At 40.6% G+C, this 144,179-nt stretch overlaps 2 protein-coding genes across 6 annotated transcripts; one reads left to right on the top strand and one right to left on the bottom strand.

Moving 5' to 3' along the window:
- Positions 1 to 47,920: 47,920 nt before the first annotated feature.
- On the bottom strand, positions 47,921 to 101,081 carry OPA1 (OPA1, mitochondrial dynamin like GTPase). 5 transcript variants are annotated; one of them, XM_027650555.1, is made up of 31 exons: positions 100,997 to 101,081; positions 98,497 to 98,815; positions 98,083 to 98,179; positions 96,730 to 96,837; positions 95,469 to 95,522; positions 94,552 to 94,619; positions 89,924 to 90,034; positions 85,284 to 85,337; positions 84,126 to 84,230; positions 83,037 to 83,123; positions 82,199 to 82,312; positions 81,798 to 81,878; positions 81,596 to 81,670; positions 81,187 to 81,258; positions 80,941 to 81,040; positions 80,301 to 80,431; positions 79,719 to 79,791; positions 79,555 to 79,627; positions 78,697 to 78,812; positions 77,922 to 77,986; positions 77,420 to 77,496; positions 74,461 to 74,626; positions 73,788 to 73,940; positions 73,063 to 73,171; positions 72,342 to 72,421; positions 71,058 to 71,198; positions 69,628 to 69,744; positions 68,281 to 68,374; positions 67,859 to 67,969; positions 50,346 to 50,423; positions 47,921 to 49,867 (listed from the first exon to the last, which is right to left on the bottom strand). In XM_027650555.1, the coding sequence occupies exons 1-30, from the start codon at positions 101,023 to 101,025 to the stop codon at positions 50,359 to 50,361; spliced, it is 3,045 nt and encodes a 1,014-aa protein (XP_027506356.1). In that variant the 5' UTR covers positions 101,026 to 101,081; the 3' UTR covers positions 47,921 to 49,867; positions 50,346 to 50,358. The 5 variants fall into 5 exon arrangements, with proteins under 5 accessions (XP_027506356.1, XP_027506359.1, XP_027506358.1 ...); XM_027650558.1 differs by lacking the exon at positions 89,924 to 90,034; XM_027650557.1 differs by lacking the exon at positions 95,469 to 95,522.
- A 3,689-nt stretch (positions 101,082 to 104,770) lies between these two features.
- On the top strand, positions 104,771 to 143,173 carry ATP13A4 (ATPase 13A4). Its single transcript, XM_027650582.1, has 30 exons — positions 104,771 to 104,838; positions 112,547 to 112,720; positions 114,561 to 114,698; positions 116,947 to 117,017; positions 117,110 to 117,190; positions 117,890 to 117,959; positions 118,775 to 118,909; positions 119,321 to 119,393; positions 120,031 to 120,162; positions 121,357 to 121,527; positions 121,955 to 122,112; positions 125,084 to 125,272; positions 125,577 to 125,638; positions 126,366 to 126,516; positions 127,032 to 127,118; positions 127,799 to 127,952; positions 128,548 to 128,659; positions 129,198 to 129,322; positions 130,207 to 130,370; positions 131,453 to 131,575; positions 132,202 to 132,281; positions 133,431 to 133,473; positions 134,383 to 134,492; positions 135,281 to 135,377; positions 136,106 to 136,178; positions 137,423 to 137,597; positions 138,022 to 138,230; positions 139,669 to 139,757; positions 141,910 to 141,990; positions 142,508 to 143,173. The coding sequence occupies exons 1-30, from the start codon at positions 104,776 to 104,778 to the stop codon at positions 142,727 to 142,729; spliced, it is 3,612 nt and encodes a 1,203-aa protein (XP_027506383.1). The 5' UTR covers positions 104,771 to 104,775; the 3' UTR covers positions 142,730 to 143,173.
- The last annotated feature ends 1,006 nt before the right edge of the window (positions 143,174 to 144,179 follow it).

Raw genomic sequence — 144,179 nt, 5'->3', positions numbered from 1 at the left:
GCACCAGTGGGCCTTATTCACCAGTTTTGCAGTCCCTCCTCTTGGTTTAAACACAGCTGTTCACACCAGGCACAGCTGAAGGCCAGTGAGATCTGTGTGTCCTGGCCCAACACCAAGCAAACCAAGAGCACTGTGTGTCTGTGAACAGTCACTGTGCAGGAGCTCACCCTGCTTGCACCATGCAGTTTTCCTGCACTAAGGGCAAGATTGTTATTGCCCTCCTCAAGATCCTACCTTTTATTTCAGCATGCAGAGGATGAATGCACTGACTACAGAGCCCTTTTAGCAAGCAGCCATACAGATACTGTGGATCCCAGAGGAAATTTTTGGAGCATTAGCAGATGGGGGAAAAAAAGGGACTTGCAAGGAACCAGGATTCACTTGGGAAATACACACCCATCCCTCTGGCAGCTCAGGGGTTGTCAAGTGCAAGCTCTCTCCATTACCAGGAAAGCAGCTGTCTTGTGCTCAAGGGAGGAGCTCCTACAGCTACCTGTGAGCTTTCCACTGCCCACTGGGGAAAGCAGTCAGGGCTTTGCATACAGCAGGCAAACCCATCACTAGGCTCTCTCCTGAATTTCCAGCTGGCACGGCCTGAGCCAACATAACCCCGTTCCCCAGAGCATTGTGTCTCTGTGGGCAGACCTGCAAGGTCAGGCTGTGCCACCCCTTGCTGGTGGCAGTCCTGCCCCTGGGGTCTGGCTCCAGCAAGGCTTCTGTGCCCTGGGGTGCCACTGCCCATGGAGTCAGGGAGGAATTTTTCACCTTTACTTAGTTTGCTGGAAACCAATTGTGAATACAATGGAAAGTTTCGTGCTGTGCAAAAAAACTCCTTCCCATAAAGCAAACATCAGCAGATGGAAAGTTTTCATCCTGTCTAATGCCAGAGCTGGGAAAGCAGGGCTGCACAGCCACACCAGGAAAGAAAACCCTGCAAATTGCTGTGTCCAGAATGCAAGGGAGAGGAGACAGTTATATGGGAAGCAAATAAGTGTGGTGGACAGAGACCACCCTGCAAAAGTCCCATTTACAGTTATTGCCCAGTACACCCCAGTATGCAGTCCAAAGTGCAGGTCTTGGTCTGTGTGACCTGCACAGGCTGATAACATGCCTCAATTTGAAAGGACCCCCCCCCCTTTTCAACTCCATCGATTTTGTTTATTTAATGGCTTCAAAGACACTTGTGCTAACGGGGCTAAATCTTACCTGGTGAACAAGATAACCATCACTGTGCACCAAAGCCTGCAGCTAAGTCAATATTGACGGAGCTGCCCTGGCTGCATCCTGCCTGGCTGGGACTCCCAGGTGTGCAGCAAGGTCCTCCTCAGGGAACTGCTCAGGTGGGGACCAACAGAGATTAAAAACAGGAGCTGCAGAGCGTGTTAGACAGGAACAGTGAGAGCAACATGGGGTTTCACAGTTCCTCAGACACAAGCAGTTCTGTTGGCTACAAACAAATAGGAGAAGTTGTGCATGTAAATCACTTTCAGACCAATGTATGCATTATTGATTTTAATAATTAGATGCAAATGGGAGAGCCATCCAGTAATTATTCCCATGCTCCAAGAAAACACACATAAGCCATAGGACACAACAACTCTGCTGATGGAAACAATTTGTAGCTTTACTTTCTGTCTCATGCTATTTTTCACTTGCTCCTCTATCCCAAACACATGTTCATCTTCTAAGTGCCCTGAGGCTTTCTGTGCAGAACTCCCAGGCAGAAAGGCCAGTCCCTAGGGGTGCAGACAGTCCCACTGGAGCCAGCATCAGGCCCCAACTGACCATCATGCCTGGCTGGTTCACCCCTCCCTAGTCACTCACAGCACACTGCTCACAGTGGTCCTGCAGCACGCTGGAAATACTCCCCCTGGGTCAAACATGAGTCAACTAGAGGCAGGAGGTCAGCTGAACCCCAGCTCTCTGAAAAGTATGCTGTGTTGTGCAGGGGTCTCATGAAATGCTGTAAAGGAAAGGCAATGTCGGGTGGTTTAAGTGAGCAATCACATACTGCAAACAGCAAGCTTCCAAAAAAGCAGCTGCTACAAATAGTTTGCAAGCAGCTTCTGCACTGAAACAGCACTTGAGCAGTCCCAAATGACAAATGTTGAAAGGAAAAGTCAGTTCAAAGAGAAAAACTGGTCCTCCCACAGGAAAAAACCCTTGAGGGGAAAGAGAGATAAAGATCACAAACAATTAAAGAGCAATGGTTATTGAATATACTACCCCTGTGATTAGAGCTCCTGAATCTGTTTATCAGGAGTGGGATGGGTGCAATGAATACTGCATAGCCAGAAGCACCCAAATTGTTGATGAATCATGAACTGTTCTGTCAAAACAGAGCTTGTCTACAAATGGAAATCCCAGTGTCCTAGCACTACTGGCTGCTCCAAACAGGAAACCTTTAGTGTGAATTTCATGGTAAACATCTACCCTCAGCATTTAGTTTTGCCCTTCAGAGTTAAGACAGGAGAAGTGAGTTTGTTCAGCCAGAGCCTTTCCCGAGTCCACCACAGAGAACAGGATTTGTGATGAGATTGGTTTTTAGGCTGGACTGAATGGTTAACCAGTCTGATTAATAAATGCCAGAAGGAGGAAATAACAGGCAAGTTAAACAGAGGAAAAAAATGTCCCCGTACATGGCTATAGAAAAAGTTTACAAGAATTCTGTGCCTTGTGGACAATTCTCCCCAACTCTTGTTTAACAGTTTTAGAACAGGTAATTGCAGCATCTTTCCAGTAGGTTTTCCATGTCACCATGTTCCTAAAGGTTCCCAGCCATTTCCTTCTCTCTCCTCAATTCCTGGTGGAAATGAAAGATGGGACACATGCCAGCTGGCAAGAGTTCTTACTCTAGCAGTATTATCTGATGAAGGGTGGTTGGTTATATAACATTTCTTTTGTTTCATGGGAAAGTATTCTATTTTTATCCATTTATTGTTGAAATTTAAAATTTTTAAAAATGATTTCTCAGCTTCTCATAGGAAGTGCCTGCCATTTTCCAGCTGTGGCAGAACAGAGGTACCCATTGGTACCTTGTTTGGGTTTGTAAGGAGCTGAAGAGCTGTGTGCTGCAGAAAGGAGAGGTGATTCTAGGTATATGCAAAAAACCCCCAAACACTAAAACAGCGGCACATCCGGTGGATGGAGGTTTGGGGGAAGCTTTTAATTCCTGAGATCCACACTAACCCATCTGCTGCCCTTATGTGAGGATGTATTTGAGTATTTAGATAGTAAAACCTCTGTTCCTCATGCTTGGGAATGGAGTTCCAAACTGTTACACAGAGCATGTCTGCAGTGAAGCAGGCTACAGGATTATGTGGAGATGCAGGTATAGTCATGATGCTGTCAAACTCTCTAGCTCAGATACCATCAGGGGCAGGTGAAAGTCCTTGTGGGCCATCTGTCCTGTCATTACCTTGCATTTCGGGAGCACTGTGCTGTGCTCTGCACCACAGTGACAAGCCCAATAACGGCAGTTCCGAATTTCAAGTGATCCAGTGTATTCACACCTGTGGCCATCACAGCACTGCCTACAGCAGAGAGCATAAAGGTCTAGTGACACTGTTAATTGGGTTAAAGTCATGCAGGCATGTAGTGACTTAGTCCTTACAAATATATACTGGCTTTCAATTTATATCTGTGTCTATATAAAAATCTATATCTATATATATCTATAAAAAAAGCTGGAAAAACAAGAGAATAACATGAAACCGAGCCCGTTCCTGCTAGAATTCCTGGTGAGTTGAGACTAGTGGAAAAGTGAAAACATGCTTCATAAAACGGTAAAAATGTCTACTATTTCTAGATATTTTTCTCCCCACGCTGCCTACTTCAGCCTTCTCTCCCAGGCCAGACTAACAGATGGCTTCTGGCTGATTGTACCCACAGAGATACTGAAACCGATGAACCAAAGAAAAGCCAGTGGGAAGTAATTCTGGGACTCTGTGGTCTATTTCTGCTACACAAAAGCCTATTGCTCCAGCTCCGTCCTTAACACAAACACAGCATGTCCCATCCCTGCATCCAGCAGCTGCCACGTGCTCTCCCACACAGAGGATGATGGCTTGTGCCCGGCGGGCACTGGGGGGACAGGCTCCTAGCTGGGAAAGGCTCAATAAGGCTCTTGTCTTATTCAGGCTTGTGGTCTATTGCATCCTGGAGCTCTGGAGCCCTCTGCTCATCCTGACACAAACCTGGGAATGAAAAAGATGACAACACACAGGAAATTTTTCTGTGTGAGCAGAAAGGATGTGGGGATTATACTGTGCTCTTCCAGCTCAGAGACAGCTGCTAGAAAGGAAAGGATGGAAACTGTTTAAGAACAGTTCTTTACTGAGGCCCGAAATAACAATAAACTCAACAGTAAAGTCAAAAGCTGGGTGTTTAATGGGGAGATGACACTGACCTTTACTACTGCTGAAAAAAGTAAATAGGAAAGCTGCTGAATAATATGTTCGGTGATTCTTTTTCTTCAGGTATGTGAACAGCTTTTGATTTATTTTCATTTATCTATTTGAAATATTTCTGTAGTCTGATTGAGCCTTTGTTTGGAAACAGTTTTTCAAGCTCAATGCAAACATTAGATATTCAAAATTGGAGTAGCTTGATTATGTTGGATTGGGCATATAAATAAGGTGTCATGATTTCTTTGGCCAAATGAATGCAAATCTTGGAAACACTTCAAATTATCTTTTTTATAGGTTTCAAACTCACTTTAGGTAAACATTTGCTAATGACTTCAAACTGACCATGCCAGTAAGCTCATTTGCTAAAAATGCAACAGAAAACGAATACAAAAGGATTGCAGGTGCTGCAGTCAGGTAAAATGCAGACCCAAGGAGGCTATGACACCAAGGAGAGTTCTGTCTGGCAATACAAAAGTTCAGAGTGTCCTTTCAACAGCACTCCTCATTTCCTTAGCCTGCCATTGCTACAACGTGCTGAAATCTGCAGCATGACTGTGAGTCACATGGCTCTGAGCACTGTGCAACTCTATCATCACAGGCTGTTATCACTTTGGATGTATCAAGTAGCACTGAAAATGCACGGGGCTTGAGACAGGAAGGTAGTCCTCCATCACTGTGCTCATGAACTCATCTGTTCTTTCTAACAAATTAATCCAAAGTATTAGTCCCTCTTGCCAAAGTATTGATCTGCCTGGCTACTGGGGACACATGTGTGCCTGGAAGCACCAGCTCCAGTCCTGCAGCTGTGCCTGGATGTCACCGTGCAGGCTGCAGCTCTTCCATGTCAGCCAGAAATATTGCTGACTGTAGCTACAGACACCTTGCCTGCCTTTCATTTCAGTGCACAGCACCCACCTCACTAATGCTCCACATCACTGCACCCCTCAGTCCTACGGCTGAACAGGACCCACACCAGAAATGAGCCAAGGGTTGCAGAGATAGTCATAGACTGAATGAACATTTTACATTTTCAGCCTTAAAGTTCATTTGTGCCAAAGTTCTCTTGAGTTTCTTTTCCATAAGCGCTGTTTGCTCTCCATTTCCTGACTTCAAGGGAAGGTAGAGAAGTCATGCAAACACAATATCACAGGATCCACTACTCTCATACAGTGCTGCAGCTCTTTCCATAAACACTAAAAAAATCATGGACAAGCTACAGAAACTTTCCAGTGTCAGAAAATAAAGGGGCAAAGCTCAAGAGCAAAATCTCCGAAGGAAAAAAGCCTGTCCTCCTCAGAGCCTCCATCCTATACTGCCCATGCCCTCCACAACCCCTCAGTCCCTGACCCAGCCGCTGAGCACAGCACTGCCAGGGAGGACAGTCCTGCATAACACAGGGGCTGTAGTCTGATCACAGGCTGTCATCCCTTATGCAGGAAGGTGATGCTCAGAGCCTAGATGGCTCAGTTCATACAGCCCCTGGCTGGCTCTTAGTCACACACAGGGCCAGACACACCAGGGAGAGGAGCAGTAGGTGCAGCAAAGGCCACATTCGCAGTAAAATCTTCCAAGTGCACATTTTATCTCTCAGTCATAACATCAAGCTCCTTTCCTTAGACATCTACTTTTTTTTTTTCCAGTCTATCTGTAAAAACATGAAGTCTTGTTTCTGTGTGGAAAAGAAAGCACACAGAGCCTGATATTTAAAGTGTAAAACATGTTGGTTTAATCCTGTCAGGATTTTAATGTAGATTATATAGGGACAGGCAATGACCAGAGGGAGGGAGAGAGGTGTAAATAATCTAGAGGAGTGTGGACTTGTTGGCAGGGTGGATTTATGTCCTGTGTTAATAAAGTGTCCTTTCATCTCTGGAACCTGGGCTCAGAAGCCAGTCTAGACAGGAATTAATGGGGCTCCTTCTCCACTTACAGATCTCAAGGTTTCCCAACGCTGAGAGCTCAATCAACCATGGATTCTGTTTTTTGCAGTGAGCTTTTAAACACGAGCTCTGATCATTCACTGAAGAGGGTCTGCTGCTAGGCCAGGAGACAAATTAAATTCACTTACTACAGCATTTTTTATGTGTTTGCCACACTGAGATGAAGCCAAGCAATTGTGAGCCTGTTGTAAAGAGATGGACTAGAGCATACCAAGAAAATACTAGTGTGCGTTGGTGTGGACCAGAACTTAGCTCTGCCTGGAAACCACAGCTAGGAACAGGAGTTACTCAAGGCAATACAGCACTAGGGCCTGCAGATGCTGCGTTGTGTGAAGCCTCCAGCAGTGAAAGAAAATTGCTGACTTCTTTTCTGCTTGCAGTGAAGCTTCCCTTCTGTTTATTTGTCCCCCTTAGGGGTCCAAAAGTGTAGGTGGGGATGGAGCATTCAAAAGCATTTCTCGGTAAAGGATCTGGAATTTCACTGGACTGTGCAGTCAAGAGAAGCAAGGAAAGCTATGAGCAAAAATGTACATGCCCAGTGTGATTTAAAGTATTTAAAGCAAAATTCTTTGGAGAAAGGTTTGTTAAGGATTATGATTTCTTGAACTCTTCAATTTCTTTTCCTGGGAAAAGGGTACATCCTAAACTCTCCTCTCCAGCTATTTACAAGGACTCCCAGATGCAGAGACATTCAGCTCCTAATTTTACATTTGTTTAATTTTCAACAACGGGAGACAGGGAGCAGCAGGATGCACTGCCAGCTATTAAGGAGCCCTTTTGTTATGCAAAATTTGCATCTTGTCTAAGTATAAGGCCTTAAATGAGTAAAGACAGAGCCAGTTAAAGAAAAGGACTTAGAAGAAAGAACAAAGTGGTCTCCAAAGGCACAGCAAGAGGTAAGAGCGCACTGTATGCAGTGATGGACTTTGTGATAGGTTCTCTTACCAGGGTATTTCTTCTACAGACATTTGGACAGTACATTTGGAAGTGGTCAAAGAACTTCCTTCTGGGATCTCAATAGCTGCCAACTAGGCAGAAGGACTGTGCAATTTGTAAACTCTTAAATTAAGATATACAAAAGTCACAGGCAATATATAAGCAGTCCTCTGCATGATATTTTATTCTGTTTTTAAAGTTTAGCACTTAGATGGAAAAAACATTGATGTCTCTTAGTGATAGTTGCCCTGGGCTGCTGCACCATGCCCAGGGCAGCAGGAACCCTCTCCTTCCTTCTCCTCTCTTCTGCAGGGTCAGTTTGTTACCAAAGCTCACAGCACTGCTCCATGATGATCCCATGCTTATGGAAGAAAGGGTGGCGGAAGCTTTGTATTTGAGGAATGATGGCTGCAGGACCATGGATGATATGCTCACCTCCATTCATTAGATAGCAATTGCCCTCTTTGCCCCAGCCTGGGAATCTCCTGGGACTGCCTTGCAAAGCAGGAGCCACTGCCAGAGAACATGATTTAAATGAGCTCCAGGCCAAAATGGAAGATAATTCCTGCCCTGCTGAAAGGCAAGGTTTCCTCTCTGTGCAAGAACTAGCTGTGAGACCTTGGGAGAGGAAGCATCCAGGCTCAGCTAGGCTCCTTTAAGGATTATACACTTTCTGCCACCTGCTGAGCTGTGCTATGCAGGGTGGGACTCCTCAGCTACAGCAAGGAGCGTCACAGGGGTTAGAAGTAAGGAAGGGTGTGGAAAAAGATCAAGGGTTTCTTTGTCACGCAGGGTTTTGAGCATTAGTAGAATTCATTAGTGGAGTCTGATAATAAAGAGCAGTAATAAAGTGCATTAGGCCACCTCTGTGCCTCCAGAGCTGTGCAAAGCCAGCCTGCAGCAGGGCACAGCTTCAGGCTCTCAGCTCATCTCTCAATCTGCAGCCAGAGCACAGCAGTAGCAGGGGAGATCCAAACTAGATGCAGCCTCTCAGCCTTAAGCAGAGCTAATGTCAACCAGTACAGCCCTGTTCTCCCAGCTGTGTTCCCCAAAGACATTCTCCTGGGTCAGCCATGCCTAAGCTGTAGCACGAAGCAGTGCAGGCAGTAATGCATGTGCAGGGTGAACTTTACCTCTCACTGCTTCAGTCCCAAACTTTTGTCGTCTCCATGGAGGCAGGCTGTGCTTCCTCCTGACAGATCCCACTGCACAGACAATTTATAAGCTGGTACAGTCTCTTCTGAGATTGTATCATGGATGTCCTTGGGTATTTCGGGCTCTGTGCTAGCCAGCTTTTGGTTCCCAGCTTCAATTATGCCCAGGGCTGGGTGCTGCAGTGTGGCAAGAGCAGAGCAAAGGTGACAACAGAGCTCTGTGGAACAGAGGAGAAATCCCCCATTATACACCCCTCCTAAGAGCTTATCCCCTCTCTGCTCACATGGCAATTTAAAACTTTCTACTCCCCGTAAGATAAGAAAGATACAGAGAAGTGAATGGCAGGCGGATGGAATTTCATGCGTTGGCACAGCTGTGCCCAGCACCCTGTGGGTGGCACAACTGACCATCTGTGTGCAGCTGATGAGGGTCTTGCTGTTACCCCCACACCACTTCACTGCTCTGCAGCCCTTTCCATCCTCTCAGGAAGATTCAATGCTGTCTTGGGGATGTGTCAATAAAGGACCAGCCTGCAAGGTCTGTATTTCCAACTCTTTTGGCACCTGCATTTGTTCTGTGCTGGGCAAGTGAAGCTGTCAGGGACAACACCTAAGGCACTTTTCCCCAGCACCACCTCTGCAGTTGTTGAGCCAGGTGGCTGCCACTGGCACATGCACACAAGGCAACAGTTCCCTTGTCATTGCCAATGACAAGGAGCTGTCACCTGCTAGTCCAGCACCACTGACACCTGTCCCCATCTGCCCCCACTGCCTGCAGCTCTGACATGGGCCGGGCATAGGACTGAGGGGCTGTGCTCTGGGGATGAGCCCTGTGCTGACTGGGGACAGGAGGGGCTGGGCTGGCCTTTCTAAGGAGAAGTTTGGGCTTATGGCCCTCCCAGACCACATGAGCAATTTGCACAACTGAGAAAGATGCTGCCCATTGTGAACCAAAAGGGACTGGCCTGAGCTCTTCCTCCCACCAGCACTGTCCCCTCCAGTGTCTTGCAGATGCTAATGGGCTGTGGGGGGAGGCTGCCTCCAGATTCAGGGATGCCTGCAGGGAATTTTCCTGGCTCCTTCAGCTCAGCTCTGACAAGCATTTATCAAACAAAACTCAGACCTATGAGTCCACAGTGCCTGCAGGTGTTTGGACTCCAGCTCCCGTGTCGGACCCAGCACTCCTGAGCTCTTGATGTAGTTGTAGGGAGGACAAGGAAAGATATGGATTGAAGAAATGTAAAAACATCTAAAACGCATGATAAAACTGGAGCTGGATGGGATGGATCCTACACCATAATAAGACAAACATGATCTGTGCCCTGGGAGCAAAACTAGCCTAGCAGGGGTGGCTGCTCTTCCCTAGGTTGGTCAGAGTCAGAAGTGAGATGAGCTGCAAAAGCCGTGATGCTCCATAAACCCTGTACACTCACAGCCCTCTACCCTATCAAGGTAAAGGGACCCAGGAGCAGAGGAATTCCAAGCCCACTTTCTTTAGAATCCCTTAACAGCCTTGGCACTTCAATCCCACTGCTGACTGCCCACTTGCCTTTGACGACAGTCAACACTGACTATCACTTTCAATCAAATGAAAGGTATCAGAGTCTGCCAGGGAGGGGTGGGTGCTCTCTGGGAGTGTCCTTCAGGCTTCACAGAGTGCCATTCCAGCGCTGGTGTGCTGCCTTGAGCACAGTATAATGACAGGGGAGAATCACAGCTCAGGGGAAGGGGATTTGGGTTATCTCTGGAGGGGGAGACACGATTAATATCAGTGTTTGGAAAAGGAGGGGGGAGCCATGGATCCACAGTGTGTAGGCAGCAGTGGAGTCTCCTCAGATGGACCCAGCTCCTTTGGTCCCAAAGAAACAACTATTTTGGGAGCTCAAACCAAAGTGAGTTAAAAATTATCATTAATCACTGACCCCTGTGATGCCGAAAGTGCTTCCTAAGGGAGGAGGTGTGTGCTTGAAACAAAAGCCTACAATTCCTTTCCAACAGTGATTAAATTGACAGAAGTTGTGCCCTGTAATGCAGCATTATGGAAATCAAGGCAAACAAGATTAACCCACATTGACAAGGCATTTATCCATGGCTAAGAAGAGACCCATGCCACAGCACCTCTGTCCCACAAATTTACACCAGCCCACAAGAGTCTAATCCCTCATGGCCTGTCAAGCTATTAGGCAAATCTCTGGCTCTCATTTGCCTAATCCAATAGCCCCCAGCTTCATAAGAAAGACCTCCTAGGGGGCCTTAACAACCATGTTTGTTAGGCCTTATATAAGTAAACAAAGCTCTTAAAGCCCAGCAGCTTCCTCTTCCATATGGGATCTCAACACCCTCTTAACCTGGAGATAAAACCAACCACACTCAGAAAAGGAGGATGTGTTTATAACAGGTCGCGTTCTGCCCCCACAATAAGCATCTGAAGGATTTTGCCATCACTAGCTCACATTTAACACTCACAGCAGAGTTGCCAGGTACCTGATTTCATCCCAGAGCCTTCATATCATCATGGATTTATTGCATAGCTGATGAAGTCACAGCGCTCATTCCGTGTTCTGCCAGCTTCAGTGGAGGAATAAGCAGTGTTAAAGCATCCTTTGAAGACCAAGATGTTTTGTGTCCTTGTGCGAGCATCACCAGGAGACCAAACACTTTCACAGGCTTGTACATCTGAATCTACAAATGCTTTCTTGGAAGCCCTCTAAATATTTTCTGAATCCCATTGGTGGCAGTGATACCTCTGACATTAAACAGAGTAGATGCATTCCCCAGTCCTCGAATTTTAGGACACCACCACCTCTGCTCTAGGGATATATGCCTCCCCAGTGCTTTGGCCAAAGATCCAAACTGTCTCAAGGCTCTCTGGATCTCCTGGAGCTGAGAGCTGCTCTTATCTCTGGCACATCACTAACAATGTCCTTGACAATATGGTTTGCTCCACAGACAGGTGAATCTTTAGGGAGGGTTCAGTCAGATGAATAGTTACTCAAGGCTTGGCTGCCTATGAATCTTAGCTAGGTCTCTGGGCATTTGGAAACTAAGCTGAAAAGATCACAGGAAAAGGTTTCCCAAGCGGCCTTCCCATACAGCTCAACTGAGCCTGGGGTCAGGAAGCCATAATCACATTTTCTCCCACTTTTTCCACAAAGTGCATTTGCAAAGGCAGAGCTGAGAGGGTAGATTTTTAAGGAGAAACACACGGCCAACAACACTGAGAGGTCCAGTGAACAGGAATGCTAGGACAAACACCTCTATTAAAGACAACCCATGGCCTGTTACTGACAGTTTGCCACTGCCTGCCCCGACCCTCGGCAATTCGGAGATGAGCAAGTTGCAGAAGTAGCAGAAGAACTCTGTGGCCACAGACAACACCTGAAGGAAAATGCAGGATGAGCCTTTGCCATGCTGTCAGTACTATCCCTCTCTATGAAACCATCGTGGTACTGTAGAGGAACAGAGGATTTGCACATAATTCCAGAGCTGTGCATGGGCTGGCAGATCCACAGGAACACAGAGTACTAATAGTCAAAGCCTGGCTGCCCTGGGATGATGGAGGTTGGGTGGTTGGGTCCTTACTGCTGTAGCTCATCTTTTACAAATAGCATCTCTCTAGGCACTCACACAACTCTGGGCAACACATGGAGAGTGAAAAAGCACTTCACTCTTCTACCATATGCATGGTAATTTCAAGGGAAAGGGCAAGTAAGCATTTTAACTTTTAAACATAAAAAGGCTCCAAGATGCTTTGCGGTCCTCCAGCCTTTGCCCCTGCCCAGTCTCCAAGGATGTAGGTATGAAACATTATGTGTTTTCAGCAGCCTGGAGTGGAGTTCCCTCAGAGACTGGTGGTGAGCAGGGACCTGATCCAGAACTGTAAATCCTTCATATCCACCAGTTGAGCAGCTGTTCAGGTTAGGTCTCATTTACATGCAAAGCAGTTCAGCCATCAGCAAGGATCTCTAATGATGTAAATCAGTCGTGTGTCATCCTAGCAATGAAAGTCAAGGGAGCCCTTATTTGCTTGAATCTAGCACATTTCAGCAAAAGTGCCATTTAGTAAAAAAAAGGAGATTTTTACTGTGGAGTATGTCCCACAACCCTCAGTCACTTTCCAGCTGAGATCACAGCTAAATCGCTTATCTTTACATTTTCATACAAATCTGATTATCCTTGAACAGCTAATTGTTTCATAAGTGCCACTTGGAAGCTATCCATTTCCAGCAGAAATAAAGAAATTACACTATAAAACTGTCTACCTTTGCCATGAGTCACTTTAGCACATAGGATGAATATTTGGCACTCTTCACTTTTTCAGATTAACTCACATATTTATTTTGGAAGAAAAAAAATGGACTGCTTTAATTCCTTTCCATCAGAATTCCTCATATTTGCTTAGCTTATTGAAACTTTTTTAAAAGACCTTACAGTATGTGGGTTATATAGTGACTGCTGATGGAGAAGACATTGACATCTCCTTTCATGTAAAAAAAAAAAAGCAGAAAAATTCTATGAGAGCATTTGATACTTTGTTGAGAGAGTCAGTAAACCCTACAGCTTATGTCACCTGCCATGAAGAAAGGTTTCATCTCTTTGGCTGAGGCCATGGAAACATGCAGCAAGGACGTAAATTCAATATCTCCTGGATGGAGCATGTGTCTCTTTTCCAAAGGGAAATTCTAACATGCTGCAATTAAATTTCTTAATGATCCATTCTGAGCTAGGCTGGGAAAACACCCGAGAAAGAAAAAAGGTTCTGGTCTTTGGAAAGCAAGTTAGGGATTTCCCTCATCTGTTCTCTCAGTCTGATGAGAAATAGTTATAAACCTTTGCAAAAGAATGTCACTTAGACTGAGGAAAAAAATTCTACGTGTTGTCCCATGTCACCACATAGCTAAAGTTTAAAAGAACAACCAAGTTTAGCTCAGCTTCAGTTAATTACACAGTTTGTAAACATCTTTGGATGTTCTTCTAGATGGGCCTGATCTAAATGTCATATCCAGGAGCTGAAACCAAGAGTTCTGACTTCAGTTTTGTGTTTCACCAATGAAAGTCCTGTAGGGTGGAGGAACTACAGGAAAAAGAAATGACAAAAGTCATGAGCATCTGCAAAGTACCACTGGAGATCCAGGACAAGGGATGTGCCTCTTTCCTTCATGCTATGTATTCTTGGTCAAGTCACTTATTCCAGTCTGCAAAATGTGACATTAATTAACAAACGGCCAGGGAAGAAATTGCAGAGCAATATGAACAAGTAATATATCATCATGAGTAAGGTTTGTATCAAAGCCTAATATTTTTGTAAAATGTACAGTGACCTAACTAAGGACTTGAAAGCTGGGGAAATCAGAGGTACTTCATACAGGCAGGATCCTCCTTTGCTAGAAGACTCTGCCTCTGCAAGGAGCTACGTGTCCTCCATTCCTATCAACTGCAGTGAGGGCTGTGGGTGCTCCTCCCTCCCTAGATCGAAGCCTAAAATTATCAATTAGGAAAACAAATGTGGGTACTAGACATCTTTTTGTGAGTGTCAGTTCAGCAATCACTTTATTACAAGTAATTTTAGTATTGAATGTAGTGCAATTTCGGTAATTTAGCAAAGTACAATGATGGATTAAAGTGCTTGGTGATAGATGCTTATTTCACCTTCTGGAACACAATTATTATGCACTTTACTCAATAATAGTATCTTGTTCCAAGTAAAATACACGTTGTGTAATTCTTTAAGCCATAGAATCGTAGCAATTAGAGAGGGAGATGGCTGATTAGGTCACTTATTCCAGCCTGTTGCCAGCCCGTGATTGCTCCCTGCCCTGTATCAGCTAGAGTTTTCCCCAAACTCCTTTCTTTTACATGTTTTAGTGATATCCATTAAAAAAAAAGAGAAACTTCAACCACAGTTGAAAGATTCAGCCTTTTACTGCAGAAAAGCCTGTATATTTGCAGTGGGAAGAGTTTTAGGGGTTTTCACCTCCTCCTTACGGCAGATGGCTGAAATACCAGAATGCTCTTCAGTGATCCTTCTTCATGGAAGCAGCTTTGCTGAAAAAATTTCCCAGTTTCCCTTCTAAATTAAATGTATAAGTCCTGCTTTTTAGTCTGGAATTCCTCTAACTACTTTTTGCCTAATGACAGCTTAATATTTAGCATTTGATAAAACATAAACAGAAATAAAAATGAGACTGAGTGAAATTTAACTCAAGAAAAGCCACCGTTCCTGACCTGTGCTGGCAGAGGGATAGTTGGGATGTGATTTCTACTGCTCTTTTTAGGGAGCTCAGCTGTACAAGCCATCTCACTGCTCTGAAGACCAGGGCTCTCTCTGCTGTCATATGCTGGATGCCCCTTACCACATCCCAGTCAGGGGAACCGAGCAGACACCAAGAGCCTAGCGTTTTATTACATGTACAGACACACCTGCCTGCAAGTCCTGCGGAAACAGCACTTCTGGTGCTGGCCTTGTGCCTTCTCTGTGTTTATCCTTGGGTAGTATCCTTGAGAGCAGGTGCAACCTATGGAAACAGCACATTTTAAATAAGTAAAAGAGAACGTCTTGAGAAAGGAAGCTTTCTATATGAACTCGTGCGAACAGCCAGGCAGAAAAACCCGTGCTGTGAAGCTGAGCTCTTCCAAACGTTGAAGAGGCAGACCAGTGGTTAGCTGCATGTGCAGATGACACCCCAACAGTGTGGCCATCTCTGTAAAATGTTGCCCAGCTGTGGATTGCCCAGGCTTGGCAGGGCCAGTAGTGTCCTCAGGGTTTGCCATGCAGCCAGCTGGGGCAGAGGGCATGATGTTCAGACACAGGATATGACAACCTCTCCCATCATGGATAAACTCAACTAGTGATTAAAAAAGAAAGAAATGAGTGATTCTTCTGGACAACTCAACCAAGCAAGCAGAGCCAGAACATCTATCATCCATCCACAAGCCCAGTCCTCACTCCATTATCCGGCTTAGGACGTGGCTTACTCTACGTTATTGGAGTAAACAGACATCTCCCAGGGTAAAACACTCTTCTGTGCAAGCAGGTATTAAACTCAGCCCCATGATGTCCTTTCCCCCTATATCTTACTAGCTCCCTGAGCCTTCCTGCCTGGTGATCCTCCACTAAGGTTATCCTGCAACTGAGCTGCACACAGGAACACGAGTACAAAGATGCATAGGTACAACTGCCCCAAAATTAAATACCAAACTACTTCTATTAAATTTCAGAGGTTCTGAGGCTTCAGCCACAGAGTGAATGCCTGTGAATCTGGAGACTGGGGAAAAAAAATTCCCTGGTGCAACTGTCGGGTGCCATTCAGCTCCAGCCATGAAATCACAACATTTACTTTGTAGGGCTGTGCCTGTGTCTTGTCAGAGGCACAAACTCTCACAGCACAGGAACAGGCTCTGTTCCCAGCTCTACCACAGACTTCCCGCATCTGTCTGGAAAAAAATCACTGAGAAGCACATCTGAAAAAATGTTACACGCTCAGATCCAGACATTTGATCTAACACCTGGCCTAGCTCTCAGCAGCACTGGACACTGCAAACACTGTTGGCTTCGACTGGGGCACTTGTAAAATCCAGACCTGATGGGCAGTGGGGATGGAGGGAACATCTGCTTCTTCACTGCACTACAGAAACTTCACACTAAGGTACCTTTTCAACAGAGCTGTGTACAAGTCAAACCAGTTAAACCAGTGAACAGTTGGTCTTTGTTCTGCATACATGCCAGAACATTAAAAACTCTCACAGTTTGGCACCAGAAAGACAGAGACCCAAAGCTAGTGACTGTGTTTGGAAACAGGAGACATAAACTCTTTTAGTTCTGTTTTCCCACGTGTAAACAGAGGATGCCAATTTCTGCCCGGTACTTAGGACTCCCAGGCATTTGGAAAGCACTGAGGGCATCCTGTAGATGACATAAAAGCTGCTTGCAGTACTTCTTGCTTCATCTGTTTTTAAAAATGTAGTGAGGTGCTGGCTGGACACTATTATATTTGCTGTGTCAAGCACAGAACAAGATAGTGTTGCGTACACTATAAAACAAATTACTGTTGAGCATGCTGAACACAGGAGTTGCTTTTTGACATTTCATTTAGTGCATTATATTCTGTCCTAGACAAAGAACAAGTGTGTGGAAATAGCTGAACACTGGAGATAGCTTTAAAAGAAGAGAAATATACAGTTTCGGAAGTGTTTCTCTGCCTTGCCATGTTTTTTTGCTCTCCCTGTAGAAGAGGAGGAATTCAAGTGTGACAGTGTTTGCATTTACAGGTACCTTGTTGGAGCAGCACACCTGTGTTGCATGACCACTATCTACAGCAGAGCTGAACATGCTGCTCTGCAGCATGGTCTGTAAGGAACAAGCACCTCATGCTCCAACAGGTATCAGTGGTCTGGATGTGTCACCTCAGCTAAGAGGCAGAAACATGCTGGTTATTCACTGCCAGTCAGTCCTGATGCAGTGATTTGGCTGCCATCCCAGGAGCTGTATGTTCCACTGCAAGAAACCTGGGAATGGGTTTGATGGGCAGTGTCTGCTGCTGTGGGGAGAACAGCAATCTCAGACCCTCTGCGTGAGGGCAACCATGGGCAGCAAGGACATTGCAAGCAAGCTTGTCACTCCCCATCTCCTCAGGGGCGAGTCAGGCAGTACAAGGCCCTCACTGTCACACTCCACCAAGTCTGCTGGGACACGTCATAGCCAGGATCACTCCTCATCAGGGCTTTTTCAAATAAGCAAAAAAAAGTGAAATGTCAAATAAAATTGAGTAAGAAAAGAAAAGTGGCATCTTGTGTTCTTCTTATCTCCTTCATTCCCAGGAGTCTCTGATGCCTTAAAAGAGTGGCAACCTTTCTGAAAGCAAACCTTTTTGATAAATGATGCAGTTATTTATTTTGCAGAAAGTTGAAATTTGTCTTGATGCCATTTTCAAGTAACACAGCATCTAACAAAGAGAATCATAGGTGATTTACTGCATGGCACTCCATTTCTCTCAGGGGAAGAAAGACCCTGTTTGAACCTCTCAGGATTTGCACCTGTAATTCCACTGAACCAAAGGCTTTGGAACCTGAGGTTCAGCAGTTTTTCCCCTCAAGATAAGACTAGGTTTTCCTGTTCCCCATGAATCACCACAACCTTGCAGACCGCTGTGGAACATGAATTGCCTACTACACAATGTCAGCATCTGTACATCCCATAAGCAAAAGGTGACCAGTGTGATTGTGCAGCCATTCATGCCACCAACCACTCCTGCTAGTGCTCCCAGATTGGATGTTGAGGATTGGGGAATGAGATCTTGCATATGGGATGCATCCTGTGTTCTCAGTGCTCCACACTTGCAAGCTGCTCCACTGTTTATGTCCACTTCAGCTTCTCCTGGGGCACCTGACAAGCAGAGGTATTTTCCTTGCCTAAAACTCCAGCTTTGCCTCGTGCTAGGGTATGTTTTAATGATTTACCAGGAGAAATACATGTGCATTCAGAAGTAACTGCAGGGGCCACAACTGTCATCCCAGATTTCCATGATTTTAACCAGAAGATGACAAACTTGGAGCTGATCTGGAAGTCCTGCTTAACCTAAATCCCCTCTGCCCACCCCAGGACTCTGGCACTTGTCCTGCAGCTGAAAATGCAAATGCAGAGACAAATGCAATCTTTACAGCCTGGATCAGCACTTTGCCTCCTCCGGGAAGCGTGACCCCATCGTCTGACTGTTGGTTCTGATGCAACAGCCAGTCATTGCACCAGTGAGGACCTCAGACAGCCCCAGGGCTGCACTATCATTGCGAGATAAACACATTGAATTGCTCAATAGATCCTATGATGATCTGAGGGTGGAAGGACAGCGCTTTCATATGCTGCTCTGTTGACTATCACACTCCTGTGTGAGGCTAAAGGGCTACTGTTCCTTGGGACATGGCAGCTGTCCTTGAGGAAGTGACCCTGAGCCATGACACCATCCTCGTGCTGCCAGGGAAGGCTGGCTCTGGACTCCCAGATACTCCCCCAGCCACTGGCAGTATGAATTGCGGCAGCGAGCTGAGCACAGAAAAAGCTCTCCGGGGTTTCCAAGGAGAGAAACAAGCAGTTGTTGACAGCATTTTCCCCAAGTGTTACCCAAATCTGCAACAAGTTGTAACAGGCTTGTCATAAATTTGTGCTGCCAAACTCTCTCTGGAAGAATCTCTCCTGACACCCAGGAGGGCAGACCTCCCTCCCTGGAAAGGAGGGGAAGAAGGAGGCTGAGGTGGGTAACCAGATACTTCTTCACTGTCTCTTCTCTCTGCGTGTGCTCAAAGCAGCCTGCCATGGGCACGTCTTCGGAGGTCGGACACCATGGGAGGGTGGCTGCCTGCCAGACAGGCTGTGAGAGCTGGGCTCTCTGCCTGAGACAAGGCCAGGAGGAAGGAGAGGCTGTCTCCTGCCCTGGGTGATAAACCTCTGGCTTTTTCTCAGCTCCCTTTGTGAGCAGCTCAGCCATACCACCCATGCTGTGCTTCACAGGCCCTCTCTGTAGACCCAGAAAACCCATGTTCTAACCCTAGGGATAAGTGCTGCCCTCACACACAGTTAGGAGAACAACTTTTTTCATCCTGCCTGCAGGTTGTTTTAAAGATCACAAGTTCACCCCAAACAGCCTTGGAAGTGGGAAAGAGAGACTAGACAGGTTGTACAAGGCTTTACTCTGCAAGAGAAGGAGTGGGTCATAGAGCACAGGACAGGGAATTAGGACATCCAGGGTAGGATCTCTGCTGACAGACTGGGCAGCCCAGCAGGCATGGTGACAACCCACATCTGTGGAAGCTTGATCCTGCTTAGCTCAAAACCTCTCTGCTGAGGTCTCCTGTGCTGTGCTGATGCTGTCACGCTGGCATAATGTGTCTGTGGGGGATCTGCAAAACAGCTCTGAGAAAGACTAATTTTTCCCACCAACTGCTCCACTTTTTACAGCCAAGCTGTAGTAAAACAAGGAATAACCAAAGAAATGTAGTTAGCTCCCAGGAGATTTTCAGCTGGAGGGAAATGACAATGTCTTGCGACAAGGAGAGGACATTCAGGCCAAGCAGAGCACCCAGATCAGCTCCCAGATGTTTCAGAGAAAAGCATCCAAACCACACCTGAACTGCAGTGTGGAAACAACTTGCGAAATGCAATCAGAGACCAACTAGCCCATGCACACAAGCTGCCAGACAGGTGCCAGCAGCATCACTACCCTCTCCGTTGTTATCATCTGCCAAACAGGAGAGCAAGAATGTGGACACTTACATCTGCCAACCCATAAACCTGGGATCAGAGCAAGCTGCTGTGAGATATGTGTACCTGCCCTGCCCTTAGTTCCCAGCACTGCCCACAGCAGAGCCAAACCAGAGTATGCTGGTTACTGACAGGGTTTTAGCAGCCGGAAGAATTAGCAGAGAAGCTTTTGTGGCCTTGGATCTTAATGAGATTCATTTCCAAAGAAGCCCAGGGTCTCACTGCAGTTTCCAAGCAGAAGGGAATCACCTGAGAGCTTTGAAAGGGAAAGAAGAGGTACTTCATTAGCGCTACAAGAGCAGAGCTCGGCAGGAAGGGAGGGCAGAGAGTTGAGCCCAGGCCACTCCACATGGCAGGGCAGGGTTTTGCTCCACCTGTGGTATGGATGTTCAAGTATGCTGGATTCCAGGTTAAAGGAATACACTCTTATGCACATTCTTCTATAAGCAAGTGAGATGCCACTTAAAGATCACACTGAAACTGGCCTCTCTGTGATTCTCTAGGAGTAAAATCAGATTTGAAACTATAGTAATTTAAGAAAAAAATACCAGAATTGCTGTTTAGACTGCACATAGCCTGGGATCTGGTTTCAGAGGCTTTGCAGGGACATTCCATGCCACTTCCAAGGACTTGTTAAAAAATACTTCATACCATCAGAGTTCTGTGGGATTTTTTTTCTTGCTAGTCCTGCAGGCTACCATGGAGAAATTCACTAGCAGGATTTCTGTAGGACTCTGACTCACACAGGAACTTTTATTACTGCTTTTAAATATTTGACTGCCTTTTGGCTGCTGGCAGAAAAGTTATTAAATGTTTTACCAGACGTGGCCAGAAACTCTTTATAAAAACATCTTGGCCTGGCATAAAGCATATGTCTCTACTTATCTCTGTAGCATGTGCTCAAAGCTCTCACATGTCCCCTGGCAGTGGAAGAAACTTGGGACCTTTATGTTTCTAGGCTGTAGATAAACAGAGCATCCGATGTCCTGTGCTTATGTGAGTATTATCTCCTGGCATGCAAATAGTCCTGCTGCAGTGAGCAAGATGCATCAAATTTGCAGGACTGAAGAGGACAAGCCCCTGGTACAGACTGTAGATCATGGTTCATATGCACAGTTCTGTGGCCTGATTCTGCCTGGAACTGTCTACTCAACCATTTAACCCTTACTCAAGGGATTAAATTGAGTGAGGAGCTCTTACTCTTGCAAGTAATTAATGTCACTAGGTTGGGTGGCATTTTCAGTACTGTGTGACACGTTGTTTCTTTGCTCAAAGCCCTTTCCCCTCCATCATGGTTTTTTCTCCTTTTATCTTCCTCATTTAGATTAAGAGGAAACAAAGAAAAAGCTTTCCACAAAACAGAGCAGAGAACTCCATCCCAGTGTTGCATTAAAGAAAGCAGGAATAAAATATTGCTGCCTGTTTCTGCTTTCACAACAGCAGCAAACCAGAATGTTCTGCTAAAGGGTCTGTTCATCAGAAGGACTCGCGTCTGATCATTTTGTCATGTGTTACAGTGATCAAAAACAGTGTGTTTTCACTAATTGTGCCTGCTGCTTACCTGCTTAGGTAGCTGTGCTTCAGGAAAGTAGCAAATGCTGCTTCAACTTTTCTGCATCCTTCTGTGGGCATCCTGTAGCTGAATGAACCTGCGTAGGGATAAACACAGTGGGTAAGGGAAAGGAGAGAGGATCTGAGTTATCAGGGGCAGAGCAGACTGGGAGCAGTCCCATTCCTACCGCATGGGGTGGGGATACAGCTCGACCGTCTCCCACTTTACAGGGGTTACCTCTAAAAGGACCAGTGTGTTGCTGCTATTCTGTGCTGCTATCCTGTGCTGCTATCCACACAGGCTAGGCAGCTCAGGTTTGCTGGGGAGTTTGTGCTCAAGCAGACAGGCTGCTCTGGGCTCCTTCCTAAGCTGGCAGCAGCGCTGGAGTGCAGCAGCTCGGAGCTAGCTCAGGGCTGTCCCTGCGGGCTTCGCTGGAGGCAGATCTCGCGTGTTACTCAGCTGTCAGGGAGGCTGAACTCCGCTGTAATGCAGGGGAGACTCGGGCCCATCCTCTGACCTGCACCACTGCACTGCAGATTAACCTCAAATTCCCACATTTCAGTCACTTCTGCTGGGGTGCAGATGGCAGGGTCGGGCCCCGCCAGGCAGGAAGCGCAGAGTGACCATTTGAGGATTCCAAAAGGGTGCCCTCCTGGGTGTGAGCCCTCTCCGCTCCCAGCCACGTGTGCCCTGCACCCACACACACTTTCACCACTCCATCCACACATCGCTCTGTGCGTTGTGCCCTATCACCAACACCCACGCAGACCCACGGGGGCGAGCAGGCATCCTCCGAACGGGAGGAGCAGGATGGGTTTCGTTTGCAGGCTTCTTCCTCCCACAAGTCCGCAAGCGCTGGGAGCAGCCCCGGGTGTCCCGGAGGTCCGGGCAGGGTAGAGCCCGCACTAGCAAGGGCCGCTGGTGCCCCCTGTTGTCACAAGAACGTATAGGAGTTGCTGGGAGCACGAGTGGGACGTGCCACCCGCGACGGGCACAGGGCACCCGTCTCTTTGTGCTGCGGGTGTTGGGACACGGCTGAGCCTGGCAGAGCCCAGGGAACAGCCTGGGCTGGCTGCAGTAAGAGCTCAGTGGGTTTGCACCCACACAGGGCAAGAACAGCTGCTTCTCGCTCAAGTCTTTCACCTCCTGGCTGCGCCAGCCAGGGAGTCTCAGTGCATCCCGGGATGCCCTCCTAAGTACTTAGAAAGATGCGTCTGAAATCCATGAAAATCATGTCGAGATTTCCCAACTAAACAGTACCCGAGCAAAAGAATCTGTTTTTCTTTAAAAAAAAAAAAAAAGAGTGCAGAATTGCGGTGGGCGAGGGCTGATGGCTCAATACATGCTGTGGCACCGAGTCATCTCTGCAGAGGGCAGGGTTCAGCCCTTGCTGCCCAGCTCAGGGAAAAGCTGCTAATTCACACATTGCTTCTCTCCATGCGACATACCAGCATGTTCCAACACCGACTGCTTCGAGCATTTCCCAGACTTGGGCACAGGATCACACTGAGTACTTGCAGGGCTGTAAGTGCTGCTAGGAGTGACACAGTGACTTGGGATTTGCTTATAGTCCTGGCCCAGAGACCCACATTGTGGGATCTGCAGCCTATGGCCCCAAAAGACACGTCTGACACACCAGCATACAGCACAACTTCCCCCCATCCTCTCGAGGGGCAGCATGACTCATACCAGCCTCCAAGCAACAGCAGAGCCATGGGCATCATTCAAGCATAAGGTTTTGGACTCTGGGAAGCCAGGTTGAAGCCTCCCACCTCATTCCCAGACACAGCAGGATGCTTACATTCCCTACTCACCTTCTAATAGAAGCCCAGCCCTGCTGAACAGGCAACTGTGTGTCCTGGAGAGTCCTCAGGCTCAGATACATTTCAAGGCTTGCAGATGATATGATGATACAGCCATCATCTTAAAAATTAATATATGAAAACACAGTCTTAACTGGAGCAGACAGGTTTGACTCTGTTCAGAGCAGAACAGACATAAGCAAGAAGTGGCTGGTTTCCACATCCACAGCAATGGTCAGCTGTAATTTGTGTGCACATCACAAGGCAGGACTAGTTAATTATTATTTTAATACTAATTTATTTAGCATCTATCACAAAAAAAAAACTCCTTATGGTCTACATATTTTTTAATAACTAAGTCTTAGCATTAATTGTTATCAGAAATGGAAGAAAAATTGCTATCTGGTCAACTCAGTTGAAATTTTACACTCTGTGAATTATCTCTGGAAAGATGTAATTTCTCCATATTTGTTAGTAAAAACAGCTGCAACAATTACAGCCTGTGATTCCTGACTCCTTGCTAATACTGCAGCTCAGGAGTTTAGATGTAGCAGTTATGTGCTGTATTTCTACTGTTTGGGATGGTAGTAATAACATACAGGAAATTTCTCCTAAAAAATTGCATTGCTTCCTTTAAATCCCACAAACACACCTGCCTCCAGAGGCCTCAACATGAATATTGGTGGAAACTACAGGCTAAGGAGTGACAGCCACAGCTGGGTCAACTCACACAGCTCTGAGAATGAATATCAATCAAACACTGGGCAGGGTTGTGCCTTAAGCAGAGATGACCCTCCCTAGGAGTAAAAGTCTTCTCTGAGAGGACAGCAGGACTCTGTTTTTCACCAAAGGAAAGTTTTCACACAGGCTGTCTGAAACTCTGCACCATTGATTGATCAGGCAGTCACAGAGCAGAAATGCAAGGTAATACAGTGATCTGACCTGTTCTCTGGGTTCTCACAAGCATGACTGAGAGCAGACCTTACACTTGCCATGCTAGACTGGACCCCAGCCCTGCATGGAGCTCCCTGCAGACAGAGCCTCTCTGTGTGGGCAGCACTGCTTGCAGTGGAGGCAAACACTGCCAGCCTGTACAGCCTGTCCTAGGAACTCCTAGATTGGTGCTGTCTATTTTATTTAACAATCCCATTTCCTTTTCCTGAATTTCTGGAAAGAGCGTGGCATAGATCCAGGTTTTTCTCTCTAAAGCACAGCCTACATACGGAGATAAAAACATTCAGAAAGGGACTGGCCACACTAATTGACTGAACACCTCCAGCAGTGCCGAGAGATGCTCAAGCAGCAGAACAAGGTGAGGAGCTTCACACCTTCTCCTGTAACCGCAGACAGTCTGTTTCCAGTGCCAGGTATGTTTATTTGTGCACTGTCTCCCTCAGCTGCCCCTATCACTCTGTATTGATCCACTGGAAGCAGGGGCTGCCAGGCCAGACAGGGCTCCCGCACGCAGAGGGATAACAAGTTTTAGGAAGGATTGATTTCATGACAAAACCCATGTAGGAGCACAGCATGCACAGTGCTCTGCTTGCTGTAGACCACACAGATATGCAGGACTCCTTGCAGTGGCCTTAATATTATTTAGACCAAGTAAATGTTAATATAATAAATAACAAGTAGCTTAATTGCATTTTGAAGATAGGCCTGATCTTGTAACAAAACCTTTGTGGACACCCCAATGCATCTGCATAAACCAGGCAGGACCAGGCAAAATGCTATAAGGATCCCATTGTGTGTTACAATAACATCTTCAGGATGCTTGTGATTCCATCTGGATCCACATTTCTGGAAAGTGCTTTGGCAATATCCCCTCCGAAGGGCTCATTGAAATAATTTACAGAGGGAAGATGAGAGAGGAGAGCAAACCCCTGTCTAGAACAGTGCAAAGAAGGACCCAAGCTTGTCTTTCATGGTCAAGGTTGCTCTTTGGTTCATTTGAAATTTCTCAGTCCGAGGGAGCTGGGATCCAGAAGGCTCGAGGGATTTATTGATATATACAAATATCTGCAGTGAGGGTGTAAACATGAGAGAGCTAGGCTCTTCTCAGTGATGCCCAGGGAAAGGACCACAGGCAATGGCACAAACTGAAACGCAGGTTAAGCATAAGAAAATACATATTTACTGTGAGGGTGGCCAGATACTGGTGCAGGTTGCCCAGAGAGGTTGTGAAACCTCCATCCTTGGAGGTATTTGAAACCCAGCTGGACATAGTACTGGGTGACCTGCTCTAGTTGATTGTGCTATAATCAGAGGTGTGGAATAGACAATCTGGAAAAGTACCTCTGACTTCAACTATCACATGATTCTATGAGTAGAGATCAAGATTAGAATTGATAGAAAATAAAAATATCACAAAAGATTGAAAGAAGCTGTTGAACGAGGCATGCCACAAGTACTTCAATGGATGATTAAGTGAAATGTCCTTTGCTTACAGATGTTATAAATGCACTGTGCTTTTCTGCATCCCGAAAGCCAAACAGGGACCAAAGGGAAGCCAAAAAAAGGAAGCTGGTGGTCATCAGGATTAGTGCTTTCACTTGTCAGACTACTTTCTTTCTGAATGGGAGAGCCAAACTAAGTCACTGCTAAAAATATATTTTTAGGATGATCTTAAAATTTTTTAAATTTTATTTTTAAAATAAATTTTATTTATTGTTTTATTTTAAAATATAACCTTTGGTCAGTGCAGTTTATTCAGATTGACCCTGTATTTCTCCTGGAAAGTAGGATTTATACTCAGACAACATTTTTCTGGGCTTTTAGATGCACAAATTAAACACACAGTAAAACTAGATATGTCTCCCCATGGCAGGTAGAGAAAAGCAAAGAATTCTTGGAATTTTAATCACCCCATGAAGATCAATAGATGATTTTATGATTTTTTGTGGAGAAAGACAGGACAGGGGAAAAAAATCACATATATTGATTCTCAGGCATCAGTGAAATGAGTAATAGGGTGAAATGTCCTACGTAAGTTCTTTGCAGGTCTTGTGAAAGCTGCCTGCCAAGGAAATGTAGCTGTGCGTGTAGGTTGTGATTATGCTAAAGAGGCACTAAATTAGTACATTACATGCCCCATTTAGCACTACTGTGCAAAATCTGAGAGTGCTAATACATTTTGTTTCTAGGGTCAAGAATCATTAAAGAATGGATTCATGGTCATTCATTAGCCAGGAAATTAAAGTTTGACAGCTGCTTTTCAGTTCTGATTTCTCTTAAATGGCAGTATTATATTAGGAGGGTTTTTTCCTTTTTTTTTTTTTTTAAACCTCTGAGGCTGTAGAAAGGTGTGTGTCATCCCTAAAGCACAGTATCCCCAAGCCATCCAGCCAGACTTTCTTCATAGAGTGCTATATGGCTTTGGGGATTAATTACAGGAAATGCTGCTCTGTGCTACCTAGAGTGGTTTCTTGCTCAGCTGCATGGTTGTAAATGATCCGGGTTTGGAGCTGTAACCTCGCTCGGTTTGCATTACAAAGGAATTCTACATTGTGCAAGTAGAAACAGGGCCCTGCAGTCCTCTGTGGTCCACCAGGCTCAGGAGGGCAAATGGCAGGTGTGTGTTTGGAGAGGGCAAATGTGTGTTTGGAGAGAATGAACCTCTTCATTAAAACAAAACGAGCAAGTAAACCAGCAGTCTTCTCAACTCTCAGCAGGGCTCAAGGTAGAAGAAACCATGCTTGCCCACTAAGGTAGGCATGTAACATAGGGCTCAGGGAAAGTCCTCAGTAACCCCAACAAAATTCCTTGGATTAAGGTCTCTGATCTGCAAAAGCCTCTGCACGTGAGACGCCTCCCTGAGCTCAATGGTACAACTCACGTGACTACGTGGCACAGACACAAGTGTTTGCCAGACTTCCATCCAGCTGACAAGACGTGCAGTCCAAAGCAGAGATTAGCTGACACTTAGGATGGCTTTGTTCCCTGCTCTGTATCAGCAGCCACTGCAAATATATAAACAGTCATTCCTCTTTTCTGTTTTCCAGTTTGCTTCTATGAAATTTATATCACTAGAAAGGGTCTTGCTTGCTCCACACAACAACCATCCTAATGAGAGCCATGTTTTACCCCTCCAGTGCTGTTCTTCCCGACATGCCTCAAGGCATTTTGTACACTACAGCCAACATCTGAGCACCCTAAGTGTCCTATGGAGCTAACCCTGATTTTCTGTGTGAATTGAAATAAGTTCATGCTGATCCCTCTGAAGAACTAGTACCAATCTCCGTAAAAAAGCAGCTCTGAAATGGCAGCTTTGCATGGTAGAAAAGCTTAACGATGGGGGAAAAAAAGTTACTCTCAGAAAAAAGCAAAACAAAACAAAAACCCCAGCACCTGGAGCCTTCTATTGATCAGAGCCCACAGACTGCCTTTGATTAATAATCTCTGCGTCAATACTGCAACTGATATAATATCCAAATATATTGCATTAAAAATGCCAATATCCAATTGAATTGATCTGGTTATTTGTACTACAAGAGACACTCAGTTCCAGTAAGAGGAATAGTGATATGACCAACTGTATGGCTACACAGCAGAACTAAGAAAAACATAGCAAAACCAGTTATTTCACATTGCACTCACCATAAAACAGTCTCTTCAAATAACTCCATAAAATTGCAAGGTACATCTGAAAAAGTAGGACACTTAAAGAGCAGAAACAGACTAAATTCAATAATTTATTCATTAGATATCATTTCCTTCTTTATAAATTTGTAGAATCGAAAGATCATATCTTATAATGATAAAGCATTGCTCAGTTCTAAGGATCATGTGCTCTTTGATAAAATTTATGCTGAATGCATTTCCCTTTTGCTGAAATGTTGCTGTCCCCAGAGAGCAGAGCAGCAGCCAAGGAGCACTAGCAGTCTGACTTCAGATTTAAGTGCTTTACCCAGTCCTGTATCAGAGGTCTTCTTCACCAGGATGATGTGCCTCTATCCTCAAGGATTATTCAGTTGCTCGAGCATTAAACAACTTGCTTTTACTGTGCTCCCAGCCCAAGGGTGACACGATGCTGAAGCTGGGCCTCAAGGTTGTTCTGGTTAGAAGGAGGTCAGTGGAGATCCTGCCTCTGCAGGATGTGATCCCAGGCTGCCTTCAGTGGGCACCTCAGAGCCTTCATGGTGTGCAATGTTTCTTGGACCCATGAAATTATTTCCACAAAATGCAGCTGATGTTCTGCCATAACCAAGTGACACCAGGAGCTGCAGCCATTCTGAGAACACAGGAGTACCCAGAGAACACTCAAATACCCAGATCCTCAAACTAAACCACACACGCAGCTGACATGCAGCTGACATGCAGCTTTGGTGCTGACAGCCTAGACGGTGCTTTTTCAGTCCCTGCTCAACTTCTAGTTGTATTTGCTAGTAAAGTCACAACTGAACAGAGATGGGGACCCAGACAACCCTGCTGTGCTGGGACCAGCCAGCACAGCCCCATGGCCAAGTACCCTTGTTACGCCCTTTCCTCTTGCTGCTTTCTGCCACTAGACCCAACACAGCCATCCTGCTCCGACAGCATCTCTGGGCCATGTCTCACAATGCTGGCAATTATTCTCTTGCCAGGCTGTGAAAAACCAACTCTAATTAGTGTTTTCTGGAGAAAACCCCTCCACACCACCCTAGAAAAGATACTGCAGGAGGCAGATGTGCAAGCACAAGGTGGTGGGGCAGAGAGGAGGGTGCTTGAAAATACTCCAGGAGTCTCCTAGGCCAAGCGTTATCTCCTGCTTCCTTTGAGAGCCCACAAGAGACAGCCTTCCCAAAGCAACCTCTGAGGTGGCCTGTTCAGCTTTTGTCTCCCTCAGCAAAAAAATTTCTGCCCCAGCGGCTCTGAACAAGGCTTCCATTAACTCCGTCCCCGCGAGGGCAGCACGTGGGACAAAAAGCCCAACACTGTGTCCCGGCCCTCAGACAAGCCTGGAAACAAACGTTGCAGGAATTTGTCAGAATAAAATCACCCGCTCGGTGTCACTGCATAAATTTACCTACCTCAGTGCCTATTCAGGGCCCTTCCAAAAGGGCAATATTAACAGAGAGAGATCGGACACCATCTCTATAGCAACACCAACACGGAAAAGTTATGGTTTCCCCAGGAAAGGGGATGCCTGTTTTAGCTGCACCACCAAGTCTATGGGTTGGTCCTGATTTTAAAAACAATTCCCATTCGACTTACTTTTGTTCTTTGTGATAAAAATTATTTAAGGAACAAGAGCAGAGCAACCTGAGTGGAAAGAGAGTGATTGGAGGAAACCCAGCACAAAAGGGATGCAGCAGAGTGAGGGCATGTAGTGGCTGCAACACACACATCTGTCAACAACTTAAATCACCAGCACACTGCTGTGGGGAGCTTGCAGGCAGGGAGAGCTTTTCTGGTGCTATTAGACTCACAGCAAATCCGAGGGCACAAAATTATCTGATCCCACACCTGAAAACTAGGATAAAAGCATAAATCAGAATTCCAGTTTTCATTGAATCAGTAATCACCAATTTCCCTTCAAAGAAAGTTCCTGAAATTAAACGAAGTGCCTTTAAGGCAAGAAGAGCAAAGAAAGCTGCTAGAGAGCATGAGCTAGAGGAGGAAAGTGGGACTCATTGAAATGAGAGCTTGATCCTGCAGAGGATATTAAAACCAATCTAGCCAATCTAAAACAATCTAGCTTTTAAATCACTCTAAATCTGCTGTATGTGAGGTAGAAATGAATGAGGATTTAGTTATACCCCAAACTGGATGAGCACAATGTTTGTGCATATAGAGATGTGAGCCTGTGAGCAGTGACTGGATGACTAATGGGAACAAACATGAGAAACAGTGTCATTTGGGGAAACCAGCCCACGCAGGGTTACCCCTTGCAGAGCCAGCAGCAACCCAATCTGCATGCTTTTTATGCTAGTGGCATGATCCAACCCGTAGCCTCTGGTAATGCTTTCAGATGCTTTGGAAAGCATTCCATACACTTGGAAGGTTGGGTCTCAGGTAATGAATTTCTAAATTTAATATGCAAGAAGCAGTTTTGGAAAGTAGGTGATCCAGCAGCATTGCAGACACTCTCACTTCATGAATTTTGACAATTTACGACATTGATCTGCATTAAAACCAAATGAGAAAGCTTGAAATAGCCCCATAATTATGCTGCAGAGAAGCCTTAGATGACCTTCCATTAACACCTGCTCTGCACTAAATGCTGAGCATCAATTCACACCAAGATGAAAACTCGGCTTGTAGCTGGGTGTGACAGTGTTCAGCACCTCATGGCTACCCTGACTGCAGATTTGTCCTTCTGCACACCAGTATCCTAGTGAAGGTATCCTGAGTAAAGGGGGAGGCTCAATAAGTTCTGCTAGGGAGGGCTTTGGATGGACATCTGGATGAAAGACCCTAAAGTGCATAGCTGAGCTGTGGCTTTACACATAACTTTCTCCCACTAAAGTAAAGACTTCTGGAACTATCATAACCTCCTTGGGGCTAGTCTGCCTGTCCAAACTCCAGCTGCAGAGCAAACTTGTCCAGCTGAAATGCCATTGGAAATATTAATGCTTAGCAAATTCATTTAAATCCTGGGAAGGAAGGAGCTAAGTCAGTTCAGATAAATAAGGGGAAGTCTACTTCTAAGTCATATTTGTACAGTTACATTTCAAGTATGATTGCCAATAATATGTACTGTGGAATGGCTTCAACAAGTAGAAAAGATAAATTGCAATATATTTGCACCTGACAGTTTGACTAGGAACACCGTGCAGAGGTGCCTTCTCTTCTCTGTGTTTCCTTTCTCTCACAGATACTCAAGATTCCTCCCTCTGCTTGCTCACCCACCCTTCCCAGGTCCATTGGCTTTTCCAGTTCCATAGCACTGGGCCCAGCATCAGCAAGCTTCTTGCCTGGAGCTCTGGGATTCCTCAAGGAGAGAGAGTGGAACAGGTAGGAGAACACAGCAATGGAAACTCCCACTGCATGGCTCGTAAGATCTCTTATCCATGACCAGTACACAATCACAGTTCATAACAGAAAATAGTTCCCTCCAGACACCTGCCAAAAGCTTTTAGAGACCAGTACAGTCATAAGAGATGTTCCCTTCTTGGTCCCTGTTTCTGCCCTGTCAGATTTACTGGATAACCTTTTCTGCAAAGTGATTCTCTCAGTCCCAATGGTAAGAAATATTTAGAGGCTGATGCTGCATGTGATAAACAGCACAACCCTTGGCAGCAGTAAACCAGACCCTTCTCCTCAGCTGTGACCACAGCTTCTCCTTGTTAAGCTCTTTATGTCATTAAGTGGCCCCACTGGGAACAGCAGAAAGCACAACTGGGAACATTAATGAAGATCTACAGCATTACAAGAAAAAGCTCAATGAATCAATGCCTCGTGCCTTATTCCCATGGCTGTGACCTGTCCCCATTAGTAACAGGAGAGGGTCTGAAACGGGAGAGACCTCCCCTTCTCCTCTTTCTCCCTTGAGAGGTCTGTACTGCTCAGCACTGATAGATGCTTGCAGGCAACAGAGGTGACTCTGGCTGACTCGTTGCCCTCATGCATCCCTTATGTCAGTCCAAACACCCAAATGGTGCAGACTCCAGCAGCTGGGACCAGCACTGGCTCTGTCACACATCTCTTCTGTCAGCTGGCAGCAGCTATGTTCACTGCAAAAACAAACACCCACCTTCTCTTGTGACAAAAATATGCACAAGGGCTCAAAAGTGCAGCCAGCAGAAAATATGAGGCAGAAAGGGAGGATTAGGAGATTTTTCGGCTGCTTTAGGAAAACCCCAAAAGCATGCATAAAACAGCAGCTTGCTCAGCTGAGAAGCAGCTCTTAACGTCCTGAAAGGAAGATCTGAGGCACACGTTCAACCATAGGAGCCCAGGTGCATGGCCAGGGGATTATGAAAGGGCTTTACACCTGCCCACATTCACTCCCAGCTGGGTTCATACTCTGATCAAATAGCTCAAGCAGTGGGAGGGATTGGGTGGTGGAAGGGGTCAGGGGGATGAAGCTTTGTGACCGTTGCAAAGTGATTAAGACAGACCCACATCAGACACAGCCATGAGCTGTTGTACTCTGTGAACAACATCAGCATCTCCTGTCTAGGTTCTCTGTCCTGCTGCACAGCCCTGGGGAATGAGAAGTGCTTGAGAGATTCCTACACCCACAAGGACTCTCTGTGGGAACAGGTGTATGCCTTTCTGCACTGGGTCACACCATAGGAACATATGGGTTTCTATCTGCAGGAATGAAGAATGATGAAAAACTTGGAAACTTGATCACATTTTGCTGATATTTCCTGTACACCCTTGGCAAATAAAGCAGCAACCCTCAATTGCTCAATTATATTAAATTCCTTACTTAGGGTCGTTCAGCCACAGGATAGGGAGATACATGCCTGTACCTATCCATGGCACAAAAGCAGCTCCAAGGCTGCCTGCAGGGAATTATTCTGCAGAGCAGACCCTGGTTTCCCTTTCTGTCCTTAGTAACTAGTATCATACTTTCCTCGAGAGTAGTGGCAAGGACTATATGAAATTAATTGATTTTGCATTTCTTTGCAAGGGATTTTTTTGTAAAGGCAGGAGTCCCTTCTTCAGCAATGGTAATATGAGAGCTCAGTGTTCACACAGGACAGCATTGAGGGCACACTGCAGTAATAAGGCTTATACTGAGGGTAGATCAAAGGATCTCTGGACCTTTAGAGCTTTCTAGGAGGCTTGGCAGAAATTTTTACAGCACACTTGTCACAGGTCCGGGACACTGATGATGATGCTCACACTGGTACCAATCAATCCCATCCACCTTTCCCTGAGGCACTACTTTCTCGCAAAAAGGATTACCAACACCAGTTGTCTGTGGAAAGGAAGAAACAAAAGTCATGGATTTGTCTGAGCTCCCTGTATGTCAGCAACTCGCAGCTTTCCCTTCCTAGGCCTGCTTTACTCCTCATAAAATAAAGGGGACTTGGGTTTTGTGGCTTCCTTGTGAGCCTGCTTACCCCTCCCACTAAGGTAACAATTTATCTGTGAAAAGACTTCAGCGCTTCTCTCTTTTGCCTTTCTTTAGGCACAAACCACAGCTCCTGCTCTCTCCAAACCCTTCTCCACCTCACCAGCCCATCGGTGTCTCTTCTTCCTCCAAGTTTCTCCTCTTGGCCCTCATGGGTGACCAGCACCACTGAGTCAGTCTTGATATGAGCAGGATGTATTCCTGACCCAGTGTTACTGACACAGTGGCAATATCTGTTCCTTGCAAGAGAGCTTTCCCCAGGTCACCTCCTGGTGACTTGCATGGCCAGTATCAGGGAGCTGCAGCGAGGGCCTGTCTGGTACCACACAAACATTTATCCAAGTGACCGTGATGGGCTCATTCAGACCTTGCCACTGGGCAATTTAACCTCAGGGATTTAAAACTTTAGAGAATGTCAGCCAGATAGTAACTTGTCCTCAGATTGGAAAATCCCAGAACAGGACAGTGCAAAGCAACTCCCTTCAGCAGACAACAGCCCCCAGTCCAAGAGGGCCACAAATCTCCATGGAAAGAGAGGACACAGAAAGGATTTAATCTATTTTGGCCTTTTTTCTGGAAAGCACAATGAAAGAGCATGTTAGCAACAGCTCACAGCAAAATCTGCCTTTCACAGCACTACAGTGACCAGTGGCATTAGCAGTGGCTGCTCTGCCTTCTCATAAACACTTCAAGAGCAAAGTGCAACTCCAGGTCCCAGAGTCCAGTTCCAGCTCATGCTGCCTCATTATCTTCTCAGTCTTGTTTAGTCTTTGTCTCTAAAGTAGATGGTAAACTCTCAGGGGCAGTGACCATGACTCAGTTCACTTAGTGCCAGACAACTGCTGGAGCTTGGTTAATGATGAGACAATTCCCATGGGCCCATTGTCTTAAGCGGGAGTTTTGGCTAAGTGAAGACTTCTGGGATTTGCCCAATAATAAGTCAGTAATTCAGGATGCACTTAAAGACACATTCAATGCGCCTTTGCAGCAACATCCTTGGGAAGTGAGCATTTGTACTCCAGACCACAACTGTGAGGAAGTCTAATATTAATTAGGAAGCAAACTCAAGGGCCCTGAATAAGCCCTTATAACAAAAGATCTTTTATTGAATAACTGTAGAGGAGTGCAAAGCCAAAGTTTTCATGCCAAAGTGACAATAAATGAACTGCAATTAATGCCTTTAAGGCCAGTCTGTAAATTCAATCTTAGCTTAAACAAAACAAGGAGCTTCTAAAAGCATCTTTTAAAAACAGTAAGAGGAAAAAAGAATGAATATAAACCTAAATAAAATACACAGGTTGATTCAACCTGTTTCAGCTGATGAACGGCATGGTACTTGTTCTGTGCCAAAGTGACACTTGACCTCTATATATCTTCTTAATGAAGTCAGCAGAGAAAGACACCCAGTGAGCCTTTGTAACACTGCAAGCAAGTTGCAAGCTGGGCTTCACTAATGGGAGCTGTCACTTGGTTTTTTCCAGGTCACAAACTAAGAAGAGCAATTAAATCAAATTGGAGGCTGTACAGATTGGAGCAAGCCTCAATAGACCAGGTACCTAAATCATTAAAGACATAGTTCTTTTCCATGATAAATTGTTGAGGAGAGTGAAACATGCTGCTGGTCATTAATCTAGGCTAATCAGCTTGAAAGCTAGGTTGTTTTATTTAGTAATTAACTGGTTATTTGAAAAAAAATGATACATGGCCTATAGAGCTGCCATCCAGCAGATAATAATGCAGAGCAGTGGGGAATCTCTTGAGGGCAATTCATGCCTTTTCAATTATAGCCATTGGCAAACTCTGAAAAATGGCTCTAGGTTTGTATTGACACGTAGGAAAGAAACACACTCCAAGCAGCATAGCAGGCATCTTGTGCATGCTGGTAATTGCTCTGGCCTGCCCCTTACACAGACCGTGCTAAAGCAAACCAAACATTTTGGTGGAGTCCTTCCCATCCCTTCAATTTAGAGTCATTGTTTGTCAGACTCTTCTGCTGGAATTGGGGGAAAAGAGCTGCTGTGTGTTGATAGCCAGCTCTGCAATAAAGGGGGTCCTGGCCTACTCTTCTACAGGTGGGGGCTGCATGTCCCCACACCAATGCACAGTAACCAGTCTGGACTTCTCCAGAAGAGCTCCACAGGGTCCCCAACTGGCTCAGACCAAATGCAATTTAGGCAAAGAAGCCGAAGCCTAATGCCTGGGAAAGCTGCTGAGAAGGGACACCAGTTGATCAATTCTTGCTGTCCCAACTGGTTATTGATGGACAAAATACACAGGACTGTCTGTCTGTCTTTGTGCTGCATTGAGAAAGTATCTTTGCAAGAACACGCTGTAGGGGCAGTGTGGTTCCCCTGAGAGGAACCAGCCAGTCCCACCTGCCAGTGGAAGGTCAGTGTCTCCCAGTCCCAGCCACAGCTACAACAAAGTTTTTTCACACTCAGCCCTTCCAATCATTTTGCACAGGAGCACCTAACTCCTTTGCTCCAGCCACGGATGTATAAACAGTTTTCATTTGCTGACAGAGACAGGTCTTTTAGCATTACCAATAATTGCTTCCAGGTGTCCACAAAAAGCCACTCAAATGTAGGGATCACGTAAGCAAATAACATAACCCTAGAATATTTTTTGTCCTTTGTTAAGTACAAAGGACAGGAGAGTGGTTAAAATTCTGCTAGTAAAAAGCCTCTGGACATAGAAGAAAATCTCCATTAAGTTATATTGAATACATAGACAACAGCCCTGGCTCAAAAAGCTCCTAACCATGAGTTGCTGGCAGACCACACTGGAGTATCATGCACACTTGTCCTGTTTTTCACTCTACCATAGGCATGTGCTGCTGCAAAAGTTGGAGACAGGATACTGAGCTACCCAGACCAGTGGTCTGGTGCAGCATGACTGCTCTTTTGTTAGGTATGTCCTCTCTTCTAAGATTCAGGGGAAAAGAAACGTATGGCTGACACAGCAGCAATAAGGATCCAGGCTGGAGGGAAAGGCAGTACCCTTAGTAGGTGGGTAAGCACTGTGCAGATGGATGGGCTTGTTGCTCAGTCACTGTATCTAACCAACTGTACTTAAAAAAATATTTCCTCTTTTGAGAGCCTTTGATGGAGATTTTGGAGGCAGGAGGAGAAAAGAAAGAGCCTACTCAGTGAGGCAGGAAGCAGCATCCACCACAGAGAAACAGCATCCACCATATACACAAAGCTTGCAAACACAGGCCATGCAGGGTTATTAAACCTGGTTGTGGGGGTCAGGAGAGCCCCTGAGCCAGTAACATCCCACAGAGCAAGCAAAGCAAGTTCCAACCAGCTTAAAAAAGCACCCGCTAATGAAAAAACTTTACCAGGAAAGCAGATCACATCAAGGCCACACAGAAGCCTCAGATCCTTTAAGCTGCACTTTGAAGACCAGTGGTGACAGACTGACAGATAAAGGCAAGGTCACAGGCCATCGAGACCCCCTCCAACACACCGTGCAGCTGAGTTGGAAAAAAGAAGAAAAATCATTGTTGCTATTTGACTAAACATTATAAACTAAAAATAGCTGAATATCTCTGATTAGGAGAATTCCAAGGGCTTACAATCCTTGCCACTTGGGGTCCAATTTTTCTCTCTTTTATTATGGGCATTAGGTTTTGGACAATACCATGGCTACAGAGGGCATATGTTAAGTTAGTCTAAGCCGGCACCACGCGAACCTTTGCACCCTGTAGGTTACTTTGCCGAATATTTCTGTCTCCAAATGAGCTGTAAAGGTTGCAGTTTTTCTGGCAGCAGCCAGCACAGCTCCCATTAACACGTTTCACAAGTATAATTTTCAACAGTATTAATAATTGTCCTCATAAAAGTCCATGAGAGGAACTTAACGAACTAGACTGTTTTATTTCCATGAAATTCCTGCTCTTTTAAAAGCTCTACATGCCTGGATTTAATATTTTCTACTTTCAGACTCCTACCAACTGTTTCCAGGCATAAACTTTCCTACTTCAAGTGTGCTAATGCCAAATGAAAGCAAAGTGATTTAAAGTTCTGCCAGGCCCTGCAAGCTGTGTTGAAGAAGTCAAAGATGAAAGGGATGCACCTGCCAGTCATCCTCAGATGACCAGTGTCGGACTTCAGGGACTCATTAACTCTAAGCAAGGACTTTTTGGCTGCACCAAAGACCTCATCAGCCTTTGGGAATGCTCACTGCAAGGCCTATCCCACAAGGGATGGCAACCAGCTGGATATGGCCACACAGATGTAAAACCCTGATCCAGTTTCAGACCAGGAGCGTGGGCCAGGAGTCAGGTAGTAAAGGAGCAGCATCCAGGATTGCTGAGCTGATTTCTTTAGCTCATTCAGGCACTCTCAGTTTCCATCAGCAAAGCAGGGCACCATCTCTACAGGCACCGAACTCTCTGAGCATTGAAATGCAACAGTACAAAGTATCCTGGTGGAAGCTGGGAGAGTCTGCTTAGAAACCAGCTGCAATACCTGTGCATAGGGCAGTAGGGAACAGAATAACTACCCTCTAAGTTCAACATCCAGGCATAATTAACACAAAACAAATACAATTCAAGACAACACCTAATTCAGCAAATTAAAGGGCAGAATGAGATCTCAGAGCTGGAAACTATAGCACAAACTTAGTCAAAATAAGGTGTTAACGTTCATTGACTGGAACAAACTTAGAAAACTTATCTGGTGACAAGATCCATTACAGAGGATTGTTACATCAGGCCTCGATGTTTATCGCAGGTCTCTTTTAGCCCAGCAGAATTTAGAAGTTTGGTGCAGGTGATCACAGAGACCCATTCTGGTCTTACCACCTAGAAACACCAAGCAGTAGGAATTGAAACACCTGTAACAAACTGCTTACAAGAAGGTAATGAATTTTTATTTTGCTCCCTGATGTCTCTAAATTCCACAAGACAATTTGCTACAAGAAAATAAGGAAGAAATCTTAGATACTTTTCTTTATGAAATATTTATCTTGCACTGCAAAATGGCTTTGTAAAAACAAAAAATCAAACAAGAAAAAGCAAAAAAGCTGGGTCTGGCTCAAATATTTAATGCCAAGAATTGCTAAACTCCTTGATTTTCGGTGTCAGTGGAAACAAATAGCAAGAAAAGTTTCATTTAAGTCAGAGGACCTCCACCCAAGCAGTATCAAGCAACCTTGAAAATCCAAGATTAATGTTGACAGAAAGATACCAGATTGGTGTGCATTATATCGCAGGATCTCTCTCCTTTTGACCAAGTAAACACCTCACTTTGGGTGTATCTTAGACCTAACAGGTCTATTTTCAGCTTATTATAAATGAAATCAGCATGTGTTATCTTGAAAATGTTTACTTGAAAAGTTATATTGCCAGCTGGTTAACCCTGTTGTCTTCATTATCACATAAAGCCCTTCGTTTTGCATGTGGGTCTTTGACTGGGACAATCTTTTCTGAGTTAATTCTGGCCTTGTTTCTCATTAGAGTAATTGCAGGCAAACTTCACAGCACTGTCCCTGTGTTGGCTGAGCAACCCAACTAACAGGAATGACATTCTGTGGGACCTGAAAACCAGAATACTGGCAAAATTACTGAAAAGAAAAGGAAATACACAAACACTTGGGAATTTATGCCATAGTTCTCCCAAAAGGTTTTTGAGTTAGACTTTGCACACCCCATCAGTCCTCTATTTTCTAACATGATGTGATTTCTAGGGGATCCTTTTGTCTCTTGACTGTAAATTAAGCCTTATATACAGGAAAGCTATTTCCAGAAGGGCCTGGAAACAGGGGATTTCAGACAGCATATTTCAACCATGAGGCATTTCCAGAGAAAAGGATATATGAAAGCACTGCTTTTAGAATTCTAACAAGCAAAAAAGCCACCCTTGTATTTCTTGTCAGCCACGTGGGTTTGCACAATTAAAACACAATAGTTTCTTCCAGGGCTTTGTCGAGTCCAGAATAGCCCTATGTGAGTGTGCAGTGTGGCATACCATGCCCATTCTCTTCTCTCTGCAGGTCTGTCTGCCCAAGGCAGCTCCTCTTCTCCATGCAAACCTGTTTCTCCCTGGCTGTTGGAAAGGAGCTGTGGTTTTACTTTGCTGAGTTTGAGCACTGTTTCTGATAATGTCTAGGATCAGGTGTTGGTAAACTCCAGGAAATACCTAGTTCAGATCACACTGAAGCCTTTGTTTGGTGAGTCTTTCATTAAAGCAGAAAACAATTTTCACATTAGCATTTATCCTAAAATTATCAGGCCCAATGAACCTGACAAATTCCGGGAAAACTATACATTTTAGAGGTTCATGAATTAACATTTTTGATAGCAAAAAGGTCTTATTCAGGGATTTCTAGGTCTTACCGAAGAATCCTTTTCATCCTAAAATTAACTGTGCAGGTAAAAACTAGTGCAGCCAACAGTTCCAAGCTGAATGCTTACTATACATTCTGAATATGGCTTAACACCCATTTCCACTTTGTCTGAGGTGGAGTTGATGTAAGCTACATAAAGACTGCTTGGTTCCTTGTCATTATACATTTCTGATTATCAGTGGCTGAAAGAACAATTACCAACATATAACTGTTCATGATAAAATTTCTTCTGCTTGTTGGCTGATTCCAGATGATTTCTTTGTTGCTGTTGAATATAGAATGAAAATGCTGAGAATCTCTGGAGCCTCTTTACTTGGAACTGCATGTCAGATTTATTAGAAGTCCAGTTCTCAAATATTTTCTTGAATAAAAATGGGCCTTTTTATGGTTAAGATACAGTTTTGGATTATTTTGAAGAATACATTTGAAGACAACAGTTTCTGAAGGACCAGAGCTAATGCACTGACACTAGTCCATATGGGTACTCCCAGGCTATCATACACAAATAGGCAGTTTCTAAGGTGTCCACACACCAAACCTTTAAATAACAATCTGTGCAGGAATGGCATTTTGTTACCGTGGGGTATGTCCTACTCCAAAGCCTCAGCAGAGAGGAGGGCTGCTGCTGGCTGTGTTTGGCCTGGTGAGCTCCTGCTGGAAGGGAAGCTGGAAGATGTGGCCTCACACAGAGCCCAACTTGTTCATCAGAAGGCTGCCATTCCCCTACTCACAGGAACTCACTGCTGTCTTTACTGAAGCACCAGACTGTCCTTTCTCCCTCTAATTCCTTCACCTAAATAGCCTGCAGGCTCTGGCTGAGTCTTTCTGGGAACTGCTTCCTTCAGAAGGGAAGGCAGGACCTGCAAGTTAGTTGCAAGTCCCATTCCTAGCACAGAGGGCATATGGATGTATGTAATCTAAAAGCAAAAATCACATGAGCTGAGTTTATTGTACAAAAATGAACTTTAAACATGTGAAAAACCCAGACACTAGAACTGGGTAGCAGTTGGGAAATCAGCTTCTGCTGCACACAGCTTTGGCTGGCTTGGCCAGAACAGGAGCCACTTCTGTCATCCACGTTTGCAGGTGGACACAAAAATATTGCAGCTCTATGGGATGGACAGGCTCATCTCTCTCACAGAGCTGATGGTTGCTGACTTTCTTTGTCCACTTCAAAGTTATGGCTGAAAAAGGAAAAAAAAAGTGCTTGCTTTTGCAAAAGCAAGAAACAGGTCTGACTTCTCCCTCTCGGCTGAGATTTCAGTCAAGTCCAGCACAGTGAAAGCCTTGTTCTCCCCTGGAAGTTCAAGACAGTTTTGTTTAGGGGAAATAGAGGCTTCACCAGCTGCTTTTTTGTAAAAAGAACCTTATAGACAATAGGTGAATCATCCCCAAAAGCAGTCACTTGACATCAGCCACAAAAGCTTTCAGCCTCATGATCAACGAGCCCCTCTGAACTAATATAGGAAGAATTACGATGGCATTTTCCTGAAGCGTGCAGCTTTGCCTCTCCCTTTTTCCTGGGAACACAATTGCAATCCCATCTCCCAATCTCTTCATCTCTGAGTTACCCAAGACAAGTCTGCAACATGGCAAAATGGGAGTAGTAGATCATGGGCTTGTCCCATCTCAGCACCTGGCAGTGAAATCCACGCTGGCCTCTTTCTTTTCCTATGACCTTAGACATCTTTTTAGGGTGTGACTGCACTAACCTCAAAGGTGAAGCTGTTGTTTTTTTCTGAGACACAAAGGAAGAGGAAGCACCAGTAGTTCAACCCGAAAAGGCAATAAACAGCATGTGCTGTACCTATCTGTGTGTCCATCAAGGATATAAAAAGCTGCGGATTAATTTTTAATATTTCTCTGGAGGGGACCAACCCTGCAAGCTGTTGGGCACCAGTCTAGAGCAGCAGGGTCCAGCTGTCTGCAAATGCTCTCTTTCATGCAGGTTCACCTCTGATCAGTGTTTGGGATAGTGTTTCATATGTAATATTGTAACTGCAGATGTGCAGCTAGACGCTTTTCAAACAGATTCGTTGTGATTTACATTCTTTACCATTATAGCTTGCAAACTGTCCTAAATAAAGATTCCAAACACTTCATATGCAAAACAAACTAGGTAAAAGTGAAGATGTGAAGCAAAGGAAGGGCAGATCTGCTTTAATCTTCATCCTTGACCTAAATATGAAATAAATAACAAAGCTGTAGTAAACAAAGACCAAAGGTAGCAGGGAACAAAATCACTGTGAATGACACCCATTCTTCTGGGGCATGTCCCCACTGAATTGCACACAACTGAATCACTCCAGTCAGATCCAGAGGGATGATTCACATTAGCAAACAAGTGAGCCAGAGATGCTAGCAAAGCAGAAGGGATTTAAGGTATGGATGCTGGGACACAAATGATCCTGGACCTTCACGGTAGTCATGGGGACGTTTAGTTTTGGAGAGGACAAGGAAGAGGCAACTAGCAGTGCTCTGCTCAGGTAACAGGATGCATGTGATGGAATTTTTTCAGCAGCATTTTTGTTTTGTCTCTTCCAACATGGTGCCATGGAAAAGAAAGAACTGACAGTGGACTTGCAATATAGCATTTCCTTTCCAGTGGCACTAGTGTTAACTGTATCAATCCACAGTGATTTTTTTATGTCAAGTATTATTCTTCACTTTTAGACTCTTGAAACCTAGTCTGGGCTCCTCAATATAGACCTGCAACAAAATAAAGGAGGGTGGTACAGATAGTTTCCAAGAAGAGAAAGGAGCTCCTTCAACAGCAGCCATGCTGTCGCCCTCCAGTGTTTTCAGGAAGAGAATGGCTTGTTTCAATGTCAGTTTGAAGTAACCATGGCAGAGACAGATGTTTGGTTTCAGAGAGCAGGCAGTAAGTTTATATTGTCAGAGCAAACACTTGGGACTCCAGAGCACAACATCCCTTGTTGTTTACCAAGTGTGTTATGCCAGAATTGGACGTGAAGATGCACTTCATGGTAACAAAAGGGGACAATGCCTTTATCCTGCAACTGTCAACAGTGTTACAGTGCTGAAGACTTTAGTTCAATATTTGCCAAGTAGTAAAACGAGCAACGTCTGTCAGTTTATTGACTTAGATGCATCAGTTACTAGAAAAACTATATTGAGCAGACAGCAGTTTAGTTTCAATTGCTGGGGACCAAATTCCAGCCACAGAACTAAGTGCTATTAATATACATTCAGATTAACAAGAAAACTGTTGGAGTCTTGTTTTGATGCTGTCACCGGGATACAACAAACAGCATCCTTATGCTGAGACACTTTGAAACAAAGTGCAAAAACAGTTTTGTCAGAGCCAGGCACTACAACTCTTGCAGACTGAAATTCCATGAGAGATTTAAAATACTGTAAACATCCTTCCTGGAAAGACTGAAAACCTAAAAAAGAAGTTACCTTTGCCTTAATGCAGAATGTTCACTGCGGCTTCATTGACAGATGTTCTGAAAGGATTAGGTTACAGCAAATGTTGGCAGGATGGTACATTTGTACCAAACCATAGTTCTGTTCAGTTACCTGCCTCAGCACAGCCAGGTTTGAGCTGGAAATCCCTCCTGGGAAGGCTGAGGAACCTGGGAAAATTCCTGCTCTTGCCACACACCTGAGCAGGGAGGATTAGTACTCCAATTGCACCCAGTCCTGGGTAAATGGCACAGACTTGAGGCTGACAGCAGCTTAAATATCTTTCCCTTGCATTTAGTGTGACACCTCCGGCTGCCAAATCACTGTGTCACTGACCTACAGCCGCAATCCGTTTACAGGAAAGTCACAAGACAATAAAACGAGTTTGTGCTACATCAGGGGACAGAGCAAACAGAACTGTCACATTTCTGCAGAGAAAAGCATGCAACAACACTGAGTTATAGCAAAGATCAAGTATAGTCTCCTCTGTTTACTGCAGGCATTGTTTCAGGCTTCAAAGGAATGACAACACTAAGGCTTCAGCTAAAGAGCTGACAATCATCCCTAACCCACCAGGCTGAACATGCAACTTCATTCCTGCAGGTAAAATCTGTTAAAATCAGGACAGAATCAGCATTCATAAGAATCCCTCTTTGCCCACACCACAATGAGACAATTTTGCAAAAGCTTGATTGGTGAAATGTGCTATAGACTGTGCCTTTGTGCTGCTGGGGAAAAGCTGGCAAAATACTTTTCCCCATCTTGCCCAAGGAATCTCCCTTTCACAGAGCATCCCCTGCTGCTCACTGGTCTGTAACAGTGTCCTGCATCAATCACATACTGAAACTGCTTCCAACTGTATGGACTGTACATGCTGGGTGTTTACTGACTAGCAAGCACACCAAAACTGGCATGACAAACACCAAGTATATTAAAGGCAGAGGCCCACCAGTTGGCTTCAACCCATGCTTTTCTAAGACAATGCACATATGTCACAAAGATTCCTCTCCAGCTTATCTAAGCTCTCAGAAAGGCTTTTCATTAAGTTCTAAAAGAGGCCTTGGATGCTAAGATACCATTCTGCTTTCTTAAGTAATGTCACAAGACTTCTGGTTTGGCCACACAGTTACTTTTTAGAAATGAAAAGGAGATTCCGTGCTTCTGCTTGGGACAAGTGTCAAAATCACTGCAATCTTTTTTATAAAGAATGGAGGGGGGAAAAAAGAGGATCAGGAACTGAGTTCACTCACTCTGGGAACCCAGCCTTTATGTACTGTTTACCAAAAGGATGAGCTGGGGAAAGGGGTGGGGGGCAAATGTGTGCATTAGGTCTCACCTGCTGATTCTCAGGAGTCATGAATATTCTCCTAATCCCCAACTCTTGGCCCAACAGGCTGCAGGCCTTTTCATCACAGAGCTTGATTTCATTGAGGATCTGGGAGTTGCTCTAAACTTCAGCAAGTGGTATAATATTCCGTTGTTTCCACACAAAAACAGCCTTTTGCCATGAACCACTCTCCGATGTTTCTTCTCTGTTACTCACCTAGTAATGGCATTTGTCTTTCAGACTAGATTAGACAAATTCTGTTTTGGGCTATCCACAGATCAGTCAGCAAGTCACAATTTCTGAGGCAGTCAGCACATTTTTTTTTCCTGCACAGATGTGCATACATAATATACATGATGAGATACTGGTATATTTATCAAATGTGATGCATGCTTGTAGATAAAACCAAGACAGCAGAAACAAAACTGAGAAGAGACATGAGCAGTAGTGGCAATTTTACCATATACTTTCAAGCCAGATTATTGTAAGCATCTGATCTGACCTTCAGCACCTCACAGGCCTAAGAATGTCACCTGGTTTGGGCATAATTTGCGTGCCCATAGGGCAGAGGAGGTCGGTGAGGAGGTCCCTGTACTGGCAGGGAAAGCAAACGGGGTATGCCAAAACATGCAACAAAGCAGGATCCAGGAAAAAACCTTCACCAGATAACCTATGGCTGGCTGTACTTCCATAAGCTTTGTGGAATTCCAATTTTCAGGCACCAGGCAATGGAAAATTGTCTTTATTTCTGAAAAGGGATGCATTATCTCCTCCATCTGAAGGGATGGACTATGCAAAGACAGACAGGAGGGAAAAAGGACTTTTTAAAAACTCTTATTTTCCTTATAGCAATAGTATCCAGTGACAATGAATCTTGAGTCATGAAAGAAACATTTAATAGCTTTAAAAAAATGCTTTCTTGGAAAAAGATCTAATTGATCAGAGCTTCCAGAAAAAAGCCCAGATAAAAACTAATCTTCTGACCACTGGTGAGAGCAGAGGTACTACACAACAAAATCAAAAGGGGTATCATTACCTGCCTGGTTATTGGTGGAGGATTTTAAAAATTTGTAGTTATTTATATATATTTTTCAAAGGGCCTTATATAGTTAATATTTCTGCTGGTCTTGCTTGAGACAGTAGGCAAGGCCTCTCACAAAGCTACATATCAGCAGTACTGGAATCTTGCAGAAGTATAAAGTGTTTTAGCAAGAAATCCATGAGGTGGGACAGGGAAGCTATTCCATTTGGATGAAACATTTAGTCTGTAATGAGTCCTAAATTACGAAATAGTTTGCACATGCAAACAGCTTTCAATTTAGGAGGGTTTGATATTTCAACTGTTAGATAAACTCATTGTCCATCTGAGACATACAAACATATTCCACAGAGGAATCACAAATGAAGCATGAGCAGAGTTTGCTTTGGGGATGCCCTGAATCAGTACAAGATGTGGAAGTTTGCTTTTCAAGCTTAATACTACTTATTCCATAACATGTCATTATTATATAGTTCTATAAGTGCATGAAGAAAATACGTTAATACCCATAGGCATAGATGTGATAGATAATATCCCTTATGTTTGCACAGTCAAGGTACAGTCTACCAACATAAAATAATTGGTATCTCCATTTTTTAAGGCAAACACAGGTATGACCATCCTCCTTCATCCCTTTACGTCTGTGTCTTTCATAACAACTCTGAGGCCTGGTGTTCTTGCAGATTTGTCCCAGTGCCTGCTTTGGCTTGTGGAGGCCTTCAGTAAAGGATCCATGCAAGACAAAGTGATGGGCTCAAATGACAAACAGGCCTCTCATTAGGTTTCTACTGGGCTAAGCAGGTGGAGACTGTTAAATGGAACTGAACACTTCAGATAATACACATACTGTAAACTTACTATGTACAATTTAAGAGTTGGAGAAAGCAGTATTTTTACTGGGCCAGGAGTTGAACCTTGATGATTCTTGAGGATCCCTTCCAACTCAGCATATTCTATGATTCTATGATTTGAGACCTTAGGAATCCATTCCTTGGGAGATATGAAAGACCCTCCAAACATCATGGCATTGACAGTGCAGAGTGCAAATTTATGACTATGCAGGACAGCTAGAGTGGTATTTCCACCTCATGTTTTGCTACTGGTCACATTCCTCTAGCCTTCCTTCTACAAAAGTATCTTCAAGGATGCAGAGCTCAGGCAGCTCTGGTGTGAAAGGTCTTATTGCTCATAAGATTCAGTCCTGGCATGCAGGAAATCATTGCCTTCCTTATCATCCAAGATCAATCTCTAAACAATCAAACATGACTCTGTGCCAATTTCAGAGATTGATCAGAAATACTCTTTTGCAACCCACTGTTGTTTAGTGTATGCTGTACTCAGCTCTTGCCTTAGCCTCAACTTCTTCCCAAGTAAAACACATAACACTGGGCTGTTCAAAGGTCATTCTTTGCTTCTTGTCTGCTCTTAAGACAGATGTTTCAAGGCATGACAGAGGACATAAACACGTGCACACTGAGGGGAAAAAAAGGTGTCCAGGTGTTTAAGCAATGCCAAATATGGAAGAATTCCAATTCACTGCTTTCTCCTTTAATCTGGCAATTCCAAGGGACCAAGTGTGTCATGACTTGTACCCAGAACACTTTCCGCTTGGGTGAGCTCAGACAAGGTCTGCATTAACTCCCCAACCTGCAAGAAAATTATTTGAAACAAAAGGTTCAGATATGTCCTTTTCCCTCCAACAAGCCTGGAAACAAACGGTACAGGAACAAGGTCAGAAAGGAATCGTCCGCCTACCATACCACTGAATTCATTTACCTACCTCAGAGCCCATTCAAGGAAAGGGGTGGGATGGGGAACAAGGGATGATATAAAGCAGAATGAAGCTCTGGGGTCGCTCGCTACATTACAAGATTTGACAGGCCTTTGCCAGCCTTCAGCTTCTTTGTGTCTTTCACATAATAGAGAAACACAAACTGAGCAGCCTGTGATCTGGGGGTTGAACTATTAGATGGAGCAAACTCTTTGCAAATGCTAATAGTATTGTAGCATCCTGTCAGGCAGCAACACAAAAAAGGATGTTGATTTTCACATGAACCAGAACAGATGCATTGTAAGGAAGGGTGCAATGAATGTTCCATCTCTAAACATCAAAAGCCACAGGCAATTGGCTTGTGGACATGAGGCAAAATACTGCTTCAAATATTCCTAAATATACTGGGCATACTGTTACCTTAATACTGATTTCATGAGGCTGGCAAAAAGAAGGCAGTTGCTTGAAATAGAAGTGAAAATGGTCTCCAGTTATGATTTCTATATTAAAATAATATCTAGATCTAAAGAGGCTTTTGTTGTGCAATCTACTATTTTCCAGCAGTTTGGAAGAGATAGTCCTTTATGAAACATGAATTCATGGGTTGGTAAGCTGACTGCTCTTTAACTCTCAAACCCATTGTCCCAGCCAGCATGTTTATTTTAAATGCACCTGAAACTAACACCCCGTAACAGTCTTCATTTACATGCCGGATATCAGTTCATGATTCAAACTTCCAGAGAGGAGCTTTCAGTGCCTTGGTTTTTCATGACATCTTTGTCTAAATGTATTATGTAGATGGTACATTAATTTATACAGTAAAAGAGCACACCTGGTACAGTTACCCCTGATTTGGTGCCAACATGGCACTTCCGAATCGGACATTTTGCTGTCATTAGCAGTGTACTTGTTCACAACTTAACAAATGAGAAAAAGGAGGTCAAAGCGACTTCTCAATTAGGTGCAACAGCACCACGTTCAAACCCCACCTTTTATTATTCCTTCAGTTACATTTTTATTCAATAAATATCTAGTTTCCATGGAATACATCATGCTAAGTCTTAGATGAGCAGCACAGGGAAGTCAGAACTAAAACCTTAGGAACACACTAGAAGAGATGAACACAGGGCCACTGGATGCAACATTTTGCAACATTTATATTACACAGAAGTTTTAAACAGTGATCTCTAGATAAATGCAAAAGATTTTTCTTTGTTTTGCTTGTTTTTTTTTTTACAAAGTACAGACTTCTTTCATTTGATATACACTAAGGTGTCTGCCTTCAAAATTGTGCAAACTTACATTTCTGAAGTTATCTTCAGAGAATGATGATGACATGCCAATTTTTTCAATTTTTCTGTTCTCAAACACTCATTTTCAGGAATTAATTTAAAAAAAAGAATCTCAAAACATTCAGTTAGATCACCCTGAAATATTTAACCTTTCAACATCATTTTACAAATACCTCTATGTTAGCTTTTTGTCCACATGGATGTCCAAATATTTGGGGAACATCTTAGCAAACCTTCTATTTCCTCTGAGAGTAAACCAAAACAATACCTTTTGGAAAAAATTCAGATTTTTTTCTTTTAATTTCCACACATCAAAATCAATCGCCTTTTCAAAAGGGAAAAATAAATCTAGGTCAGTTTTTCAGTGCTTTATCAGACAACTGCAAAACAAACTGTTCCAGGACTAGCACCTTCCTCCACACAAATATTCAGAGGTGTATCCAGATCATTTGTGGCAAACTGTGGGCAGAAAAATACGGTGGTGATTAACCACCAGGCACCTATGTTAGAGAGCTTATATCATGCTAACATTTGCCAGAAGTGATATTTCTATGGCAAAACTGAAAGGCAGTGGAAGAAAGATTCCTTACTAATTTTACTACGCTGAATGATAGACATCAAGTGGTGCGGGAGGACCTTGTGCATAACATTCTTATAGAAGTGATTTTGGTCTTAGAGTAGCTATTAAAAAAATGAAATTAATGACACTTTTCCTTTTTTTAAGTTAGGAAGACAGAAAAGTTGGAATTGTACATTCTATCTTTCTACATTTCACACGTACTCGATCAGGTTACTCTGCACCTATGGTGAAGGGAGGAGTTAACAAGGAAATCTGAGTCTGTGCAATCCCAGAAATGAAATGTAATTGGCTGTGATTCAAGAGTAACAACATATATTAGGAAAGAACAGGTAGAAGGAGCAGTTGTTGACATTATTTCCTGAGCCTAAACCTTTTAAGATGTCACTGAATAGCAGTCTGTACTTTCACTTGAAAGCATTGCAAGAATTGTTTGGATGACATCTCTCAATAGTTTAGGAGTTTAACAAAATCCACAACTTCCTCTCGAGATCTCAAAACCATGCTTTTAAACCTGTACCACAGTGATCAGCAAATGCTTCAACACAGAGCATAACAAATACAAATGGCATTATTTAGAAGGGCATTTTAATGTACGTACAAATCCTAAAATGTTATGTCAAACTCCCAGGATCATTTGCAGGCAAGAAAATGACAACAGATAAAATCATCTCATGAATCTGATCCAGCTCTACCATACACGACAGATACCAAAAATAAAAGCTTTTTTCCCTTTCAGGAAAAAAACACCTTAAATGTACAACTTCAGCAAGATCCCAAGCTATGTCATTGACACACAAGTCAGATTCTTCTGTGCATGTAGCCTCAAAAATTAAATGGGCAGGTGGATTTTATCTGAACTTCTCAACCCCATGAGACATTATTTTCTTTCTCCTCCAATGTTTTAGGATGCTCCCCAAAAGACAGGAAAGAGAATGGGACACAAAAGCCATTTCAATTCAGTCTTTGTGCAAGGAGAGGCTGCACAAGAGATCCTGGAGAAGGCTGTATTCTTGTGTAAAGTTCTGTTGAAAGAGAAAGGTGATTATTTTAAAATATGTACAAATGCATGACAGCACTTGGGCTTATGGTTTTGAGAACTAATATAGAAGAAATTTGGAAATTACCTGCATGCACATAGTTTTGCTAACAATATACAGTGTCTTTAAGCAAAACCAAAGAACCAAAATGCCTTCATAGAAAGTGTTCCCTTAAGACAGATAAAAATAATGAACTGAGAATAATCAACATTTCACAATATCTAAATAACTAGCCAGTAATTGTATTTCTACTAAGTTTCATATCTGCTTGTAGTGTAAAAGCTGAAAGTATAGTTCTGCAGTTTAAAAGCAAGAAGCAGCAACCAGCCAGGCAATGGAATAAAACACACTGGAATTTACACAAACTCTGTATGAAAACGTGCATTTAAAAGAGATGGATAATAATTTTATACAGAAGAATGAGATAACTGTAGCAATGTTTTTATGATCTAAACATAATTACCAGTTTGAACAATCTATTTTTCTTGATGGAGGGCTTCTATGAAGGCTTCAAGTTTCTCCTGGATTTCCCGAACTTTTTCTGGAGGAATCAAAAAAGATCACCATTCAAATACCTATTACTATTAAGTACCTGGGGACAGGTACAAAAAAAACCAAAAAACCACAAACAACCAAACACACAAAAACCAAACATGCAAACATGAGCAAGAATTAATGCTGTCATCAATATTACTCTATGCATTTTCTTAACTATGAAGATTTACAACATTTTTCTACATCAGAAAAATGCAACCCTGTCCCATTTGAAGAACTCCTACAAACATATTTTATGATTATCATGCTAACTTAATAATTAAAAAATTTACTGAATGAATCCAGTACTAGAAACATTGTATTTCAAAACCCTGAAATTTCCATCAGATCATGCACAGAAGAACTACTGTACACCTGCTACATGCAGGGAGTTGTTAGGTTTTAAACAGTGCCCACTAACCCCTTTCTTCTTCAACCAAATATCCTTACTCCCCACAGCAAGTGTAACAAATACCACTAATCATTCTAAATAGAGTTGAAAGCTGGTGCCCTTCCACCACGGAGAATTTCAGGGAACCACATGTCAGTATTCAAGACATCTCCTCAAAAGGGAATGCACAATGCTAAGAATGTTTAAAACCTGCACTTTATTTCCTTGCATTTCAGTAGTAACCAGATGATGTGGGTGGAATCTCATTTTATATAAAAACTAAAGCTGGGAGTTTATTTCTCTGCAAAAACACGATTTGACCACAACTACAAATAGTTACTAAGAATGAAAAGGCAACATTGATGGGGAAAAATCCAGGGGCTTAGGCATTTTTCCACTCTTTTCTCTATTTCATACAACACTTGTCATCATACAACCTATTTGATTTATTAAATTGCTTATGAAGCAAGATTTAGAACATAGCTGGAGTCCAAAGCCTGTGAGATTTCCTGCTTCTCTCTCACCACATCCTCATTTGAAGCTCCTTCTGTGTGTGATTATAGCCATGAAAAACACACACTTCAGAAATATGAAGGAACAGGGGGAGAGCAGTAGGACAGACAAAAATAAGTTAGATGAGCATAAACACAGACAAATATTTTTTTTCCAAGCTAAAAATACTATTGGATTAAAGCCGTATGTTCCCTTGTATAAGATACAGGGTTTGAGCTTTTTTAAAAAAATTTTTATTAATGTTTTCTTCTCTTTAGCAATTCCATATGTTTTCAACTTGCTTTGCTGAGCTGAAGTAACAGCAAAACAGAAAGAAAAATAAAACAATCTGCTTTAAATGGGATACATAAGAATGAGAGGGAAAAAAGAGATATCTCCAAAGAGAACATTTTAATGTAGGTATGGGAAACAAAAGTTTAATTGAACAAAATGACAACCCCGCAGACATAAAACGCATTTTAGAGTAATAACAATAACAATAACAACAACTCAAAAAACACCTGCAGTCCTTTTCTAACAGAAATAAAGAATTTTAGTTAGCATTTAAAAAATATGGAAAATAGCCTGAATGAGGATGAAGTAACCTCAAAGTTCTATCTTTATCTTGTAATTCTTAGGTGACGAAGGGCAAGTCACTGAGACTTTCAGCACTTCAGTATGCCCTTCCCCAGTAGTGCTCATCTACAAACACAGAAGTACAGTGAAGCTGAATCACACTCTAGGCTCTAAACAAAACACCTAAGAACCTTCTTGGATTTCAGCTGATTTTTTTTAAAGTACTTTGATATTAAATGAAGATTACAGTCAGTGTGAGGGCAAAAGCTGTACCTTGGAAGTTAAGAAACAACAGTAGCTGATTTTTACCAGGTTAAAAAAAAAAATTCTGATTCAGTTCAGCAGAATCTATGAAAGCTGTCAATGAAAAAAAAAGGTAGATCCATGATCACTTCTCCTCATTAAGCACATTCAAACTGTTCCAATTACTACCTTTTTAAATGAAAAAAAAAATATGCCTTGTTTCCATCTCAGTATATAAAACTCTCGTGTAATGAAAATGTTATTCCTATGGCATTTATTTAGGCAAATACTTAGCTTGCTTCCAATACTGCTGCTCTATGAATGTTTACAAAGTTAGCCCTTGAAATAATTTCATATTATTTTGGACAGAATTAACATATTTGTTCACCACACCTGGACAGACGAGGCTTTGAGCAACCTAGTCTAGCGGAAGGTGTGTTTGCCCATGGCAGGGGTGTTGGAATGAGATGATATTTATGGTCCCTTCCAACCCAAACCATTCTATGATTCTGGTTTTGGAAATTACTAATCCTGAACCTTGGTCTCCAAAATGAACAGCAGGTGCCAGTGATAAAATCTGAGATCAGATCTCACAACTCAGAAGATGTCTTCATGTTGTGCTTTCAGTAGCTTTCTGCGATGCTTTTTCCCCCCCCGATTGCTACATGCTTTCCCAAGTGTGTTCTTTGTATTGATCAAGCCATTAGACCCAGTGAAAGCAGGCAGATTTAGCAGTATTAAATGCAAATATTTTTCTTCCTCAACCTCTTGTTAATGAAATATTCCAGTCCTGAAAATTAATAGCATCAGCAAAAACCTGTAATTATTATTTCACCCTTAAAAAAAGGTTTGTGCCAACAAATCTATTTTAATTTTCTGATTATGGTATATTAAAATAACAGGATAGCAAATACATACTCCACCAGAATATACTGAATCAGCTGTGTTTGCTCAGAGAACAGACATACTAAAATTGACTTCATATTATGAGCACTTTATTAGTTTTTATACTTGGACTGAATTGAAATGATTACTTAACTGTAATAATTACGAGGTCTTGAGGTAATTTAATACTTTGAAATAACATGCTGGCTATTCTTAAAAAGAACAGTTACAATGACTGCCAAATAGCTGCAATTATTCATCCTATGCCCTGTATTTTTAGCTGCAGTAAAGCCCTTTGCAGCAGCAGACCCCAGCCAACCTATAATACTTTCCCACAAATCCATTCTGCAGCACAGAGCAGCGGTCTGATGAATTGGTTTACTTTTTAAATAGGCTAATGGCAGAGTTATGCATTTACACAACACTAATCTTAATAAACTCGTAAATATAAGTGCTCAGACAGAACTTTTCTAATGAGTGCAAGTGCAGGGTCTGCAATTCTGGGATAATCACCTACAGTTTCACCAGCACCATGTGATGTTGCATGTGGAACAACAATTAATTCTTAAAATTAAGAGAGATATTACCCATCTTTAAGAAAGTTTTTGGCTCTCTGAAATGAAAAGCTCTGTACTCACATTAGCAGGGTTTTGACTGATACTTAGATCAAAACACTGACTTACACTTGTAAATTACAGTACATTCTGTTTTGAGGAAGGTTTATCAACATGGCAAACCCAGAAAATCCTTTGGGTTTCAGATAAGAATACTTATTGCACAAGTAAATTAAGGGATAAACAAAAAGTGACCTGTTGCACTTTCTAGGTTTTGTGATACTGTGTTTTTCCATGTACAAGCAACCCACAGATTAAAAGCATTCAGCTTGCTAGCAAATTACTTTTGTAACAGGTTGAACTACCCCAGCACTGTTATACAATGCTTCCATGTCACAGAAGGCTATTAAAGCACTACACTCTTATTACACTGTAGTGCAGAAATTTAAATATACAGTATTGCTTACGCTGGATTCTAGAAAGATGATGTGCACTTTAGTAGTGCTAATGCAGATCTGAAGTTACAAATATGCAATTCTTCCAGCACCTGTTAAACACTGATCAAAAATCAAATTAAATCAGTGAAGAATAACTGTAACTAAACCCTTGTGTCCATCTTAGAACAGCAAAATTCACAGGCCTAGAGGCCATGAATGGCTATTCTATTTCCCATTTACCCCATGTTTACCTAAAAGATAAGCTGTTCATACATCAACTCACTATGCCTCTTGATCTGGTCATGAATATTCCCGTAATCCTCCCTCTATATCCCATAAAACTTCACTGACAGAATGAGGAAATTCTTTATTCAGATATCTTGAGATCCTCATTCATGTTCAGTCTCTCCTGATCTCCATATGAAATGTTATTGCTACCCGCTCATTTTCTTTTCATTAATCCTGTGATCTTAAATCTAAAAGGCTCAAAACCAGACTAATTGATCTGTAATGAGGATTTGGATACACTGTGAACACATAAAGACACAGGCACAGATAAAGTTTGGTTTTCCTAATATCATAAGCTGGTCAAAAGCGGAACCCCTGAAATATTCAGTCTTAGAAGGAGTGCTTGTTTTCTGGTTGCTGCCTTACATGCCTGAGCTTATGAACAGTGCTAAAATGAAGCAAGTTATTAAGTGCATCTCCTGAGGTAAGGCCAAATAATCTCAAAATAATATTAAACACAAAAGCTAAGTACATTACTGATTTATTGCAAATATACTCAAAGTAGCCAGAAAAAAAGTTTTCTGGATACTTTCCAACTGCATTAATTGGTTTAATAAAAGATGTGGCCTTTGCCCACAAAACCTCTTGCTTATGGTTCTGAAGATAAATGAAGTTTGAGACATTCAAATGCATATTTACCTGTATAAAATCAATAGCTCTAGTACAGAATTTTAAAGATGTTCATGTCTGTCTACACCAGAACAGGTAGAAAACTGCACAAGTACTTTGGGCAAATTAAAAAGCTTTCCATTCCCATTTACAAATTTGCCCATATGACATCAAATTTCAGTTGCAGCATCAAAAAAACCTGTAAAATCTTTCTGGACACAGATTCATCATTATTTTGTACTTTGATGAAACCTACAGCATTAAATAACCACAAAAAAAAAAAGTGTTAATACCTTATTATAAATCCTCCTGTTCTACACTGAAGTGATGTCTACCTCCAACAAATGTTTACACAACTTTGATATTTGAAAGCTCATGCTCGTTACTCCTTTGGCTCTTGATTGTGTTTAGACTTCAGTTCTCTCCCTTCCTTTTTTTTTTTTTTTAATCTTCCTTCCTTTCTTAATCCCTTCCTTGCCTACAAACATTCTCACTGCTTGCTGTGCCACTTCTGTGTTATGGTTAATTAACCGTAGAGGCAGAAATGTTGAATTTAACGCTGTGAATGCATCATCTTTCCTCTAATAAAAAGGAAAGCCCAGTCAGTCAGAATTCATCAGAATGCCCAGAAGCACACCATTAAGAACTAGAGATGTCAATCCAAAGTTTTCTACTGAAAGTTGATTTTTTGCTTAGGGCTACCTAAGACACAAGCCTCATAATTCTATACAATCCCTATGAACAGTCAGATGGAGAAGAGATGGAGGAAACACCTTTTATTCCTCGATTTTCCACGGGTAATGAGAAAGCTTTACTTCTAGTGGAAATAGTATGAGACAGCATTCTCACAGCCACTCCAAATAATGCCACAGAAAGCAGACTTTCCACCCACAGTTATAAGACATGTATCAACATGCTTACTCATGTCTCATGCAAACACTACCATAATTCACTGATCATTGCAAGGTCATGTCCTGCTCAGTTTTAGAAAATCCTTTGGAAGTACCCATCACATTTTTTGCCAGTTTCCTCTTGTTCACATACCATACTTCCATCTGGATAAGACCAAGGGGAAAGCTAAAATTTTAAGGGGGGGGGTGTAAAAAAAAAAAAAAGGTAAAACCACCCAAGCTGCCCTTAAAGAGACAGAACATCATTTGTCATCTGCAAAGACAGATTTATAAGTAGAGGGCCCCCTCTGTTCCTTTAAGGCTGCAAAACAGATGGGAAGTGAATGGACAGTCAAAGGGTCAAGAAAACACATGGGAGGTGCTGCTTGTCTGCCGTATGTATATTCCCAGCACAAGAAAGAGGTCAAGATTGTAACTGCATGGCTGGGTGCTGGAAAGGCCTTTTCTTTAAGCTGTTACAAAGACAAACGCTGTTCCTCATCCTGTTGTCAAACTGCTATAAATATTGTTCATCAAGAGTTTCAGCAGCTAAAAGTTTTTTTTTAAAAAAGGCTGGGCAGGAGAATGAATCATGTGAATGATTCTTAAACAATTAGCTCATTAGTGTAATAAAAGCACTGCAGAACCTTGAAAAGTTTAAATGGAATTTATAATAGTTCATGAAGTAAATCCATGAATCATTAAGAATATATAGCCTTTAAAATGCAAGCTTGCAGAAAATAGCCAGCATGCTCTGTAGTTACCACTAGTTATAGTGAATGAAGGTGTTAACTGATGCTACATTGTAGTAGCTACATTGCAGTATTGTTACAAAATGTTTCTTATGTGTTGCAATCCAGATTTGAATTTGCATCCAGTTCGAGTTCTTTTTAAAAATTCTGACTTCAGTTTAATTGTGTTCTCCCTATAAAGTTTGACTTCAAAGAACACTCACTGGAATGGGATAATTATGATATAAAAACTGCTGTAAATACATTTATAAACCAGGCCTCCTCTTTCAGACATAGAAAGCCATCCCACCATTATATTCACCAGACTCACTGACAACTTTTTTACTTGCCCTAAATCTCTTTGCCATCCTGAGATAAAAAGTATTTTAATTGGGGAACATCTATGATACCTGTATTCCAGTTATCAGCTGCAGAAAGACAGTGAGAAGGACAAGGAGATGCTCTAACTATCCAAGTGCAACATGTGAGATGCTTTCATTATTACATAGACAAAGATAATATTTCAGTGTCCTCTCAGAAATATTTATTTTAAACCCTAGAATAAGATAAGGTGTTAAACGAATTATTTTAATATCACTATTAAAATCTCCAAAGGTCAGCCAACATATCAATTTCATGGATATGAGTTCATAAACAACTGCCTGCTGGTGACCTGGTTGAACATCTCCTTTTGCATGGCCTTAACAGGAAAAAACATCAAGGAACCTGTTTCCTACAAAGATGTATTTTCCTTTTCCCTGTTATAGGTAAATTCACCTCCAAAACAGGAAAAGATTGCCTCCAGATTGTATATTTAGCCTGCTGTAGAAACATAATAAAATTACGAAGCCAGTTTAGACAGAAAAAACCCCCAAGTCACAACTGCTATCGCTGAAGTCACTTTTGTTGCAAGTCTTAATATCAAATCAATTATTAATCCCTGTATAGCATACCTGAGCAAAGCTGCCTGTATAAAAACAGTATTACCTTTATTTTAGACTAAAGAGAACCAGGCAGCAGCAGAAGAGAGCTTGTCTGAAAATACCTCAGCTATTTTTACAAGGTACTGAGAATTGGAATGTTATTTTAGCATTATTAATAATGATTTTTAGTTCCAGAAATGGGACTTGAGTATTGTGCTGATGAAATTGTAGATTACGAATCAATGTCTTGATCTATAGCTGCTTCAGATTCACAAGCAAGACCTCTGCAGATTAACAAAATGTTTTTGGCCACAAGTTTCCCACCTCCCCCAGTGGAACAGAACAGAAGCTGACTGTGTTTCTTGCAGCAGTCCCTGGGGCACCTCAGGCTGGCAAACACAAAATCCTTCTTTCTCTGACAGAGCCTTTGAGAACTGAGATACAGGGCTGAAGCAAAACTGATAGCTATGTAGACTACTGACTTTATACAAGACATGTTTCTATGGGTTATTACACATCAGCCCCACTTGTCTACGAAAAGGAAACCAAATATTACCAAACCATGATGTCAGATCATGAACAATATACATTTCTACACCATCATTAAGGTCAGCCTAAGGTACCAAAGATCCTTACTCTGTATTAAGTTGCAAGTTTATGAGAGTCACAGTGTCTGCAATAGCAAGGTAAGAGTTGGACACCTTTCAGTTCTCTGTCTCTACCTTGGATTTTTTAATTAAAACTGTTCTAATAACTCAATCTTTCAACAGAATTTAGCTGTGCTGCTTACTGGACAGCTAAAAGGAGCTTAGTAGCAGAATGACAAGGCAACCTTATAAAGCAGACTCATATCTGGAATCAGACTTACAGAAAGATTGAATTTCCAAATCAAAATTGTTAAGCTAGAATGAATCAGAACATGATGATATTCATTACTTTGGGTAGAAACAGTAAAAAGTATAAAGGCAAGTCAGAAATATCACCCAATGATTCATTCAGTGATATTACAAAAGATTAATTTTTTTCTTATGCAAAAAGGACATATACAGCAATAAAGGTAAACTACTTCTGTAAAGGCTACTGTAACCTTAAGGCTATAAAACTGTAAAGAGACTTTAACATAAAAAATAACTGATATATGCTGTTTCTCCACCAAAAGAAAGCATACTTAGTAATTAGATAGATAATAAAATAATATGCTATCAGGACTATTTATGTGAATTATAAAATATGGCAGAAAATAAAATGGTGATGAGATTAATTTTTAGATCATAAAAATAAACAACTTAATTTTTGACAGTCAGAAACTTAAGTCATCATACCCTGAAGAAAAACAGATGGATCTATTTTTTTTTTTAGTTATCATTTCTAGCTGAAAATATTTCCTTCTCTTTTTATATAAACTTCAAAATTAGAAGAGGGGTCCACTACAGTAACAATTAACAATGTACAACATACATACACTATGCTGACTTCTTCAACTTTCAGAAATGTGAATGTTATACTGGTCCATTTAAAAGCCTGTATTTATATAAACAGTAAATTTCTCCATGGTAAGTACTTACTTAAATTTTGACTAATAAGTACTCCCATAAGCAACCAGTACTAAAGAGAAAATAGCATCCAATTAGATGTTTTGATCCTTGCATCATTAAGGAAATTTTAGGGAAAAAAATATATTCAGCAGACAACACCAGAATGACCCACAAGTACAAGAGACATGGGCCTAGGGGAAGATTAACAGGCATTAAATATGTCATTATTCATGTAGCAGTTTATCACTATTTTTCAATGTCAACTTTAAGTGATAGGCTTCGTTTAGTCAGTGACAAATGTGCTGAACTTTGTAAGGATCCGTTTTAGGACCTGGACATCAGTGCCTAGCTCTTCATCAATAACTAAGAAATCACAGCAGACAGGCTTTGGTCATCTGGGATTCTTAAGTTAAGTAAACCATCACTCCATCACAGGATATTTACAAGTGATGTATGTTCTCCCTCGAGGATTACTTCCCTCTCTGAGAAGATGCAGCTTTGTAAAGTACTTTCTGCCATGACACAAAGCAGAAACCACCTTATCTGCACTTTGACACAGGCCGTCCTACACATTCTTCTGGTTTTAATTCATTAGTTTCATGCAGCTGCCTCAAAACTCAAGAGAAAACAACAAAAAAAAAAGAACTTGAACATTTAACCAGTGTCTTTCACATCAAAGCACACTTGTTTGGGTTAATTTCTAAAATTATCTACATAGAATTAAAAACATGATAATCACGCAAAACCAATTAATTTGCATTCCACCAGTAAGTTAGCAAATCTACTGTGATATATTGTGACTTGCATACGTTCAAAGGTAGGGGAAATTGAAGACATGACCACACAGGCTCATTTCAAGCACACTGTGCCCCAACTTCCTGCGTCACAGAGCACCAGGACCTCTACAGAGCTCAGAGGGAGCACAGGAGTCATGCTGCCACCAGGCACTGGTGACACCAGCACAGGCTTGAACTAGTTAGACACAGACAGCCCACATGATGTGACTGAGATTTAGGCAGAAATCAATGTGCTCTAAATGACAACCAGCCCCTGATAAGATACAGGGCCATGTTAACGTCTCCAGGGAACCTGCTGGCAGGGGACTGTGCAGCTATTCTGCAAATGCTTAGCAGAAGCTGGAGATCTGTTCAGTGATTCCCAGAGGCTGCTCTGCTTCTGTCTGGTTAGAAGGTCACCACATCTCCTGGTGTAATGTTCTGCCAACTCAGGATCAAATGAGAACAGAGTGCTCCTCACTGCAACAACCAGAAGAGAGGAGCAAAGCAAGACTGCTGCCATCTCTGGAATTGCCTCACAGCTATGAAGTAACTATGTATTTACCTAAGTAGGTTCTGAAACTCCAATATTTAGGCATCATGGAAGAAACAAGAGCACAAAATAACCCTAATTCTTCAGATTATAATAAGATCACTCCTCCATTTGCATTTCCTAGGATGCTTCCCTCTTTCCCATGTCTGTCTTTCAGCAGTAGGGGCAACATCTGGGCACTGTGATCAAATGTCTTGAAAATGATACCTTTTTTCTGTATCTTGAAAACACCAAAAACCACATTGGTTCTAAACAAGCACCTTAAGGACTGAATTAAGGACTACTAACCATTGCCTTTTGAGCTGTTTTGTCTGCCTCTGGTTTCTAGGGGAAAATTACCTAAAATGTGCTTATTTGAGAGGTCTTTCCCCTTACAGCTGAGCTTTGCCCCTATGAAATGCTGTGACCTTTTGAAAAAAGTTAAAGCTCATAACAGAAGAGCAAATGAAGGTAAAGACTTTAGAGAGCCAAGTCAAAGCATAATTTTAAGGAGCACATGTAATCAATAATGTCATGTAGGACAGAGGTCAAATCAAAATACTGTTAACAGTCATCTCAAGGAACTGAAATTTAATTAGGCTACAGTAATGACCACAATATACGATTATTTTCACACAACGTTTTTTTTCTGCAGCTAAGAGTAACGAAAGAAAAAAACATGTAACCACAGAGTAAGTAATTATATGCAAAGTACCCTTCACAGACTTTATCCCCAACTTGCACAAATGCATAACAAAAAAAGGAGACTTGCTTGGATTCAGTTTGTTACATACAACAGACACAACAGAAACCATTCAGCTTAGCCAAATATATCACAGGATTCCAGATCCTGAGTCAGCAACTTGCATATGGAAGTACCAGCCTTATCTAACATTGGCCTTCTAACTCCACTAAAATGGCAAGTTTATTATATGCCTATACGATATTAAATCACTCATGCTCCAAGTTGGCAAATGGTTTACATTCAACATGAGAAAATGTAAATTAAGAATTTAATGCTGTGACTTCAAAGCAATGACTTCAGATATAAAACTTGGAAGTATTTTACTGTAACTCTGGTTTGTTTAGTTTTTATATGTTTTAGTCTATACAGGAAAATAATTAAGTTCTGCAAACTCTTATATTTCATAGCTTACAAAAATAGGACAGAATTGAAACAAATGTCCCTAAGCTGTCTTTTCTTCAGGTGAGGGCTTTCTCCTCAATGTTTCAAAAAGTTTTTGTGCAGAACAAAGTCTCAGCTAGCCCATGACACCTGTACAGGTGTCAACATTACTGACAAACGAACTTGGAGGCTGATCCATTCACATTTGTACCTAGCAATTTCAGGATCAAGTTTCCACAGGCATTCCCAGCTCCTGCCAAAGACTCTCCCAAGCACATGGTTTTACTTATAATTTTGGTGAAGTTCTAGGCTTTCTTTTCCAGCTTGTGAGGACAGAGGATACTGGATGAATAGCACACTGACCTAGGAAAGCTGCTTTGTAGGACTATGCTCTGTTTATCCTGCGCACATAAAGGATGCCTTTGCAACATCCATGGTTTTTCTGTTTAAAGGGAATAAAGGAGAAGAAATAAATGAAGATAGGACATGTATTTCTTTGGGGTCTGTGAGATTTCAACTCCAGTGAAGTCAATGGCAAAACTCCTGCTGACTGCCTGAAGTATACAACATCCATGTGCACCATCTAGCACATTTTAAATGCTACTGCAGTATGGAGAGATGTAGCTTAGCTTTAGGATAAATACACTGGAAGATACATTTCATTCAGTTCCTAACAGCTTTTTAGTAACAAAGCTCACAAACTAATGCTTTCCATGCAGTTGCTAATGAGAAATGTATAGCTGAGAAAAAAAATGACCATCCTTTACAATCTTCATAAATTACATACTACACAAACAAACAAACGAGACCCAGGGAGAGTGGAAAACATGAGCAACAAGGATAGGCAAGTGCATCTTCCTTCCAGAGGAAAACGTTTAGCATCCAAGACACCAGTGTCCACTGCCTAAGCTGCGCTCATGGGAAGCACCAGACGTGGGAGGACTGGCACCCGACTGGCCGCGGGCTCAGCCTCCCGAGCCTCCTCCACAGGCCACTCATTGCCATCTTGTGTCGGGAACCTGTACGGCAACTTATTGCACAGAGCTCACACTATCGAGGAAGTTTGTTTTGGCCCTTTAAACAAAAAGAGGAAGTCCAGAAGAGTGGAATTCTGGAAACAGTTAAGTAGTTCTGGGAAGCCTTTAACTGGGACCTCAACATTTTCAAAAATTACCATGTTAAAAAGTAGTCTACAGAAAGTTAAGATTTATCCACATGCTATCAGTTTTGCAAAGAACTATGGAGTACTTCTGCTGAAATGACTACTCTATCATGTGCCGTGTTAAAAATACGGCAGCATAAAATATATTATTCATGTTGAAATCACATTTTTTCACCTACGTATTCATTTCTTCTCCAGAAAAAAATTTGTATTGCCCTGCACTGAAAAACATAGCTAAAAAGATACAGTTCTAACAAAGATGAGACTTCAAATAATCGTCTTTTATAAAAAAACAACCCACTTTGGTATAGCCATCAAAAAGATCCTGAAACCCAATAAATGCCAGCAGCTTTACTGTTTTAACAAATTTTGCAGAAACATCCCTGTTTTGAAATACACTTAAAATTTAAAAACTTCAGTAACTTCAGAGGCAGCCTGCATGAATGTTCCATGTCAGTCACTTTGGAAAGTTAAATGAAAATACAAGAGAAAGCAGTATGAACTAGTAAGTACCATAAAAGATCACTGATAAAATTAAATGATATATACTGACTGATCCATCTTCGAAGGTATTGTAAAAATAAAGGTTAATCGATATTTTAAAAAAAGAGCAAGTGGAAAAGCTTTGCATCCAGCTGCACACACTTGTGCATAACAAGGCTGCAGAAATTTGAAGGGACTGACTCGCCATGATCAAACAGATTTTCCCTCCAGCCCAAAGCAGTGCCTTACAGCCTGCAATACAAACAGGGCATTTTTGCCCTGACAAGAGGCATTTTTATGAGTGGAAATTCTCCTTTTAAAACATTATTGTTTACTATTGTACTTTGAACTCCCTCTTCCCCATTTTACTTTTTATGGAACACAGCACATTTAAAGGTACTGATTTACCTAAGCGTATAGTAAAATACTAAGTTGTGTGGAATATAAGTTTCATATCAAAGTATTTTGTCCTTCAGCAGTGAGCACAATCAAGATGCAGGTGCCAACTAGAAAGTCAATACAATTCTTCCTGTTGCTGATGAGGCAAGAAAGACCTGGCTATGTTCTTTAACTGGCAGACAAAATGGGAAAAGAACTTCAATATAAATAATGCACCACAGTTGTGAAGGAGGTTTTAAATTGCATTAAAACAGGTTCCTACCCACTGCTGAATAAGCCTGAAGTGCCCAGTTAGACATGTAAGACACAGACAGCAAATTCCTCGTTTCTGCATCCTCAGCAAAACAATAAACACATCTCAACTATACCTACAGTTTGAAAACAGGACAAGGGAGGTGTCACGACTGTCACTTCTCACAAAAGAACTTGGGAGTTGTAGCAGATAGTTCATTGTAGCCATCAGCTCACTGCTCAGCAGCAGGCAAAAGACAAAATAGGCTATAAGGAATTACTATAAAAAGACCAGAAAAAAACCCAGAAAGCATCACAATACAACTGCATAAATCCATAATGCAGATATACTTCAAGTATTTTGTGCAGGTTCTGTTCTTTCACCTCAAAAAAGGTTTTATAGAACTAAGAAAGGGGAAAAGAGTGGCAAGGCTGACTGAAGCTAGGAAACAATGTCCATGCAAAGAACAACTACACCATGAGAATTTTTCAAGCCAGGAAAAAGATCAAGTGCAGGTAGCATATACATCTATGAAGTCATGAATGGCACACAAAAAAAAAAGAATAGAAAAAGATTACTGAATGCTTTTTACAGAGCAAGAACTAAGGAGAGCCAAATGAAACTGGCAGGTGGTTCAGAAACAAACAAAAGGAAGTACTTTTTCACACAATGTGTAGTTGAACTCTGGAACTAATTGCCACAGGATGTTGCAGATGCCAAAGTTTACATGAGTTCAAAAAGCAATTAGAGAAATGCACAGGATGTAAAAAAAATCCTTGAATGGCTATTAATCACAAAGATATTACCTCAGGATTAGGAAATCTTGGAACCACAGATTGTTGGATGCTGTTAGAGCATAACAGGCATGTACTGCTGCATGCTTAACCTGTTCTTATGCTGTTCCCAAGTCAGCTCTTTGCCAGGAACACGACACTGGAATACATCAGCTGCAGGTGTATCTTTCAATACAGGTATTCTCATGGACTGATTGCATTTTAGGACACTTTCAAAGTCACTTTTTCCAATTCAGCTATTCATATTCTCTTCTGCCCCTTTTTTGCACCTTATGATCCTTTCTCCTAAATAGTCTCTAATCCTGGAGCTTCTTTATTTCTATAAACTTAGTAATTGCTCATTTCACTGGCACAAGTATCATAATATACTTATGTTAAAGAGTATATTTACATTACACTTAGAGCCTTTTTTTAAAGAAAAAACAACCTTCAGTAGATTACAAAACTACTAATTTGTTAGAAACTGTTCAAAAGTTCTGTTTAACACTCTTTAAAATACCTAGAATAAAACTTGAGACATTAACACTGAGAAGCAGCAAGATTCATGGCATAAACATCATCAAGGAATATCCTTATGTGGGATTAAAACAACATTCAAGGCTGTATAACACAGATAACAAAATCTGCTGAAATTAGTTTTGAGTCTTATATGAGCTCTCATTATGATACTGGGTCACCCATGCTAGTAACAGTTTGCCATTAACCAGTATCCTGAACAAACAATAAAGCACTTCCAGTGCTTCAGCATTCAAAGACTGATGTAACAGCAGTGGGACAGTGTTGCCATATCATCATCATCAAGAGGAAGCATCCCAACCTCAGGTATATAAATAATTTACATTTGCAAGTACAGTTTCCAATCAGGAAGTGAATCCCAGCCTCATATTTACAAATTCAGATGGAAACTAAAAGACTATTTGTAACCACCAGAGAAATGACATCCTGGAACATGTTTTCAGTGTGAATAGTGAGCCTCAAGAAGTTAACTGATTTAAAGACAAAGCTCAAGATATTCCAATCAGCTGGGTTATATAAATACAGTTGCCTGGGATAGAGAGACTGGACTTTGTGATTTAGGAGATCACTTCCCTTCCTAATTAAAACACCAATACTTCATGAACATGTGTTGTTGGAGCCAGGATTTTTTTTTCTTTAAGCAAAGTCCTGATCGTCACTAAATGCTATAAGAAGGAAATTACTTGTATGGCTATATGAGAGTTCAATGTTCTATCCTTTCAAAATCTGTCTCAGGGGGATAAAAAAAACCCTGCACCAAAGAAAGGCACTATTCACTAAGGGAAAGGCAAAGAACCCCCCTTTTCTTGTCATTTCCCCATTAAAATTACTGCCACTTAGCAATAAAAGCACGCAGAAAGAACACAACTGATCTGAGTACAGAGCTAAGCAGTGGCAGTTTTAAAATCTTCCCACAGATACAATAAAGCAGAATGTGCCATCACACATCATTTTGTACTGAGTAACAATTATTTCCTTAGAATAATGTGAGTGGGATCTGTGACCTCCTGAATCTAAAAAAACACAGTGCAGTGACATGTTTTTGCTACATAATAATTTATGAAATGCAAACTACACACTTGAAGCATATACACCAATGTACAGACACCTCAGGTTATAAACACACACAGGCTGCTCCTGCAGGTCTAGTCTTAGCTTACAAAATAAAAACCCCAGTTGTTACTGCTTTGAAATGGGAGCTTATTGCTGGGAGGAGCAAAGTTGACAATGCAAAAATTCCACGTCGATTTCAGTGTAAAATAAAGCCAAGTTAATTTAAACATTATGACCTTGTTAGTGTTCTTTTACCTTATTTTGAAACATGGAATATCTAAGGATAAATCAAAATTGCCATGTTTTACTCTATACCAGTGTCTGCTCAGGGGGAAAAAAAAAAAAAAAATCAACATCCAGCATCAAAGCAAGCACCACTGTTCATTGAGAAAAAGAGGTAATTTCCTCAATAAAGATCTGAATCCTACTCTGCAGGCTACCACTCATTTTCCTCAAAACATATATAGAGGAGGAAAAACCCTTATTTTTTAAAACACTTTCTACCCATTCTAAAAGGATGTTTACATGAAGGTTGACATAGGGTTTCAAAAGCAACACAGGACGTTTGAAGAGAATTATGTAGCTATCATAAAAATTCTATAGTCATACCACTTGTTTCAGAGATCAGTCAAGAAGACCCAGACAATTTGCCTGAGATCACAAAATTCCTACTCACGGTTCCAAAATATTATAGAAACTTCCTAAAGAACAACAAATATCACTGACTGTGATTTTAATAACAACACTTCCAATAATAAGATAGCATTTCCAGTGTAACCAAACCAGCACTATCCAAAGCAAATCCTCAGATTGTGAGTTTATTATAAGCAAAACATTTCTTTTATATTACATTTTGGATGTAAAAAATAGAAGACATGATTCATACTTAGGAAACTAACAGCAATTGAAGGCTTTTCTGTCCCACTGAACCCGTGATATCAGAACTTTGCTAATTAAAAGAAGAAACATTGACCATAAAATTAATTTACTGTGAATTAAATATGCAAAGTTATATTTTAAAACAAAAATAAGTTTCTAAATCAAACACAAAATACAGGTCTAAGAAAAAGGTCACCTGTGATGTCAACATGCAGATATTTATATAACTACATGAACTTCATTTATCACAAGCTTTTTTTTCCTTTTCCCTTTTCACAGCATTGTTTTTTACCCTACCAGTGCAGGTGCATAGCTGGGGTTTAAGTGGAAGTCTCACAGAACAACAGAAGAATGCTGCCCAAAAATCAACTGTATGTGTGCAAGACAAGCCCCATCAGCTAAAAGTCGGTCTAAACCCTATGGGACGTGCAGGTAGACAACAGGGATATCATCTCAACCTGGACTGTCACCTGAAAAACTTTCACTCTTTAAAGCTTTACCATATTAACCACAAAACCCCTTAACACTTTCTGAGTGTTACTGTGAGCATTAAACTACTGTAATCCTTCTGAAAGGTTAAATCTGCTAGATTTTCTTCCTTGTTGAATCTCTTAATATAATGGCCATCTCATCTTAATAAGCACAACATCACAGAACTTCATGTCTGACAGGTTTTTTCTACATTTTGTAACTACTTTTTTCAATTTACTGACGCAATATATCAGTGAAATTCTATTGTTCTATCACACTATACTACCCATGTCCATCTTTGAATGAGTAAGATCTGCCTATATTTAAGAAAAAAAAAAATCCATGTGATATTAAATAAAAGCCAGCACATGAACAACCCATATCACACTGAATGTCCTCAAGGACAGTGGTCAGAATTTGCTTCGCTTCAAGCTCATTCCAAAACACAATAGGATAGGTACTTACTGAGATCCTCTGCAAGCTGGACTCTCTTGCCAGTTAGGAGCATCACCTTTTTCTCATTGTCCTCAGCAAAATCTTCAAGCACTTCCTTTACATTCTTCTCCAAGCGCCTTACTGCAAAAAATCAAAACCACAAAGCAACCAAAAAAAAGTAAGGTGTAATACTTTTGCATCTGTAATGACCTAAGGACAAAATTTGAGAAGGTCTGTTGGAGATGTAGTATATGTTACAATACTACCTAATCTGGCTGGAGAAAAGGCAAATTTCTGAACACAGAAGCCCCTTCTTTGGGCCATTAAGACAGGAAATTCTTTAAGAAAGACTGTTAACTTTCAAAGGGTATTTTCTCTCTCATCAAAATTGTATTACTTTTTTAGGAGATAATTTTTTTGTTTCAAACCCCTCAACTGACTGTGGGCCTTACCTTCAGTGTTAGTAAGCTGCTGCCTCAGTGTATTTGCTGTAATCGCCAGCATTCGCTGTATTCGCCAGAAGAGGACAACGTCATTACATTCGAGCTGGAACGAGAGAAGTTGTGGTGTCAGACCTCTGATGTCCAGTAAACACCCTACAGGTACAAGAATCTCTTGACTTTCTTAGCAGCAACTGTAACCTCATGTATACATATACTGACCTCACACAAAAATCCCAGAGAATAACTGGTGTAAGTAACAAGGAAACACATCAAAAACACTTCACAGGAACCACATCAGCCTCATTTAATGCACTGCATCACCTTCACATCTGCTGTTTTCAACACCAAGAGCCATATCATGGGAAACCATGGAAAAACAATTTGCAGACACTATATGCAGGCTGGTGAGTGTAACCTAATGCTCACTGAAACACTACTCTGTTCACAGCAAACATGCTGAGAGACAACGGCTGAACTTCTGGTTGTGCCTCCCTGTCTGACAAACACTTCTGAAGACAGTGCTGGACAAAGGGCTATATTTGTTAACAACAGCAGAGACAGTTTCTACACTTGAAAGGATGGAAGGAGGGAGCATTAACTTCACATTGGTTAAGTGTCATGAAGAGGCAGCTCTCCATGCTGTGATATCATTGCCTCATCCCTCAAAGGCAAAAATATTTCTAAAGTAGCAAAGATTTCTGGCTCCATGGTAATCACTGCTGCTCATTAAAATAAAAACAAACCTCCACAGAAAGCGAGGAGCTCTACCTTTTCCAGTAATTTCTTTTCATTTAAAATACAATGGTAAGAAAACTATATATTCTTTATGTGAATTCATGCATACTGTCATTTGTTGCACAAGCTTGGGTTTACAAAACTGGAAAGCCATTTATAAAGATCTGTTTGAAAACTCCATAGTTATTTTTTTCCCTATTCATCAGATGTAGCACCAAGTATTTGCTCTAAACCCTTACTGACCATACTTTTCCTATAAACCCATAAAGATGTTTTCTGAATTTTTTTCATATCACTGAGGTAAATAACTATCAACGGGAAAGTGGGAGAAATGGATAACAAGATACCAACAAAAGTATAATACTGCTTTTAGTTGTGTATTTTCAATACACATTGATTAGTACCAGATGTTTAGGTCATGGCTGATACTTAGTGGTCATTTTATATAATTACCACCAGGATGGTATCCTATCCATTGTAAGCCTCATGTAAAACGTATCTGGGATCACCAGCTATCTGGTCAGGCTACTTAAAAGTATTTTTAGACCTTTTTTTCAAGTGAGATAGAAATAGTAACGCAAAACACCAGTGTAGATGAAGAACATCTGTTCTTCAGTTTACCTCTGAGTCCACAAAATGCCTCTGATAATAATAGAAGCCTCTTCGACATAGATTGCAGTGGTTCAAGGCAGACTTCAGGAAGAATCTTCTATAAATTTGGTGCCATGTGTCTTTAATCTAGGAAAACAGTACTTAAATTTGACTAAATAAATAAACACATACACTCGCTATCGTGCATAGATTAATGATTGCATTTAATTTTAAAATGTAACTCCAAATTCCACTATCCATATAAATATTTCTCAGCAATTTGTCTGCAACTGGGCTATGATTAATGTGTTATTTACATTTGGCTAACGTTACAGATGACTGTCAATTTAAAAATCCACTCTTCCATGCACGTAACATAACTGAGTGCTTAAAAATACTGTCTGCAGCCAAAATACATTTAATTATACACTACAAAATAATCTTTACATTAACACTGAGAATACATTTTTTAATTGTACCCATTAATTTACCAATTAAACCAGATTAAAGCATAGAGAAATATTTCATGGGTCTTATGTAAACAAACATTTGTAACTTTTCTTGATTAGGCTTATTTATATTTCAGTTCTTCAAAATTAAATATGTATATTGATATGCCTCTTTGAAAAACCCACGAAATATAATTAAGAAAATCAATTGCTTAGCTAGAAGGAAAACTCAATTTGCACTCAGCTTCCTCATGTAGAGGATATGTATCACTAACATGACCTTTACAAAAAATGGTAAGTACTGTGTAGGAAAGGAGCAGCAGGTATTTAAATGACTCTTCTACCTAGAATAAGTAGAGATATTAATGTTGAAAAGGTAGCCAAAGTTACTGCAGAAAATAAATCACTGTTAAAGGAAATCTACATCTATTACTTATTAATGTAGGAATTCTCATTTATTAAAAATCTTACTTTTAATTAGATAAGAAGTCTAATTACACTGCAATGACATATGTCTTTTTCCAGAACATTTCAAACGTACAATACAATTCCCTGGGACACTCTTAAAATCCCCTGCCTTTCTACAAGTATTTTTAAAAAAATTCTCTCTCTTCAATGTACCAATGAATTTCAACTTCACATACAACCACACTGAAAGCTTAAGGACGCACATTATGTTTTCACTGTATCTTGCTCACAAAGGCCATGATTCTTCTACATAACACCTGAACAATAATTTCAAATAAGCTTTGTCATAATGTAGGCAAGAAAATCTGCTCAGCAGATTCTGACTTCAGTCTAAACTGACAGATTCCAAAGTGTTGTACTGTATTTGTCTGACAGCCAACACAAGTGTGTGAATTGCGTGCAAGAATTCATTTAGTAATTCCTTTGGAAACATCTGGATTACAAATTCAGTATTCAGAGGGAGTCTCTTGTATGCTATCTAGAAAGAACATTCAAGTGTTCACAGGGGGCTTCCATATGTCTTGTTACAATTCTGCATCTTACCAGACAAGGGTCCACTGTTACTCCTCTTGCTTCCAGATTCTTTCTGACAGTCGTCACTTCATCATTTGCCAGATAAGCTGCATGGTCTTCATTGCACTTGATTAACTTCTCGAGTTCATTTTTTGTTTCATTACGAATATTCTAGGATAGGAATGATTAGTTAGAATTTATTATTATAGACTCAGAGATCATCAGCACCTCCTCAATAAACACTCCATTTGCTTAATAAGCCAGAACAGAAAATTCCTCTGATGCTATTAACTATTACATTTAAGTGACTCCAAAGGGTAGTTGTGCAAGGACACTTCAAATATAATATTTTTAAGGGATAATTCACTGTCAATTTTTAGTTTTTTCTTTTCATTATGCACTGAAATACAGAACAAGAATAGAAGGGTGGGAAAAAAAATCATAGGTGTTAGCCCCCTTTTCCCTCCATGAATATCCACTAGCAGGGATCACATTCACATACCACACGTGACACTGATCAGAATTTTGCCTATTAGTTAGCAAGAACTCTCCATGGATTCATACCTTTAAGTTGCTGTTCATGAAATTCAAGTAACATAGGTTGAAGTCACTACCTTTCCCCTACACCTGGCTACATACAGCTGACTGTAAAACTCCTTCTCTGAAACAAATACTTTCTACTGTATTCTTTTATACTCTACTTGCTTCTTTAAAGTATGACTGAGTTTGAGAAATATCTAGAAAAAGTAATATTAAAAGACAATTGTCTCTGGGCATTGAATGGAAGGTGTTATTTAAATTCAAAAGAAATTTCCAAAAGTTCTGAGCAAATGAGAAGAGAGGTTCAGATGAATGTGGCCAATCAGAAGATACAGCTGTGATCAGAATGCTATGATAATGCCATTACATACTAATTAAATCTAAATGGAGCACGATAGGAAACTGCAAGTGACTTCTGCTTAAAAGGCATGCTTGAAAATTACAGAAGAGAATAGCCCAGTCTCCACCTGCTTTCAATGATTTCTGGAAGAACTTTAATACACAAGTCAGTGGCATAATGGCAAAGATATAATTCAGCTGAAAAATGAGAAACAGTTTACAAACCAATCCGTAGCTACAGTATGGAAAAAAAATATGAAATTCTTTGTGGTATTTAAAACAATGAAAAGTAATTCTTTTTTTTTTTCAGTCACCTAAAATGTGTGAAGAGGGTTAGTACCTTTTAAAATTCACTCAATAGTTTTACTCAAAGTAATAATCAAAGTTTTCCAAAAGCAGTGAACTACAAATTCTTTGTAATTTATTTCCTTTTACCTGTTCTTTGGTGCGGCCTACCCAGTGTAACCATCTTTTTTTCCAGTCTGGACCCACCATATCTTCAATAACAGATTCAGCTGAAAAAGGAAGCATGATTTTAACTATCACACAAAATATACACAACCACCCAAATGTACAGTTCTAAACTTGGGTACATGAAGAAGAATGGACATTTTATGTCAAAGAGCATAAGATATACCATACTGAATCAAGTTACGTGTCTTTTACTTGAAGCAACAGTTGACATATTTTATTAAAATTTAAAAATGACTGCCAACAGGAAGATGCTTCAAAGAAGTATATAAAAACACAACAACCCTCCACCGAGACAGCCCTCCTGGTTCCAAGTCAGGCTTTAAAAAAAAAAAAAAAAAAAATCTTACCTTGGTGCACCTTGCATCAAAACTGATTATGCTACAAACTATAAACAGACCACTTACTTTCCTTGAATTTATTCTGTTCCCCTACATGTGCATTTGTACCATTTTTTGACTCTACAGATCTCTAGTGCTTATCTTTCAGTTGCCTCATTGCAAGAGCAGGAGCACAAGCACTCGAGGCTGTACTTTGCTAAATATTTCTATCAGTATTAGCACCATTTCAAACAGTTCCCACTGTGTCAGTTGTGCTGATACAAAAGCTTGCATTGCAGTGAAGTGAACTAGATCCAGACACTGAGTCAGATTAAAAGAAGAGCAGAATACATCCCACAACTCACTGTCTTTGAGCCGACTTTGGAGCGTCTCTTCCATAAAATGAATGGCTGCATCCCACTGCTGTTTATCGGATATTGACCGATCTTCTAAGGCATTGTGCTGGATCACTCGCTGCAATACAGAATGGAATTTTAGCATGCAGTAAATAATTTACTCAAGACTTAGTAAAAATAACGTTTCTAGCATTATCTTCATTTTTAATGTCTGATAAAGCAGCTTGTATTGGGCACATGCAATTTATTTAAAAGACACCATTCAAAGGCCTGCCAAAAATATTTTTCTGTGCCTTCAGCTTGACTCTTTTCTACAGCCTAGCATAGATAACGTAAAAAATGCAGGAGAAGATATGAAACCCCTCTGGATTACAGAATCTATACAGATGGTAATGAAATGATGTTATTTTATGTGACTACACCGAACAGAACAAATGAGCTGATGCTAAACAATTCCCACCAGGCTGTCCTGCAGCCAGTGGATTATGGATGACTTTTCTGAACCAACCAAAACAGTTTTATTAGATGTTACTTAGGGGGAAACTAATAAAAGATAATAATGAAATGAATTGAGAAAACATATTAAAACATTATATAGAAAATGTGAGATGGACACACCTCCCTGTCATTTCAGGATTAAAACAAAAGAATGCAAAAATACTGAATATGTAACTTCAGTAAAGAAATTTCAACAGCACTTAGTCAACAAGGCAAAAAAACCCACTACATTATACCAGGCTATCCTCAGCTCTCTCGTTCCATCTATGCCGTTTAATAGTTTCTTCTTTGACAGCTTGTTTCAGTTTATCAAAGATATCATCATGCTCCTTTCCTTTTTTTTCTGTCATGAAACGGGAAAATTCTTCTTGCAAAGTCTCCCACGCCACCTAGAAAGTTAGTAAACAATTCAGCCTGAAATGGACCATTACACTGTGCACCAGCTGCTAAGTGAACATTTATGACAATTCTTGCAAGTATGAAAATTTGGAGACTTTCTGAAAAAAACATGCAAGCGTAAGAGTAAGTCTCTGACTTGTCCTTTTTCCACTACTAGTAAAGGCAACACTAAACTTGGCTTTACTATATTGTAGCAAGCAGAATTCTGTTAAACTTGCAAAAATCTATTAAATATGAATATACCTACTTGAAGGGTTTAACCTTGTAAAAATAGGGTTTTTTGCTCTGTAGTAGGCAAAATTCACCAGAAGAGCAAAATACAATGTTTCTGCTCTCTATGCTTCTGAACATCAAGATCTTGCCAGTCTTGTCTGACATGTAATTTGGTTAAAAGAACTGCAGTCAGTCCTTCAAACATCACCTTACTCTTCTGGAGTTATGCTGTCATTTTAATAAGCTTTGCACAGACTGTAATTTTTTATTTTTTAATTTAAATAACTAAATTCTTACCTCTACTGCCTTATTAGGCAGTTGCTTGTCAGTCCACTGCTTCAGCTTGATGTCCACAGTGGTGTTAAACGTCCCTGAGTTTGTAGTCTGTGCTGCTGGAAGGTATATATTCTCAATCACGTGAGTAGATACCCTTTCCCATAAAGTTTTCTCAAGAATCTCCTCCCTAAAATGAAAGTTATAACACATGTGATGGTTTCCAAACAAGCAACTAACAGGTATGCATTCAATTTGTTAGAAACACTGAGAAAGCAAGACTACAGAACCCAGGAAATACTCCTTAACATCACAACAACTTCAACCAAAATCTGCATGGAACTAAGGACACAAATGCACAATGTTTTCAGCAGCAAAGACAGCTTCAGAAGTTGACCTCTAAGACTCTCACAGTTGCCTCTGCACTGCACAACAGCTCCTTGCAGCCTTTAATTATACCAGGATAACCACGCAGAGCTCTGTGTGTGTTTACTTATGGGAGGTGGGGGAACAACATGGGGGCAGATTGCAAAGCATTGACATGATCTGACTACAGTCCATGCTCCCAAAAGAGCATGTGGGTTTTGTTTCTACAGTATTCTGATTTGATTGTAGGAACATGCTGTAGTTTTCCATTTGGGATTTTCATTGATTGCTCCCAGATTTGATAACTGATGAAGCAAGTTGACAAGTCCAACCTTTTATCAAAATGTATATTGACATTCATTAACAAATGAGCTTCATGTCACTATCAAATGAAGCACTACTTTTCTATTTATCATGCCTTTCATGAAGTAACAATGGAAACAATCCAACTTGAACATTTCTAAATTGCAATAAGCCTTACAGTTGCAGTGAGACAACTCAGTTGAGCCAGTGTAACATGTACCCAGTACCCATGGAGTCAGTCACGCTCCTTCTGCTCCTGCCACGGTCTCTAGTACAGGCTGTGGGTTTCCTGCAGGCTAATTTTATGCTTGCTCAGAATGTTAAATCAGCTTAGATCATATGAATGCCAGATTTGGCAGAATGGTGAGAGCTAAGAGATGAAGAAAAAACTGTCCTTTTTTGGTGGTAGAAGACTCAGTCCCTTTTCTTCCAAATGGGCTGAAGTTCAGGATGCAAGCCTCCTCCCTGATAATGTCCCTACTCTAACTGGGCCATCTATCAACAAAGACTGAAGAATTTCCCATAAATATCACCTCCCTCCCCCCATATCAACAGTAGCATAATTGAAAATTTCTATTTTGTGTTTAAAACATCCTTCCTTAAGAACTAAACAGTTTGAAGCTGTCCATCTTTCATACCAGTATTAATGGGGAACAAAGTTCCTAATTTTTCTACTGTTGAAAAAGCTGTTCAGTGTATTCAGCGTAGTAAAAGTATTTATACAAAACTGAAAGGAACTCAAGAATTTAAATGTTGAAAAAATTATCTTTAAATAAATATTGCCACCAGCAAAAAAACCTGATTAAAAATCTTCTAAAGAGCTTTGTTTAAAGTAGGATAATTTAATAGTGTTCAAGCAGAGATCAATTATTGATCATTCTTGATCACCATTAAAAGAACCAGGGATGTGGCAATTAGTTTCACTTGCATTCACTTGTAGGGTGTGCTGGAACCCATCTGTTATGGATTTTACCACTTAAAATGCACTGCAGGAGAAGTGTAATTCTCTGATTAAGAACAAATGCAATCTCATTCCTTCTTTACTGATTATCAATAAGAACACATTTTTGCTTTCCTTAATCTAATCAAACTTAATCGGAAGGAATGGAAATTTTAACAGAATAGAAACACTTGCATTCATCAAATGCATTGCTGTTTTTAGTCTGGATATAATGACATTTTCATAAAAGCATTTTTTTCAGGCCTTAGCTTTGCAGTTGTAATTTATAGCTCTTTAAGTGTAATAAATCTAGAATCACCACTACACTTTAATGTTCAAAGGAAATGCACAGAAGCATTCATGTTGTGCACCCATCCAATCCACAACATGAAATGAAGCAGACTAGATGTGGGCCAGGGTTCTTCATCATCTATTACACAGCCAACAACAGCAAACACCAAAACAACAACCTGCATTACATTTGGACCAGAACAATATTTCAGACTAACACACTGCATACAAGTCTTTCTCTGAACACAGCCACACACCCAGCATTATTCTAATATAAGAGTCAGACAGTTTATCTTGTTCTTTAACCTTTGACCAAGTTACAGTTCAGTTCAGGTCACTGAACATAAAGGCATTAAAGAAATCTTTTTTTATTGTTCTCAGTTGTGATACAGGCTGTCAAAGTAATCCTCCATGTTGGCTACTCTCCTCTCAGCCTACATGTACAGTGGCTTTACTATGCAGTGATGGTACATGGTTAAAGTGCTTAGGCTGAGCTCTCTCTCACACCTGTGCTGCCTTACAGAGAAGTAGGTCAGTGTAGCACAGTGCCAGAGATCCACACGTAGGATGGAACTCTCAAAAATCCAGATTAGCTCTTTTTACAGCCAGGAATTACACATTCTTTCAATTTCCAAATCTCTGATACCCCGATTTCCAACATCAAATACATTATTTTGAAACACACAATGACAATCCCCAAACATCAAGAGGAATTACTTTCATACTTCAAATGAACACCTGAAAACTTATTTATTATGACTGTTCCTTTGCATTTTTGAGGAATATCTATTGTTTATTACACTGTATAAAAACAGAAGTACAAACTGATATCATATAATTTTTGTGGAGGGGTTATGCAAGTATTTCCTGATTCAGAATAACAAACAAACATAGACAACTGTCACAGGGACAAAGGACATGATAATACACTGTCCAAGAAAACCAGTTTCTTACTTGTATTTGAGAATTTTGTTTACGAGAACTCTTTATATTTTAAAGGCAAACTTCCGATAGTTAACAAAATAATAAAAAACAAACAAACAAACAAAAACCACAAAGGAAAAAAGAAAAAAATTACCATACCAGTGCTTTGGTGTGACCTGAGTCAAACTTATGACTTCATCAAGAATCTCATTCTTTGCTTTTTCAAACAATTCATTCTATGCAAAAGGAAACAATAAGATTAAGTACAGTTTGATCATGTTTCTACACAAAAAGTAAAAAAAAAACAACCCCAAATCTTTTTTTTACAGCCTTTAAACCTCAAATGATACCTCCTGGTCATGTTCTGTCATGATCACAAAGAAACACTGACCTGTGCCTGCGGACAAGTTAGGTCAGATAACTGTATACTAGAAGAATGAAGGACTTAAGTACTGAAGTATCATAATGTTGAAGAACAGTATTTCATAAAGTAGAGCTCAGTATTTCCTTCCCCTAGAATAATACACACTGTCCTCACACTTAAAATGTCAGTACTTCATGTTAACTTTAACAAATCTTTACAAATGAGATTAAATGGCATAAATTTTAATTCTTAATCTTCAACCCTTTGAAGCACAGCAGTTGAAGCAGTTAAATTTACCCTGTCCAGCTCTCGCAATCGGGGGTAATTGTTCTTCCATTCAGTCTCGAGATTGAAACGTGTGGCTGCAAAAATCAGAAACAAGGCCTTAATTTTTTTAATTGTCTATATGAACTTCATCATTACCTTAAAAGTTTAGCAGCTCCTAGAACTGCCACAAATTTTGATTATAACAAAATTATAACAAAAGACACACTTTAAGTGTGTCTGCAAATGAGCAGAATTCTTGGCTGTCTATGCCCAAATCATCATCATCATGGCCAGGCTTCACAAACGAAGATTTGAGAAGGGTTCTATCCATGCTTGCTACTCTGCCTGTAATTCACAGAATCCATGTATTAAAAAAACATAGTGGAAAGAGCCATTCGACTTCCATCCCTGCACAAGTCAGTCCTGCCTTGACCTTTATGTAGAAAGCCATTTTAAACAAGATCTGAATCAAGTGGAAGAACTGTGTTTTGCTCATGGAAAAAAAAAACAACACCAAAACCCCCTTGATTTTTCTCTTCATACTTATTTGCTCCTTTGGTTTTTAGAGCAAGTGGGTACTTCATACCATGAATTACTTTTTTGGGTCTTTTTATAAAGATTTACAGGGGTGATCATCAATTAACAAGAAATATTGACCATATAAAACACATAAAACATAATTGCCCAAGCATGCTAGCAAAAGTCAGTCCTTATATGTTACAGTCCTTATATGTCCTTATGGGGAAGAACTACCTGTTTAACAACAAGTTGCTATTTCACTTGGTTTTTTTGAAAAGATGTTTACCTTTAAAAGCATCTGCTTGCTGCTCCACAGACTCTCTCACCATTTTCCAAAAGCAGTCTGACACAGCAAGACTTAAGTTCTTTGTTGTTACTTGATGTGCTTTCAGCATAGATGTCCTGTAAAGAAAGACAGCTAGAGGAGATTCGATTCTTACCAACGCTTTCTGGCCCATAATTTCTCCTCCCAAGAGTAAAGCTTTGCTTTTTATAGCAGAAAATAACATGTAAATGTGCTCTTAAACCAAATTCCAGTATCTTCCTCCAAAATATGCAATGTAGATAATCACCAAAGCAGGGGGAAAAGCCCCAAAACAAGGCAAGCAAACAAAAACCCCTCACCACAAATAATTTTTTATTCTAGAGGCTGCAGTGCAGGTACTCAGTCCCAAAGACCACATAGGGTATCTTCCTGACAAATACCAGCCTGCGAAATCAAAACTCTGGTCTATCAACTTCCCACCAGGTTACCCTTTGAATACAACATTGTCACACTAAGATAACAGATATTCAGAGGCACCACAAGTCATAGTCGGGCTGGGTTCCCTCCTCCCTGCTGTACTAAGTGCCTGGACACAGGCTGGAACTTAGTTTCTGTAGAGCCAATGGAGAGACACAGAAAAACCTCGGAAGAGAGGCCCAGAACTCCAGTGGAATCAAGTGCTGCCTGTCTGTCTCCACTGTTTTAGAGCAAGCATTAGGAAACCAGGACAACTTGGTCACCTCAACATTGTACTTAATTTAAGCAGATTAAATCTCAGTGCTTCCACACTGCAATCCTTTTAAGTTCAACAAGAAAAACTGATGCTAGGATTTACCAACACAGGCTCATTTTAGTAAAAAGAATAAAATAGCAACATACTTTAATAGCTTTGAATTTTGAAAAAATTCCTCTTCATATTCTTTAATAGATTCAATGCTTTCACTGCTGTTTCCTGGAGAAAGAAAAGAGTGCTGCAACAGTTCCATCTAGACAGTTTTCTCTGCTACCAAGGACAAACTAAGCAGAGCTAGAGCTCTCTTTACCTTTTCCAGTAACAACTGCAAAATAACCCAAAGCTTTCATTGGGAAGAGTTTGCCTTCAATGATTTGCTGGATCTATGAAAATAAAGGATTAAAAAAGCCATGGTTAACTTTGCACAGAGACATCCTTTCCTTCATTTCCTTTGGCACAATTTTAAAGCCAGATCTGGTTACATCTCTGCACAGAGTACTGCAGGATGCAGTTTGTCATGGGACTATGAGTTCTACTGATATTTAAAACAAACAAAAAAATAAAGGCATAAAACAAATATGACAACACAGCAAAACACAAAATACAGCAAAAATGCCTATTTGGGAAATGGAACTTGTTCAGGTCACCTTCATGAAACAAATCAGTATTGTAGCAAGATGAGACTGCAGTCACACAGCTGATCACTAAAAGCAAGGCCTGAGAGAGATTAAAACAACAACCATCAAGAAAAAAAATCATACTGAATACAAAAATAAGCACTCAAAAGCACCTAGAACAGGTAGGTCAGGTCCAATGTTTACAACAGCGTCTCAAGTATTTTACCATGCGTGACTTTAGCCATCACAATGTGACAAAAACAGTTTCAACTCACCCTGTTTGGGCTAGCCACGTTTTTCTCTGCAAGATCAACCTTTGTCAACACAAAAATTGTCCTTTTTCCTTGGGGATCCATTTGGCTGACTAAGTCTGTGACAATACTGCGTTCTGCATCCACCGACCCATCTAAAATACATCCAAAGTTGTATTTCAGGGACAATGTAATCTAACACACTGAAGACATGGTAGGTGTCAAGTAAGTTTCATGTTACAACGTAAAACCAGTAAAATTAGACCCATTTTTGGGTACACAGAGTGACAATTTGCTTTGTTCCCAGCATCATAAAAAACTAGTTTGTTCTATTTAAGTTTAGAACAATATCAGTTTGCTCAAAATATTCAACTCCATTATTGTATGCTGCCTCCAAAAATACTTTTGAAGAAATCTTGAATATTATCACCACCATTTTTCTTTAATGATTAAAAACTCTTATCAAAAAGTTGCTTTTTGCCACAAATTCTGCACACATTACCTTAATTTATAAACAGACATTCCACAGCATTCTGTTTTGTACACCATACAAATTAGCACAAAAGGAAATTTAATACAATCAGGGTAGATCCCAGAGTAACATAAGAACCATGATTAAAACAAAATGTCCTGCCAGTTGGATAACTATCTAGACTCTGATTACCTTGAATACAGAGGATGATGGCATTAGGATTCTGCATGTAGGCCTTGCTGATGCTAAAGATAGTTTCCTTTGTATCTGGAGCCATACCTGATGTCACAGTCTTTAATATGTATATGGAAATATATATTTAAAGGAAAGAAAAAAGAAAACAAAGATGTTAAAAAAAACCCCAATAGCTCTCACCAATAACACTACCTCAGTTTCATGTGTTAATTTAAATAATTTTTTTATTTATTCCATACTTACACTAATGACTCCAGGTAAATCAACCAATACCATTCTCTGTAAACCAGGACCTTTCACACTTAAGGAGATGGTCTGTGAAGTAAAATTGAAATTCAAGATTTATACACACACCTACTTTGCATGTAGTTGCATACACAAACACACATACATAAAACTATATAAATGCATATTTACACACATAATGATTTAATCAGTAACAACCTGTAAATTTTAAATAGAAAGTACAACTTTAAATGCAAGTAACTGTTATATAAAACTGATTTTAACAGTTTAACAGTCCAAATACACTTTCCAAATGCAAACTATTAAGTATACACTAACTAGATTCACCACAGTATCCTAGTTGAAGAGTACTCCCAAAAGATATACATGTACAGACATTTGCCATTAAATATTTGAGAAGTCTTACCTCAGTACTAACAGTGCACCCTTCTTTCACACTATTTCTCATTCTGATTTCTATTTCATTTCTCAAAGCTGCAAGCTGTTACAAGAAAAGCAAAATATCAAATTTCACTCCAATTAAACAGGGCCTTACAGATCACAAAGACACAATTTTTTTCAGAGTTAATAAAAGTCATACTGACTTCCAGTCACTTCTTTATACTTACATCCTCCTCTTTGGTCAGATCAAACTCCCGAGAGCTGTCTTTGAATAAAGCCACATGGTGGGGACCTTCACTAAGGGTTACCTAAATAGTAAAAGCCCAGTGAGAAAGCACAGCAAATCTAACACAGAGAAACGTGAGAAGTATGTGCACTTCCCACTGTAGAAATACAACTATATATAATGCTTATTTAGCAAAGAATTACTTAATGGTAGGCATTACTACTACACAGACAGTATACTTGGATTATATATTGGCCTGGAGAGGTTTTATCATTGGCTGAAACAACCCTCTTGCTTAGAGGCCATTTTATAAACATATGTTTACATATACTTCAATTAATGGCATGATCAGAGAGAGAATAATACAGCAAATGCTGATTCAGAGATTAGGATGCTTCTTACCTTAACAGGGGAGCGTGTCATCATCTCCCCAGACCCTCGGGGGAATATGCGGGCTTGGGCGATCATTTCTAACACACTGGTTTTTCCTGCACTTTGATCTCCAACCACCACCACCTTAAGTGAAAGTTTAAACAGCTGTTGGCTTTCAGCAGGACATTCTGAAAGCTTAGACAGGCTGACTAGAAATACATGAATCTGTATCAAGAGTAGGTGTATTCTGTTTGATAATAAATGTATTAGTTTAAAGATGGAATCTTTGAAGAAGTACAAAGTTGTAGTCACGCAAAAAAATTGACTTAAGACAGTACAGTCCACAAAGCACCATCTAATGAAGAGAGGAAGGACTTGCTGCTCTCATGGCAGGCAGCTCTTCTCTTCTTGTACAAGATCCTTTCAGCCAGCAAAACACTACACATCTGGTAGATGTTTATCCTGAAGCTGAATTCTGAAGTAGTTGCTGTCATTCCCCCATCGTAGTGGTTTCCTATAGAAGCTACCAGTGCTACAGGTGGTTGTGCAAGCAGGAAGCATTCCTGGCTGTCCCCTACACCAGCAGTCAGGCCAGTCAAACCCCTTCCCACAGTCCCCTCCAAAATCAGCACTGCTGCAGGAAGACAGCCAGGACACCTTACCCTCTGAGCTCCACTCACACACACCGGCAAACAACAGCCATTTTACAAAGTCAAGGAGGATGGGGCACCCTGACTGAAACCATTTAAAATTAAAAGCTGAGCACAGCAGCAGTATCTGAACTTAGACAGAGAATAAAATTAAATGCTTTATTCAATTATAAGACTAGTGTTTCATAAAAAAATCACTGAATTTGTTATGTACTTACTCTAGGTAGGTGATCTTGAGTGTTATAACTGGCATCATAATCAGACAGTATGTCAAGTACTTCAGAATACATATCAATCAAGGATTTCTGCAAAAAAGAAGTACAGAAAGAAAACACAGCCAATTAAGACAACAAAGACTGAGTTTCAGAGTACTTCATCTGTAAACTCACATGTAAAAATGTTTTTATTCTCTCCCGATGGTTTGAAATCTCAGCTGTCTACACTGCAGCTCAGATCTTTGTTTCATGAAGTACAATACCAAGCAAAGTCACTCCTTCCTCCTGTGGATGAAAATACTACAGTATCTTGCTGAAGGAGGAAAATGAGAGCTCTTACTTATGTACAGCATAAGAGAACAACAGAGTTCAAAATTCAGTTTCTAAGTTAAGAAGCTGAACTGAGTTCCTTCCATTAAACATTGACTTACATCTTTAGTCTGATGAACAATAAGCATTAAAAAAGGTCTAGAGTTATCAGTCCCATTCTGTACAAATAAGAACTCTTTATCTTCCAGTTCTCAGAGGAAAGAGCAAGATCAATATTGGTCAGTGAGTGATGCAGAGAGAGGTAGAAAACATCCATCTTTAGAATGCTCAGGATGTTGGCAGGCAAAAGCAAAAGCATACTTAGTTCAGTCTCCCTGGATTTATATAGAGCCATTAAATGATGTTTCCTGACCCCATAACTTATTCCTACCAAACTCACTAAGAATCATGACACAGCATAAAGGTATCAGACTGTGTGTGTAAGAAGGTAAGGTGTAAGAAGACCTGGAAGCAAGATTATTAGAAAGTACAGTGAAGCTAAATCAAATAACCCAATCCCCATTTCCCAATCACTTGGGTAGGTTATTTTAAATGTGGTAACTCCTTTGTGCTCTTCAACTGAAGCCATTTCCAAAAGCTATGTACTTAAAAAAAAAAAAAGACAGGATGTATAACAGCCAGGATGAGTCAAAAAATTAGCAGAAGTATCTTAAAACTAATGTTAAAAGTTCATATATGAATTAACAAACGAAACAGCATCATGGAAATAGTGGAAAATGTGGAATAATTACATTTCTATGTGGTTTTGTAGCACATAAATACCTTTAACTTCCTCTGATGAATTCCCTTGTCATCTCTTTGCAGTACCAATTTTCTTAATTCTTTGTTCTCCTTCTCTAGTCGCTCAAGCATTCTTTGGTATTTGAGCTATAAAACAGAAGGACAAATATACTTGTGTAATTATGGAAATAGTACACTCACATATGCAAAGTTTTATCTATGGAAAATGTATAATCCCTCAGGCAAGTCCTTCAAAAATACAGAAATCTTTGTGATCATTAGCTATTAAAAATACAAGGTCATCAAGTAAAGACCATTAGAATTTTTTTTTGCAATGCAACGCCTTTGCTTCCAAAGTCCTAATAAGACCACACTGTTCCCATACATACTGATTATGTATGGGAATACATAAATCAATCTTTAGGCATCTTAAGCATCATTTTCAAAGAAGCTATGCTTATGGAATCAGACAGAAATTAGTGTCAGTGGGAACTGGCCATTCAACCAAAAAGGTCACAGGGCTTAAATGTGAATCAGCATACAACCTCAGTTCAAGACACAACTGTACCAGCTCAGTCCTGTTTAGGAGATTATGACAGTACTTTGAAGATTATATTTTTTTTTTCTTTTTTGGTATGTAGTCCGAAAACCATTTTCTATGATGTAGTAATGCATTTAGCCTGAGTATATTTTTAAGAACAAAAGAAATTTCAAGCTGTTAGTAAAAAAAATGTAAATAATAAATGCATTCAAAACTAGCAAATATATGAAGAGAGGCTACAAAAAAACCGTCTCAAAACAATGTGGCTGAGCCAAAAAGCCAATCAATTTATAAGCGAATAGATAAAAGATCAAGTACATTAACTTTAGAAAAGTGAGCAAGCAAACCAAAATACTGACAAATATAACTAACATGCATCAGTCCTGAAAAAATCTAGCTTAAAAATAACTAGTTCTGCCTTGCTAATCAAGGAGATTAAAACTTTGTTGGAATGAGGTCTTGCATTCTGTAAGTCATTGTCAGAGAAAAAACAGACTAGATTGGTCTGTGCCAACACACAGAACTCTGTATTGATAAACTCAGATTGCAAAAAGCACTGTAGTTTAACCAAAAGTATTTCAGGGTTGCTTTTGTCTAGTAAATCTGAGTCTGCTGGACATAAATCACTACTTAAGACATCAGTAAATCAGAAAAGTCACCTGAGTGCGTAAAAGTTCTTCTTGAAGTTGATCAATCTTCTCTTTGTCAGAAACCTACAAAGAAAAATAATCATGGCTACTATCACTTGTTTAGTTCAACCACTGCAAATAACCAAACCACAAACTGAAAGCTTTGCTCCACATAAGAAAACTGACTTAACATGCATTTTAAAGCAAGTAAAATTCTTCAATTAGCATTTGAGATTTAAGGCTGATGGAAACATCCACCTACTACAGGAGGTTCACATCAAAGAACTGTCTGAATTTCAGTACATGCAAATGCAAAAAATAATCCTTCAAGACTTAACACTAGGAAAGTGGGTTTAGGGAAAAGCAACTTTATACAGTGCTGAGGGAGTTTTCGGGCCAGTCAACTAAATGTAAGTTTTGTGGTCAAATTCTCAAGATCTCGTATGTTAATTCTCTGAATTAGCATGATGTTAATGGGATAAAATCACTAGACACTTGATTGCTACAGAAACTACTTTCAAGTGAGTATTCACTAATTCTGAATATTCACGAGGATTCTTATTTCATACTTTTTTGTCAGAATTATAAATCTAAACAAGCCGCACAACTTCATAAATGTTAGTTAGGTAGGACAGTCTTGAAGGGTTATTTCAAAATTATTTAAATTACATTAAAAACTGGAAAAATTAAGATATTATAGTACAAGATATTTTGAAGTTCAAGGCATTAATGTAATAAGATCAGGCACTAAGAACCATTTTTAGACAAATAGTCATAAAATATGTTCATCAAGATGTAATAAACAGTTGTTTAAAACAATCCCCTTTTAATAACACACAGACAAAAGTATAAATGGTGCAATACAAATTGCTATGATGTAAATATTTACAAACAGCATAAAATCCAATAGTTGACAGATGAAATATTCAATTTAGAAAAAATTGTAATCTAAACAATTACTGGAAGCTTTAATATTTAAATAAACTTTATGTAATAAAGCTCATGTGACATTTACAACTCAAGGCAGCTTCAGATCAGAAGAGCATACTATCTACTGTGCAGAGGGCAGCTGTCATTTAGACATAAATTAATTGTGTTACTATAATTTCACAACAGTTGTTACAGATTAAACAAGACAAAAATCCACAATTATTTATAGTGATCAATATTATTTAGCTATTAAGACTGTAATGTACAGAATTCTGTCTGCACTTTATAGAAAGAAATCCAAGCTGACACTTCCATCTTTGTCCAATTATTTTCCTGGTTGAGTAACAGCAAAGAGGAAGTGCTGTCAATTAGCTTTTCATTTCTGTTAATTAGTTCAGCAGTAGCAAAAGCGCATCAGAAACGGGGTTAGTTTAGCAGAGAGGACTTGATGGTGCAGCCACAAGGTGGTATATGTAAATAAATATTTACATATACACACACTTTCAACACCTCAGAGACATAAGGGGAAAATAAAAGTAGGAGGGCAAAGAGAATGGTGTGGAGAGTCATAAGAAACAAGAAAATTAAGGAAAGAAAAGGAAAACAAAGTGTTTCCATGTGGTACAGAGTTTCAAAACAGTCAATATTTTCCTGTTCTCTGCTTTTAAGCAAGCTGTTCTCAAAGGACTTGTGATGCACCTCTGAAACCCATCCCTACAGACACCTCTGACCACACGAGCAGAGTCTCTATGGGCTGTGTGCTTACGTTCAACACAGTGAGTCAAAATATTACACACAGCACACAAGTTGCAAGATATGAAGCAAAGAATTATCTGCCACTAGATGGTTAATCTGACAAGGATAATTAGGTAAGCTATGTCAAAAATAACAAACAGCTCTAGAATGATGTATTTGCCTCAGTGTTTGGTGCAGGTGTTATTTCAGTGTTAGTACCAACAGTGCTTTGAACATGTACTCCGCAAACAGTGCTAAAAATGTTTAAGCTGCCAATATTGAAAAGCTAAAACTAACAATCTGAAGTATCGATAGCCACACGACTAATCTACAATTTCACCAAAAAAAAAAGTAAAATAAATTAACCACTAAAATATGTCTATACAGGCACATCAGCTTTTGTTTAATCCAGTTAAGCATGGTTTGTACATCAAGATTCCTCCTTCTTTCCCCACTGCCAGCATAAAGAGCTGTGAGAAAACAGGAGAGCCATTTTTAATCAAGGGTTCCTGCACACAGATGCAGATACCTGTTTACTAAGATTACCGAAAGCTTCTCAAACATTTTGTGGAGCTGTTGCTTTCCAACAATATTTGCTACATATTGTACAAAATAAAGACATGCCTCTGAAAATCCAGTACCTTCAAAACCACAGTTACTGCTCTTGTATATTCTCTTACAATACTACAAATAATTTTAAATTGATCATCTACAAAACTATAATGATTTCCACATAAACGAAACTATCAAGGTCCAGATCAAATGCATTCAAGCAGCCATGCACAGTGTAGCTCTACAAACTCAAAAATTATACTGCTAAATATTTATGATAAGGCTGACCAAAAAAACCCAACAGGAAACAATCGTCTTTTTGTTTTTAGTATCCTCTCTTGAGTGTGAGATGGTTCTTACTATTATTTCATTTACAACTGTAATAGATCTAATATTGAGTAATTAAAATGGAAAAATGCGCAAGAAAATTGGCCAACAAAACTTCTCTAATAAAGAGGCAAGGAAGCCAACTCAGTTAAAAAATAAACAACATCAGTTTATATATTTTCAAAAGGACCTACAATGGTTTATTTCCATAACAGGAACAATTTATTCTTCTAAAGGAGAATCTGGATCAATAATTAGGATCTTTGAGTCCTATCACCATATTAAGATATTAAAGAAAATAGTCTACCATCTCTTTTAATTTGATGCAAGCAAAAAGATTAGTGTGACAAAGACACACTCCTCATCATAAAGTATGTATGCCAAATGGGAGACCTGAATGCCAAATTATAACTTTTTATATGCAAAGGTAGGTAGACCTTCAACACTCAGAAGACACAAAGTACCTTCCACAGAGGGCAGGATAATATTTCCAAAGATAATCCTTGAAGTTGCTTCACAGCTTGGGAATTGTGGAGTTAGTTGCAACAAAGTACTAACAAAGTAGAATTTCAATCAGAAACAAATGCAACATCAAGCTCATTTTTCCTTCCTGATTGTGTTTATTAGGCTGATAAATTTTTATATATCAAATATTGTATTGCCTTTCCAGCAATTTTTACAATTCATACATTTCATTATAAACTTCGAGCTACTATTCCATACTCCAGCTCTCTCAATAAACTGTATACAATCTGACAGAGGCTGAAGAAGTTACCTTTATTAAAAAAAAAGTAACTGAACAAATAGAGAATATTTAGACCACTGAAGACATCTTTACTCTTACTAAAATACACATCTGGAAGGGAATGAATGCAAGAACAACTGTAGGACACATACTGAGATAAAGTAATCTCAAATAATTAAATTTACATTATATTTTATTGTACGATGCTTAGACTCAGTATAACTGAGGACAGAATACATCAGTGTTATTTTAAATCCAGACAGAATATTAATTAAATAAATTTGAAAAATTAAATGAGGAAAAAATGTCTTTCACTATCTTTTTTTTTTAAATTAAAGGAGCATTAACAGTTTAGAATGGCCAGGGATTCTAAGTCTAAAACATAAAAAATAATATGGAAAGAAAATAAAACATGTGAGTATGAAATGCTGCTATACTTTCAGAGAACAGTGATTTTCCTCTGTTGACTAAAAAGCATGACAATTACATTAATTGCTATACAATTATGTCTAAAAGTTTAGACATCAGATCACATTTAGTGCATTCCTCTTTCTGTGGGATTTATCTTCAGATGTACAGAATATCAGGTTCTGTACTCAGTGCTCAATTCCAAAGCTGTTGAAAAGCACAAGTAATCAGAAAGCTTTTGAGGGGGCACAGAAGCAGCCAACAAATCAATGCAGTCAAGAATTACACGTTGTAACAGATTAGACAACTAAAATATCCCAATTTATGAAGAATTTCCAATTAATCTCAGTCATATAATAATTAAAAAAATGACATTAAATTAAGTAAGTAAAGTGAACTGCAGATGTTCAACAACCACAACATATCAGTATAAATTCTGCTTTAAGATGGAAAACAAAGGACTACCTTTGATTAATATACAGTAGATACTGTTATTATTAGCAGTATTTCAGTGTCTGTGCAAAATTGTTTCTAAGAAGTTCCTGTCATTTTCAGATTGGTAACAGTATAAAGCAGGGAAAAAAGTTCCCAGACCTGTATTGCCTGAAAATAGCTACACTGTTACAAGATAAAGCTACCATAAGCAACAGTAAACAGACTTGACATCAATTCACATACTTTCCTTAAATATTTTTTTAATGTATGAACATTAAATAACAGTTTTTATAGACAGAGAACATCTGTTCAATTTCTATGTGACATGAATTACCTGTTCTGCTTTTAACATCATGCTTCAAATGCAACTTGGTTAAATTGAAACAGGACTATACATACACACTACACTGTAGTGAAGCTGGCTGTAGTAATTATTTGGGCCCCTGATTTAATTAGTTAGATTTTTCTAGCTCAAATGCAGAAGGCTGCAGTATTTGATTAGTGTGAATGCAGTACATATCGTCCCTTAAGCCATCACCTTTCGCTTCTGCTGGGATGAGCCCATGTTATATTGGCCAGTGGCTCTGCGCGCTTCCTCTTCGTGCTGCTGGATTTGTTGTTGTAACAGAATGAGTTCCCCAAGCAGGCCCTGCCATGAGTTTATAATAAAAAGGAGAGGAAAATTTGGGGTGTAAGGAGAACAAAGTTAAACCAAAGGGTATAACAAAGACAGATGAAAACCAGGTATGAATGGGTCAGTTCAAACAAAAGTGAAATTTCATTAGTGAGATCTCTTGCTACCGAGAGTGGAGAGAGCCAGCAAAACTACACATTTTGCATATCCAGGTAGAACAAAACAATCACCATCTAGCTACACTTCCTAATTACATTCAACCTTGACTAGGCATCTAAATATTTTAAAAATTCAACTATGCTGGCTCTAAAATATTCTCAGTGTTCAGAATTTCATTTCAGTTACTCATACCAGAAGTTCTTAAGCATCAGTAATTTTTCAGAATCTAACTATCCATGTATCTACAGTGTTTTGAATATTCTACACACAGCTGTGCACAACAGCTAAGAGGCTCAGCTTTGTCATGAAAGTTCTCTCTGTTTTTATACCCAACAAAACATAGACAGTTTAGAGAAAGATGATTTTTGCCTGCTACTTAATTTTTTCAAACTATGAGAAGAATAGTTTCTAGAGCATTAAAAATAAAAAGTGCCCCCTCTCCACTTCTGCAACACACTGCAACTTAAATTGATGCTGTCATAATCCTTCATGATCACTTCAAAAATCCCTAAAACTTAATCCTTATTCCTTTACTCATTCAGCATTTCCACAAAGCTTAGTTTTCTCCTCTTCTCCCTCCATAGAAAATATTCTTATAATGGCAAGTTGTCTTTCAAAATTAGTTTAGAAATATCATGCCAGTATCTACCATAACTTTATGAACAGGTTATTTCAGAGAATGCAGACAAAAGGATTAATGAACTATTTAAATAATGTTCTGTGTAAAATAATACATCATATTCTAAGAAAACATGCAGTGAAATGAAATGTTTCAAAAATGTACTTCAGGAATGAAAGAAACTCTGAAATAGAACTTTGGTGTAAGAATTCAAGACATCTATGACCAAGTTATACATTTGTTGCATGAAATACACACACAGGCATGTACACATAAGGATAAACAACACAGGAGAAAATACAAAAAGGAGAGAGACAACCAAATGACCAAATATAAACGTTTGTTAAATAGTGATTTGTATCATTTTAAACACAGAAAAATCTTCTCATTTGTATTTTACTGAACCATTTTAAGATTTAATAAATGTCTCTACTGCCAGACTAGCAAATGCATTAGAGCAGCGCCAGGAACCAGGGAAAAGATTTCATTTCTATACAGCAGCAAGGAGAGAGAGCCTCAGAGTTATACTTAATATCTGAGGAACAACAATAATATTTTGCCATTTTTGCAGACAGGGAAACTCTCAATATGACCTGACACAGTCTATTTAAACATTGTTATGAGTCAAAAAAATGCAAGAAAAAACAACAAAATCTGCCATGAAGGCCTTTTAGCATTTGAACAGGAAAAGTAACAACTGTTTGAAGTCACCAAATGTAACTATTTATCGAGCAATTACTTTCTAAGACATCTGGTACATGTGAATCTTATTCCATAGTAAAGTATGAAAAGCCCTTTTCAACTACAGTTACCCCATTTAATAAAATATTCAAATAAAAAATAAAGTGATTTAAAAGGCTTCTCTGGAATCCTTTCTTTTTTGTATATATCAGTCAGTAATCTTATTAATATTATTTACTTTATATTCTATTTCTTAATTTATACCACTGTATTAAAAATATAAAAATTATATGTATATATTTTATATACATAAAAATATAACAAATATAAAAATATTAAAAATCAAGAACTTTAAATAGCACAGAACTATACACACAACACCCAGGCTGCTAAGAATCAAGACACAAACAAAAATATTTACATCTCTCTCATTGGCACTCCGCCAAAATCAATCACTCTAGTGTAAAACTAGGTTTATTTTCAAGAATTTCATCAAGAAAAATCAGCACTTAATCCATTAATGCGATTTCAAAAATCAAGTTCTTTACAATCATTTTATTTATTCTTTTCATTGTCAAAGAAACAATGTAAAGGGGAATAACAATAGTTGGCAGACCCATTTGGATAAACCCTGCAAAGTCATAATGAGAATCTGGGTGCAAAATAAATTAAAAAAAAAAAAAAAAAGCAAAACAAGTGCTGACATTGTTCCCTCATGTACTTTAAAATCCCCCTCCATTATTTGACATTAAAAGCTAATATAATGTACTTCAGCTGAGTATGACTCTCTCTTTAATTTAAAAGCAATGCAAAGGTATGAAAATGATAAGGAGGGTAAAGAGGCCAATTTTTAAAAATCTGAATAAATGTCATAGTTTTATCCAGAGTACCTAAGTTGGGAATATAATAGTCCTATTAATAAAAAAAGAGAAAATTATGGAAATTTTACTGAGCAGCTTGCGAGAACAAAAAAAATAGGATGTTTTTTAAAAAAATAAACCAGATCAGAGTCAAGTGATATTTGTTACTCAAGTGTCTTTTTCCCTCTGCAGCAGTAGCTGTAGTGAAGGGCTGTGGGACACTGTGCTGCTTCTTCCACTGACGTACGTGACCCAGCACGGGCTGAGTGAGGCAACGACACGCTGCCAACTCCTCAGGAGTGCAGCAGGTTCTTCAAGGCATGAGATTTTAATCCAGGCAAAAAGAGATTTAAACTCCGTTTATTTAAATTACTATCTGAACACTCCACACTTAATTTAATTCTCTTCTAAAAATATGGTACCTTTTGGATTAAGTGAGAGATTATGAGGTAAACACATTAGCTGACAGGAAGCAGTACAGTCTGATTCAGTGCTCAGGGCACATTTCACTCGCTCAGTTACTTTGCAAAGTAACTGGTTTCTCATTCATTCCACTCAAAGTTTTTAGAGACCCATCTGAGGATCATGCCCAACAACAATTCTCCAGAAGGTTTCTCCCAATAAGCAATTCCTAGATTCCTTTATCAGTTACTAATCTCTTCACAACGAAACAAAGAAAGTAAGCTCAGACACATTTAATACAACACTACAGCATTTTATACATCCATACAATCACAATTCTTAAACTAGTATTGGTGGACAGTGGTAAGCATTGAATGTAAAAAGGCCATCTAATCCATTGTCTTGAAAATAATAATTTTGCCCAGCAACAAACAATGATTATGTTTTTTTAGGTATTCATATGTGACTTGTTTGAAATATTCTGACCAAAATGGATCATATTAATTAGTAAACCAAGAGTTTTTAAGCAAAACATATTGGATATGATTGGAATAACAAAAATCAGTAGACCAGACTAAATTTTCTAAATCATACTGATTTCATATGGGCAGATATTTTCCATACCATAGCCAAAGTTTTGTTGGCAACACTAAAATGCAGATGACACTGCATCAAAAAAAAATACAGGATAATAACAAGTTCTAATGGTACTACTGGTATTCAGTAAAAATTTCAGTTAATTTAGTTATTAAAGACAAACTCAGATGGCCACTTCTTCACAAATCAATAGTAAGGTATATTTTATGTTTTATACAGTGAAACCTGTGCTAAGCAATCACTCAAGAGAAAATAAAATAATATAAATGGACAGTCTGCAGACAAATGGGAAATAAAAAGCATGTAGAAATTCATCACTATTCTATAGGGGAAAAAATGGTAGTAAGATGTGAGCTTTGTACAGGTTTCACCATACATTGTCATGCAGTATTAATGTAAAATAAATGTATACATGCCTGCATATACAGAAAAGTCATTTATGGAAAAGCCCCAGTTCAGACACTTTTAGTTGCAAAAATAACTATATGATTATTTACAAATTCCCTGATATATATTGCTTTTCTTCCATTTTAAAAAGAATTTTTTAAAATAAAACGAGGAAAAACGAAAAGCCTTTAAAGAATGAGCAACATGACAATTTAGGAATTTAACAGAAACAAGATCTACTGTTCATGAAAACAAAAAAAAATTAAATGCTAAAACTCTAAGTTATCAAAATACAGTAACTTTTTTTCCCATAGAATAGTAACAAAAATGTCATGTATGCTTTATCTAGATAAAGTAAAAACCAGATTGCTTTAAGAAATGGAAATTCTTTATTAAGACAGGAATTGTTAAGTAAGAATTACAACTATGAAAATGTCAACACTAATGAGGTTGCAAGCAGAAATGCTTAAAAATAACTATAAAAGCCTAAACCAATTTCCGTAATAAGCTAGAAACTCAAGTGCCACCGAGAACACGCCCTGAAAAATTATAAATGCACATAAAATACCTAAAATCACATTCTTATAAAAAAACCAATTTTCTTAATAAAGATTTTTAGGACTGCCTCAAATTTCCTTACACCACAATATTTATTATCACTGCACTGTTTATATATATGAAAAGCAGTAATGCATACTCAAGTAATTTTCAATGATAAATTCTTTTCAAGCTGCTTCAAATAAAATCTGCAACTAGCTACTGATGCAGTTTCAAAAAATAAATACCCATTTATCAAGAAATGTTCAGTTTTGCAAGTGAGTAATTACCTTCTTGAACTGTTTGTCATTGTCATAGCCCTGGTCAGTAGCCCTGAATGCTGTTTCTCCTGGAGCACCTAGAACATAATTACAGAAACTCATAAGATGCAAAAGGTACTTAAAAATTTTCAAACTACACCTACCATAAAATTAAAGCTTCAACCTCTATGAATAATTCAATAATCTTTGGAGTTCCTATAAAAAAAGATTAATCTTAAGAAACTGAAGAAGAAAATCAGTTTAAAATTAATCTGAAATTTTTTTATCTAGATTGTGACTCAGATTAGTTATATCACAAGGCAGTAGGCAGCTTCAGTTAGACTATTAAAAGTTCTCAAAATATTGTAAAATTAACTCTGAGAAACACAGAAGGATAATACAGATTCCACTGGTGTTACTGTAATGAGAAAAAAAAAAGCAACTTTCCTATTGCAATGACATAGATTTTAAAAAGAAGCCTCTGGAAAAAGCCTGAAATAAAAAGCATCTGCTAAGGACTGTGGCAGACATATATCTATAATTCATCTATTCATTGTCAGAGGGGAGGATCTAAGTCAGGAAAAGATTTTTCACCTGGAGAGTGGTTTGGCACTGAACAGGCTCCCCAGGGAAGTGGTCAGAGCACTGAGCCTGACAGAGCTCCAGAAGTGTTTGGGCCATACTCTCAGGCACATGGTGTGATTCTTGGGGTGTCCTGTGCAGGGCCACGAGTTGGACTCAATGATTCTGACAGGTCCCTTCCAACCCAGCATATTTTATAATTCTATGAAGTATTTTTAAAATAGCTGGAAAGTATTTGTAAATCAATATTAAATTGCTGTAAATAGTTGTGCCTATATTGATATTCACTCCTCTTAGTACAGTAGAGCTTTTAAAGTTTGTTTTAAAAAGGCAGGTTAAGGGCAGGAAAAAGGGCTTTTACACACCTAACAACAGAAGCAGATCAGAAGCTCCTATGACTTCACTAACCAAATTGTAACCTGTGAAAAATCAGCAGAAGAGGGGAAATAAAAATTATAAATACAAAACAAAATGCAAAATAAAGATGAGGGATCTTTGTCTCACTTGGAGGACCACACAATCATAAATGGCCACTATGCCTGTGTGAGTATAATATCAAATAATAGGTGACATCTCACTATACCAGTCAATAACAACACAACTTTAAACTCTCAAAATTTTAAACAGCCAAAATACATAGGATATGGTAATCTACTTGTCTCTCTGCTGAGCTTGGTCCCTACTTAGGTTCCTGTTGAGTTTGTAGGATTAATAAATTAATTCTTCCATTGACAGTACTTTAAAGAAACAAACCACGCTTCTTATGCACAATGATATGAAAATATTTACAAACACACTTAGAAGAATAACACCTCACAGATATCACCTTTCACAAATACAAATTTATGTGGTTTGATAATTATTAAGGTATATAATAGGAATAATCTTGCACTTTATTACAAGAACGACTGGGTGTGCTCATTAGCAAGTCAGACATGATGATCAAATCAGTAATTTCTTAGTTTTAAAATGCCCACTGATAGAAATGTCTCATTTAAGTCTCCGAAAACATGAAAACCATTAAGCCTGCAACTGCCTGGGTACACTGAATAGACAGACCATTCCTGTGTCTTCTGTGAAGGATTTAAAATTCCTACCTATTCCTTTGAAATGCAGCCCCTACCTAATCCAAATCTCCAAGCAAGTTCTTCTGGGGCCACGTCCAGATGGAAAATATCATTCAACTCAAAAAAGTACCTTTGTTAAAATTTCTTATTTCACATGCTTGCAGTATTAAGACCCTTCATTCTTAATAATCCAACTCATTTCTCCTGTAACAGCTGTGATACTGTTACTGTCCAGTGCCACTCCCACCAAGTTCTAGCTGGTCATATCCAGCTTCTCTGACTCACTGAAGGAATCAAGCTTTCAATCTGTTAGAGCTGTACAAGAATTCTAGTTTGCTATTCCATTTCACGTTTTGGTTCTCTGGACTTGCTACTAGAATTCTTGCTTTTAAAAATACATTACACTTACCTGTGTCCATAACACTTTCAGACGAGATATTCAACGAAACCATACATTTTCAGGATCCACTTTCTTTTAGTGTCTAAGGACAAACCTGCACCCTCATCTTGAATAGGTTATGCTTTTAAAATTAAAACTAAGCTGAAAAATTGTTCTCACCAGGAGATAGAAATCCTTTCAGTGAAGCGAAGCTCTCTCCAATCTTGTCAAAGTCAGGTAGAAGTTTGGCAAGGTCATCTGCATCAGGGAGGGTTTTGATAAGCTTTTCTAGGAAAACAGTACAACAGTTAGTGACTAGGGGTCTTTTTTCCCACTTTTTTTGTGAACGAAAATGGCTTAGGCTGTAAAACCTAGCAACTGTTTCAGGATACAGCTTTTTTCTTTTTTAAAAAAAGTATTAAGAAGTTTCTTCCCACATACACCTCCCCCCACTAGTGTTGGGAAAGATTATCAGATCGGAAAAACCAATTGCTTTTTTAGACTTTGAACTTCCTGATAAGTTAGTTGCCTCAGGTACTTTATAATTACCTAGAAGTTACTGCTGCATTTCACCACATTTCATACATTATCTCTCATGTATTTTGTAGAGGATCTTTTAAAATTACACAGAACTCTAACTATGATCACGTCTTGAACATTTTAAGAAAGGCTTAGTTTTCAATCTCATAATAAGCCAATTTTGTAATCCTTTAAAAAAGTCAAATTATTAGCTTTAAAGTACTATAAAAATGTAGTGTCCACTAGCAATAGGAACAAGAAAACATTTGTTTCAGTTATTCAATCTGCATTTATCTATGTAATGCTGATACCTGGCATGGAACTAGATGATCTTTAAGGTCCCTTCCAACACAATGATTCTACATAGTAAAATCTTCATAAATGATTTTTTTAAAAAAGAACACCACCTTTTCTACCCTGCATATATAAGAAGCCAGGGCTTGATTTTCAGATTTTTCTCTTTCATCTGAGAATATGCAAAAATCTCTACTGTAACCTGAAGGTTCAGGAAAACAAGAGTCTATATTTTTCATTTTCTTTTCTTCTGTATCCTCAAGATAATTTTGTAGACAGGGAGGTTCACTACTTTGCCTTTTCAATTGGTCTTTTACTCACGCATATTTTTTACTTATTTACTTATATCTTCACTTGTGTCATTCACATAGAAAGAAAGAATTTCATGCACAATACTACCAAAATCTGTGTAAGTCCCTTTGATCATACTGCAAATCTTCTTTCAATAATAGGATTATATGGCCTTATGAAAGGACCAAGAACATTCTCAAATGAAAAGATGAATTATGGAAAATCCATGCTAAACAATACATAATTTCTTCCTACAAACACGCTCATACAAATGCCTTGGTGAGAAACACATCAAAGTTTAAACATACAAGTTCAGTCAAATTACAGCTAAGAAGTTACTCCTGCAGCCTGCTGAGGACCTATGCTCTTATGTTTAAGTTTTACACGTGCCAGTCTTTAGATAGAGTAACAACATGGCTTTTGTGATACCGAAGTCGATCAGTTCATCAAGCTCCCAAACGAAGTCAGGAATAATCCACTTATATTCATCGAGATCTGGCATCATGTCCTTCCACTGATCATATGTCTAACACAAAAAGGAAAAAAATAATGGTAGAAATAGAAAAAGAAATGTACATAGAGAAGCTTATGAGCAATCTATCGAAAAGTTATACCTACATATAAAACATACTAAACCATCATCTTTAGATATGAGTAATACTTGGATCTTTTAAAGTCTACAGTAGTTCTCCAAAACAATGTTTTCCATATTCACTCATCTTTACTGTCATTAGTTAACCAAACAATGACATTTTGTATTTCTGTGGCTATACCAAGAACTACTGTTTTGAAGTATGTAATAAGAAAGATAAAATGCAAAAAGCAGCTTCCAGATATAAATACCTTCTTGGCTGTATAACCACCTCCTACTGCAGAGCCTAATATAAGATAGCGAACTTTGAGAAGCCTCGATGCCAGTCTAGCCAGCCAAAAGTTCCTGTGGAACTGGTATCCATGTTTTACATTTAAAAGTTTTGTTTTGCGAAGGGGAGGACGATTAAGAGAAGAGAACAGCTGAATGGATATCCTTAAAGGAGGTCTTTGAAACTTTGAACTTGGGTAGTAGGGATGATGTATACTGCGGCAAACAAGATGCAGGTTTTGAAGCGGCGATTTTCTCTTTATTCCACAGCTGCTATTTGCCAGACTTCGGCAGATGACACTAAAAGAAAGAAATAAAAGCTCTAAGTAACTGGTTTCTTCAACACACCATTAACTCAAACGCCTCTTTAGAAGCAATTCACATTACATTTTAGCTGGTTACAGTTAATCTTATTATATCACTCTGAATGTACAATCTCCAGCCGTCATTGGTATGTACCAGGAAAATAAAAAGCTGTAAACATCGTTAATGGGTACGGAATTTCTAGTGATTACAGAAACAAAAACCTTGTATACCATTTATACAGTCTGTTATGAATTCAATTTAACTTCCACACTGGAATAAGGCACGTAACACGTCTGTGGTAAAACACAGTTTGGGCAAACAGAATAAAAGTCCACAGAAGATTTGCAACATACAAGAAAACAGTTTGGCCTATCTTATTCTCTGAAAGAACTTTTAAAGAACATTAAGTTTGTAGAGGATTTTCAAAGAAACAATACAGAGAAAAAAATCCTTTGTAGAATATATTTGTCTTATTTTGGCAAAGTAGATTCTGCTTTGGGTTGAAAGGATGTACTCAACGATATCTTTCAGTTCCTTTCGCTCTAACACACTGCAGTTCTGGGATTACAGGACTATGGTTTTGTCTTGGGTTGTGCATAGACAACATCACTTCTGGAGATGGCTGCACTATGTTTGTTGATGCCTTCATGAAGGAACTGAGATTTCTGCAGGAGGGAAAATTTCAGTCTGAAAGATCTGACTCTGAAAACAGAGCTCAGCCATGAAATGCACATGTTGAAACACAGGAACCACATCGGTCCTGCCCTGCCTACATTAAACACTCAGCCTGGGATAAAGCTCCTTGTGTATTTTCAATTACACTATTCTGCACATTTCAACATCTGGGGGTAGTTTGGTTAGTTTAGGGAAAAGACAACTGCTCTGGAAAAACTAATTTCTTCTGTAACATTTTTAGTCCCACCGTCATATCAGAATGGTTAATATTAAATCATTTACTGGATGCAAAATATGAGCGAAGTTACAGTCTTGAAATTCATTACCCAGATATCTAATATTTTCAGCAGAGATAGCTGGTGTGGTAGCACATTCTATGGCAGCTACTCCTCATTATTTGTCTTCATCTGGGCTAAAGGTATTTTGTGTAATATTATGTGACTTTCTTCTCTGTGACTGTTCTTTTAAAACACACTGTGTTTGACAGCATTCAGTCTGTATGTTTAAACTGAAGGAAAAATTGAATTCCATCTCATAGTCTTAAGGCAAGAACTCAATCAACAAAAATTGCCTTTTGAGTGGTATGCATATTTCAAACCCAGTCTCCTTTAATTAATATGAAATCTTATAATTAATTAAAAAACCCCCCACTATTCTTCCATTATACCAAACTTCCTCTTTCTTTCTTCTCTCCTCCCATTGCTAAAAACTCCTGATGAACACTGACAAAAAGAACACCTTCAAATCTTCACTGAACAACAGTGCAGTTAGATTGAAAACCATACTACAATATGCTATTAAATCAAGCACTTAACGAGTTCCAAATTTAAAGCCCCTGGAAAGCTGTTTTTAACAGCAAATATTAGCCTTCCAGACATGTTTAGCTCTGGCATTAGAATCTGTTTGATTACAGGCCTGCAACCTGACTACTCTTATGTTGCCCTGGGATTATTAATGTCTTGTAAAACAAGAAAAAGTGGCCTGTTACACCTGTGATTACAAAGTAAAGGAAACCCAGCAAAAACCACTGTGGTATTTTCTCATTCAGCACTAGACAACGTTTATTTTCCTACTGCTGCTCCCAGATGGGGGTTGGAACTGGTTGATCTCCAAGGTCCCCTTCCAACCCAACCCATTCTGTGATTCTATGAAACCTACCAAGGAACATCGTGCTACTGCCGGCCATGCAGTTTCCCTGCTCCTGTCTGGAACGGTGCAGGACAAAGGTGGAAAACAAGCGGGATGCAGGGACGGAAAAACGCCTGGACATAAGGGTGGCCCGAGCTCCCAGGGTGAGAACGCGGGACACGCAGCTCCCTTCCACATGCACCACTCCCGCAGGTGCCCGGGGAGCTGGAGGGCGGGGAATGCCTCGCCCGGGAGCACCGACCCCCGGGGCAGCCCCGGGCCCGCCCCGTGACTCCCGCCCCGGGTACCCTGACGCGCGGGGCCCAGGCCCGCCGGCAACCCGCCGCGCCCGCCCTGCCCCGTCCCGCTTACCAAGCCGCCGCCGCCCGCGTCCGCCACATCCTGGGAGCCGGGGGGAGCCGGGAGGGGCCGAGAAGGGCCGGGAGCGGCCCGGGCGGCCGGGAGGAGGGCAAGGGCAGGGGGAGCCGCTTCCGGGCGCCCCGCGGCCCGCCCGGCTGGAAACCGCGCCTCCCTGCCCAAAGGTTCCGGGCGCCGCGGCGGCCAGGGTGGGAGGGTTTTTGAGGAAGCACCGCGGGGGCTGCGTGGCCGGGAGCGGAGAGTCGGGATGGATCCGGCACGGCGGGATCACGGACCCTCCACAGCGGGGTCACGGATCCCCCCCTCCACGTCTCTGTGCTCCCCCCACCCCAGCGGTGTCAGGGCTGCCCTCAGCACTTCGCCCATGTGCCCGTGGCTGCCCAGGGCACCCCCAGCACCCCCAAGGCCGCGGTGGGCCGGGTTGGGGAGGGTGGTGGAGGGAAGCCCAGCCCTCGGTGGAGGCATCTGGTGGTACCAGCGTCTTAGACCCTGTTTAAAATAAGAGTCTCATACGAGTCCCCAGTTGTTGACCTTGGAGAGTGCTTGACATGAGCAGCAGTGCTACCTTGAAAGCTGGAAAACACGCGGTGTTTCCTAGAGCGCTTTTGTGGGCTGTTGGGGTTTTTTTCCCGGAGGGACCACATTGAAGTGAGAGGCGGAGGATGCACTGGGAGAGTTCATCAGATCTGTCCATCCGCCCTCACACACGATCAGCTCTGGTTAGGTAATTTCTTAGCACTGCATGCCACATCTGTCCCTAAAGACCACAGGTGTTGGAGTGTTCACCTGGCAATGCCACTGCTGAAAGTACTCCCTCCTGCCTCATTTGAATCTTTCCTGCAGCAAGTTAACTCTATCAACAGTAAACATGTATATTTTCTCCAATGATGTGTTTGAAAACTGTTGCCATGTCTCTTCTCAGTCTCCTTCCCCCCCCCCCCCCCCCCCCCCCCAAATAAAACAACCCTAAGTTGCTCTTCCATATTTTAGGACTCATTTGTTATTCTTCTCAGTGCTCTCCTGTGGACTGGCCAGCTGATTCACAGCTTCCTTTCTGTAATGTGGCCAGAACTGTGTGTCACATGCTGAGAAACCAAAAATGAGGTTTGAGGTGTTGTAGAAGTCAAGCTTCTGTTTATATTGTGGGATTTTTCAAAGAAAAATAAATTGCACAAGGATGACATGCTACATATGTGTATTTTCAGGACTGAGATAAAAGTTGTTGGGATGAGGTGAGGCACATGTTTTTGCCTCTTGCTTCCCTACTTTTCAACTATTTATGGATTTATAAGTTTAAGAGACTATATTTTAAACCTTTGCTTTTGTATTTTGGCTTGAGCAGTTTTACTTGTTATCTATACCTGATTTTTTTAAGGCAAGTTTCAATTGAAAAATAAGAATGATTTTACTTCATAGGACACGTTACAAATAACTTTTTATAAATAAACATAAATAGAGAGTAATTCTTACTCTGAACAGTAGAGAGCGTCATACAACTAAATGTTTCAATTCAGGAGAATTGAATGCTTTAGAAGTGTTTTCTCTAGGAGATGGTGAACCTGCTTAAGGTAATGAGCAAATGTCACCATCTTCTTTGGACCTGGATTACCAGATTTTGATGAAATATTATGAGAGGTTGTCAAACGATGGAAATGATGAAAATTTTACACCTTTAATCTGTTTTTTCTTGGTTTTCAGTTGCGAAGATAAATACCCTTATGAAGGTGTTCTGTAGGAGCACAGATTGTCAATTGGAGCTGGAATAAACCTTTAAATAGTGAAAAGATTGTGTGAGTCTTGGTTCTTCCTTGGAGACCCTGGTTTGCTGGGATAATCTGCATGCAGCTCATCTCTCGTGTCTGTGACAGGGCAGCCAAGGATCCCTGCTGCACCTTAGTCTACTACAGACACCAGAAAAAGCAAGGCTGATGTTTGGGAAAGCAGCAAAAGCTGACCAGGCAGAAAAAGCATGTGTGACATTCCTCTTTTTCATCCCTAGCGCCTCCCAAAATAATGAGTAATTTCCCAAAATCATCAACCTGCCTTAGAAAAGGTGCCTTTGCAGTTGTTTCCTGCCTGTTATAGCTTCTAGATAGCAATGCTCATTTTTCCCATGTAATCAGGTTTATCAGAAATGGACTTTAATGCACTGGGGTTTTTTAAGTTTTATTTGAAAATTGCGACTCTCATATACTGTCTGGAGTTCCCTTTGCTTGGTCTCAGAAGAACCAAATGAAAAGTTGAGAGGCTCAGATCGAGCCTCAGAGTTGCAATGGGAGGAAGAAAGAGGTAACACTGTAGCTGGGGCATGGAGAGCACCTTGTTCCCCCTTGATCCTATGCAATAAATCATCCTTAACACAGCTTAGTACAGTTGTATCCTTTTCAGTCCAGCCTCTGCTCTGGGCTCCTTTTGGAAGTGTGGTAGGTGTCAAGGCCAGATAACTTGGCTCCAATGCCACCTGCTCATCGGCAGTATTTTCAAACACATCTGTCCCTGTGCTGTGCACATCTGGTTTGCAGGTCTGTGCCCAGCTCATATTATTAGCAGTAAGCAACTTTTATTATATTAACTGACCTAACTCCCTCGTTTTGCCTTCTCTATTCCCTGCATTTCTCCCATTTCAGTTTCTCTGAGCCTGCCCACTGAAGGATAGGCAGTGGTCTTTCCTGGTGCTTGAGTTATCTGGGACTTGTACAAGCCCATGCCACAGGCATAAGGAATAGGAACTAAATCCGTACCTCTTGATCTGTTTCAGTTTCCCTATAAATAATATTTTAGTTTTCTTAACATATTTAATGCTGGAAGAACAGGTTTTCCTTTCCTGACCTCATTCCTAAAATATTTGTTGTGTAACTTCTTAAAAAGTAGCAAAGTACAAGGAAATAGTAGCGAAATGGGAATGAATCACAAGACTAATAAACAAATGCAGGCCAATAGTAGCAAAAAAAAAAAAAAAAAGGTGTTGGTAAAACCCTCGGTGTTATTTTCCTGCCAGCTTCCTTTTGGCTCTGATTTGAAGGTCAGAGACATCTATATCCAGCTCACTGACATCAGTGGGAAACTCCAGTTCCCCCAGGAGTGAGTAAATAACCTCAGTATGTCTCCCAAAGCTATATGGTGAGTTCAGAAGGCATTCCATGATGATATTCTTGATAATGAATAAACAACCTGGTTACAGATCCTGCATAGCTGGATCCTGACACGGAGTCAGTGCATAATCCACCTGCACAAACTGGGGCCTTTGTTTACAATTCTAGAGCTTGGGTTTTTTTCCAGGGCATATGTGGGGAACACTGCTGGACACTTAGTTCAGACTGGTTGCTAAGTGTTAACAATAGCATTGCCTATTTTCCTCTTATTTGGACACACTCCTGGTTTCCAGTGATTCCATAATCTCTTGAAGAAAAAATACTCCCCTCCTGCCCTCCCCTAAAAGTTTCATGCCAACAGCACTTGCTCACACCTGTCAGAATTATGACCCAGAGTCATATTGTAGCAAACACTTGTGAGATTGAACTTTTTCTATCTTAGTGTTTTTGAGTGAATCCTGCACATACTCTCAGAATTGCAAAACTCCAACAACAGAATGGAGGGAGGAGGGATAAATGTTACCTGCTAACCCCAGAGAGGGAGGAGCTCCATACTTCAAACATCAGCAGAGTTATGAGGAAGGTGTGTACTTAGAGCACTTCCTCAATGTAGAATTTCAAGCACACTATGCTGAAGACCTGTCCTGAGGGTGCTCTAGAAAGTCTCCAGAGGGTCATTTCATGGGAGAAAATCCTGCCAAGAACCATTATGCACAGCTTAACCAGGGAGAAGAGAATGAGATGGTGAGTTTTATCTATGTCTAGGTCTTTCTCAGCTTGAAGTAGAAGGTGGCATGTGTTCTGCAATAAAATGCTACAGCCTGTAATTGAATTATGGCTGGTTGAGGTGTTCCCATAGAAGAAACAAACAGTTAGAAAGAGATACCATTTTTTTTTTAGCAGAAAGAAAATAAGGTTGGTTGTGTCCACTGGATTTAACTTCTTATCTCCTCCAACAGGGGATGCCTCAACAGATTATTGATGTGTTGTTACAAATCTAGGTGGAAGTGGTCTAATATGAGCATTAGGGATGGGCCAGAGTGGCGTCCCTAAACATTTGACAGCTGAATCTCCAGGGTCAGCTCCACTTAGAGAACTGGAAACCTTGGCTTTCTCCAGAACATAAAACCACATATGTTATGTTTGCATAAATTATTGGCAAATGTGGTCTATTGAATTGGCAACACTATTCCAGCCTAAGCACAGATCTACCATATTTCTTTCCAGAGTTTCCCAGGAGGGAATATGTCTGCATGCATTCTGTAACATGTGGAAGTAAGTTTTATGCTTACACAAAATATCCGATCTCCTGGCACTTCTCTTAAATAATAATCCCAGTACTTGATTGAAGTGAATTCAGTGTTTCTTAGCTGCTTTGGCACTACAGTGTGTTACGAATCAGCTGTTCACATGGATTCTGTCCATCTAACAGGTTCTGTTGGAGATATCAGATCCATAATGCAGCCGTACAACAACAATTCTTATACATGGTAAATGCAGCACTTCTCAAAATTCCTTTGCTGTAAAGCCACTGTAGTTCTGCTGTAAGTACCTGCAGGATTTCTGGGTGTAAAACAGCCCCAGCAAAGCTATTGAAACACAGTCACTTACAAATAGATATGACTTCACTTTCAGAAACCCTGGAAAAATCTTCAAAATCTCCTTACTGAGAATTCTGTTTTAGTGAAAAAGAGACCGTGCCATGGAAAAACATGGACATTTGTTATCTCTAGATATGAATGTAGATTTTCAGACAGCTCTCCCAGCCATACAGGGAAGGGGAGATGCCACACTTTGTGTAATGCAAACCTGGGTAATCTGGGATGTGCTGGAGAATGTAGTACAGGGTCAGCCAGCAGCATGAACTGAGCAGTGCAGGAAGCACAAGGCACTGGCTCTGAGGGTGGGGACTAATTAGCTCAGTACAATGCAGAACCCAACTGGCTCTGCTGCCCAGTTACTAAACCTGCTGGCGGCACCTTGCTCCTGGCTCTAGCCCTGGTGCTGATGTGCCACTGCTCCACAGCTCCAAACAGCTGCTGAGTCTATGTCTGTGCTTCACCCTCCCCTGTCCTTCTAGGACCATAAACACCCTGTCATGCTCTCACCACTATTGGCACTGTCACTAGCAATGCCAGAACTGAGCTTGAGCTAATTAGGTTTAAGTGGATTGTCTGGTGCTGTGTACAGTCACGCTATTGAACTCTGCATGTCCACTTCCAGCTGTGCACTACTGGGACACTCAAGCTGTGCTTGCACGGAGCCAGTTACCCCAATGTTCTTGTTTCTCACCAGTATCATATTGAGCCCATGTGCCCTGTGCTCAGGGATCTGCGCTGTGAATCTGTTGTTTGAGTCTGTCTCCACTGTGATCATGAGTGTCTCACAGTTGCCATGCTCTCCATGCCTGCAGTGAACATGGTCAGTGCTCATTCACCTGGGATTCCCAAATGAAAATCAAACAAAAAGACTGATAAACAACTTGAGTAGTAAGTGGAATTAAAACTATAGCCAAATTATGCTAGATTAGGCAGGAATGCACAGGTGTTCACTACATATATGTAAGAGTGCAAAAAGGTATGAGTATGAGATAGAGGAAGATATCCATGAAGGTGTATGAGGTACTGTAAGAGGATGCAGAAAAAAATCGATGTGTCTATAGAAAAAGAGAACAGCTGGTGTGTGTATTTGTGTGAAAGAAAAAAAGAAATTAATATGTAGGTGAGAACAGTTGTGAAGTAAGAGACAAAGAAGGCTCTGTTTAAGCAGACGAGTAAAGGAGAATACATGAGGTAAAGAGAATTATGTGCAGACATTCTTTCTTTGTTAAAGTAGTGTATTTTAAGTTACTGGCAACACAGCAACTGGCAGTGGCATGTAATGTCTCAGTGACCCTGCAACATCTTTTTTTAAATTCAAAGCCATGAAAAATATTTTTGACATTGTTTCAACAGTCAGTTTAATCCACCAGAACCAAATTATTTACAAGCAGTTCTTGACTTCTCAAACAAAATCAGATCACTTGGTGTAATAATGTAACAGCTGATATTGTGTGGATGCCAGTTCTTCCAGAGTGGAATAGTTCAAGTAATTTTGAGAGCAAACAAGTAGTTCATTTGAACTCTGGACATGCAATGCTTCCCTGTGTTGAACTACCTGTCCGATTTGCTGAGGCAAGTTGGGGAGCTTTAATGGGAAGAAATGCTTTAGGACAAGAGGGCATGGTCTTAAACTATGCCAGAGGAGGTTTAGGTTGAATATTAGGAAGAAATTTTTTACAGAGAGAGTAATCAGCCATTAGAATGGGCTGCCCAGGTAGGTGGTGAATTCACCGACCCTGGAGGTTTTAAGATGAGACTGGATGTGGCACTTAGTACCATGGTCTAGTGACCACAGCAGTGTTGGATCAAGAGTTGGACTTGATGATCTTGGAGGTCTTTTCTAGCCCGGTTGATTCTATGATTCTGTGATTCTAAGTTCTCTTCTGTATTTCCATTTCTTGTTACAGCTGAGATGCTAGATAGTCCTGGATTTAAGAGTAATCACTCTGACCGGGCAGGAAATCTACCCTATATATCCTTGTGTATGTCTTTGGGGTTACCTTACATGGCTGGAGAACATTTGCTTGAATAGAAGTTCACTCTTTCTGGTATGCAACTAAAACTTAGCAAAGTATATTCACAGCATGAGATAATCTCTCTCTCTCTCTCCATAACCATTTGTAGTACCAGAAAGATCTTAGTAATGTGAGAGCACTCTGGACACAGCAGCTTGCCTCAGAGAAATCTAGTGGAAGGTGTTTTTGAGAAGAAATAAATTTTTGGTGGAAGAGGAAGGAAAAACACAGCTTTTTGCTCTCTGGCAATTTGATGCTCTTCTCTGTACAGCTTGGGAATAATCATTCCCTTTGCACAGACCCTAAAGTGTGTAGCTTGAGTTTGCAATGCAAAAGTTGGCCTCCTGTGGGATGCCAAAATTCTGAAGGAAATCCGATACAGGAATTTTAAATATTTTGAGTTGGGAAAATTAAATTAAAATAGAATATGAAGGGTATAACCTTGTTTCTAATGGGACAATAGTGAATATTGCTACTGCTTTCAGAGGGATCAGAAAAAAACCTCTAATGAAACAGGTTCTGGTTGGTAAGAATGAGATTCAGTTATTAAATTCCTTGTGAATTTTAACCAGTCTTTCAAGTCTAATCCTATTACCTGTTGTTATAGAAACAGGTTGTTTGTAGTAGGGTACCTGGCATTTGGGTTACTGGAAATATGATCATTCACAACCATTGTATAGTCTCCCTGCTGGTAGCTACTGGCTTTGTTTTCACCAGAGAAGAGGGTGCCTGAATTTGTTTGATTTTGCATTTAAATTCTGCTGTGAAGATGACCTGGCAGCTAGAGGCATTTTTCTTTTTAACAAAGTAACAGACTTGCTGGACACTAGAGTGCTAAGCCCTTGAATGCTGGCTTTGTATGATTGTAAAAGCAGGTAAGAACCTTTCTTGCCAACTGAGGAGGTCTGGCAGCTTTTTCTGTCCAATAATCCAAGGTCCCTCCCTAGACCCTTCACTCACTAGTCAAACCATTTTGTTACAGTCACTCTTCTGACTGTTGGGAGTCTCAAGAGAAAAAAGGATGTTTACAGATGAGGAAACAAAGTTTTACAGTACACTACAATTTATTAAAAATTATTCTATAGAGATGAGATGAGCACTGTATACCAGCCTATTTTGTAGATATTATCACCTCCTATCAGATAATGAGAAGTCATTTGGAGTCTTACACATAGTTAATCTTCGCTTTGTTTTGCATCATATCTTAGTCTGATGCACTCAAGAACCCAGATTATTTGACTGTGCAATTTTATATATGCCAAATGCAGTCACTGAACTCTAAAACTTGCTCATACACTAGAGAGGTTGTCAAGGTGCAAACCTGTATTCATCAGACCCCTCTTCAAAAGAAGCATGTCTGCACCAGCTCAGTCTCAGTGTGCAGTGAAATAAAATGCGACAAAAGTTATTTCCTTAACAACATAAAACTAACCTGACAGACATGTTCTTATTGGTGACATCAACACCAGGACTTCTGCCAGTCTTGAAATTATTGTTTACCATGGTTGGAAATCTTTGTAATACAGTCTAAGTGAATTCTGAATAAGCTTGAAGAATTTCTAAATGCCAATTACTCTAAGTCATCAGTGTGGCTGAATAAACCTGCACCATGTGTGTGCCTGTTCCTCCCTTCTTCATGGACATTGTGGGTACCTCTGTTGTGGGCCTAATATTCACCTTTTTTTGGAGAAGACAATAGTTTTGAGAACTCTTCTAAAGAATTTCACTGTTGACTTATTTGACAAGTGAGAAGTTTCTGTTTCAACAACGAGTTATTCATGTATTAAATTTTTTTTAATGAATGCAGCATTCATTGCTATAATCCTTTCAACTGAAAGAACAGGGTCAGGAAAAACTTCTCAACAGAACATTCTGTTCTGAAGTTAAGTATTGAAAGGTTCCGGCTCAAGGAACTTTGTCACAAGAGAGGTTTGGAACTCAGTCTATTTCCCTGCCTAACTTTACTTCTGAATAACGTGGCCCAGGTTACCTGCTCCAGACATTTCCAAACCATGGCAAACGCTTTTCTTTGGCTTTGGCTTTAGATTCCTTCATGAACACTCAGATGCAAAACAGCAGTTAACATCTGAAGTTTATTCTTTCCCAGCTTACTCCTTTTAGAGCTCCTGAATAACTATGTTCTGAAATGTCACATTCATCAAGACATGAACAAACAAACTTGAACAAACTCCTGTGTTTATACAGCAGGTCATGTCCTTAAAGGGTCAGAAAAGCTCAGTGGTATCTATCTATCTATCTATCTATCTATCTATCTATCTGTCTATCTATCTGTCTCTCTCAGGAAAGTCCCTTGTGAGAAGCAAGATCCATCACACAGTGTAATTGGTATCTTAAAGACCATGACCTTTTTTTCCCAGATGAGCTGTTTCCCTTGTTTGCCCCTCTCCTATTTTTCAAGATAAGGAATACCAATGAATGCTTGGTTTTGGGAAGTGCCTTGAGATCTACGGATTCAAATCCCTTTTTGAGTGGAAACTCTTCTGGAATGAAAAGGCTTTAAAATGTGTGCAGGTTTAGGTGGAGTTGGATACGTATTTCATATATCGGTGCATGGTTTCCTAGGCAGAAAAATACAGAGTCTGTACTAGCTCTGTGGTTTTGTTGACATACCTCACCTGGGGAATCATTGAGCATTTCAGTGGAGAAGAATACTGACAACAGAAGATGATCCCAATGACTGCCAATCACATGCAGAGCACCCAGCCTCCCCCTTCTTAATTGTATTAGCTACAGCCTTCTGTGTCAGACTTCTCAGACATTGGGTGTAAGACACAGAAGCTGAAAATTGAAGGAATGATTCACTGGCAGAAGTAAGATGCACATGGCAGCAATCTTGTTCTTCCCCACCCTGATATTCATGCCTATCCCAATTGGAAAATATTGTTCCTGTTATTCCAGGTCCAGCTATATATTGGAGGAAGTCCAAAGGCGTGTCTTTTAACAGTTCTTCCCTTAGGCATCTCTGTCTTCTTGGGAGTTCCTTTGCCTTGCTGACAAGCTGTAAAGTCTGGATCCAAGCACGTGGATCTTGCTAGTATTGCTGTGGACAGTAAATTCACACTGTTCTGTGTACTATTCTGTATGCTGGTGCTGACACTGATTCTGCAACTTTTTTCTTAAGGATACAACTAGAGAGGGGAATGGAGACCCTTTACTTGTTTATAGGAATATGAATATAAATAGCACGACTGCCACACAAACTACCTTCTAGCAACCTTGCCTATCTACTGTCCTCTGTGGGCTTCCTTCTGTCTGCTGCAGAGCTGCCTTATTCTCTTGGTCTGCTCAGAGATGATAGAAGCCTTTGAAAATTCTCTATATGCATCTCACAGGTGGCATAACCAGGTCCTGTGCAGTGCAGGCCACTTCCCAGTGTAGTTTACTGTATGTTTTCCCCCACAGTTGCCAACTTCCCTTTAGAAACCTCTTGGAGATTACCTAGGATGACAGTGTGACTTTTGGAGAATGTCATAGAGCAGGTGTGCCGAGGCAGCGTGTGGAACCACTGGGCAGGGCCTGAATTTCACATAACAAGCAAAGAACCAGCACAGAAACAGGAATTATGCATTACTCATCCTTGCAATTATGTTGCCTTTTCTTCTCACCTTATAAATGGATCTTGCAATATCTGTGGCTGCAGATATCTGATCTTCAGAAGCAGATTACACAGTTGCTGCAGATATACTAGGAAGAAGGAGATGCAGGAATTTTAATCCTTATGTTAGCAAATTCTCCTGGTCACCTGATATAATTGCAGCCTTGCAATCTCCCATCTTAGCACAGGCTGGGTCTCCTCTATAAATTCCTTGTATACATTTCATTTCTTGTTTGCCGGGTCCCTGCTAGCAGTCCTGAGTAGAAATTTGGCCATGGTACCAAGACCTGCAGCTCTTACACTGTGATGCTGACAGTCAACCCTTTGAAGTTTTGGGCAAGTCACCTTGCCTCACTGTAACCATTTCCTCAGCTTTAAAATGGAATAATAATAATGCCCACTCATACAGCTACAATGAGTAGCTTCTTTTGTCCCTCTGAACATGTAAAGCATTCTACAAGTATTCATTAGTTGTTCTTACTAACAGTTGTTATTATTTTGTGATGTTGGGCCAATGGTACATTGTCAAGCCCCAAATTCCCTGTACTGGAGCTATTATGGAAGATGGTAGCAGCTACAAAGGCTATGTCTGTGCACAGTAGCTCCAGCTGGTGCAGGCACATGGTGTCATTCAGCACAAGCAGAGATACTGGCTGCTTCCCTTAAGTGTAGGTGCATTAATGCAGGGCACCAGCAGTGCTTCTGATGCTGAAGCTGCCTCATCTGCTGCAGTGAGTCTGCACCCATCACTCATCTTCCCCTAGTGCAGATGTACTTAAGTTCTTCAGCCGTCTCACCCAGCGACCTTAAAAAAGCTGATCAGACAAATCTTCATTCCTAACTTGGGATCAAAGGTTAGGACCTCTATATTTTTGTATCATTCCTGCTCATGCATACACATAACGGTGTTTCATACCAAGTTTCACAACTAGATAAAAATATTGGTCAGGCTACAGCAATCTAGATTTTATGAAGGTGGATGAAAAGTTTTGTGGAAGAAGCAAATTTTTTGTAGTTCTGTTTAAGACACATAAAGAAGCCAAATACATGTTCCAGGACTTGTTTTTTCACAGTGCCATATGTAACAAACAGTACCTATGGGAGAGCAGTGAATGATGGGAAGGTATAGTATTCCAGGCATTTCTTTAGCACAAATAGTATTTTAAGGAATTTAATAGTAATTTAAGTAATAGTATTTTCCCCTTGTTTCTGCTGTACAGGATATATTTGGCTACAAAACTCAAAGCTGCCGAAAGGCCTTGTGCATTGCTGGATACATCTTGTCCTGTGGGGCTCTGTGGCTACTGTTTTACTGGAAGCCAGAGTGGGATGTGTGGGTAAACTGCATCCGCTGCAACTTGGAAGAAGCGGATATTGTTCTCCTTAGAACAACAGTAAGTGCCTAGTTTAATCTTTAGAGTAGTCCCTAGTATGTAGTTATTTGGAAGATAAGTTAATTGAAAGGAATCCGGTTGGCTGAAATCTCTTACGTTGTTGTTTTCCTGCAATAATATTTTATGTGCACCATTGTTGATCTAAAGAATTCTCAAGTATTCCACAAATTATGTGTATGATGATGATTGGAATGGATGATAACAGATGATCAGACAAGCTGAAAGAAATTGAGGTGATAAAACTTGTAATATCCCTGCTTTCAAGACCGTGTCATTTATTCTCAGTCCTTCCTCCTCCCTTCTGCCACACCTGTGCTTCCTACCTTGTAGATCTGTGCTCCAGATTCTAAAGCATCTGTTTAATTGGCAACGTCCAGCAGATCCTTTCTCCCTCCTTTTTCCTGGACTTGGCTGTCCCAGCGAAGATGCCCCTCTCTGCCCAAATTTATCTAGTGAGCCAAACTAAAGGTTTGTCTATCTCTGTCCCCAGCAGTGTCCAACAGTGTGTCATGAGGGATCAGTATAAAGAAGAGGGCAAGCTTAGATTGTTTTCTTGGCTGTATGTATCCGTTTTCCATCGGCCCTTCCCCGTGTCCAGTAAGCTCACAGTCCTGCAGTTAATGCTTTCAGAGCTGTTATGTTTTGCTAGTAGATTCCTAATACAGGTTTCTCTCTGCTGAGGACTGTAAGGAAGCACTGCAACATAAGCAAACCCTGATTTTATTTCATGGAAGCTACTGCGACACTAAAGGAAGCAAACTGAGACTCGATTCTGAATCCCAACTGAGCCTGAATATTCCAGGAGCTGGCAGGGTTGCTTTACTTCCAGAAGTTTGATTTGTTCTGCTTCAAAGATTCCTGAACAATGGCATTTTCAACGTTTGCAATTGAAAAATGGATCACTTGGTACCACTGTGTTTGAGCTGCCTTCTTAAATGAGCAGGGAAGCATGCAGTTAAAATCCCAGGTTTTGAACCTCATAGATCTGCCTGTTGAATTTTTATAATGAAACAATCTGCATCCTAAAAGGCTGTGGGTATGTTTTTCTTTTTTTTAAAACAGCATATTAGGCTTAATATCCCTTTTTCATCCTCAATTCAGTTTGCATTTTTAATTACCTAATCTCGTGTGTCATTTTAAAAAGCACTTTTCAAATAAATGGGGTTTTAAATGATCCTTTATGTAATTAAACAAGAATTGAGTCATATTATATGGTCTTGTTATCAAGAAGCTTTCTCAAATTATTCTCTGTGCATTTGAAAATTTCATCAGCAATTTCTACCAATAATTGCTATCAGGCAGTTCCAAAGTTAAACTTATTTTATAAACTATTGGAAGATTATGAACTCAGTTTGTGTTAAAGGCCTGTATATGGTTCCATAAGGGAGGCATGGTGCTAACACACTTCTTCCAATGAAATGTTAACTCAGGAGTGACTGTCAGAAGGTATTGGCACTAAGCATCTGTTTTTCAGCCCAGCACTGTGTTCCTTTTGATCTTCCTTTTACAGTACGGTCACTGCATCTCAGATTGCCCTGTCCTGTTTGCCTGTCCTAGATCATGACCTGGGTGTTCACATTCCACCCTTATCAGCCAAGCACCAGATCTGTGGTCATTGAATTATTTGCAGTACTCACATTTTGACAGGATGGTGGTTCTGTTCCCATTCTGCCGATTTTTCTATCAGTCACAGGTGTGGTGAGTCTCCTGTTGATTAATCCTTTCAAAAAGCTATGGCAGTGCTCTAGAAATGCCTACTGTAATCATTCTCTCCAAGGTGATAGTGAGTTTGTTCTGGTTTTGGGGGAAATTGTGACACTTCTATTTTATACTCATTTAGGATGAATTTCGAATTTATTCTCGGGAGACTGTGACATGGATCTCTGTGTCTGCACTTATCAAAAGTAGATCAGATTATCCAGCCACTGCTGAGGAAGACTCAATCTTCAGCAAAGCCATAATGAAGCCAAGTTTTCAAGTAAGTAAAGTATTCCCTGCAGCATCTGGGAAATGATGGCAAATCTCAGCCACACTTCATGGAGTGAAACTGAGTTGTGAAACCTACCCAGCTAAGAAACTTGCAGCTTGAGAAACACAGTGAGCTGTTGAAAAACAAGACAGATTTTGGAGAACTGTACTCACCTCTGTAAGGACTGTACTCACTCTGAGGTGGGTCATGAAAAAAGAATCCTCACTATTTCTGAGAGAAAACCTACATTACAAGTAGGAGAGCTTCAGGACACTAGGGTTGGCAGTGAAGAATCAGAACTCCAGACCAAAACCTCATTCCTGGCATAAGAATAAAGGAATTTAGGGGTGACTGTGTCTGAAGAGAAACTGTGCAGAACCAAAACCAGCTGCCACAGTAACATGAAAACAAGGATGAATGCAGCTGGTGGGGAATAGAACAGAAAAGTGCCTATGCAGAACTGCATCAGTATTTCCAGAAGTGTTTCATTAACACATTTTGCTTCCTTGCCTTTGTATGTACCAATTTGGGCTTTAAAGTACATTTTTTTGGAATCATTTTATGCTGTTAACTGTTCTTGTAAAAATGTATCCTGATCTCTGTCAGTTCCGTAGCTTTGAGATCCCAATTAGGCACTGGGGAGAAGGCAGACAATTAATTGATCCAACCAGATGACAAGGTCCCTCATGAGTTGAGTAAACATAATTATCTCCTGTTTAGAATAAGTACCAGACAGTTCAGTTATGTGTCTTGCTTAGCATTACATGTTAAATTGGTGTGAGCAATAGGAACACAATGATATGTTTGTTAATATCTGGCTCTTGATTATAGATACTAGATCACTGCACTGAGGAATCCATAAAAGATCTGTTTTCCCTTTCAGAAAATAAATTTCTAACTTACCAACATTTCTTTTTATTTCTACAACAATTTTTAGTAAATATTTTTATAATGAATCTAATTTTAGCTGAGCAAAGATGCTGCAGCTGTTTGTATGGACATATATTAATGTACATAAGAAAGTTTAGTTTCAGTTAGTTTAATCAATGGTCACAGTATGAAGAAAGTGGAGACTGGTCTGTAACACTTTTCAAAGGATTGAATTAGTAACATAAAAAAGCCAGATAACCTCAAGTAATAGGCCCTTTGATTTCATATCAATCAAAATATCTAGATAGAAATGACCAGATTTCAAAGCAGCAAAGAGCAAACAGTTTAATCCTTCACTAGCAATTCAAAAGCCCCTACTTATAAGTCAATTATAAAACATTTTTGCCACTTAAGCTACCTAAGTCCACAGAGTTATGTGTAGTGCCCAAGAACTGTCCAAGGACCTGTTCTGACAGAGAACTGAGTCCCTCATTTCCCACTCTGGTTTTTAGCATTGCAAACATTTCAGCTCCAATTGCACGAAATCCTGACTCCAGACCTCTTGTTAAGTTAATGACTGTGGTTATAGCTCCGTTTTGAGATGGTGTGTGAGTTGAGTACAGATTTCATTGGCCTGTAATAATGCTTATTGCACTGGGTAGTCCCCTGGTATTGCACTGAGAGTCCCCTGGAGCTGATTTCTTTATCATTAATGTGTACAGGTGTATGGCCCTGCCTTCTACCAGCTGATAGGAAGTACCATTATCTCTAATAGGCTTTGTTACTCTTGCACAGAACAGGACAGACTCCTTTTGCAAGTTATAAATGACAGTGTGTGTTCCTAATGGATAACTGCTCTGCAAGAGCTTACCATTAGCAGTGACTCAGTATCCTGGGATGGCCTTTCTTATCTCTTGTCATATCTGTTCAGCTGAAGGGCACAGCACCCTGCCTGGAAATGGCCCAAAGCCCCCTGCTTTCCTCAAAGCCAGATAGAAGATAAGGGAGTTGTTGGCTGAAGACAGGATTTGCCAACTGTTTGTGTACCCACCATGGCATCAGTGATCTCTTCCGTTCGTGCTATGAAATGAGTGAAGACTCTATTTCTTTCTTCAGAAAAGTGGGAGAGATGAACACTGCTTTGTACTTGATTGACCTAAAGATTTCTAAAGCTTAGTGGAACCTGACTGAGGTGGGGATCCCACCCTATAATTTAACAAGAGAGTTAGTGTATGCATTCCTGTCTTCTTCCCCTTCTTGCCCCCATATAATTTGCCTTATCTGTACTTGACCCCTGTGAGAGTGCCTAGCTGAGACATGTGAGCAGGCCTGGGAGAATTTTTGTTTGCTATGTTGCATTTATTGTTGTCCCTGTCTTGTTTTGCAGGTGAAAACTATCCAAGTACAAAAAATCCGCTATGTCTGGAATATCTATGCAAAACAGTTCCAGAAAGTTGGGTGAGTGCTCTGCACTGGTTGCACGAGTCTCTGAGGAAGTCAAGCTTCTTTGTGAATAATGTCCTAAGGAAGACACTCCCTTTGTATTTTAGAGTCCTAGAAGACCACCACACTTGTTCAGCTATACATGCAAAATTTGGTTCTGGTCTCACCTGCAATGAACAGGATGTCAGGTACATATTTTAAAATGTGACAACTCAACATACGGATTTCAAAATGTAAATTCACTGCTCTTGGTGCACTTTCCAGGAGTTTCTTCTGTATTTTGTAGTATGCACGTAATTTTAGATGAAACTGCCATGTGTGAGCACACTGAATGAAAAGGGCTAGAGAATTTTTTGTATTCCTTGTCAAAGTTTTTTAAATGTCTCAGTATTCATCATTGTTACTGTTACTGTTCTCAATCAGGAAATAACTATGTCCTGTAACTAACTTGAAGTAGTTCTTATTTGGAGTAAGAGAAAGTCTCTGTGAAACAGTGCAGATAAGTTGTGTGTTTGCTTCTTCAGTGGGGCTCCATGTAATCATATTGAACTTCTAAATCAGCTAGTCCTGGTAATTGAATTTATTGTCATAAACTACTGTATCTTTAAGCAAGTTACAGAATATGTATTCTTAAAACTGCTGAATAGAGAAATGATCTTCAGTGGATTGAATACGGAAAATCCAGCTCCTGACCTTAGCTCATGTTAAATCTTACATTCAAATCAGCTTTAACTTTTTGCAGAATTATTTGGTTTTAGATTATTTAGTTTTCTCGAAGAAAGACCCTCACAGCCTTTAAACTGGGATCAGTGCAAGCTCTCAGGAATATTTCTTGAGTGATATTGTCACTGTTTTATCTGTAAGTGATGTGTCTTTCTCCCATACAGGAGAGTTATATGTGGGCCAAACACTATTGATGTTCCAGTGATCCCTATTTGGAAACTACTCATCAAAGAGGTTAAGCATTTCTGTTTCTTTTATTCTAAGCTGCTTGGGGAGGCAGAGTGTACATATAATTGATTCTATATCTGAATTAGCTTCCCACTACTCACTCTTCAGGTATACTCCTTTTTCAAATCCTGTTTAAAGCTGTTCCCTGAAATCACCATAAATTCATTTATTCTCCATTGTTCCCTATCCTCCATCCCCTTACCTGTATGGCTGGCTGGTATTTGTATGTATCTGTGTCCTGGGAGCACATTTTATTTTCCTTATGAGGGCCAGTGAATGTTTACAAGCTGCACTGGAAATCAAACCTTCCAGGCTAGGGCTGTCTCTTAATCAGCAGAGATTAAGTGAATGGCAGTACCTGGTGCATGCCCACAGCTGCAGAGAGATCCAATGAACTCATGACTCTGGGCACAGCACCATATAAACCAACATCTTTTCAGACAGGATCTGGTTATATGTGGCCTAAACAGGGTGTTTGTGGAGTGTGCCTATGGTATGTGAGCTCCATGCTCACGGCGCAACCTGCTCTTCTCTCACCTTTATTACATTTCTTGTGAGAAGCAAACAAAGTAAGGATTGGGCTGAGTCATTCACATCCCAAATAGCATCCTATTGGTCCAGATTATCTAGTGCTTCTGTCAGATGGAAATGGTCTAATCTGATTAGACTGAAGCCACTGCTAAGAAAATTAGGAAGGGGGCCAGGAGACACATCACTTAATATCTTTTATTCCTGCCCTTTTCTAACATGATGGACTGTTTAGGTATACTGGGACCACTTAAATGTGACCTGCTCTTTACTGTTGCTGTCTCTCCAAATAGGTCCTAAATCCATTTTACGTGTTCCAGCTGTTCAGTGTGTGCCTGTGGTTTGCTGAAGATTACATGGAGTATGCTACTGCCATCATAATCATGTCTCTCCTCTCAGTATTTTTGACTGTATACGATCTCAGACAGGTGAGACACCTCACCTTTTTCCACAAGGACAATTTATTTCTAATGTCTGGGAAAGGCCAGGATGTTGCAATATGCACGCAGTGCTATGAGAGTTACTCAGAGGTTTAGTTCCATGACATTGTGTAGTACCAGGTGCAGTGACCTGGGCTCCTAGTCATCATAATCTCTGTGAGGTACTTTACCCACACCCTCCTTCCCCATTCCAGTGTTTCCCTTTGTGACCTTTTGTTACACCTTCTCCATAATTAGGGTGGGGAACTTCTTTCTCAGTGTGATTGTATAATTCCTGGTAGGGCCAGACCCCAGTTTGAGGCCTCTCATAGCAACAAATAACAAATGGAAATAATTGTTAGTGGATAAATTGCATCATGTAAGATGTAACACTTTTGTGTGTTCTCCTTTAATTTATAGCAATCAGTTAAACTTCACAGTCTGGTTGAGTCTCATAACAACGTCACGGTCACTGTCTGCAGAAATAAGGAAGGTGATTCCTGTACACTTCTTTCTTCAATATGTTTTATTTCTATAGCAATTTATATCAAACACAAGCATGTATAGTATCAAATTTCTTCTAGAGCGATTTCCTGTTCTGTTTCTCACCTCAATTAACTTGTTTCTGCACATAAAGTTAATTTGACAGAAGTATGTTGTGGCACATTAAACATTAATAATTGAGTGCACCCTTAGCAAAAAATTGTCTGGAAAACTAAGTAATTTTTCTTAAAGCAGTGCTGACATAGCCAAGCACATAGCCATTGAATGGCTGTGAGTCCACCTAATTGCTCCATGCAAAGTCTGTTCATTGTCAAGGTATCTAAAGCACAATCCAAAAAGATGGAGTCAAACTAAGAAATGTAGATCCAGGCTTGTTCAGTTAGGTCAGTGTGTTGGAACAATTGGTTGGGCTCCTGGGGAAATAAGAAGGAGTTCTACAGTTGGAACTGATGCCTAGGCTTCCCTAAATATTGGAGGTTATATGCTTAGGTTCTACTGTGTTCCTTTGTTTATCAGCCATTATAAAGAATTAAGAATCTATTCAGCAGGTAGTTCCTTGTATTTTTTTTTCCCTTACCACAGGAAAATACATGAAGCACAAAGTTTGCATAACATGTCACTTACAGGTTTCCAAGAGCTGGAATCACATCATCTTGTTCCTGGAGATATGCTGGTTTTGAAAGAGGGCAAAACCCTTTTGCCTTGTGATGCCATCCTGATCAGCGGGCAGTGCATTGTAAATGAAAGCATGCTGACAGGTACAGCTCATCCCTTCCAGGTTTGCCATCTAAACATCATCATAGCCCCATGGTTTCAGCCAGTGACACAGGGTATACAGTGTTATCATGTATCATCCTTACAATGAGACACCCTTACTATGGCCTAAAAGGGGATTCTCAGTTGTTTGCTGTAATAAAGCCTAAATTGTAGTCGGTTGTCTAAATAGACAAGATAGACTTTAAGAAGGGCAATTCATCCTTTTCTACTCTTCTGGGGTGCAGAATTTAGGAAGAGATCCTCTAATTAGAAAGGAGAGAGTGGACAGTGAAGAGGAGTGAGCAGGACAGGAGAAGAAACAGTAGATGTGAAGCAAAGTGTTTCCCACACAGGGCCCACAGTCCGCTCAGGCTGTTGGGGTTCCTGTCACTCGCCCTGAATGTGTCATTGCTGCAACATCTTCAGCCTGTGGGAGTGTCTGTTTAGCCCTCCAGACACTTATCTCCACGTCCATTGATAGCAGTGGAGGGTGTACCAGGTGGGAGAGTTCACTGCAAAGCAGGATTTTTAGTGCAGGAGGTATTCATAGTTTCTTGTCTTTAAATTTGGTCCTAGTTTGAATCAAACTGAAACCAACAGTTCTCAAAGTTCATATAAATGACAAATTCCAGAAACCCCTTGCATTCAGAAAGCTTTAGCTGTCAGAAAATAATTAATCTTCGTCACATTAGTATCTGCTTTGACATAAACAGGATATTTGTCACCTGTCAAGCGTTGAGCTAAAGGCTCTCCTTTTTGCTAGAGAGGGAAAATTGGGAATGTCATGTTTAATGTCCTTGAGGGAATAGTTAGTGACCTGCACATGAGGTTCAAACCAGGTAAACAACTTGTGACCATCAAGTGCAGCCATGCAACAGAAGTTCAGGACTCTTTTCAAGTCTGTGTATCTACGGCCAGGATTTGGCATCCTTGCAATGCTTTTTCTCAGACTTACAGGAAGCTGTTGTACTGATGCAAAGGAGAGCTCTTGTCTGGCAGTCTGTTTGTTTGCTAGGCTTCAAACTCCATTCACTCTGGAGATGTCAAAATGTAAAAGTAAAATTTCTCTAAGTTGGTTTCTCTAGTAAACACCTCTGACTTGCAACCTAGATATCTAGGTACTGTACTTATTTGAACCTCTGCGGGCTGGTTTTAAGTGTACTGCAGTTTTCCTTATCTGAGCTAATCTTCCCTAGGGGAAAGTATTCCAGTAACAAAGACCCACTTACCCCAAGTTGATGACTTCAAGCCCTGGAGAACGTACTGTGCAGAGGATTACAAAAAACACGTCCTCTTCTGTGGGACAGAGGTCATACAGATCAAGGCAGATGACAGAGGAGCAGTGAGAGCTGTGGTGCTGCGGACTGGTCAGTCAACACTTCAGTTTGCTTCTCCTTTCATGATTTTTCTTGCTGGAACAGTCTTATTTAATGTCACATTTAGTTAAAGACATTAATCTAAATTCACAACAGTCAGATGGAGAATCATTATCCTGGGCTGGGCTAAGCCAGAACACATTGTTTCTGTTTGCTTGGCAAAACTTTTACAAAAACTACCAGCTTATGATTAAAAATGAGAATTTTGCTTTGCTTCCAAGACATTAAAAAAATCCTCTCATTAGGACAAAAATAACTTTTTTCTATACTCTGTAGATTAGATCACATAGACCAAAATGGAAGATCTGGGTCTTCTTTCATAAGTTGCAGATATTGAGTAACTTCAAAGCCCTCCATTCCTTGTAGAGAATTTTTGGAAATGTTTTCTCCTTGGAATGATTTTAGTTTGTCTTTCTAGGTTTCAATACAGCCAAAGGAGATCTAGTGAGGTCCATTCTCTACCCTAAACCCATGAACTTCAAGTTGTACAGAGATGCCCTCCGGTTCCTGATGTGCCTCATAGCATTTGCAGCCATTGGAATGATCTACACAGTGTGTGTATTTGCACTTAATGGGGTGAGTTACTAAATGCAGGAGAAATGGTCACACTTAGTTTTAAAGAGATTTGAAACTTGAGTGACTTCATAAGCATTTATATATAAAAACATAGCCCTTGTCGCTCCCCTTTTTACCTTAGTATATGAGGCCATTTTACAATGAATTGGTGACAGTACACAAGTTCTCACATATTCAATTCCAAGGCGCCAAACTCACTGTTGGCAAATCCTGTGCAAGCCCTGCATGCCTTATCCACAGTTTAGCACTCTGTAAGAGCCTTTTACAGACTTTTTCGTGGCGCTTTTTTTGTAAATTCCCAGAAAAAGCACAGGTGAGTCATGAGTTAAATGGGACACAGGCTTATGTGTCTTTGTGAAAAGGCAACTTTCCAAAAATTTCAGTTTAGAGCAAAGACCCATCTATCCCTGTCCTCTGTCTCTGAGAGTAACTGGTGTCAAATGCTTATGAAAGATGGTTAGGAAGAAGGGCAAGTACAGAACAATTCTTCTCTGTTATAGTCTTCTAATTGCTGAAGAGAAAGGTTTAGCAGTTCACTAAGCTGTCTTTTGTATCTGGATCATCTTGCTGTAATAGTCACTGAAAATCTGCCACAGGAAGGTTTAATCTATTTCTGAATTAATTTGTCTTTGACTTGACAACACCTGTGGCAGTGATTCCCACAGTTTCATTATGTACTGTGCAAAAGTGTTCTTAAAGCTTCTGTCTGAAATGCTGAAGTCACTGTAGGTTTTTGTTTTAGAGAAGTAGCAAATAGCTGCTTTCTGTTTGATGTTTCCTGTACTAATTATGACTTAAGAGATCACTGGCCACCCCTTCAGCCACCTTTCTTCCATGTTACAGAGCCTTGAACAATACAAGTGTAAACAAGATCCCTGAAAATCGATCCCTGAAAATCGATCCCTGAAAATGCTACAAAGAACTCTGTTTTCTTCTGCCTTTTTTCCCCCCATATCTTTGTATAGTCATTTGGGGGATGGTGGGGTAGTGAAAGGGAGGTAACTTACACTTAGTTGTCACTTAGCTTAATACCTTTGAGAACTCTGAGGAAATAACTTTTGCAAAGGCAACTATCCTGTATGAGTCACCAACATCTTGATGTGGAACTAAGACTTACTGTGTTTGGAAGCATCAAGGGCCAGCTATTCCCTGGGGGAGGCAAGCCAGGAGCCAAGGGTGACCAGAACACAAACAGTTTGCTCACTGACCAATGCACAATCACACAGTACCTGAATGTGGTGGGGAGAGCTGAGTGCAGGTAACAGCCCATCAACAGTCCCAGGCAAGGCAAAGTGGTAAATAATCTGGGAGTACAGTCAGAAGCAGAAGAAGATGAGGACAAGAGACAAGGCTACGACACACATCTTAAGGTGTCTGTCCAAGAGACTGGGCCAGAGGGAGGTACATCTACAGCATGGCTCAGACAGGGACTGAAGGCCCAGGCTTGAGCTCAAATGGAGCTCCTGAACCCATGAGCAGAAGGTGTGGATGGAGATGAGGCTAGTGAGGGTAACTAAGGCCTATTAGTGCACCTAAATCTCTAAATCTCTGGAGAGTTCACCTGAAACCCTTTTAAAACATTTCACTCATTCTCATGCATTGAGGTCAATGTAAGAAATAGTTATACACTGTAAACAGTAGTTATGCAAGTTTTAAAGCCTAATTGATTCAAAACTTTTCCAAAAGCTTTCAAGAAATCACTTCATGCCTTGATAATTATCTGTCAATGTAAAGTCCAAGTCCTGAGTTGCAAGGTTCATTCTGTAATTCAGCTTTTGAATAGTTTTTCTCCTGGGGAATAATTTGCAATCAGTTGGTTCAAAAGATTATTTCCCCTTAGGATATCAAAGCAAATGTGTTTAAGAATGTATGTTGGTGTCTGCTTTGCAGTTTTTCCCTTTTTTTAAAGTTAACTTCCTCCTTACAATATGCAAAATACATGCTGATGTTATCTCAACTGCTGAAATTGTCTTGTCAGACTAGTGTAAGATTGAGTCACAGGATGTACTAAATGCTTTCTTTTCTGTGAGTGTGTTTATCTAAAGGTGGGTGGTAAGTGCTTCATTCTAATATAAAATAGATAAAAATATTATCAAACTTGTGCCTTCTGTGGGCAGAGACAATATCAATGTGGAGATAATCAGAACATGGTGGCAATTCAGAACGTCAAATGCAACATGATTTGTGGTCCAAGTCTCAAGCTCAGAAGTAGTAATAGTAGATCTCTGTGATGGTTTGTGAGTCTTTCTGAACTGCAAATTGGCTTTAGTTTGCAGTGTCTCAGTTCTGAGGCCTGAATTGAAACCCATTCAATTCTTTAGCAGTGATACCAACTGCCAAGAGTGACGATGCCGACACTGAGCATACTGGCAGTCAGAGTTACACTGACCTCTAAACTCCCAAATTAGACATTGCTTTTAGAATGTAACTGTTACTTCCATGTCTCTTACTGCAGGTAAAAGCAATTTCCTTTCGCACCTCCTAGAATGTAAGATCAGAAGAAATCATTAGCTCACACATTCTGCCCTCCTTTTCAGCTCTATCCCATATGTCTCACCTATCATCCTAACATGCAGTCCAGAGCTATGCCTATAGGCAGTTGGATGAATGCCAACGCAAACAGCAGATTCCTGTGTGCTGTGTCATGGGAAACTGGATTCAACTGAGAGTTCAATAATCTAGTTGGCATGTTTGAGCTGGCGCTTTGGAGGAGACTGTGGCAGGTTTGTTTGTATGGAGAATGAATGAAGACCTGGAGGCTGCTCTTTAGCAGTGGTGAGGCCTTAAAGCCTCTGGTTAAATCAAGCTGATTAATTTCTTATGGAGAATAATACATAATGTACCATGGCCAGAAAACAGTGCAGCCTGAAGCACCTGCAGTGGAGGGGAGGAGGGTGAAGAAGTCTACACTCGGTGCAAGCAACACTCCTTGACGCTTTCTTCCTGGTAACTGCCTGTGTTATTATGTCAGGAGGAGGCAGGAGAGGTGGTAAAGAAGGCTTTGGATGTTATCACTATTGCTGTCCCGCCAGCTCTGCCAGCTGCCTTGACAACTGGGATCATTTATACCCAGCAGAGGTTGAAGAAAAAGGGTATCTTCTGCATCAGCCCACAGAGGATCAACATGTGTGGACAGCTGAACCTCATCTGCTTTGACAAAGTAATGGTTGTGTGGTGGTTATGCTCTTATTGGTAATGGGAGCTGTGCTAGGGGTGGGAAAGTATGGGGTTTGGTTTCCACTGTATTTTAGAAACACACTGACCAACCCTGTGTACTTAAGTTTTTGTTGACTGAACAGAAGCTGTTGCAAATTCTTGTTTTTCTTGGAATCTAGGAATTGCCTGGTAGCCCTTTTGCTCCACATTGTGCTGGCATTTTCTGGACTTCTTAAAATAAGTCTTGATTTTTATTCCTCTTGGAGCTCTCATGTGGGAACTTAATTTAAATGTACATTTTAACTTAGACTGGCACCTTAACAGAAGATGGCCTGGATCTTTGGGGCTTGCTGCCCTCTGAGAGAAACTGGTAAGGCTCCTTGACACACCAATAGTATTTAAATTTGGTGGGATGGTGACTGGATTCTCCTCCTAGACATATGAACAAATCTGAAAGACAGTTAATGCTGAAGAGCAGTTTGAAGCTCCCCATGTTTAGATTTTCAAATTTTATTTCTATAGCCTCTGGAAAATGAGTGGTTTGCTCCATCCCAGGGGTCCTACTCCACATGAAAAGATGCAACCACTGTTGTCAGCATTTGGCATAGCCTGTCCAGGCAGGTAGTCTCAGTAAACATGCTGAATTAGATCTCAGAGCTGCAGTGTTGCCCCAACCCTTTATGACAGGAAGTCGCTGTTAACCATGAGATTGACATTCAGTTCCTTCAGTGGCTGTGATTTTGCCCACTTACATTTCCAGAAATGTGCATGCACGATGATGCTCAAACTTATGTCAGCTTCAGAACTCAAGAGTCCTTGCACAAGCCTCAAGAAAAGTATTTCATAATAATCTGTTCCTCTCCATCCCAACAGACTCCTTAACCAGGCAGAATATACCTGTTTTGAGCATGTGTATCCCAGACTTAATAGATGCACAAGAAATAACTCATGGGGGAGTACAAGTCCCTAGAATATGCTTGTGGTCTGACCTCTGGATGGGATTTTAACTGCCCTCAGATTAGGATTTTTTTTCCCCTGTAAATCATCTGTTGTTTGGTGTTCTCTGATAGTAATTTTTATGTTCTCTTTTGTGTTAGCTTCCAGGACATTCACAGCTTCCTTGCAGACCGAAGCCTGCCTTGGGGCCCAGTGTTCAGAGCAATGGCAGTTTGTCATTCATTGATTGTGTGGGAGGGCAAGATCCAAGGAGACCCACTGGATGTGAAAATGTTTGAGGCCACTAACTGGGTAAAGCTGTGCTTTGTTTTTATGCAAACAGTGGCAGGGTGTTTTGGTGGTCTCGAAAAAGAGAAATGTCCCAAGCCCTCTCATGCAAATAGCTACTTCCCACATAAGTAAAACCCAGAAGAGATACTGCATACTCAGGCTTTTGAAGAAACGTTCCTTGCTTCTGCCTAAAGCTTTCAGCTAGAAGTATATGAGTACTTAGCTCATTTGGCTGGAAGTGGTGGATGTTATGCAAACCACACTGGCACAACAACTCTGTCTTTGGCTGCTGCCAGACAACAGGAATTCACAGATGTGTCTCACATGCAGATTAAGACCACTTTTACAGAGCATGTAAAAGATTTCTGCCATCTTTGAACTAGGTACAAGACTTTGACATTTGTTAGAGCTCTGTCAATGTGGAGGTATTTCTACCATCTTCAGGTTTGAAATCCCATGCTCTAAATGGATCCTTGAGGTTCCTTTCAGATATAATGGTGTTGTGATCTGAAATATTTTTGTCTTTCAATACACAGGTGATAGATGATTCCAATGGACACCAGACTGAAGGTCAAGGATCCACACATGCCACAGTTGTTAGACCTGGACCTAAAGCCACCACTGTAAGCTATTTGTGAGATTCACATTAATGATCAAGTTAAACTGTCAGTGTAAGACTTACCTTTCAGAATAGAAATGCTTGGTTGTCCTAGTCCAAGAGAGTTCTTCCACACTTCATCTTTCCTGTCCTACCTGCAGAGAGATTGCCTTGCTCTCTCTGATTACAGATGCCAGGGAGAGCTTGCTGCTCACACCAGAAGCAGGGGGATGCTGGATGATAGATTGTCCAGCTCAGGGATTTACCTGTCCTGATGGCTTGAGACTCAATCCAAACTCAGATGAGCAGTGAAGATCTCCATTTGGGAATGCAGTGAAGTGTGGTAGCTGATGTCAGACCCTTACTGGTGACATACACCAAGGGGGATGCTTTCAGACATCCATTTTCCCTTTGCAAGACCAGTGTAAACAGAATCTTGTTAAAAAAAGAGGACTAGTGAGTTCCTTTCAGTAAATTACGTCTAATTGTCTGCTAAAACTGTCAGTGAACTTTTCCTACTGCTTAAGGTAACTATTTCTGTACAAAGTTAATTTCCTCTTTATACACCAGTCATTTTGAAGTGTGACAAATCAGCCCATTATACATGGTTAGCTTCTTACCATGGCCCAAAGGACAGATCTAAAATCCTTCGGCCTGAGTTTAAAATCCTTACTGCAGTTTGTAATCCACTTGCTTTTCTCCTAGGCCCCAGTGGAAGGAGTTACCATCTTACACCAGTTTCCATTTTCTTCATCCTTGCAAAGAATGTCTGTCATTGCTCAGGAAATTGGTGGGGATCAACAGGTCTTCACAAAAGGGGCTCCAGAAATAGTAGCCATGCTATGTAGAGCAGAAACAGGTAACTAACATTTATGAATGCTTCCTAGAATGCTTCCTAGAAACACATATATGTAAGTGATGGTGAAATGAAGTGGAAGGTCCAAATGAGATTTCTGTGTCTAAGACTTGATACTTCAGCTCCGGAAGTCTCTCTGTTGTGCTCCAAGTCTAAGGCTAAGCTCTCATACAGTCCTTCTCAGCAAAGAAGGACTACAAAGAGATATATGTAAGTACCAACGCTTATACAAGGTGTACAGTCTCTACCACAATAGCTATTTGAAAAAGTTGTCTACTAGTCCAGTAGACACCAAAAAAAAGTTTTCTTTTTTCTCCAAACCTTGGGAGGGAAACAAGAGGAGCACAGATCCTTCACAACATGCTGGAAGAAGGTAAGTCTTTGGAGAATAGTTTAGGACCTAAGTGCAACATGACAGAGACACAATGAATTTCTTATTGAGTAAAGTTCAGTTCAGCACCTTTCCTTGAAGTCCTTGGCCTACTGATAAACTCTAGGTCTACCTGCCCTTTGGGACATAAACCTTCCCTGCTCCAAGGCTTCCTTCCATCAGAAAGCAGTCAAATGCCCTGACGATGTCTTTTCCTCTTTTGCACAGTCCCATCGAACTTTGAAAGCGAGCTCCTGCTCTACACAGCACAGGGCTTTAGGGTCATTGGACTGGCATGGAAATCTCTACAGGCAGGGAAGCCACCTACTGCTCTAACGAGGTAAGCCATAGGCTGCTGCTTCTGGCCACATTCAACCATGGGCTAGTGGTGCCTCACATAGTACCATCACCACAGCCTGCCAAGAGCAGGGTTGTAGTACAGAGTTTTGTTACATTCAGGCTGGAGAGAATCTGATTTACATCTGGATAGAAGTCTGAGAATGGGTAGAGAGCACTCTTATAGCACATGCCCAGAATCCTTGCATGTTTCTTAACTTTCTCAACTTTGGAGTAACACAGGAAGCATAACTCTAGTACATTCTGAAGACTAGTACACCCCTCCATCATTCCTTCATTTCTACCAGTCTCCTTGCAGACTTATCCAGGCTTTCAGTTCAAGAGAAGTATTTTTTTTACCCCCCCCTTTTTTTTTCCAGTTATCCAGACTCCTTGATTAAGCAAAGACAGCAAATGACCCCCAATACTGTTCTCCAGCCCAGTCAAAGTCAGCAGTTCTTCTGCTGTTGTCAAATTCAATACAAAAACAGGCCAAAGGCGAGAAGAAGAACTAAATCTGTCTATCTCTCTTTCAATATAAGGGAGGAGGTAGAATCTGATCTGACATTCCTGGGTCTGCTGATAATGGAGAATCGATTAAAGAGGGACACAAAGCCCGTCCTGGAAGAGCTCAGTGCTGCCTGCATCAGGAGTGTTATGGCCACAGGTATCTAAATTGGGTGGATTATTTATGTGGCCACTGGCCAAGACAGGGAGTTCAACAGTGTTTAAGTGAACAGTCTGTTATTGTCACCACCACTGGTAGGAAGGCACAGATATTTAGTCCAAGAAGAATCTCTGTTTTAGTGATGACATGAGCTGAACCATGTTTTCCCTGGCAACTTCACTAGGCTGTGTTAGACACCTAATAAAGGTACATCATGCAAGATCCCTTCTTTTAAGGCTTTCTGAAATCCTGTTGTTATAAATGAGCAGAGATGGAGTATCAGTGCCAGGACAAATCACTGAACCTTAAGATATCTGGTATGCCTACCAGTCCCTGTTTATCCTTTTTTTTTTTTTTTTTTTTTTTTTCTTGAAGGGCTATTCCATCCAAATCCAAATCAGGATTTGGATAGAATAACCTCCAGTTTTTCCATGGTCTGAAGATATTTTTTCGTGAGTAGCACAATGTACCTTCTTGGGCCTCACCCCTTTCAGCACACATACACCAAAGCCACCTGAGGCCAATCTATGAGAATTAGTGATACTTGCAGCAATTTAGCAGTTAATCCCTTTTTGGTTTTAGTTTAAAACAAGTAATCTAGGAGCATATTCCCCATTTGTATTTCTCCAAGATGAAGATGAAAATACTTCATCTCCAGATGAAATATTTATTTTCCAGATGAAAATGCATCTAATGATTGAGACAGACCTTATCTGCAAAGTTTTGATCTTTATCAAAAACTTTCTTACACACAGAGACTGAAATCTTACTGATTCTTGAGGATATATTTGAAAACTCAGAATTCAGGAAAAGGCTAATATTTCCTCCATAAACAATTCCTCACTGCAGAAATTTTTAGATAACACACCTCTTGATTTTTATAGGTGACAATATTCAGACAGCTATAACTGTTGCCAAAAATGCTGGGATGATCTCTCCAACACACAGAGTAATTCTTGTGGAAGCAAACAAAGCACCTGGATCTGTTTCAGCATCTATTACCTGGAAACCTCTAGGAGAAAACAAAACTGAAGATTACAGAAGCCTGGTGAGCATAAGCATAAGAAGCAGATGTTTTGGAGTAGGGAAACAAACTAAGCTGTAATGCTTTAAATAAGACAGTGGAATTACACTAGAGTAAAGAGACCTGTCATTCACCATTGTTTACATGTCAAAATATGTGCTAGAAAAGTGTTTAAAAAGAAGGCATCTTTATAAAAAGGTACTCCCCTAGGGCTTAATTCCTAGTATATTATCTTATAAATAAGTTTTTGCTAACTGTCTAGCTAGGTTTGAGAACAGCTTTGCAGACATCCAAGAAAGATTTGTTCCTAGCCCTCATGCTTAGCTGATGTCTGTTTAAAGCATGCTTCCTTTCCCTGCAAGACAAATTTGATTGTATAGGTGTGGACTTAAAACCAGTGGAGGTGCACTGAACCAGCCCTGCTCAATCAGGTAGAGAGTTAGCACTTTACCATACATGCAGAATTAAAACACAGACTAAGTGTTGAGAAATTGCATGTACACAATTAAACATAGGCAAGCTACACTAAGAAATTTCTTTCATCAAGCATCTCTCAGAGAAACTGGGCTGAAAACCAGTTACTTTCTCCCTGAAGAGTAAGTCTGAAGATGCTGACCCTTCTCTGATAAGTGGTAAGAGTCAGGCAGATGGTAGGGAATACCTGCAGAGGCTATTGAGTGGCTCCTTGCTACCAAAGCTCATCCTGAGTTGTATCTGCTCTGTATTTCACTGTAGAAAGACTTGGCTAGACGTGGTTCCCAGATACTATCTCTCTAGCCCCTCTCACTCAGAGTGCAGCCCACCAGATTGGTACTGTTGGATGAGTTTTATCAAACTCAGTTTTATCAAACTCAGCAGCAATGCTGAGGGTCAGCTTTTAAAACTTAAGAAGCATCCAGTTAACACTGAAATTAATGGCACTGTATGCCTCAAACCCTTTACAAATTCAAGCAAAGGCAATTGGCCTTGAACCCAAGGCTCCCAGAGTCTTCAAGAGTGCCCTCCCCATGGTATACCCTTTACTTTGTCTGTAGTACTGCCTGTGTAAATGTACAGAGCAGCTTTTGAAGGCCTAGACACAGCATTGATTCTGTCTTATTTTACAGGAGGATGATGGTCAGACTGAGCGACGAATCAATCTGGCATTGGGACACGGCCAGTATCATTTTGCCATGAGTGGAAAATCTTACCAAATCGTAGCACAGCATTTCAGGGACTTACTTCCAAAGGTAAGATATGGATTTTTAAACTGGTGTGGACTTGCCTTTCGGGAGATTCCAATTGTCCTGGTATAATTAGCTGAAGCGATCTGTACTAGGACATCTTTTGGGAACAATTCTAACCCTGAAATCCTTAATGGATGAAACTGACATTAACATATGTTAAAAATCCCTAGATTTTTTTCTGCACATGAGAGGAGCAGATCTGTTTCATGGTGTGACGATGTGACTTAAAACATTTGTGCCCATATGCCTGGCCCTTGCACAGCACTGATTCTATCCTGTTTTGGAGAACAAGAGAAAACATGGTATTACACATTATGCACTTCAGCATGGCTTGTCTGTTTCATGGAGAGGATAATCTCATGAATTCTCTTCTTGTAATTGCCTGCCTGGTAATTTGTTTTCATCAGATAACTCAAATGACATACCAGGCCTCTTGTCCTTATTGTGATTGTTATTTTTTCAAAATATTGATTAAGAACCATTGTATCTTTGATTATCAGCATTTCCTACTTCAGAGTCTAGAATCAGTTGTTTATAAATATGATTTTTTTTGTGATTTCTATTCCAGATCATCACTGAAATCACTTGCTTCAAGTGTTAAAAAATAATTTCCTTTTTTCTCCTTACAGCTCCTGCTGAATGGAACGGTTTTTGCTAGAATGTCTCCTGGTCAGAAATCCAGCCTGGTAGAAGAGTTTCAAAAGCTGGAGTAAGTTCATAATGATTTTGAAGATGTTTGTTGAATTTCCAGGCTTGAAAGACATCTAGTAGGAGCTAGCTTTTGTCTAGCATAGCATTTCATGGAAGTGCACAAAACTGAAACTTCCACAGATAACCAACTTTGCAATTAAAATCCAAAAGCCTGTTAAAAAAAGATGCTGAACACTGTGCTGGTTTGGCAACCTGTGGAAGATCTAACACTCCCATGATTCTGGGTTTTTTTTGTTCACATCATCCTTCATTCTTACTTCCCTCTGGGCCTGAAGGAGGGGCACTTGTGTCCCTAAGATTTTTTAGGAATATCTCCCAGCACTGTAGCTTCTCTGATGCTTGCAGTCTTTTTACTGTGCTACTGCTGGCTCAATGGAATTGGTTAGAAAACGTGGCAGCACAATCTGGATTGGTATGCCCTGTGCTGCTCACAGTCACAGAGGTGTATATATATTCCTGAGTCCCAGGCTTCTTGTTGCCTGTTGTTCAGCTGTTTCCCAAGTCTTTTGAAGACCCTCACCCTCACCTCACCTAGACCTAGGCCTTGCTCTACGGTAAGAAGAGTTTTAGGCTGTTTCGGATTAACAACCTGGTGTGCACAGTTGTGAGCACCTCAGCTGCTGTCTGGCCTCCCTGGATCACCATCAGTGCCTTCCAGTGAGAACTTATCCTGCACTGAAATCAAGGCCTTGGGAGTAAAAAGCACTTTCAGGGCTCATCATTCCACAAGGTTATTTCAGCCTCAGAGTGGAGAGCTGTCTCTAGATATCCTGTTAAACTCATGTTCTCCTTTTCCATCTGCTCCAGCTGTCTCTGTCACTACCTGTCTGTCCCAGGAGATTCTGGCAGTACTGGACCCCAGAGTCTCCATTCATGTCTATTCCCAGTGAACATGAGGTACCTGTGCCTACAGTCCTTCCTTTCTGAGCAGGACTGTCCCCATTAGCCCTGTTCTCTGGTGTGCACCTGAAGTGCAAGCTCAAGGCCCATGCACAGTTCAGAGCCCTGGGATTATATTTTGGTCTTTCAGCTTTCCAGAAAGTTTTTAACAAAAATCTTGCATGACTTGCATAAATAACTTGCATGGGTCAAACTCCAGCTCCTCACTTTCCTTGGAACTGAACTCTAGGTCACTTTATTTTTTTAGTTACTTTGTGGGCATGTGTGGAGATGGAGCCAATGACTGTGGGGTAAGTGAAAATTCTTTAAAACATATTTATTTTAAAAATGAGAAATGAATGCAATGTCAGTGGAATATTCCAAACCGAGCACATGCTGGGGATGGGAGTGCACTGCTTCTTCACAGAGCAGCTGTGCTGTCACCAGGGTTGATTTAGACCTGATCCTACAGTGCAGTCCTTACCATGCAAGAGCGGTCCTAGGCAGAGATTTTTGCAGCATGTGGTCTCAAGGACTGATGCATTTTCTTTGCAAAAAGCCACCAGAAGATCCTCCAAATCCTCCACTGGGATTTATGTCAATATCTTCAATGTCTGGGGTTGGAGAAGACGGGTGAGGAGTTTTCATGGGGAGCAGCTGTAGTTCTACAAGGTTTTTGTAAAAGAACATTTTAGAAGTGCAAGAAAGCTTTGGTTTTTCTTTTTCCAAAAGGAAGGGTTTATGTTCAGGAGGCACCCACAACTCCCTTCTGGGCAGGTTCATATCTCTCTATGACTTCATGCATCCTCGTGGCAGTGAGAGCAATACCACCTCAGCAGTGCAGCTCTTGCTTGTCCTAACACAGTCCCAAGGATTCTCCTGGGGAAGCAAGTAGAAAACCTAGACTATCTCCATGAGGTGTGACAGCAAGTAAGTGCTGACAAAGGAGGCAGAGCCAAACCTGTCTTCTGGAGGTGGTAGTGGATGGCTCTGGGGTCTGTGGAAAATGATCTTGCCAATGCTCTCATCCCCATTCTTTTCCTGGTCCAATGCCTCACCACATCCCACTGGAGGAATGCCCTGAGTGGAGCATACATAGGGAGTAAAGAGGGACTGCTGTTCACAGCACACATCCTGTAATAAGCGATCACTGCTTGGCAGACATGTGAGTTGTTATGTCTTCCTGGTTTGTGAATGTTGAAGAAGAATGTGACTTTCAGGCTTTGAAAGTGGCACATGCAGGGATATCACTGTCAGAGCAGGAGGCGTCTGTGGCTTCACCTTTCACATCCCGAACCCCCAGCATAGCCTGTGTGCCAGAGCTAATCAGGTAAGCACAGAATTTTGTTCCCTATTTTACAAAGAAGACAGTTCCCACTCCTCTCAAATATTAGTGTTGGGTGTTCGCAGCAAGCCAAAATGTGCATATCTAGAGCAAAATAAATGTCTTTGATCTTGAAATTGCTGTTTACCTAGTCCCTTTCTGAAATTCCTTAAAGGTACATTAATTACCTCAAAACTACAAGAGGAGGGCATTTAGAGTTGAGCTTTATATCATCAACAGTATTTTAAATGCAAAAACAGAGCAAAATGAGCATAAAGCTGAATCAAATGTCCACAAACCAACCTGTACACTAGTGTTGGGCCCTGCCTCTGATACTCTATGCAAGAAAAACTTGGCATCTTTTATTCCAGGATCCTGGTTTTGCTTACTGGGGCAGGGGGAGTGTGTTACCCTCATCTGATACTATATGTTCACTGCAGGAGGAGAGGACTTGTTAGCTTGAACTCACTGAGCAGCTGCTTGGCTTTGAATGTTTTTCCTCATACAGAATTGTTACCTGCACTATTAATATCAGCACAAAAAGTTGCTGGGGTAAATTGTATTCTACAGAACATAGGTGACTAGAATCAAGCCTGTTTCCTTGCAACAAGATATCTGCAAGTGAAGATTTCTCTTTCATTCAGGCCAGATTTTATTTATTTCACCTCCCAGCAAGATACTGGCAGACTTCACTGCTTGTGACACATGCCTTGTTTTTCAGGAGCCTTTTGAGAGGACTAGCAACAGGAGCACCCCTCACCTAACTGCTGTCTTTTATTCGTGTCTTCACACAGGGAAGGCCGTGCTGCTCTTGTCACTTCCTTCTGCATGTTCAAGTACATGGCACTGTACAGCACAATTCAGTACCTTGGTGTTCTCCTACTTTACTGGGTATGTACTGGGAACATGTTGGCTAGAACTGGATGAGCAACATTCCCTTGTAGGAGAAACAGGGTATAAAAGCTGCTATAAAACTAGGGTATGGAGCTTTACCTTTATGTGTGCTGCAGACTTCTGTGGTGTGATCATATGGTCCTCCTGTACTCTCAGCTGAAAATCAGAAAGATTCTTCCCATTATCTTCAGCCATTGGGCTCAAGATCCAAGCTGGGCAAAAAAGAAGGCTGAGATACTGAATGGTGTTTTGGATGAGGGCATATGTCTATGAAAAGGAAGAATCTGGTGTAAGCCTATGCTGTTGCAATTTATTCAGCATTTAAACCATGACTTAACTTGACAGTAAGCAAATCCCCTGGAGTGCCTTAAACCACTTTTGCATGGCTTCTTCCCAGATGGAGAGAAGGGCTTTGCATTCAGAAGTTACCCAGCAATGAGAAAGCACGTCACTTCAAATAGTTTTCTATTGCATGGAGTGAGCTGGAAGCACAGTTAGTTCAAGCAATGTGCAAAATGAGAATATTCACTGCAGGCCCAGTGGTGACAAATCTATTGGCAGGGTGGTTGGTGAATGTGTGGTCCCCTTATCTGCAGAGTAGCATTTCAAAACAAACAGCAGAGAATTAGCTCCATGGATATAGTGTGGCTTTCTGGAGATGATATAAACAAGCCCATGGCAAATGTCTGATTTGTGATATTTTTTCTTTGTGTTCCTCTTTTCAGCAACTAAACTCCTTTGGGAATTACCAATTTTTGTTTCAAGATCTGGCTATTACCACTATCATTGGCATGACAAGTAAGCCCCTTAGTCATCCTATGTGTTAATGAGAGAATGATCTCAAATATTTTTCACTCCTTGGGAATGCATAATTCTGTATACAGAAAAAAAGAAAAGGGCAACTAGACATCCTGCAGGGTAATCCTCTCTGTAGAGTATAGGATGTTTGGATTAGTAGAAGAGGGATCTTGTTTGAGAAAAGCTCTGAAGTAAGATGGGTAATTCTTAGTGGTGCATTTGCTGAGCATGTAGGTTGTTGCTAACTGGGATGTTATCTCTAGAAGGAGTAAAATCACACCTTATGCAGTGGAAAGTCTATTCAGGCTTTTTCCAGTTGACTTAGGAAGGCAGATTAAGGGGATACCTAAGGCTCCATGCCCAAATGAAAAAGTGTAAGGATTGACTGTTTGGAGACCATCTCACCCTTGAAGCTGTGTAGGCAAGAGCCACAAAAGGAAAGAGAGGTGGAAATAGAGAAGAAAGAAATTACAGATGTCAGACATTATAGAGCAGGAAGTTGTAAGCTAAGAATGAGAGGGGAACAGTGTTGAGGCAGAAAGACAATGTTGTTGAGACAGAATAAACACAGGGAGAGGTTCAGAAGCAGGAATGGCAAGGACAAGGCCATGAAGAGCATACAGCAAAACCACATCCTGGTGCGTTCCATCCTTGCTGTAACACAGACAATAGGAAAAGACTTGGGTTAAATCAAGCCTGAAAGAATCAGCCACAGTACTGGGTACCAAAAGCTACATTGCTGTAAGTAGCCCATCTGGAATATTGCATCATGTACAAAGTCTGGATAACTTTGTTAAATCTAAGAAGAGAGGAAAACCTGTTGTGTCAGCTAATGTAGTCTTCCTCCATCTCAAATAACCAGGCACTAGGCATTTAGTCCAGGAGGATGCACAAAACATGGGCAGCAGAAAATCCCAAGCCACAGGTGACAAGTGACAGAAAGAGAATAGGAGAGCATGACTACGTTTATATCCTTCGTCCTGACAGTAGCAAAATAAAAGAAAAATCCAATATTTTATTTTCAAAATATGACTCATGATATCATATACCATTAATTAGCCTTTTCTGTGTCAATATGATTTTGTAAGAAAACAACTCTGTATTTTGTACTTGATGTATTGTATTTTGTACAAACTTCATGCGTTTTATAATGAATATTATAGACTGGCCATTGATAACAGTATTATTCAGCAGCACTGCTTGTATTTTGGACACACTAGTAAATATTTTTGTCCATGTTTCAGTGAGTTTCACAGGTGCCTACCCAAAGCTGGTTCCCTACAGGCCTCCAAGCCAGCTTATCTCACCCCCATTGCTGCTCTCTGTTGTACTTAACATCCTCTTCAGCCTCAGCATGCAGATTTTCGGGTTTGTGGTGGTCCAGGAGCAGCCTTGGTATTCCAAGACTGATATACACCGGTAGGTCGCCTTCTTGGGACTCTTAGTAACACAGGGTTGACCTAGTGGATGATACTATTGATCAGCTTAACTGCAGGCCTGATCAGCAGCTGCAGGCAGATCCTGTGCTCCCCACAGGGTGCAAATATTTTAACCACTGTAGTCTGCAGGTCCCTAAGCTCTCCAGCAATCTACCATGCAGCACAGTGCATGTGGTGAGAATGCTTCTGCTGAGCACAAAGAGGAGGACTTGACTGCAAGAGAGGCCAGGGTATCTGAGTAGGTTTGAGCTACTGAGCAAGCTGAAAACAGAGGGTGAGATTGGGGGCATTGCCAACAACTGACATCATGGCTGTGAGGGAGGATTCCTGTCAGTTATAGGAGAAGTTGGGGGAAATAACCAGAACAATAATCATTCACTGACCAGTGTGACACTCTTTTTCAGTGCCTGCCTCTCAATGAAGAATCACATGGAGAATTCTTCCTACAGCCTGGGGCTCCATGGGGTGAGAGATGGAGACCATGAAGAAACAGACAATGGCTACAAGAGCTATGAAAACACCACAGTGTGGCTGCTGAGTACCATCAACTGCCTCATTGTAGCATTAGTGTTTTCCAAGGGAAAGCCTTTCAGGCAACCCATCTACACAAACTGTAAGTATGGGGAGAGAAGAAGGGATATAAGTCAAATCAGGAGGTCAATTCACTACAGAGAAACTAAAACTTGATGAAAAAGATGGCAATCAAAAAATCAGGATCCTGATATTAGATTTTTAAATTACTAAAAGGTACCTTTTTAGTGCCAGTGGCATCCAGTGACCAGCAGCTCTCTTCTGTAATGCTAAAATCCCAGACCTGGCACTTGGATTTCTGAAACAGACAAAAGGAGTAGCAGGAAAATGGTGTTTGCTGGCAGAAGCATCATGTTATTTAAGGCAGCCTAAATGAGACATCTCAAGGAGAGATTAGGTGGTCTCATTTTAGTCTTCAGAATAATTCTGGAAGAACCCTATGTCTCTCTCCCCAGAGCATGCTGGGTGAGCAGTATTTGAGCAAATTCACATTCAGGGCATTCTTTTGGGCCCATCTCAGAAGAAAACATTCAATGACATCTACATGTTTGCAGAGTCCCATTTTCCAGAATCAGAGATATTTAGCATTTGCTAACTCTAAGACCAGTAATTTCTGCAGAGGAAACATCAAAGGAGGCAAAAATGTGAAGAGGCTGTAGTGAGGTCTAATAGGGTTTTTTCTGCATCCGAAAGACTGTCATGTGAAAGGAAGATGAGGCAATTCCAGAAGTTTCAGTGTGGCACTGGAGTTGTTCTTTTTCTGTGTGGGACAAATCCTGGCAGCAGTCTCTCAAGCAAAGCTCTCTTAAGTTGCCTTTTTTTTTTTTTAAATAAACATTTACATTAATGCTGCAGGTTTCATGGCTTTGCTGTTTTGATATAGTAATAGTGAGGAGGGGACATTTCTTCTAGATAGCAGAAAAGTGGGTCATCAGTCTCCCAGAACAAGGCAAAACAAAAAAGACTGGGTGGAGAGTGAAATTTGGTGCATGCCAGCTGAACATAAAATGAATTTACTCATTATTGGAAGCTTTGCCTACAGGTCACAGATGGAGAGAGCAATAGATTCTCCATTACTTAGACTCTTTAGATCCTGATCAAGAGCAAAGTCTCAATATCACTGAAATTGAGGACAGAATCCCTAACCATATTAACAAGATCGAGACACAATTCTAGACATTTTTCTGAATGACAGGAGGTACTGAGCTCAGAGAGAGACTCACTGGAAGGCTGTAAAGCTTCTCAGATGTGAGAGGTCACATAAAACGTTCAAAATACCCATTTGGTGTTTTAAATCTGTGGCTATGAGGCTTGTCCCACCCTCATATATAGACACATGACTGAGAAAAGCTGGGGTTTTACTCTGTTCATTTTTCTTTTGCTGAAAGTTCCTTCCTATCTCGTGGATTCTTTTGATGACTGTGTAACACAGAAAATTATTACTATCTTCTATAATAAAGGCAAGAAGCTGAGATTGCTCACAAATCTGTGGCTTTATTTGTCTATTTTTCTCCCTTCAGATGTGTTCATACTGGTGCTCATAGGGCAGCTGGGCATTTGCCTCTTCTTGATGTTTGCTGATATTGATGATCTCTACTCTAAGATGGATGTGAGTATTGTCCTAAGGCAAGGGGGAAAGTTTCTTCCTACTACCAGTCCCATCATAAGTGCAGTGGGATTGTTTTAACAAATGGCACAGACTTTTCCAGGGATACATGGCACCTCTAAAGAAAAATGGAATTTAAAGAGATGGATTTTAGATGATGGTATTGTAGAACCTTCTGGATGACTCCAAAATAAGATCTATGCACTGTGACAGCTGGACAGCTACACATGTACTTTTGATTGTTTCAGCACATTGTCTATGCAATAGAAGATGGCATCACTGAGCTTAAAATGCTTGGTGTGTTGGTGGCTTGATAGTTGTGAAGCCAGGACAAGAATGGGGTAAGCTCTGCAAATTTAAAGTACAGCACCACGTGCTTTTGTTTCTCAAGCTGTGCTACTCTGAGCAAAGGTCCTCTTGAAATGAAGATCTACCAGTTGGTGCTTACAGAAGCTCTCATTTCTCAGTTCTGAATCTCTTCAGGTTCCCTATTTAAATCTCAGAGAGCCTGCAGTTTCCCAAAGCGTTATTTGGATTTAGAACAGTGGTAGAGAAAGGCTAGTGTGGGCTTGCATGACAATAGACAATCTATCTTGATCCTTGATTAATAAATGCCAATAAGGGCTTGATTTGTTTTGTCTGTCAGAATGCAAGCTGGAGTTGTCTTGTGCAAATCCATCCTAAGGGAAGTATGAGCGAAGGACAAGATCTACATCAGCTGTAGGACAGGGTTGTCAGCGGACATGACAATTAGTATGTCGAGACTGGGAGATGTTAAACTCCTCCACTGTGACACTCTCACAGTCTTGCTGCAGATGTGACAGGAACAAAACAACAAAAGTAACTCACAGCTATTTTTTCTGTACATTTGTAATCAGAGAGATGAAGTGTAGTGGCTTTGAATAACAGGTACTGAACATGGTGCTGCTTCCAGTCCTGTATGTTTGCATGACAGTCAGCAAGTCGATTTAGAAATGGAAGTAATGAAACACAGAAAAAGGAACATAATCAAAGGGTGTGTGTCTCGATTTTAAATGTCAGAAAGCCCTGCAAAAGCTGCCTCACCATGTAACGATTTCCAGACCAGCGGCTCAGCGGGCAGAGCCAGTTAGAGAATCTGCCACGAGATGGCACTTTAAAGCAAGTCTTAGTCCTATCGTGGACAGTGGTGGCACAAGATATTGTCAGCACTGCAGCTGTGAGGGGCTCAAATGCTTTTGGGGACAACTGCAAAACTCCCAGCCCAGGCAGTCTGGAGGGAATACACTGGAATAAACTGGATTTGCTGAGAAGAGAAAATGGTGGAGTGGCAATAAAAAACTCTTCAATAGCCTGGCCTGAAGAAACTGCTGATAAAAATTTTGGATCAGAGCTTCATTTCCAAAAGAAATTGAGTTACAGCCAGGAAGCTGGTGCTCCCAGCTGTGGGAAGCTGGAACCGGGTTTGGAGAGGAAATACGCAGACTTTGAACTATTTCTTACTTTAGAAAGAAAAGAGGCAGTTAGATTTCTTATTGCAGTTGTATGGTATGGTTTTCTCTGTTTTCTGTACTGCATCATAGGTTTAAAATCATCTTTATCAATAATTCCTGAAGACAAGTAGCAATATTAGCTCATCAGCTAGTGTACAGTGTACAGCCAGTGTGGAATTCTGGCTTTTCATTACATGAAGCTGATGAAGAGCCTGGGGCACAAGTCGTGTGAGGAGTGGCTGAGGGAACTGGGTTTGTTTAGTCTGAGGAAAAGGAGGCTCAGGGGAAACCTTAATTTTTTCTATAACTACCTGACAGGAGGCTGTAGCAAGGTGGGTGTCACTCTTTTTTTTCCCATGTAACAAGTCATAGATGGGAAATGGCCTCAGGTTGTGCCAAGGGATGTTTAAACTGGAGATTAAGAAAAAAAATCTTAACTGAAAGGGTTACAGACTGGAACAGACTGCTCAGGGAAGTGGTTGAGTCATCATCCCTGGAAATATTTAAAAGAAGTGTAGTTGTGGCACTTAGGGACACGTTAGACTTTACAGTGCCAGGTTAATGATTGGACTAGATGATCTTAAGGGTCTTTTCCAACCTGAATAATTCTATGTTCTATGACACAAGTACCCACCAGTGTCTACTGTGGGCACGTTACTAAACAGCTCCTGCTTTTTTCCCAGCTCGTTTGCACCCCTACCACGTGGCGGATCTCCATGGTGATAATGCTTGCAGTCACATTTGCTGTGTCCTTCCTTGTCGAGGTGAGTGTGCCTCCCTGAATGAACTGGTCAGCACTAATTGGAGAGATGAAAGGGTCAGGTCTCGCTCTTTCTCTCTCCTCCTCAGTCCAGTTTTGGGAATACCTAGTAAAACAGGAGTAATTCCTGCTACCTCACCCTTACTCCTCTTCCTCAAAGCCTCTCATCTGGATGATCAGATATAAGGGAATGCAAGGCCAGGTCACCTTTTCTTTCCTCTGGTGAGCGGGAGATCTCTATCAGACTCTGCCCCAGGCTAGGAACATATGGGCAATCTTTGGTATTTTCTACTCTGATCCTGAAAACTGTCAGAAGGAGCTCATCAGAGTTTTCTGACGGAGAGCTCTGGTGAAGCTGGTGTGAGAAGTGGTCATTAAAAGCCTGTATAAGGCATGTGGATGAGCAGGGCAGGGTGGGAAACGTAGGTCTCCACTGTTTGCCCTGTCTGTGTAGCATGGATGAAAAGGGAAAACTGCTGTCCAGATCCTCTAAAATCTTCCTTTTGCTTTTACCTGTACAGGAAGCTGTCATTGAGAACAGACCCCTGTGGCTGCTTCTGAAAAAGACCTTCCGGTACCATTCAAAGAGCCACTACAAGAGGCTGCAGCACATCTTAGAGCAGGACTCAGCCTGGCCACCTCTGAATGAAACCTTCTTCTCAGATTCTGTGACAATAACAGTAGAGGGAAATATGGGAGGCCATAGCAATCCAACATTTGACAGTAGTGAGGACTCACTCTGAAGGAAACTGCAGTGGATGCGTGTCCAGGACTGCTGCAGGTGGCTGTAAAAGGACTCTCTGAGAGACTTAAAAAAGAGGCAAGACTGTCTCATCACTGCTTCACCGCTCTAGGACTAATCAGCTCTTGCTTATCTTTAAATTGACTGGAAGCAGAAAAGCTGGTTACAGTAAGATAAAGCCACAACGTTTCCTCTATCCCCTTGCCCACGTAGAAATTGCTGGCAGCTGCAATTGAATAGCTTGCTGAATATTGGCAAAGTGTTCGTGGTTGAAGCACCCCACTGCTGCATCCCTCTCTTGAACTGCATTATACAGTCCATACAGGTGGGAGCTGTTCCAGGTGAAAAGTAGCTAATTGAGATACCACCACTCTTCTGAGGAGATCCCCTTTGAGGAAACAAGTAGAATGTCCTCCTGATAGAGGCTGCTGAACATAGGCAGGTGCTGGGGTTCCTCAGAGGGTTTCAGATACCGTTACCTGGTGTCTGTCTTTTGTCGGAGATTTTAATCCTTCTGGCAATACTTGGCTTTCAGAGCTTGAAGGAGCTGCAAATAGACGAAGATTTCTAGAAGCATCCACTCCCAGCACCGTTGTGCTCTTCCTGTGATGGGAACAAAGCAGAGCTCTCTTGCTAGCTCATTGTTACCAGGCAGCCTGTTTGCCCTCTTAGTTTAAGACTTGTGATACTTGCATTTTCTGGGTGAAAAATCTATTGACCTGCAAAGCAGAATGATTTAATTATTTAACAATTCTTTTTGGAGAGAGGTATTTGTTTGGGATATTCATTTAAAAAACATACACTAAAACATGATAATTGCAAATTGTGATCTCATTCTGTGGGTTTTCAAAAACATACCACCCTTGTGGTGTGAACTTCCTCTGCTAGGGCAGGTGCTGCACAGCTGGGCTGCCACCAGGTATCAGCTCCTGCTTTACGAGTGCCAAAAGAAACCCACATTGAAGGGGTTATTACCCCCTAGGTCCTAAGTCCTGAAATAGAGATGGTGAGCCAGCTAGGTCTCAGAATAATTTTATTAAATTCTGTGGCATGCTTTTAAGTTGAGCCATCTGAGGTTTTGGCTCTGCTTTTCAACCATAATTGCAGATGCAATTAATTCATCAGCTTGTATTCCTCACCTATGAAATTTTGGTGGTGACTTTTACTCACTCTGCTGTGCTGTATCTGCTATACATAAATGCAAAACACTGCATATTTCTGCAAGTGTTACCTGCTTATGACAAGTTTGACATAAGCAAATGAGTAATACCTGCCTACCTAACACAGTTTACCTAATGGTAAATACCTGCCACAACAGTATTGACACAAACCAGAAATGTTTCATATTTATTCCTAAAAGTATCTCCAAAGTTTTCAAGAGTTCCCAGTTCACACCAAAATCCTCTGGAAAGTGAAGGTTAGGTGCTCTATGCTCTCCTTACTCCTTGAGG

Source organism: Corapipo altera, unplaced genomic scaffold (genome assembly GCF_003945725.1).
Source record: "Corapipo altera isolate COAL_440 unplaced genomic scaffold, ASM394572v1 54, whole genome shotgun sequence".
NCBI classification, from domain to species: Eukaryota; Metazoa; Chordata; class Aves; order Passeriformes; family Pipridae; genus Corapipo; species Corapipo altera.
Note: the sequence above shows the minus strand (reverse complement) of the source record. Positions and strands in the feature narration are given on the sequence as shown.

Coding starts and splice junctions, on each gene's coding strand:
- OPA1 (XM_027650555.1), bottom strand. CDS start 101,025: ATGTGGCGGACGCGGGCGGCGGCGGCTTG. Junction 84,231..85,283: donor AAGAACTTTTACGCACTCAG/GTGACTTTTCTG, acceptor TCTGTTTTATAG/CTCAAATACCAAAGAATGCT. Junction 69,745..71,057: donor TAACAGTGGACCCTTGTCTG/GTAAGATGCAGA, acceptor CTGTTTTCCTAG/ATTAAAGACACATGGCACCA.
- ATP13A4 (XM_027650582.1), top strand. CDS start 104,776: ATGGGAGAAAATCCTGCCAAGAACCATTATGCACAGCTTAACCAGGGA. Junction 118,910..119,320: donor CTGTATACGATCTCAGACAG/GTGAGACACCTC, acceptor TTTAATTTATAG/CAATCAGTTAAACTTCACAG. Junction 125,273..125,576: donor ACCTCATCTGCTTTGACAAA/GTAATGGTTGTG, acceptor ATTTTAACTTAG/ACTGGCACCTTAACAGAAGA.